The sequence below is a fragment of the Gavia stellata genome, chromosome 12 (assembly GCF_030936135.1).
Source record: "Gavia stellata isolate bGavSte3 chromosome 12, bGavSte3.hap2, whole genome shotgun sequence".
NCBI lineage: Eukaryota > Metazoa > Chordata > Aves > Gaviiformes > Gaviidae > Gavia > Gavia stellata.
In genome coordinates, this window is record NC_082605.1 from 8,447,552 (window position 1) to 8,571,893 (window position 124,342).

Genomic DNA, 124,342 nt, shown 5'->3' on the forward strand with positions numbered 1-124,342 from the left:
TACCGTGCAAATGTGCTTACAGAGCTAACGCTAACTGCTAACATCCTATTCCACACCTTAGCAGAAAATCATAAGAGGAAATTAGATGGAAGCAAATACAGCTGTACACCTGACAAGCGGTTCTGCACTCCTCCAGTGCACAGCCAGCCTCCAGCATGGTTTCATGTCTTCCTCAAGAGCTACTCTACCATGTAATTACAGGGGAAAACCTAAAGGTCTTCTTTTCTCTGCATACCAGGTAGATTTTCGTTTGCTGAGCCACAAACAGGCCTCTAAATCAATATATAGATTCCCATCATGCAGCCGAGGAGTAAACAAACAAATTCTCACGCACACACACGCTCCCTTGGCTCCTGCTTCAGCCTCTGACTACCTTGCCTGCTCTCTGATGGACTCTGTACCCATCAGCCTGAGCTCCTTCTGGAGTAAAACTAGCTATCTTTGATGCTCAGGCCCTAGGATTAGAAGAACAAAACTACATACACACACTCACTTTGAGGAATTGAACAATTGAATAGGTAGCAATTTAATTTCTTGCCATTTAGGTTAAAACAAGGAATGCTGTGGGGGCAGAGGGGAAACCCACTCCTGCTCCATCCTGCCCAGCTATGAGCAGAGGTGTGGGGAGCCACAGCTCCCTTAGCTGGGCTGCACTCAGATGCTTGGAGCCACGTTTCATCCTAAAGCATCCTCATCAGCCCCTCCAGGTTTCCCACAAACCGCCTGCACCCCCGGCTGGGGAGCACAGGGGGTCAGCACAGCCCATGCGTGACACTGCAGCTGGGGGCTTGGCCCACCACCCGAGGATGCAGGAGGGGGCTCCTGCTCCCCATGAGACCCAGAAGTCATCAGGTGGCTGCCCACAAAGCCACGACTTCTTGCTTTCCTACCGACACAAAGTCTGCTATCACAACAGGCCTCGCCATGCCTTTGTAGGCCATGCTTAAACAGCAAACAAAAGTGTCTTTAGTTTATCTATTTATTTTTGGCGTGGAGGAATGGCTGGGGTCAAAGCTGGTTCCATTCTCAAGCTGTTCTTTGTTCTCCGGTTTATCCAATACCCCATATCCCTCTCCTTGCCCTCCCACCTCCCCCTCTCCGTTTTACCACAGGTCTTAAAAATTAAGCTGTGCATGAAACCAAACACCACACTTGAACACTGCCCAGCAAATGCTCTTCATGGTCACAGAAGAATACTAATCGACCATAAAAAAACGTATAAGAGCAGCATGCCCTTATATGGGCAGAGGCTAGACAAGCATCTGACACAAACATAATTTTTAAAGAAAAAATAATATTTATTTGCAATATAAACAAAGTCCCAATATTGGATCAGTATATATAGGGTCACTAATTTTCCTTCATAACTCAGAAAGTAGAACCATTCCTCACTAACAAGCTCTCATTTATACTAGTCAGAAGATGCATCCTTTTTTTTCCTTTAAAGAAGAAAGACCACTAACAGCGCAGGAAGCCTTTACAAACCAGCTTAGCTGTAATGCAATACAGATGCACTGTCAAAAAATCCCTGAAAAAATAAATTCCTCCATGAGGTAAGATGCAATTAGGATATTCTCAATTTTCTCACTCGCAACCGTACTTACACCCATTCTCCCTTCCAATGACCCACGATCCCAACATTGTTGCAAACAAAACCCAACGAACAAACAAACAAAAAACAACCAGAAAACAAGAAAGAGAAGCTCATTCCAACATTCTGGTAACATCTTTAACAAAAAGAACAGTTTCAGGATGTGACAGCGTCAAACATTCCTCCAGATGGAGATTTTTTTTTTATTATTTTTTTCTTTTTCTTGAAAAAAGTACAAAAAATTGGATATTTAGAAAAAATCCGTGGCTTTTTTTTTTTTCAGTTACATGAGAGTTAAAGTGGACAGGGAGGGGGGAGAAAGGAGGGACTACATTGCAGCCAATAAAAGACATCTCCAAATCCGTTCTGCCCTCCTCCCAGAAATTATTACCACTTCCTCCCCCTCCCAGCTCAGTATAAGGTGTTTGCCAAACACTAGCCAGAAATATAAACAAGTCTTCTCAGAATAGAAGGCACGGCATAAAGTTATTCGAAAGAGGAAGAAAAAAAAAAATCAGAACCTCTGTTGAAAGCTCCAATCATCTCAGAATTTGCCAGTTAATATATATATTCATATATATATATATATAAAAAATTCTCTGTTACAACGCTCTTGTCATCATTTCCACATCTTTTCACTCCCCTCACACGCTCTGTGCGTGACGATTCAGTCCCGTCCCGCTATGCAATCCTCGCTCTGCTCCAGGCACTCGCCGTGTTCCCCCCGCCACCCGGCACACACGGGAAAGAATCGAGTGTGCACGAGAAACGCCAACACCACAACTACCTTCTGTACTGGGGAAGCTGGAATGGTTTCAGGCCAGCTGGATGATGTTAAGTCAGTCAACAGGCAGCAGAGAATGAAGCTGGGCTCAGACATGCTTCTACCAGCTCTGGAGGCTACAAGAGTTTTACCTCTGGCAATAACAAACAGTGTTTTTGGCAGGGGTGGCATTAAAAAAAAGCTTGCGGCTTAGTCACCTTGGCTGAATCAGTGCAGAGTTTGTGATTGTGAGTGCAGGAGTGGTGAAGGGGTTGTGTTTAAGCCCAACTGGCCTTCACACATAACAAAGCTTCCTACCAGATGCTAACAACAACAGCAGCAGCAGCATGTATCTCTCTCTGGAGTACCCAGTAATATGCCAGGACATACCAAGGCTTCACAAAGTGTGCAAAATGCATTTGGTCAATATAAACATTTGATTAAAAAAAAATAAATGATCAAACAAGAAACAGAATAAAATACTGGTTTTGCAACCTCGTCTGTACAAACAGTCAGGAACTTACATATTTAAAAAGAGTTTGAACCCAAAGCTCGAGTAAGATCTACCTTTTCTTTTTTTAAAATCAAAAAAAGTAAACTTGGGTTTTAAAACAGTCTTGGCCCAACACCTTTTGTTCAAGGTTTCCAAGTGCATAAATCTCCTCACTTTCCACAGCAAGCTAACCCTCGGTAGCTCTTCACACGTGTGCGTGTTCTGACAGTCCCAATGCACCCAGGAAAGCAGTTATTGCCAGTAACAGCTGCGTTCAAAACGCTGTAACATCGCCCGTATTAAATAACCCCCTGTAAAAAGACTACCTCTTCAAACCACTTTGATCAGGATACTAATGAACGGCATTAGCCTTCTTAAAGCAGCCATCAGGCACCTCTGCCCAGAGAAGCTAATCGTTTCAGAGCTGCCTGGCAAGACAGGTATTTTTGTAAGAGTTGAAATGCTCAAGAGAAGCGATTCGATGCTCGAGTTCCCAACCAGGCGGCATCCCCTTCATGTGGACTCCAGAGTGTTCAGCTGAAACAGGTTGTGGTTGGTGGGGGTGGTGAAGTAGAGCTGTTCGCTGGGCGAGCGGTTGTCGCAAGGGCTGTTGAGTCCCAGTGTCCTCTCAAAGTCCAGGAGTTGGCCCATGAAGTTAAAGTTTGGGGAAATGTTGGATTTTTTCCTTTTCACAAAGTCATAGGCATCGTTCAGGGACAAGTTGAGTTTTTGCATCAAGTAGGCGACAGTGACTGTTACAGACCGGCTGATGCCAGCGAGGCAGTGAACAAGGATCCCACACTTCTTGGAACGGGCCTCATCTGAAACAAGACAAGGGGAAGGGGGAGTCTATTATTCCGCACCAAAAATGCATGGCTTTGGAGCAGGGCCAGGTGGCAGCTGCAAGCTCCCAGGATGAGGACGACTGCCAGAACTGGATCCCCTGCTCCTAGTGACACCATCTCGTGTCCCTTTGACACCCACATCTCTCCCCAAAGGGCTCTTGAGATATTCCCACCGCACAGCAAAGCTGCACATCCCCCTTCCACACAGCAAGGCTAAGCATCTCACATGCTTGAGAAGTATTAATCAAGCCTGGTAGCACATCCCTTGCCTAGGGAGCATCGGTACCTGCTATTCAAACAGAGAAATGGATAACCCACAAAAGGCAGGTGGAGCTGGAGACAACAGTTCCAGGGAGATGCTGGTGGTCAGGCATAGCACGCCCACCTCAACAGCAAGTAACTGGGGAAGGCTGCGCACTTCATGCAAGGCTACAGCCCAGCACCATGTAAGCTATTCTCTTCTGCTGTTCTTGTCCTCCTTCCACTAGAAAGTTATCTGAATGTAGTCGAAGCCAATTTAAGCAGAGTCTGAAGTACAGGAACTTCCCTTATTGTGAAATTGTTCTTTAGGATCGACAGAAACACACTTCACTACAAACAAATGCTTGTGTTGGAGGAGACTCTCAGGATGAATGGTAGCAGGGAGCAGGAATGCAGGCTGGACCAAAAAATGGCGAGAGAACAGCGACGAAATTTCCCCTCCCTTGCCACCGATTGAAAAGCACACACACACTCATTGTCTCTTGCGCAGCCGGAACAGCGTGATCCCTTTATGAATTGACATCTTAGTGCTGAAAGAGGGACACGCCGCTGAGAGCGCTGAATGCACACAAGTACCCAGCGCCGCTTACTTCTGGGAAGCCCTATTTGAAGTCAGTCATTTGACTGAGAGCTTGGCAGGGAGGGAGAAGGTGGCAGGAGAAAGAGGATCCTTGGGCAAAGCCGGAGGTAAAAGACACTCTGGCACCATGAGCACAGAGAAGGGCAAAGAAGATGCAGGCAAAACAAAATCCAGACCCAAGCCACAACAGGTTTTCTGCTCCAGCTTCCAAAACCAGGCAAGAATTTCCAGTACAGGGGGCAATCGTCCCCCAGCATACCCAGCCCTCCCCCCAGCCTCTCCCCGTTCAACATTTTTCTGAGACCTTTTTGCCTTTCATCTGACCTGCGCCGCATTTCTTGGTGTTTGGTTTTAGGGTGAGGTAATCCTCCATTTCCTGTCATTAACTGGAAAGCACAAGTGCAGTGTTCACAGAGACACTGTCTGACTGGAGCAGATGGATCCCAAATGCCACATGCCAGGAGGGACCCTGTACCTCTCCCCTGATGTTTAATACCACGCTCTGTGTGGGAAGTGCAGATGGGACATCAGACGGGTCCCTGCTGAGACTCTGAAGCAGCCGTTTCTGACCACAATCGTGTTACTAGAGGACAGAAGCTGGGGGCAAAGGAGAGCGCATGGGAACCAGGGTTTCCGATGGCTAAAAAGCAGCTGGGGACCTACCACTGCTCTGCCCCATTTCAGGCTTTACACAGCACAGCAAGCAAGCGCATGCAGCAGGGTCCGAAACAGGCAGGTAACAAAGCATCATTGAAACGGGCTGCACAGATTTCAGTCTGAAGGTAAAGGCCCCCCTCGCCTTTACCTACACTAATGTTTTTAAGCAGATATGAAGCCATACGGCTTTTAACAGTTAATGGTGGTAATGACTACCTGTGCCATTCACCCCCCATAAATCAGAACTGATTAGGCTAACGACCATCACCAGCAGACAGCACAGGTCACACTGGAAGTGTACATCCCTCTTCAGTCCGACAGACACTTCTCACAGAATAAGAAGCGATTTTCAAAGTCAACGCTAGCCTGGGAGAAGAGATCTGCCCCCCTGCGCCCCTCCCCACAACCAGCCAAAGCTGTCTCAGGGGCTGTCTGTGCAGCAGTTTTTCCAGCTGAGCTCTGCAGTGTAATTATAATCACTAACTCATTGTGTTGACACTTACCTTAGGAGAAGTACCCATACAAGGAGTTAGTTATGCTAGAGTGACTTACAGTGGGATTGCAACTAGACTAGCAAATCCCCTCGGGAAAAGAAAACATCACCCCCAGATTTTAACCACACTTGGGGCTAAGGAATTGCTGGCACCGGTCACGTTAACGCAACTCCCATCGACACTCATTCCTCCGAGCAAAGCAGGCAAAGGAGCTCCCCACCGCCTCGGTTCAGCCATTTCACACAAGTGCAAATCCCCACACAAGAGCAAGAGACAGTGGAGCCGGTCCTACCACTTGCAGGTAACCCAGCTGAGGTGCTGTAAGAGGGCTGAATTTTGGAAGGGGAGGCCTCCCTGAACCAGCCAGGGTGACACACACCAGAAGTGTCACCTCAGCAGCATGACGCTCAGCTGCTAAGCTAGCGCCGATGCTGTGCCCCGGAGAGGTGAGGGCAGAGACGAGCAACAGCCCTGGGAAGCAGCTTACCACATTCCCAAGCCGTGAGTATGAAGAGAGATGTTCTGCCAAATACCTACCAATGAAAGCAATGGCCTCGGGAAAGAACTGCGAGAGGTTCTGGCTCCAGTGATCTGAGATGGGGATCTGCTTGTACTTGAACTCTCCGTCATGCTCAAACATGTTTGGCAGGTTGGGAGTCACATTCAGGATGTATTTAATACCGTATTTGCCCAGGACATCCAAGTTGGTCGAATCTTTGGCACAGCCCAGGTACAGGTAAGGTAGGATCTGGACCGGAAAGGCAGGCTGATTGTTAGGGATGGGGCTCCCATCCGACTCCGTGGCACTGCTGGGTTCCCTGTCAGATTCACCATCCGAACAGTCGGAGCTTATCCGCAGCCCTCCCAGGCCAAGGACCGATGCTGGGGGAGAGTTGGTGGGCGAGGAGCTGTCAAGATTCGTCTCGCAGTGCTCTGAATATTCAGTCTGAAACTTGTTAAAGCCACCTGGGAAGGGGGAAAGGAGAGAGGGAAGGGGAGAGGCAGAGAGAAAAAGATGTTTTATTCTTCAGCATGGGAAATCCTTCTACCTGAACACACGTGCATGTTACTTAGCAAGTCTTTGCCAGTAAAAAGTTGGTATACCTTCAACTTCAACCCAAGAAAGGCATCTCCCTGCTCCCTCATCTTCCCTGGGCAGACTGTTACTGAGCAAACAGGTCCCAGAAAACCAAAGAGTGTTTCTTACGAAGTTCGATATTGTTCGTGATAAATAGGGGCCAAATCTCAATCACGAAAGAAACAAACATCCGAAAATAAAATCAATGGCAAGAGACAATCTCGCCTCACTTATCTTCTCAGAAATATGGGTCTGGGGCAGTTTAGGCAAGAACTATTATGCCACCTAGACAGAAAAGCACAAAAGTATCTGTGTCTGAAAAGATAAAGCAAGAACAACCACCACATACCCAGCCCAGGCACTAAAACCCAATAAAATAATTCACCGTCAAGCGGGGAAAAAAAGGCCCTAAGTTTTGCCAAAGAGCAATCCTCACACCTATTTTATCACTACAAACACGTTTTGCGACAGAGCAGTGTCACAGGTTTGTTCTTCACCCAAACCCTGGCAGGCTTGAGGAGGGATGGAACCCTTCACGTCTGCTCCTAAGTCCTTTTCTCCAGCTCCTCAGCTCAACAGCTTGGGAAGGAAAGCAGAGGCAGGGAAGCAAAATCCCACTGATCTACCTCCTTTCCAGGCAATATTATTAAACCGGAGCTCAGCCATCGCTATCTGACACTGACAAATGGTTTAATTAGAAAGGCCTCCTGGAAACTTTGTTAGTGGGTTCGGCGGTTGTGGCGGGGTCACTGAGCAGGACAGACAGCTCCTGCCACATCCATTCATGAAAAAGGCTCGTCCTCGTCCTCCTCCTCCCCCCTGCGCCGCCAGACAGCGCCGAGGAGCCATTTTGGAATTTTAATTGGAAACATTTTCCACTGAGGCTCCCAGAAAAAGGCAGAGAAAGGGGCTCAGCTCCTCCCCTGCCCATTGGGGAGAGCTTAGGAGTAACTTCAAAGCCGCTCCTTCCTGCTAGGGATGAGGACAAGGGGGAGAGAAACGGGAAGACAAAGCGAAGGAGCAACGGAGCCCATCGGGAAACCACAAACAGGGATGGGGTGGGGGATTCACCCACCGGCACAGGCGGGGAGTGGAGGAACGGGAGGGAAAAGCGGGATCAACCCCTGTGCTCGGGGCCTGGCTGCCCCCCCGCTCCCGTCACCTCTGAAGGAGGCTTGTGCCGGCAGCGCAGCCCCACAGGTCCCCAAATACCTGCCTCCCTCCCTGCCACCCCCACCCCGTACCAGGGGCTCCCCGGCTACCCAGAAAGGGTCTCTCAAGAAGCAGCAGTGGTTTTTAAAGGGCTGCGAGTGGCAACTTTCTTCACCACTTCCCCCCCCCTCCCACTCCGCCGGCTCTCCGGTTATTTCTGCCTCAAACCCGCCACCCAGCGACCGGACTGGGAGGACTGGGAGGACGGGAAGGGTCCCAGCAGCCCAGCTGTGGGCTCCTCTCAGCCCGCTGCGGAGGCCTGCTGGGATCTTTCAAAATGGCAAAAAAACACACACACCCCCCCAAAAAATACCAAAACCCCGAACCCCCCCAGCCCTCACGAAAGGGCATGTGCGGGGTGCCGGGCTCGGCTCGCCTGCTGCAGCGCTCCCCGCTCCTCCATCGCCCTGCCCCGGGGGAGCAGGCGGGCTGCCCCCTCTCAGCCCCGCCGGCATTTCCAGGGAAAGGGGGAGAAAAACCCAAGCGCTCACTTTTCGGAGATGGGGTAGGGAAGAAAAAAAAAAGGGGGGGGGGGGTGGTGTGTCTCCTGCCCCCCCCCCAAAAAAAATCTAGCCATCCCTTCCGGAGCGGCTGGAGGGGAGCCTGGCGCCGGGGCGGGGAGTCCCCGAGAGGGCCCCTCCGGAGAGCGGAGGCGAGGGGCACCCCGGGGGGCGGCGGCGGTGTCCAGCCGGGGTCGGCTTGGGACGGGGCAGCGCTGGAGGGGACGCCCCGGCGGCGGGGTCGGGGGGTCCCTCCCGCCGCTGCCGGGGAGGCGACGCAGAAAGGAGCGGGGCGCTCCCGGCCGCTTCCAGCCTGCGACCATTTTGTGCGGGGGACTAAAGCGGGATGCAAGGGGGAAGAAATACATATAAAGAAATAAAAATCAATGAGGCCGAGGGAGGTGGGGAGAGGAAGCAAAACCACCCAGCCACCTCCGGCCGGAGAGGGGCTGCGGGGGGTAGACGGCGAAGGGCCGCGGGAGCCGGACGGGGCTGAAGGAAGGGCGGGGGGCACCTCACCTTTCAGGTAATAGGCTTTGCAGCCGTCATCGCGCAGCTTCTGGAGCAGGAGCCCCAGGACGGAGGTGGCGGCGCCGCCGTCCTGCCAGTCGGCGGTGGCCTCGTCGTAGAGCAGCACGGTGTCGGCCTTGCAGCGCTTGACGAAGCGCTCCTTGTCCTCGTGGTTGGGGATGATGGAGCGGATGGGCAGGTTGCCCTTCTTGAGGCGGCGGAGCATGAGCCCGGGGATGGCCAGGTTGATGGCCGTCTCGATGTGCGAGCTCTCGAAGAGCTCGTGGGGGCGGCAGTCGAGCAGCAGCAGCGAGCGGCCGCCGCCCGACTCCAGCTCCTCCTGCAGCCACTCCGCGCTCTTGCACGGCATCGCCGCAGCCATGGGCGCCCGCGGGGAGCTCCCCCAGACCTGCGTTTTCATGGGGCTCGGCAGCGGCGGCCGCCAGCGCCCGGCCCACCGGCCACCCACGCGGCGGCCGGACGCGGCCCCGCTCCGCTGCTCCCCCCCGGGCCGGGGCGGGCTTGCGCTGTGCCGGACGCGGCGCCGCTCCGCACGGCCGTGGGTGCGCGCTGCCTGCGGCCCGGAGCGCGGCGGCCCCCGCTCTGCCCTACGCGGTGCGCCCCATCCCGGCGGCCTCAATTAAAGCGGGGCTTTGCCGGCGGCTCGGCGTGTCATGCCTCGGGAGGCGGGGCGGGCAGCGGGGCCGGCCGAGCGGCAGCAAGGCCCCGCCCGGCGCGGCGCGGATCGGCGCGGCGCGGCACCGTGCACACGCACCGGGCGCTGCGGCCCCGCCCCGCGTGGGGACCCCGCCCACCGCCGCGCGTCACCGCCTCCCGCCACGCCCCCAGCGCCAATGAGGCGCGGCGGGGAAAGCCCAATATGGGCAGGGGCGGGGCTCGCGCGGCGCCGCCGGCGGGGGCAGAGCGCGGGAAGGCGCGCGAGGGGCCGCAGCCCCGCGCACCCCGTCCCACGCTGCCGGGAGCCCGCGCTGCTGCCGGGCAAAGCCGGCCCGCCTCGCCGGGCCTGGACACCGCCCCCTGACCCCTCCCGTCAGGTTCCAGCCAAAAGTTTAAGAAAAAGTTGCAGGAGTGAAGTGACACGGTCCACGGGCCGGCGGGTTGGAGGCCTGCGTGGGTTTTGAGGGGGTCATGCCCAGCCCTGCCTCGGTCTTTGCCAGCAATGCACAGTTCCGAAATAAAATTGACTGAGACTCATTAAGACTCAGGATTCCCTTTCGTTCTCAGGATGAGCCTTAAAATACGTTATTTTATCTGTGCATCCTCATTTATTTTTAGAGTATCTTCCCTATTGGTACCCACTGCTATAAATACAAACTTCTTGTGCTGCAACACTGAAATTTCGAGACAGGAATGTAACTGGAGGCATCCTTTTGGTTTTCTTCCATCTTTTACATGCCTTTCCATGTGAATCAGCTCGCCGGTACCAGAAGTTTTCTGTGCCTCACATGAACTGTTCCTGTTACAAAATAGATTTGATCTTTCTCTTTTTAATGAGCAGGATGACATTAAAAACGTGGTTTTGTATGAGCTGCTTCTATTGCAGCCTGTTTTCACCATGGAGGCAGTCAAACATTGATGGGTTGTTCAGAGAGGTTGTGCAATCTCCATCCTTGTTGGTTTTCAAGATTGGACTCAGCACAGCCCCAGGTAACCCGGGCTGACCCCAGAGCTGACCCAGCTTTAAGCAGGAGGTTTGACTAGAGCCCTCCTGTGGTCCCTTCTCACCTGGGTTATCCTACAAGCTCTCCAAATTCCTGTGGGCATCAGTGGGAGGGGGAATGGCTCTTCCCTGGTCTGGGACAGATGAGCCATTCCTTTTTTGCCCTAACTTCTGTTCTCTTTAGCCTCTTACTATAAACTTTGTCAGCAAATACTGTTACAAAGGGAAGAGTCAGGGTCTGTCTCACCAGCAGATTCCCAGGCTCAGCGACCTGACTAGGTCTCAACAGGGTTTTTTCCCAGCTGGCTGAATTTCAAGACCTGGGCTGTATCTTGTGTAACAGGAAAGATATTGTTCTTTAAAACATCCCCCCACACACAAACAAACGTGCACACACACAGAGCATCTTAGTCATAATATTGTTTAAAACTGCTGTTCAAATGACGTTGTCTCAAATCAGATTGTATTTGAGGACACTTTTATCCAGTCAAGATCTGCTTTCCTCAAAGCCAAGATCTACTACTGAAACCCTAACAGAGCCACTGTCTCTCCAGTGGTCTTTTATATACCCTTGCCACATAAAATATCCCAAGGAGGCCGTTTTCCTCTGTCTTTAGTACAAAAGTAGTACTCAGCTGTGCTGGGGTCCCTGTCTCCTTTTAGTCTCATTCATAAGTCTGGATTCTAATGAAAATACAGACTCAACACAGCAATTGAGCACATGCTTAACTTTGAGCACACCAAGCATTCCGTTGCAAAACACTCCGTGATTTCAGCAGGACTGCACTCCGAACCGTTCGTCAATTTTGTCGGCATCAGCAAAATAAATGGCTTGTTCTACATTGCTTTTTTTTGTGACTTGAGTGTGCCCGAGAAAGCGGAACAGCAGAAGCCGTCCACTTCCCCTTGCCCAGTTTATTTTTACCACTGGTTGCTGTGGGAAGCTATTGTGATTCAGTGTTGCAGTAGGAAGTTACTAACACTGCTCTTGCAGCAGAGGATGTTGAGGTTCTTAGGCAAGCCACAGTGAAAATAGCTGACCTTTCAGTACGTTTATCAAAGCACCTTCAATTCATAAGGGGAACAGCAGCGTGTTGTGCAAAGAACTTCCATCTGGGTCTAAAGCCCTTGGCGTACTGAAAACTGTGCCCAGAAATCTTACGGGGACTCCTTGGCTCCTCTCCTGCGGCGCGACGGAGGCAGGTGTAACCGCCGGCGTGCGGTGCTGTAAAACGAGAAGAGAGATGTTTCACCTCCATTTTGCGGTCGCATTAGCAACCACATAAGTTTCGGGACAGGCTCCAGGCGCGTCGCCGGCAGAGGCAAGACCAGATTTCGCCTTGATGAGGGCGAAAGCAAAATAATGTCACCTAACACTGGTGCGGCATCCTCTGCCTGCCCAGCCAGGAGCTGAGGGACACTGGGAGGGGAGCAATAGAGAGTCCCCTCTCTTCTCCCACCTCCGGGCCCTCAGGAGTAGGGCTCATCCCTGTGAATTCCGGCAGGCAGGCGCAGGCAGGGCTGGCAGCTGCAGGCAGGGCAGCGCAGCGGGCAGGGTCGGTGCCAGCCTGTCGCCGTGCTGCCCTCTGGAGTCAGCCGCTCCAAAATGCACCGCAGCCAAAAGCCAGACCAGGTTGTCACCCTCCAGCGCCAGGCTCCCTTTGCCGGGCCCTGCATCCTCCCCGCAGCGGCAGGGGCTGCCGTCCGGAGGGATTTCTGCCCTGAAAGAAGAAACCTCTGCTCTGCAGAGAGCCGTGGGTGTCCCCTTCACATCCCCTCCCAAGGAGAAGGCACCTCGCACCCGCGAGGTTTCCCAAAACGTGGCAGATCAGAAGCACGTAGGCTGGGGCCAGGGTGCTGTGCGCCAGCACCTCCTCCGGCACAGCGGGGCTGGCCGGGGCTCAGGGCTCTTGGTGTTTGTCTCACCGTGTGCGCGGCTTTGCTGACAGCTAGCAGATCAGCGCCTATCCAGAAAAGAGCAGCTTTCAACTCCACTCTAAAGAGTCCCGAGTGCTTGCGACAAGGACAGCGCAAAGCGATAACTGCTCTACACGTGGACTGCCATCGTCTCAGTGCCGTACCCCACAACTGGCCTTGGGTTTTAATACACAGGGCTGTGTGCGTCCTTCTGGCTGTTGTACCGCTGCAGAAAGACTCTCTCCTCCATCAGCCTTTCTACTCGATGCCCAGCACGGTGACCAGCTTGCTGGCTTGGCTTCAGATTCTGGTCTCCTGTGATGCTGATGTAGCCGCTGTCTCATGTTCCTTGTTTCCATCGCCGCCACCACCTCTCTTCTCCCAGGTTCTCCAACTGCCGAGGCCGCAGGCTGTGTTTTGATACCTCTTTTCCACCTGGATCTTTGTCTCACATTTTAGAAACAAAGACCGTAACTGTGAGTCCTGGCAGAGCAGGAGGTAAATGCATCATTAGCAGATGTCTACCCCAAACTCACTCCAGGTCCTGACTTTGCCCCTGCGGTGGGCGTTGCTTCCAAGGACGTGACAGCTGCTACTGTGAGCCGAGGGAGCAGCCAAAGTCTGAGAAAAGGGAAGAAAGTGTCACATCACGAGGGGACTCACGGTACTAACTACAGCTTAGGTGAGGGCTAAGGTTCACAAGCATTTGAAGAGTAAAGCAAAAATATTTGCAGTCAGAAGCTAGTCAGAAGTTAAACCACATTTTCTTCTTAAAAATGAATCTCTGAAAATCATGCCTTTGCTTTTTTTTTCCTTTTTAACATGCACTTTCTCAACACCATTGCACCCCAAAAGGGTTTTCTTTCCAGTCTCAGCTGTCAAAGCAGCCATTTCCCCAACAGCTCTGGGCTGTAGGAGCTAAACCTTCCTAGGGCTTCTTGTTGCTCAGTCAGCTGTTCGCAACATCTAATAGCAAGTATCAGGTGTGATTCATGGCCTGGATATCAAGCCATAAAGCTATTAAACTCCTTCTAGCAGGAGCCTTCACCTGTCTCAGGTGCTTGTGGTCAAATATCCATCAGTACCAAGAGAGGATGCTCCTTGCTGGCAGTTTAACGACATACTGGCAGCTCGAAGCAGTACTTTGTGAACAGTATTTCACCTGGGAATTTGCTCAGATGACCTGGGCTCCCAGGGTGGCTTTTGGTTTGCTCTGTGACATTGAGCAAAACCACAATTTTCTATACTGCACTCTTCCCATCTGTAGAACGGGTCTGGTGCCTCCCCATCACCTTTGCAAGCATTTGGGTGCTAGGGAACCAGGCAAGTGGGCTGGTGTGATGTTAACATCCTCCTTGCAGTGCTGAATTTCTTGGATTGAATCACTTTTTCTTTCTTTAAAAAAAAAAAAGGCTTTTTATTTAACTTCAGATTTCCTTCCTAATTACTTAATTGAGGTAGGAGTTATTTTGTCAGGGAAGGCCACTTGTTGATGGTTTACCCCGTGTTTCATTAATGCATGTAAGAGGTTAACTCTGGTAGAGAAATAGATGCATGGTTTTAACAGTAAAAAGAAAAAAAAAAAAAGCCCCAAATTTGCTTTCTACTCCTGCACTAATTTGTGACTATTTTTATCAATGTTAACACTGAGCCAGGGTAAAAATACTCCCTAGAAAGTTTAGAATTTACATTTGTCTTCATATATATTCAGCAGAAATCTAGCTCCCCAGCCTCCGCACTGCCTAATCTGGATTCATTAGCTTCACCCGCCCCCGAGAAAAATGTCAGATGACTTTGGCCTGGTGATGCGCTTCACCCACAAATGCTCAGCAGGAGGATCTAAGCACATTGCTCTCCTTTCTGCAGCAAGCGGTCCCCGTGGAGCACCAGCTCTGACACTGCAGGCACCTAACTCAGCGATGGGAACAGATTCCCCTTGCTAACACAGCCCTGCTTCACGACAAAGTCTCCGGCGGGCTCCATCCTGCGAGGATGCCGAGCCCTGGCAAGCATCTTCCCCCCCGGTGCCCCAGCAAAGGCAGGTAGATGTAGGCTGGGGAAGAACTGCCATGAGGAGAAACCTTCATGGACCATCTTGTGAAGCATGAGGCAGCCACGAGCAAATGCAAGCTGCACGGTCAGCTCCTTGGGTAGTGCCATTTTTCCTCTATTAAATGGGCATAGCATCCTTCGCCTCTCCAGGAGGCGCTTTTGCTGCAGTGCTTGGAGACTTCCATGTCAACATGTCAATGAATTCTGGGTCAAAGACTACAAGATTATTTTCTGGCATGTTCCTGCAGAAGAAGGAAACCAACCCCTCCTGTGCAAAAGCCAGAAGGCATGTACAGCAGCTGGTTAGCTCAGGGCAGTTGTCCCCACTTTGCATCTTGCGCAACCCGACCTGATGTAGGAGCCTTCTCCTTGGGCTGGTTCTCACCTTTCCACCGTCCAGGTCTCCAGGTAGATCTAGAAGCTCTGTGGCAACCGCAGGGGAGCAAAGCTGTGTGCAGAGTGCTGCAGGCCTTGGGGAACATGGACATGCGCTTTCCTTTAAATACCTCCACAGCAAAAATCAAGGCTCCAAGAACGCCATTTTTCTGTTTTCTGTGATCATCTCTTAGTGGTCACAGACGCCCAGAATGGCTGAGGCTGGACGTCCCTCTGAGGAGCGTCTGGTCCAACCCATGTCTCACAGCAGTATCTGCTAAGGCAGGTACTGCATCTCAGTTGGGTATCCCAATATCTCCAAGGATGGAGACTTCACAACCTCTCTGGGCAACGTGATGCAGTGTTTGACCACCCTCACAGTGAAAAAGTGTTTTCTTATGCTTAACTGTCATGTCCCATGCTTCAGTTCATTCCCATTGGCTCTCATCATTTCACTGGGCACCCAAGAAAAGTCTATCATCTCCATCGTCAGGGTTCGAGGAAACCTCTGCATTTTTACGGAATAGCCATGCTTCCACCTGGGTGCAAAAAGTCCAATCTGCAGAGCCAAAACCTAATTTATCTGGGAAATATTGGCCCAGCTCTTCTCACAATGCTTCGGCTGCGATAGCTGGTTAAATGAGAACTTCAGAGGTCCCCGCACTTTCTATGAAACCCAGAAGAGAAAGGGGGCTCGTCTTTAAGCAGGGGCCAAGAACCCCCATGGGCTCCACCAGCAAGGGAGGGCAGGTCCAATCTAATTAAACTGGGAAAACATCGTTGAGCAATGATCGCTTCCTTCTTCACTGCCACTGCTTCCTGGGATCCAGGCTCCTTCCAGAGCAAGAACTGGAGAATATTTAAGATTATTTACCCTTTTAGCAATGGATTTTAAATGAGCAGGTATGGAAGCGGTATGCCACCACCCATACAAAATCCCCCTTTGTGGAAGATCGGAGGAGGGGGCAGCTCCTATGCTCCCTTTGGCATTAGAGACTCCAGAGTCTGTCACTGTAATGATGGAGCAGGACAGGATATTTATGGGACTTACTTAAAGAGCCAATAACAACTACTCTCAAGCCTGTCTCATGCATATATTGGACACAGACTGCACAGCACATAGTTGAATATATAGCTACATACCCCATTTCTAATTTTTTTGCAAAAAAAAAAACCCTTCCTCCATAGAAAACAGGCAGGCAAGAGAGGATTGGCCAAGACAACGAGTGCAGGACCTGTTGGTGCTATCTGAACACCTTGTCTCTGATCCACTTGTGTCTCCACGGCCTCCCCGGCTCCGCAGTTTCAGCATCCTCAGCTGCCCGCCCTGCACACACGTCAGTTCCTCAGCAGCTTCTCCCAGGAGGCTGGGCTGTTTTCAAGAAGCAATTTCCTGCAGAAAAATATTTCTTTTTCAAGGAGGCTAAGTGGCAAGCTTCCTGGTGTGGGCTTTTCACATGAAACAATTGCGAAAGCAGCTTCACCACCCACCAGGAAGGGCTGTAAATGAGCAGGGCAGGCACAGGCTGCACCCAGCTCTGCGTCCCTAACCTGGGTCCACCCCATACATGCCTGGGGGCTGAGTTTTGTGCCCCTCACCCACCTCTCCCAAGCTGCTGCTGGGATGCTGGCTTGGGGCAGGGGAAGCAGATGGATGGGGAAAACCTGAGATGGGTGCAGGCAATGCAGAGCCTCCCGGGGAAGGTGCTGCATGGCCCCTCCAGCTCCCAGCTTGTCCCTCCAGTGGGAGAAGGTGAGAGAAGACATAATGGCTTTGCCAGGCTTTGGCTCACCAGCCTTTGCGCTCTCCCTCCTTACTAAGTTGCTGGGTCTGATTTCAAGTAGGGCCACCAAATACCAGGACAGGCTTCTCTCCGCACCCTGAGCTGGGAAGTCACTGCTCCTCAGCCTGGTCTTGTGAGGCACCTGGGTTTCTGGGTGCTCCTCTGAAACGCAAACCCTGCCAGGACTTCTCCTCACTGCTGAAAGGGTGAGGCAGCCCAGCTCAGCTCTGCCGCGGCAGATCCGAGGCAGTCCCAGTGGCTTCAGCAGCGCTATCTGGGATTTACACCGTGACAAGATCAGAGGCGGACACAGCAACGTGGCAGTGCTCTGCATCCCTGCCTATCAACGAAACCCCAGATTGCACCAATTAAGCCCTTAGCCGATGTAGAGATACTGGGGAAGGAGGTTACACCGTGCTGCTGCTTCTCACCATGCATGGCTTTAAAGTCAATTATTGTTCATATCCTTTCATTCCAACGAGTGGGGCAGGTCTCCCAGCCAGTGCATGTCCCCCCACAAGTCGGCTTTTCATTCACATAGTTGTTCTGGTTTGGATGTATTTGGTGGCTACTAATGGAATGCCAACCCAGGCTCCTGCCCTGCTTCACGGTCTCACCACCTGTGCTGTGGCAACACTGGTTTTTCATTGAGAAGTTTTGCTGGCCATCTATGAAGATGCTCCTGTTCCTGAGGTTTTTTTCTTGCACCAAGTCCTCTATTTTTTCAACCCCTCATTGCAATTAAAATAAAACTGAACAAAACCCAAGAAGCTATTTCCGTGAAGTGTTTCGTGAGCAAGGGGCTGGTTCCCCTTTCAGAGCATCGGAGAACAACTTCTGTTTTCCTCCCAGTGTTAATAATGTTCAGTTGAACCCTGCTTTTTTTCCCCAAAAAAGTTTAGTTTCCAGGAAACAAAGCTTTATTTTGAACACAAAGTGTCTCCTGGGACAATCTCTTTTTCACTTGCTTGTTTTTTTAATTTAATGTATTTAAGAAAATTCCAGTTTTCTGTGAACTTGTTCAGCAGTCCCTGCTGGTCACTGGACCCACCTGTGTGACACTTCTGGGTACACTCACAGCTTTTGGATACACATATATGACCTGCAAGAACATGACCCAGCACAGAGGGAACTGGAACACGTCTCAGGGAAGAGACTGGTCCCTTGCCATCTCACCGCTGGCCTAATTGTGTGATGCTGGGCAGGTCCCTTCCCTCAGTCTGTGTCCTGCCTCCCGACCCTTGAACTGGGGTTAAAGCCCCTTCATGCAGCATTTTGCTGGACCTAACAGTTGGCAAGAGATACCTGAAACACCCACAATGTGCAAGTCCAGCTTCCACCAGTGTCAGCAGCGCTTGGTGACGAAGGAGGAATCACAGAATCACTAAGGTTGGAAAAGACCTGTAAGATCATCAAGTCCAACCATAAATCAAAACCTTCTTCCTTCTTCTCCCTTGGCCTGCTGGCAACGCTCTTCCTAATGCAGTCCATGACGTTGCTGGCTGTGAGAGTGCATTGCCGGCTCATGATCAACTTGTTGTCCACCAGGACCCCCCAGGTCTGTCCCTGCAAAGTTGCTTTCCAGCTGGTTGGCCCCCAGTGTGTGTTGGTGCGTGGAGTTATTCCTCCCCAGGGGCAGGAGTTCATACTTCCCTTTGTTGGATTTCATGAAGCTCCTCTCTGCCCACTGAGGTCCCTCTGAATGTCAGCACGACCCTCTGATGGATCGGCTGCTCCTCCCAGTTTTGCGTCTTCGAAAAGCTGGTGCACTGCATCCCACCATCCAGGTCATTAATTAATAAGTTATCTAAACAATATTGGGCCCAGTGCTGACCCTTGGGGCACACCATTGGCCTCCAGCTGGACTTTGAGCTGCTAACCACAACCCTCTGAGCATGGACGTTCAGCCTGGTTTTAGTTCATCTCACTGTGCGCCAGAAATGATGTGCCAGCATGGTCTGGAGAAGGAGACCTGCCTTCTGAGTGCTGTGGGCCTGTCTCGCTCTGCCTGTCCAGCTGCTGAGCCATGGCAAAGATGTCCTGGCTGTAGCTCGTGCTCCTCCTGTGCCCGGCTTGGGGGCAGTCCTGTGGTTCCTTTGGTTTCTTGCTATGCTGTATGTCAGGGAGGAAGATGCCACCATTTCCCCGGATGTTCTCCAAGCCCCTTGGTGCGGCATCAAGGAATTTATCTATTTCGCAACAGCCAAGCTCTGGAAGCTTTGCTGGACCCTCAGCCCAGTCTATAGCTTCAGCAAACACAGTGGACAAGATGCTGGATGGTATTGGTGTGAGCAAGCAATGCACAACCAGTCATCATCGAAGGCACTTGCTAGATCCCACCCGAGACACTGTGCATGTTGTCGTGTCTGCTGACAGCATCATCTCTGAAGGGTTCTCGAGGGTCTGGAGCTTGCTCAAGCATGGCTTGGAGGGGCCAGCTTTGGTGGCCAAAGGGGACTTGGGGGAAACCTTCCCAGCTGTAATAACAACCTGGCTTTCTCAGGCAGCTGCTATAGCTGGGATGGCCCCAGGACACGTGCAAAGCCAGGTGGGCAGGAAGAACTCACATCATTTAATAGCCTAAGTGGTGGAGCAGGGAGAAAAGGATGGGCTTTGAGACATGTGCTACTCCACATCTGACTGCTGACTACAACAGGGGGGGACACACGGCCTGGGGACACACAGGGCACAAGGAAAGGGGGATCCTGCAAGCAGCTTGTGCCATTTCAGCACAGGCGTGCATTGTGCCTGTGTGTCACCGTTTCTTCACTCCTGATTTGAAAAGCGAGGAAGCAGCGATCAGAAAGAGGTGACCAGGCAACTTTTAAGCAAACATATCCTGGGGAATGAGTCACTGGCTTTGCGTAAGAAGCCAGACTTATCTCTGGAGGGAGAGGGGCAGGCAGGCCATCAGGCAAGATGAACGCTCCAGGGAGATGCCTGCAGCATGATTAGAAGGCAACTTGGACCTTGCGTTAGGAGACCCATCTGACATGGCAGCTGGAGGTGTGAGATCAAAGCCAAGCGGGCTCTGGGTCCGCCCATGCAGATCAGTAGGCAGTGAGCCAGTCCCAGCCCCGCAAACCGGCTGGACACAAGGATGCGGCAGTGGGAGCGCAGCTCATGGGGGTAGGCTGCTCCCAGGAGCTGGAGAAATCACAGTATCCACCTAACCCAACCTTTTCTCAGGAAAGCTAGGGAAGGCTTGGGTCTGGGTGGTGGCGTTTCCCATGGGGAACGTTATTTCCTTGAAAACCATGAGTATTCAGTTCAAGTAAAAGCTATTAGCAAAATGGCATCAGACGCATTGAGCCGGTTGAGTCAGAAGGTAATTTCCAACATCATGTAAGGTAATTTCCGACGACCAGGAGTGTTTCATCACCGTGTTTTCCTGGTGACATCTTCAGCTGTTTTGCTTTTAAGAATCAGCTTTTTGTTTCCTATTTTAGCTTACTTCCCCATGGAAAGCCTTTCATTTACTCCCCAACATTACCTGTAGCTTTTTATCTGAGTGGGTGAAGAAGGAGGTGGAAGAGGAACAGCTCTTCAGCAGCATGGCCAGTGTACCAGAAATTATACTTCTTTTTTTTAAGGTATTCATAAAGATAACGAGAGATGAAAAGGTTGTGTCGGGAGGGGGATCTTCTCTAGTTGGAAAACATGAAATATGACAGTGCTGCTGTCTTTTCTGCTGGGGCCCTGCCATTTCTGATGTTATCTCTCCCAGGGTTTGCCCTATGGGGCAGATGCCTTAGAAGGGCAGCCAAGGTGGACAGATGGATGGGAGAGGAGCCCGCGGAGGGACTCACACCCATCCTAGAGGGGATGCGAGACCTCAAAGAGAGAAGAAAATCTGGCTGAAAAAAAATCTCAGAGCCCAGACTTGTTGGGTGAAAGGTGTTGGAAATGCAAATTATTAATTTAAAGAACTGGGACAGGAACCAGGGGTGCCAGGCTGAGCTGTTATCTGCTGCATCAGCTGCAAGTCTGGCTCAGTATTTCAAAATAAAATTAGACTTGCAGTATATGTCTTTAAATATTTAAATTACTTTCAGTAATTCATATGGTGACATTTAAACAAAGTACACCAAGCAAACGGCTCCCTGTGCTAAAAGGAAATGTTTGCAGGTAATAATATTTAATTTAAGAGGGAACAGCTGATATCAAGGCAGAATCTTAATGCTGAATTCAACCTACATTCCTCTCTGAACCAAGATATGAAGAATAAATCCCTGGGCCTGTGAATGGTTAAACACAGAGAGTGATGTGATTAAAGTGCTGGTCCCAGGCACCTCAACAGAGCTGTGAATTATGTGTGTGCCAAAATATTTGCGGGACTGGGGCCTCTGTGCAGATTTGCTTCATGGGCTCCCAGGGGTGGGGATGGGCAAGCCCACGTCAGGAGCTGAAGACCACCAGGCTTGGCGATGCCAACCCCTCCTGCCCCTCTTTGCGGCACCTTCCCTGCTCCTCTGCCCACCCGCATCCTTCTTAGCCCCTTCCCTGTGAGTCTGTTTTAGTAACTGAAGGCAAAATCCAGCCCGGGTACAAACAAGCAAAACTCAATGAAGTCAACTTACACACAGACTGCGCTTCGGTGTTGGTGCTCCCGGCCAATTTGGAGAGCTTAGCTGGGTCTGTTACATCAGTCACACTGGATTTCATAACATTAGACATTTCAATGAGGGTGACTCATTCTCTCTTGAAGTGTATTGTATGTATGAGCAAAGATGATTAACTTTTGCTGAATGGTATGATTTCTGGGATGGGAACTGCTATTAATTAGGAGCGCATCTCAGATGTTCACAAACCCTGTTTTCATGGCCTACTTTGTATACTTTTCTCCATTCTACTTGTTTTTTTAGCTCAGGATAAATATTAAAGTGCGCTTCCCTGCTATCTGTCAGTAAAGCAGCCAGACGTCCAGCCAAAGCATCTGACTTTCACAGCCAGGCACGGCCCAGCGCTGTCAGTTCCTGTGGCCAAGCTTCAGCTACCTGCCCCAAAAATCTCTGTTTTCCCATTAAAAACAAAGGAAACAAAATAAAAGGGGGCTTCCAGCCATTGCAAGTGCAGCAGATAAAGTAGGAAGGGAAGTAAAATAAGCTTATGGCTCAGAATGTAAAATACAAAGCATTACCCTTCCCCCCCTCCCCCCAAATTTTCTTTGTCAAAGGAAACTCAGCTGGGGGCTTGTGCTACTCTTCTGCTTCTGACTGTCAAGGGTTGAGCTTCTGGGGTTAGCAACACCAGGGACCCTTGGGATAAAGAGTCTCCCAGGTTCGGGGAGAAATACCCTTTCAGCTGCACTGGCTACAAAAGCTGGACAATTCGCCAGCGCAAAGGCCAGGATGCTCAGCGGCTTCAAACACATCCACAGTGCCCGACACCGTGGTCCTTTGTGAAGAACTGCTCTGCCCAAAGAGCTGAAGGCATTAAGACCGGCCTGCTTGCAAAAGCCAAAGGAAGCAGGCGTGGGATGGAGTCGTCCTGCATGGGCAGCCCCAGGCAGTGCCCCGGGGATGCTGAGGAGCAGCCAGGGCTGAAGCTGGGGACCTGGTAGCCCAGCGTGGGCCAGGCCATTCAGTGGCATCTCGCCACCACCTTGTGACTCCCAGCATCCCTGTTTTGATGACAAGGTCCCCTCCCAGCTCCAGCCTGTGAGCTCCCTCTCACCCCGTCCCATGGCACTGGCGGTGATCGACACACCATCTCACAGAGCCAAACACTCCACCCTGCTCTGGCTCCATTGCTGCTGTGGGCAGCAAAATGGTCCTGGAATAGACAAACTGTGGCCAAACTCTCTGCCTGGCCAATGAGGGGCTGGAGGCAGGTTTCTTGTCCTTGGTTCCTGGTGAGACACCACCATGCAAGTCAACCGAGACTTCCAGAGAGAGAAAGGACAGGCCACGGCTCAGCCTAGTACTCCGCCAGCAAGAATGAGGTTCATCTGCTTTGCCCAGCACCCCCATGACCACACACCCCCTGGCACTTACAGTCGCTCCTCAAATGTCAGGCAGGGACTGTGGGCAGCAGTTATGCAAACAAAGGTCACTGGATCCGCGCTTTTCCCTTTCATCAGCTGAGGCTGCACGCAGCTCCTGGGCACGGGTCGGAAGCCTGGTCCTTTTCCACTGCTGGCAGTGATGACGAGCGCAGGCAAAGCCCAAGAGAAGCAAACCTTGGCCATATTTTTAAATAATTGGGACCAGAATTTTTCGGTCAAAGCTGAGATGGGCATTTCAGTGCAAATGGGGGGTAAGCAGTGAAACCACCTGTGCAGCTGGCCAGCCCTAACGCGGGGTGTTTTGGAAACCTCCGGCGTAGCATCTTGCTTGGTCTCCTCCGCTCCTCCTGCCTGCCGATGGGCAGCGGGCAGAGGCAGCCCCTGTTTCCCGGCAGCTCGGGGTGACTTGCTCTGGCTCAGGCTGGTGGCAGCAGACCTGGAAGCACCTGCTGCCCAGGCTTCCCCATAACCACTGCAGCTCTCAGGCTTGCTCTCAAGAACCTGGGAGGTGTGGGAGCATTAAAAGGCTTCTCCTTTCAGACTCAACGGTAAGGAATGTGCATTCGAAACAGAGATAGGGCTAGTTTCTCTCGAGCTCACGGGAGGACATCGCTTCTCCTGCACACCAATCCAACCGTGAGCATCTTTGAGATAAAGTGGCATCTAGGGGTAGGGAAACCCCACAATTTGCCTAAAACGGGGCTGTTTGTGCTAGTGAAATGCGACTGGCAGATGGAAGCATGGTTGTACGATTCAGGCACAAGTCTGGGACATGTGAGCCACTGCCCAAACTCCGGGCATGTGGCAAATGCTGAGCCACGCAGCCCCAAGGTTTTCCTTGGAGGCTGATACAGAAGGGGGTTCTCCTCCAGAGGCTCTTTCTCTCTGCCTTATCAGGCAAAGAAACATCCTAAATCCCATCCCTACCAAGAGACCCGGCAACGGTCCACCGTGCCGCTGGAGGAAGGGGCAGCGCTGGGAGCCTGACAGGCGGTTTTCCTCCCCTCGGAGCGGTTTTCCTGCTGAACAGCTCACTCGTGCTTCTAAAAATGTACGCCGGAGCAACTGTCTCTAAGGCAATTTCCATAACAATGGGCACAGAAGAACAATCCATGCTGCTGGTGTGCCTTGCTCACTCACACGTACACGGAGGAACGGGCACGCTGCAATTTCAGCAGTGTGATTGCCCATGTGAATGAGAGAAAAAGAACATTTAACTGATTTGCTCTTGATAACTGCTAGAAGGGTCCCCAGGGGAGCTGCTGTCGTCGCCCAGCCAAGGGGCAAGGGCAGGGTTCCCCCTGCCTTGCCCCAGGGAGGCAGCCTGGCTCTGGGTCATTGCCAGACTGCTTGAGCCTGTAGGCTTAAAAACACCCAACACCAAAGGTACAAAACCACAGAAAGGGCTTCTACACCTTCCCCACCAAAGCTGCTTACTGGCGTCCTGCCACTGCCCAGTAAACATGCACCAGTGCAGGCAGACAGCAGGGGGGAAGCACCAGCGCCCGTAACATCAGCCAAAAGCTCGTGCTTCATCCCAGGCCTTGGTGCTTGAAAGGCCATGATGAGTTACGCAAAGCCCCCAAGTGTTGCTATTTTATCTCACAGTTCTGGGTGCTCAGCCCGAGCCAAACCCAAACGGGTTTGATCCTTCCCCGCATCTTTTCTGGTTGACCCATTAAAGTCAACACTCAGCCACTGCCTCTGGTTTGAATCACTCGCATCCTGCCATTACAGCTTTGTTTAAATCCGTGCAGAGCTCAACCTGTTGTCAGACATACACTAATTTATGTGTTTCTAATTATTTGTTTCCATCTTAAAACCTGTTTTTCAGCAGATTGCAGCTTTATTTTAATACATGTTTGGCTAGAGCTCGATATACTGGTTGCCAGTAACCTAGACACAAATGGGCTTGCATTGCATAGGGGGAGCAGGGGGAGAAATGAGACTGAGTTAAACTGAATTAAAATAGAAAACTGAATTGTTCATAGAAATGAATTAAGCAAAACCATGAAACAAGTGGCAGTTTTGCTTCACAGAAGATCCTACTTTTATATTTCTCTACTCCTTGAAATAAGATGAATCTCAGCACTCGCAAAAGGGTATTTGAAACATCTCCTTACACAAACACTTTGACCACCTCCATTTTATATAATTAAAGCTCTTAAACTTCTGTTTAATCCTTTTTTTTTTTTTTTAACTCACATGCTTGGTGTTAAGAACTAGCTCAGCAGTGGACGACCAAACCAGGATCATTTTCCACCTGTTTTCTCAGGTTGTGAATGCAGAAAGTCAGGCACTGTCCTCAGCCTCTTCATTCAAGCAATGCTCTACCAACAGCCTTTAACTCTTCCAGTAGCAGGCTGGGCACTTTGTTTCTTGATCATTTCCACACAAGTCTTCAAAGGGCAGAAGAGGTAGCTGAAAACAAACTGGGGTGCTACTGCAAGGCAGCTGGCATCACTGCAACACACCAGACAGCATAACCAGTGCTCCAGGACCTGTATTTGTTTCATTCTTTCTCTTTAGTTCTTTCCCCTGTGCTGAGGATTTTGGGGTCTCTGATCTAAAATGCAGATTAGGAGACTGACTCTGAGGCAATTAAACCAAAAGAAAAACCATATGTTATTTGCTGGCAAATACTGACTTTTTAGGTGGTGCCCATGTTACGCATAACGCACCAGTCTGGCTGCACATCTGCCCAGCCTGGGAGAGCAGGAGGGTGCTGTGGTGCTTGCGGAAGGCTGGGAAGACCCTCCCCAGCTCCTCAGCAGGACCCTGGACCAACTGGAGCTTAAACACCTACGGAAAGGTCCAGGCCAGGTTTTGCCCATGATGGTGTTGGTTGCTCCTTGCATTAGTGCTGAGATGGGGTGAGGTCACTAGCAGAGGAAGATGCTCCGCAGCAGCAAACATTGGCCAGGTCCCCAACTCCCATGTTTCACCCCCAGCTCCTGTCTTCTTCAGGTCCAGGACACAGCGCCTGTTCCTTCCCACCCTTCATGTGCTTGGCCCTCCCTTTGCTGGCAATGGTCAGACAAGTCACCCACGCACTATATCTGTGCTAAACTCCTCCCCGCTCAGCCGTGTCAGCCCTCCTTGCTGGAAAGCTATGAGGAAGTCTTGGTTTAAACGGCCAAAGTCTCTGACGCATAGCTTCACAGTCAAGTCAGTATTTCTTCTGCAGGGATGGAGAAGGTTCCACAACTAACCCTGTAACTGGGTGGTTCAAGTGTCAAGTCTTGACTGAAGCTGCCTGCAGCAGTCTTGCCCTTGGCTTCCCCTCCCCAGCTCCCTGCCTTTCCCCAGGCATGTGAAAGCCCAGCAAGAGCATCCCGTGGGCAAGAAAGCCTCAACCCCCACCAGCACAGGGGTTGCATGTTCCCCTCCAGCACGGGCAGGAGCCACACAAGGAGCACATTGTTTCCCCAGCGCAGCCTGGCCTCTGGCTGTTTCCATAGTCAGCCACAGAGGGAGAGGGAAATCCTTGTTCAGTTCTTTCCAGCAGTGAACACAGTCCAAGAGCATCCTCATTTCTCTGCGGGCTTTTTGTCAGCAAAGGCGCTCAAAAACTTGTTTGATGCAACCAGCGGGGTGTGAGGATACACCCTCCCAGGAGCAACTGCTAGAGGCAAGTGGCTTTTCTGTGCCAGCAAAGTGGCCTGGGACTTGGGAGCAGGCACGCAGTTTGAATACCCAGTCCAGAGCACCTGGGAAAGGCATCTTGCTCCTGGTGTGCAGAGGCCCAGCTGGAAGGCTGGTGGTATGCAGCATCTCCAGATGGGCACCAGTGACCTCTTCCCTCTTGCAGGTCTTGGACTCCATGGGATGCACAGCCCAGAGCAGCTCCTCCATCAATAGCAAACACCTGGCATCAGTATGGAGGTCACCTGGGAAAAGGCCTTTTGCCAAGCCAAATTTCTGTGTAGGCACCAGCAGCAAGAAGATCTGCTGGAAGGGACCACTGCCTCCTGGTTTCATCCTTGCAGAGGAGCATCTCGTCCAGACATATCTGTCCCCAGCCGCCAGCTGAGCCAGTGAGGACACTGAGGGTCCATCACCTCCTTGTAGCCCTTCCCTATTCTGCCCAAAGATGTTTTTGGTGAGCTTCTGCTCCTCTTTTTGCTAAAAAGGAAAGAAAAAGGGAAGACATGCACTTCATATTAAGGAAATCTAACAGAGAGTGCAGCAATCCAACTGCTCAGACGCATATGCCGCATTCCTTCTGCTCTGTACCAGCGAGGCTGTGCCATATTTAGATCTGGCTCCATCTCTCGCAAACTTGACCAACTGTTCCTCCACAGTGTCATCTTCACTTGTTTACCCCCAAACTGTTCACTGAAATCCTCAATTTGGCGAGGGGAAAAGAAAAAAAAAAAAGAGTAGGTTTTTATTTTTAATGACAGGAAAAGCATGAAATGCCAAGAAAGCCACATCACCACACTACCAGGTAGGAAGGTCAAAAGATCCCTTGGTAAGTCACCATCTTCACCAGGGACCTCATGTACGTGCCGCCTAGAAATCACTCTGCTGCCGCAGCAGGACCAGCCTGGCGCTGACTGCCAGGGCAGCGTCCGGCTGGCCGAGTCACCAGCTCGTGGGATGCTCCTACAGTAAGCATGCTCCAAGATGAGTGGCAAGTTTAGCAACCACATGTGAAGGCAGGCAAAGACCTGCGGTTGTGTTTGTCTTTGGTGCAATTCCCTAAAGGAGCCACCCTGAACACAGTGCTGCCCATCTGCAAAGCAAATGAGTGTGTAACAGCCTCCCTGAGAAGGAAAGGCTGAAAAGTCCAGCGAGAGGCAGATGTTACAAGTAGGAAAGGGGACAGCAGAGGACATTTCCCTACCTTCTTCATTGTGCTAAACCACTACAGGTTCAGCCCAGTGTTTGGGCACTGGCTTTGCGACCAGGAGCCAGTCCGAGATCATCTTGCCCAAAGCTTTCACCCATGGTTATACCATGCATGAGGCAGAGGTAAGCCCTTGCCCTCCTGCACACAGTGAGGAGTCTCGGAGGCTTCTCATTGAACATCCACATCTCTTCCTGGCTTGCCTTTGATGTCAGGATACTGCTGTCTACTGGAGGATCTGGTGGCAACATGTCCTGCAGCCTTGCAGGACGCTGCGATGTGCAGGATCTCAGCTCTTCCACCAGCTCTGGGGCTTGTATATGAACCTTTCTCATGCTTGAGGCAGATCTTACGGAGTTAAGAGTGTTTTCTTGGCTTGCTGTACTGGTGGAAGAGCGACTTACAGCACAGCAGATGGATGAAATTCTAATTTGGGTTTCACATGATTTATATAAATAGGCTTAGACGAGGTTGCGCATAGATGGCGCAGTCATCTGCCAGCTTCGCTCTGTTTACCTTAAGACCCTCTCCTCCCTTCCCGTTAATCTTACAGAGCACCCCAGTAACGTCCAGTGCGTTCGCCGTAACGAGTCATCTCAGCCGGTGTCATCCTCCTGCAACCACACAGCTCAGATCTGGCTTCCCAGTAATGCGAAGCAGCCTCCTGGCCACCCCAGTTACCTGGGGACAGCATTTACACCCATCCCTTAAAACAAAGGGCAACTTGTCAAGGAGCACACCAGAGCCACAACTCTCCCAATCGGCTCAGGAGACTGGGGAGGAGGGCATGGACCATGCTGCTTCCTACCCAGGCAAGTGGGAACCAGAACAGGGCTCCCCCATCTCCCCCACTCACTCATAGGACACCGATTCTGCCATGGCTTCTGCCCACCAGTGGGTGCTCGGAGTGAGGGGACACCAGTGGCCCCACTGCCGTCCTCGTGAAGATGACACAGCAGCTCCCTCCTCCTCCTCCTCCTCCTCACCAGTGTGTCACAAAGGAGCCTTCACCACATCCTGATGAGGAACAAATCAGCAAGCACGTCCTTGCTGGGTTTAATTCGAAACCCCTGCCTCATCCCCACTGCTCCTCTGTCCCTTGCAGGGTGGCACGGGCTGGCACTGCTGCCAAGAAGGGGCTTGTGACAAACAGACGAAGGTCTGGCTGCCATGAGACTCCAGCATGCATCCGCTAAACTTCTCCATCACTCGTTTCTGCTCTCCTAGAAAACAAGCATGATGTGATCCCAGCAGAAAAAAATAGAAAAGCGAGCTGTTTTCTTTATGTGGCCACCAGAAGGTGGTTATGCGATAGCTGCATCTCCCCTGTGTTGGATACAGCTCAGGGGGTTACTCCACACCTGGTGCAGAGGACGGTGGTAGGGCTCTGCTTTTAGCATCCATCAACCCCAAGACATCCCTAGGTCCGAGCTGCAGAAGCAATCAATGCCAAAAACGTCCCAGTCTAGGCTGAAATGGGAAGTCAGGCGCAGGTTTCTCCAGTTTGAAGGCCAAAAGCCAGACTGCCAAACAGAACGACATCTCCGCTCACCTGTGGACCCAAAGTACCCCAGCCCAACACTTTGACACGTGGCACCTCTGCCTTTCGAGGCTCTGGCAAAATGAGCATCATTACAAAGCAGATGGGTAGTTCAGGGTAGAAACTGGCAGAAACGTCATTAAATTTCCCCAGAGGATGCTCTGCCTGCATCCTTAATTTTAAAACCTGATTTTCTATGGAAACAAGGTTTACACAGCCATACCATCAATGCATCCCTCCTCTCCATCTCTCCTTTTTTTTTTTTTTTTGAGCACTTTCAGCCACACTGTATGGGGGCTCCCAGTTATTATGGGAACTTAAATTTTGTGAAGTTCGGTAACTGATGAGAAGCTGATGAGCACGTGTTTAGCTTTTACCAGCCAGTGAGAGCCCATGAGCACCCTTTACCCCACAATACAAGCCCATCGGAAACGAGGCTTTGCTGGTTTCCGCTGCTCGTGGAACAAATTGTATTATTTGTATTATTGTATCCTAGGAGCCCTAGTTTCTGTCCTGCATTTAGTCCCTGGCATGAGCAGTATTTTCCATGGTCAGCCTAGAAGGAGGGAGCAGACTTTAACCCCTTCGGTGCAAAGAGCAGATTCCCACATCAGACTATTTCCATGCAACCCTCCCCAGAAGAAAAAAAAAAGCCCTCCTTGGATCAAGACACACACAGAGAAATCCCGACGCCATCATGGGGTTGCCTCTAGGAGAGGCACAGATGGCTCAGGAGCAGCTGGGGAGGCTCCTGGGGCGCTGCTCAAGCCTTCGCAGCTCCTGCAGCCCGTATTGTGCTCAAACCCCACCTTCAGCCAAAACTCTCTGATTCAGCCTCTCTTTTCCAGCCACACGTCATAAAACAGCTCTTCCCCAGCTGGGCTAAGGCACAGGTCACCAAACAAATGAAGAGAAAGAGATTTCTCAAGAGACAAGGCAGATAAAACCACACGTTTTGGGCTAGTTTCCCTGTTTGTGCATCTCTGGCGCAGGAGAAGAGTGATGTTATGCTGGCAGTCGAAGCTATGTCTACCGGGGAAACACAAGCAGACTCAGGGTTCCTGCTCTGGACCCCTGTGGAAGATAACAGGAGCTTCATCAGGCATCTCTGGCTTGAGATACGCAGGTCAAGGGTTTGCAGAAGTGACATGTGACTTGGAGCTTCTTGGGACCAGTCTGGTATACGCTAAAGGACCTTGAGTTGAGAAGGCGAGGATTCAGGGAGGCCTTTGGAGAGATCATGCCCATCCTGGAGTACAGCTACCCCAGTCCTTGTGGATTTGAGTCCATCACTGAGGTCCTCCTTAGCCAGCCCGAGCCACATCAACTACCGTTCCCACTCCTACATGGCTCTGTTTTCTGAGACCTGCCCCTAATTATGGGCAGCAGAGAGAAGAAAGGAAGCACAGAAGGGCTAGAGTTTCAGGTCAAGGAGTGGTGGGGTGCTGGGACACCAGAAATCCCCAAAAGAGCTGCAAATGTGCTGCAGATGGGGGCTAGGAGAGATGCAAGGTGCAGGGCCACGTGGTCCATGGAGCCCCACACTGTCCGCACCCCTGAGGGCACAGAGCCAAGCTGGGCTGTTTGCAGTGGAGGTCGTGGCAAGCGTGGGCCTGAAAAGCTGAACCATGAAACTTCTGTTGAGTTTGGAGACTCAGTTTCTCCTGCCCTGGGAAGGAAGAGCAAGTGGCAGATTCAGGGTACTGCCAGCAGAGCAAAGTTGACAACGGCTGTTGGGCAAGCGTTCTTGCATTTCCCCAGTGCCCACGACGGTGGCAGAGGAGAAACATGTCATCTGGAAAATATTTGGGGTTTTCTTCTAACAGTTGCTGTCTCTGTGCTGAGGACATGCAAGAAAAAGGGCTGGATTTTCTGTCAAAACCATTTCCCATTATTGCAATGTTTTTAAGCAAAAACCCAAGCATTCCAAAAAAGACCAAGGAAGATGCCCATAAACCAGAGAAAATAACTTCAGGGATGCAAAGCAACTCATGGGTTTGGGTGTCGTGTGCTCGTGGTAGGAGTGGCAACCTCTGCCCCGGGATCACCTGGAGAAGAGGAGAAAGTGAGCCCTGGGCTCAGGACCCGGCATCCCCTCCTGCCTCCACCGCTGGGTGGTGGGTACTGGGAGGTACGGCATCTCAGCAACCCCATCACCTAAAACATCTCACTGTCAGAAAGGCTTTTGGCAGAGCTGGGGACACGTCAACTGGGAAAGACAAAGTCCCCATGGAAAATCCTCCATTGGGAGGGAAGGGGCAGCCTGAGCATCACCAGAGCAGAGCAGCAAAGGCAGCAGGAAGACCAAGTGGGGACAATCCCTGCCCCAGAACCCAATTTTGGGCTGAAAGGCAATCCCTCCACCTGCCAGGATGTCTCCACTGATGGAAATTCAGCCCCCACCGAAGCTGCTCGTGTTTCTCACCCAAGTCACAAATGATTTGTGGCTGGACTTGGAGTCAGAAGAGTTGATACACATCCCTCGCAATGTTTCAAACAGAGATTTCTCGAAAAAGGTTTGAGTTTAGAATCAATTTCAGAACTGGCTGATTTGATTATTCCTGGATTTCATTTCAGTCTTCATTTTTCTAATCCTTTTAAAAAGTACCTGCTTAGTAGTAATTGCAAAGATATTCCCTTGGAGAAATTTGAGTAGCTTGTAGAGGCGACGCCTGAAAGATAATAAAAAAATAATAAAACTTTGCTAGCTCCCAAGAGCGAAGAAGAAAAATCACATTTGTCTAGAAACATACTTACACCAGCAGGATTTTACTAGCACATGAACCAGCGTTTAGCATGGACACAATCTCTGAGGCTTTCCCTGGGTATTAACAAGAAAGTGACATTATTTCAGTCCCAAACAGTAAAATTTCTTACATCTTCAACAAATATCCTGTGACCAAGTTAAAAGCTTTGCTGGACAGGATAGCTGATTCCCGCAACAGATTACAGATCACTGCTTCCCCTTTGCGAGACAATGTTGAGTCAAGCACGGATTTCAGTGTGAGCTATTAAGCACAAATCCAGACCTCGATCCATGCCAGCATAAAAGCTTGGATGAAGCATCTACTGAAGCTTCTTTCTCAAGCGAGGGACTTTCCTGAGCCGGGCGCTCAGGGTCTTTGCCTCTCCCCTGGGATACAAGGGCATCGCCTCGGTTATTTCGGTCTCACACCGAGTGAAGTCACCACCACCGCAGCGCTACTCGGACAGAGCCGTTCCCATTCACAACTCCCGTTCATTCACTCCAAAGCATTCCCGTTGGCCAGATATTTATCATTCTTGTATCACCCTCCAACTATTTCGCAGGGGTGGTGGGAGTGGCTTTTGGAAGACATTTGAGGACACACACAAATACAGGCTTGGGCTGCTGTGTGTTTGGACTAATAAATAAGTGCAACTTAATCAGAAGAAATGTTTTTATGGTAGCTATGAGTGGGAAGAGAGTATCCCAGCCCTGCCAGACAAAAAATCCCCGCGAGGCTTTCTGAGCACACCCAAAACCAAACGGACTAAGACCCTGCCTGGCCACCCCACTGATGTGCGTGGGCGAAGAATTTGAGAAAATAGGAAGTTTTTAAAAGACAGAACTAAGCAAACAAAATAAAATCCCCTTACCTTCATAAACACAGTCTAAACTGCCTGAAAAGTGACACGGCTGCTGTCGGGCCAGGTCTCTCCAGCCCTGAGCTGGACATGCAGCGCTGATGGAGGTGGCTCCTTCTGCAGATCCCAGCACCCAGGAACCAGCAGCCTCTGCCCAAAACAGTCTCTCACATATATATGTATCCAAATATATCTTTTTTTACCCCATTTATAACCCACCTAGGAAGCTCAGCCTGTCTGGGAGTGCTTTTCCTGGCCCCATGGCACGACGGCAGCAGGTGAGCGGCAGCCCTGGTGCAACGCTGTTGGTGGTAACAGTTTTCCACCCCCAGATAAAGCCATCCCAGACCCATTTCCCTCGATGTCCAAAACAGATGCTCCAGGATCTGGCATTCCTGCTGGTTACAGGCAGTGATGAGCTGTTTCTTTATCAGGAGATGGTTTTGAGAAGGCAACTGAAGAATTAGCAGCTGCTGCTTGGTGAGGTTTCACAGGCAGCTCAAATGGAGCAAGGTGGGCTTGGTCTGGGAGCCAGGACCTGCACAGGAGAGGGAAAGCACAACCGGGGCACCCGCTGCCATCCCAAGTGCTCTGCAAAGATTGCACAGCCCAGGGATGGGGATCCCTGCCCTGCGCTCAGCCCCGGGCAGGGCAGCCTGTCCTGCGGAGGTCGGTAGGGCAGGCATGCTTATACCTGGCAGCAGATCCCAGCCCTGATCCCTCTGAAACCAGCAGCTAAAGCTCCCATTTAACTTCAATGGAGCCGGGATTTGGCCTGGATCTCAATGAAATTCATGACCGTCAACGGCTTTGCTTGGGATTTAATTCCCTGGATTAAAGCGGATTTGCCCCGCAGTCCCCCGGGGAGCCCCAGCTCCCTAGGTAGAGTTCAGCGCCTGTGTCCCATCACTGCTCCAACAAGAGCAAACCAACCCGAGGTCCCCGGGTTTTAAACAAACAAACAGCAAAAAGAGAAAGAAAGAAAGAAAAAAGAAGAAGAGCATTTATTTTCCTCGCAGCTGTGCTCTCCCGGACAGAGGATTTCTGTGGCAGGACAATAACGCTTTATACGGCGAGGTTAAGTTTCAGTTACTTGAAACTATCAGCTCTTGTGTTCAAATCGTCTTATTACCTCCACAATCAAACAAGGCTTCCCCATCGGCAAGTATTGGGTCATGCCGTTTAAATCGGACACAGAGGCCAAGCAGGGCTGGATTTAAAGTGATCTAATGGGAGCTGCCTGAGGCTGCTTTGGGGAGGGGGGGTACAGCCATCGTGTTATTCACCCTGTTGGGCTGCCCAGCCCCTTTCCTGCAGGGGAGAGGCAGGTCCCACATGCTGAGCCCCATTCCTAAGAAAGAGAAACCCAAAATCAAGCTCTAGAGTTGGGCTTTTGATTCCCAAATATTCCCCTCTGACAGTGATGGGCAATCATCTAGCACGAGTTTTGGTTGTCTCCAAAATACTTAAGGTATCTTCAGTGCCCGTGAGACATCTCCCATAGACTTGCACTTTAACTTTCTTCAAGCAAACCTTTGACCCAATTCTCTCCTGGCTATTGCGTCTCCTACCAGCAGGTTGGGGAGGGCAGCATCTCTTCTAATTATCTATCCAAATAGACCCACATGGAAAGAAACAGTCCTAGATCACATCAGTCCGAGCTAGACCCAGCTTGGGAAGTTACTTAATATTTGAGCACATCCCACAGTCAGCAGTGCTAAACATGTGATGAAGCCAATGCGCATTTCCGAGCTGTAAAGCTAAAGATAGCAGATACTACAGCCCGAGAGGTGCTTCTGACCTATGACTGCAAGGAGGTGGCCGGAGCGCAGGGAAGCACGTGCCAAACGTTGCCTGGAGAGGCAGTGGGTCACCAAGCGTTTGCATTTGTCCCCATCCAGGGGACAGGAATTTACAGACCGACCCGGTGCCATGCAGATGCACAGGGACAAGGGGAACATCCCGGCCTGACATCTCACTACACAGGCAACCAGCAGCAAAACAGGAGGAAACCAAGTTGCCTGCATCTCATTTATTCATACTGAAAACCGCTGCTCCTCCATCCAGCCTCATCCTGCCGGCTCCCCTTCCCTCGGCCCCAGCCCAGCAAGCGCCTCGGAGCCGTGGTTACCGAGAGCAGAAGCTGCTGGTAAAAATCAATGATGCTTCAGCAATAAGAAGCAACCAGTTACTGGCTGCTGCCGGTACCTTCTGCAAGCAGCAAAGCAGTCTGCCACCTGATCCAGGCGAGCTCCTCGTGGCTTAGCAGACACCACATAATTGCACTTGGGTTTCAGATGCAGCGTGACAGCCCTTCCACTGGGCTCCCTGAGTACCGGCCAAAGCCCGGCTGATGCCACGCCAGCGTCGGCTCTGTCTGTCTCCTAGGCAGGATGCGGAGATCATTAGCAACAAGCTGTGTGGAGGGAGCAGGCAGCACCAAAGGAAACAGCCTTATGAACCACGCTCATGGGCTGGGGATACTGTGACCCATCAAGGTACCATGGCTTGTCCCCCACAGCTACCCCAAACAGACGCTCCAAGCCAAAATCACTCCCAAAACATCCACTTTTGAACCCATGCTGTTCTTCCTCACCAGTAACTAGTCTCTGGCACTGCTCTGCACCAGAGCAGACAGCTCCTCCAAAAGAAGCAGCTGAGCTGGTCTTGCCGCAGGATCCTGCAGCCTCCATAGCACCGGAGGCCTGGCTGGCTGCTTCTGCCAGCCAACATCTGGATGCTCCATCAACCCCTGTACCAAAGCGGCCTGACATGGAGCAGGCACCAAGCCTGGGAGCTGTGCTTGGAGCTGCTCCAGCTCTGCACAAGTCTCCAAGGGAAATCTGTGGCTCCCATGATCTGATCCACCGCCTTGCCCTGAGGTAAGATACGTCATTCTCTCTTGAGGAGCTGTAGGATGAACGTGGCATGAAACCTCCCCTGCAATCAGCTTGCTACCCTGCAGTCTTGACTATCAAAGGAAAAGGTGTTGCATTATCAGACCCCAGTGCACGGTATTAGCTCTCAGGAGTTATCTCACGCCCTGGGAAGGGAAGGCGAGGGAGCAACACAGAAACCCCCGGGGATGCACACAGGCAGCAAGCTGCTCGGAGCAGCCTTCTGGGCTGCACGCAGCAACGCGCTAAGGAAGCTCCCAAATGCATGAGGCCGGGGCATGTGTCAACTCACGCTGTGGCTCCTTTCAAACTAAAAGGCTTTTTCTCCTACCCAGCTTCTTTCCCAATTCGTTAGGATCTCAGTCCAGGGAAAGGAGGAGGGCAGAAGAAAGCACAAACACAGAAGACTTCAGCAGAGCCTTTCTAAAAGCGGCGTGAACATTTCGGCAAAACAGGGCTGACTCTGCCTCAAGACCAGCAGCTGGGGTCTGCACCCCAGATTCACGCACCTCTTCCTAGACCTCCCTTAGGTCCTGTCCTAACAGGCACCACCAACCTGAGCTTGCTGGCTGGCTCCTCAACGCGAGGCGACATCCCGGCCTTTTCAGGTGAGCACCAACCGCTCTGCAAAGACAAAGTGGAAGCTTAGCTGGGCTTTCCGCACGAGCAAGCTCTGCCTGTCCCTCCAGCGGCACAAGCCAAGAACCAGAGTCGCTGCAAACAGCTGCTCTGTTCCAGGCAGGCAGATGCTCAGGGGATCGTCTAGACACGATCGCAATTTCATACGCCTGATTTCACATCTTCCATCTTCAAGTAGCTCTTAAGTAGCTTGATTTAATGATCCAACACATTTCCACCCAAGCCCCAGGCTATGGGGAAATTTGCTCAGGTGTGGCAATCTTTCATTACACAGCAAGATGCAACAGCTCCCAGCTGCACACCGGAGCTTGCCAGGGCTCCTAGAGCACTCCGGACGCTACCACTGCATTATCTCCTGCTCGAGATGCTCAGCGTACGGCTGACGTAAGCCTCAACACCTCTGAGCTCACTGTCATCAGGCGGAGGAGCCGGCGCAGGTCCGAGGCACAGCCACACACCCGCAGCAGTGGTGGAGCTGGGCATGGAGTCCACCTCCTCTAATTACTTCGTCTTGTACTTGACATCACGTGGTCACCCAGGGCGTGAAAAAGCACAGGGTAAATGAGCTAAATCCCATAATTATTTAATATAATTAACCACAGGATTGAAACAGGTTCATTACCTAGAAGATAGGCAGCTAGAAATCTTCCCTGTTCTTAGAGCACTAACCTGAGCACAGGAAAGGCTTTGCCACATCTTCCCCACTGGGAGAGCAGAGAGGAAGAGGTCCTGCTTTTTATTTGTTTATTTTTATTGTCACAGGTTATTGATCCTGACTTCAAAGAGAAGCCGTCTCTCATCTCAGGCTCTGGCACCGCAGGATGTCAGCGCAACCCCGGATTTCTGGATGGCTAGCACAGGGGCTCACACTGCCTTCCACAGCCCCGGCAACCACTTCCCAGGGCCATGGCCAGCACCCTTCCAATTGGGCTAGTGAAATTAATTAATTAATTGCCTCCATCCTTTTGTGTTTCATGTGAGAGAGCTTACAAGAACCATCTCTTCTGCATTTCTCCCCCTTCACAATGCAAAACAGACTTTAAAGCACTTTTGGCACTCCATTGGAGATGCCTTTGATGAAGCTGCTTCTCGCTCTTGCAATAGCAGTCCCGCATGGGAGGGGGGATGGGACGTGGGTCCTCCCCGCACAACACACAATGGGCTCTGGCCACGTGCAGCCCTTGCACCAGGACTAGAGTGTTTCTGCAACACCCTTCTGTTGCGATCGTGTGTTGCAGGGATATCTCGCAGCGTGCTGAGGCCTGGGTTGGTTTTGCCAGTGATTGATTCAGCCCAAGGGAGCTGAGCTGCATTAGGAGATCCCCTCTGTGCTTCAGGTGCAGATGGAGAACATCGCTACATCTGTAAATGGGGAAATCCTCACCTTGCAGGACTGTGGGGTCCAGAAACAGCCGTACTGGGTTCATTGTTCAGGCAGAGCTCATTTACTTCAAGAAAAGCAGCCAAATAGCCAGCTTTCTCTGTTCACCTATTCCACTCCCACAGAGCCATCCAAACCCACTGCTGTGACCCACGCACCAAAACACACCATGAGGCTCTCTGGGCTTTGAGCAGAGCCACCAAAAGCTACATTATCGGCCGAGCTGGCTGGCTCCTCACTGAACAGCATCGCCTCAGCGTTTGCAAACACTGCCTGTAACTGGGTACGAGGATGAAGACATCATTGGCAGTGCTTCGCCTGGGCTCCCTTCCAGCAGCCCTCGCTGTGAGGAGGGGGTGACCGATTCCCAGAGCAGCTCCATGAAGTCATTTTCTCCCGACGTGCCTTCTCCTCCCTGACATCATCAGCTGGGAAAACCAGGCACAACAGCGGTCCCCTGCTGCAGGATTTGCTTCTGAAGGCGACAGCAAATGATGCCTTGCTGCTCACAGAGAGCTGGCCGGCACCCTGGGGAGCGCGGCCGGGTGCACCCGACACTTGTGCTCCGAGTAAACCACCCCAGAGGGCTGATGTTTGCTGAGCTGGGTGACACTGGTTGGAAAAGGCTCGGAAAAGGCAGGAAGGAAACGACTCACCCAGCTCAGTCCCTCTCGTTGAACCTGGCTTGGGAGCACCTTCATGCTGCGGATAACCAGGAGTTCGTGGGCTCAGCAAAGCCTCCGTCTACCCTGACGGAGGTCCTGCCGTGGAGACTCGTGTACGGTCCAGAGCAGGGATGCATGTGGATGCAGAAACCTTCGTTTAAATGAGAGAAAGGTGGCATTAGTGATGAATGTCTTCCAGAGGGGCTCTGACAGGAAGGGAGGGCACACACCCCTCATAGCAGCTGGGGTTTTTCCTCCAGTCCCTTTGATGTCCAGCCAAACACCCAGGCAGAGGGGGCAAAGAGCTGTCCTGGGGGACGCTGGGCACCCAGGCTGCTCACCCTGGCGCAGGGCATCCCCCAGACCCAGAGAGAGCAGCTGGGAGTAGTTCCCAAATTAACAGGAGAGGGGGCTGAGCTCCTGAGTTGGAAGTATTTAAAGATTTTCTGGGCTGACAGTCTTCACCTCCTCGTCCACCCCAGCAGCACCCGCCGTGGTTTCACCCAAGGAGAGTCCCAGTATAGCTCATCTTGCAGTGCTGGGGCTGCATGCTGCCCTTCCAAAAGCTTTTATCCACTCAGGATGCCCCTGCCAGCACACCCACCATCATTCACCTTCTGCCCCAGTTTCCAAATCAAACGTTTTAACTTAAGGCAGGATGAATTTTTTCAAGTGGGGGGGAAAAAAAAAAAAAAAAAATCAATCACATGCAGAAAGTGGAATTTCTCTTCCTTTTTCCAGAAATTAGCATGAGCCACTTCTTTAATGTTTAAGTTCCTAAGAGATTAACTGGAAAATGAAACATTTGTCCTTTTCATTACTTCTCCTCCTTTTTTCCTTTAATTTTTTTTCTGTGACAAAATGAAAAGAAAAAAAGAAGAAAATGTTGAAACCATTGGAAATCATTGACAAAAAGGAAGAAACTTCTGTTTCTCAACTACAACAAAAGCAAGATTCGTAGTCTTTTTTAGCATCTTCACTCTCTACCTTCTTACTCTTAGAATTTAGCAGAAGGGGGAGACTTCTTGAAAAGATTCAGGAAAAAAAAGCTGGATTCCAGAGATCCTGGCTCCTCGTGCTGTAGAGAAGTTGCCAAAACTTACCGATACTTGAAGACTATATACTAGCACTGGAACCGTGGTGGTGGTGGAAATAGCCAAGAATTCATGTGAAATAAAGTGGGTTTGATGGTGTTTGTACCTTTTTGTGTTCACTTCCATGCTGTCAGGGTTCAATAAGAGGCTGAAACGTAACCCTTAGGCTTATAACCCTCTAACGGAGGCAGCAATATTCCTCCGGGCTGGGGACAGCAGCAAAGCCACGTGATCGGCTGCAGCAAAGCTGCATAACTGGGATTCGCTTGTTCGACTTCCAACCAAAGATAAAGTGCAATTTGAGAAAAAGCTTCCCTTGAGCAACTTCTGTGACGGAGCCTGAGATAATCATGGATCTGTTTGCGGATGCTCTGCCAGCAAGGGAGGATGCGCTCATGAACGACGGGATCTGTTCTGACTGCTGGCGGTCAGCTGTCCACGGTTTATTCAGATGGCCAGGGGATACCAGCTTGGGAGTGAGGTCTCCTTGCATGCCCCAGAACTACAGAGAGAAAACACATAACGTGAAGGTTGCGTGTAGCTCAACGTGCTTTAGAGGTGCTCTTTAAGGGGCCTCCAAGCTCTTGCAAATCAAATGCACCTAAATACCAAACGGATTTCAACCTAATTCCAGAGGTAACACCACCTACTCACATGCCAAAGCAGGGAGCAGACAGCTTGCTAATTAACGTGTCTCCTTCATGAATATTACACTTCCCGAGCAGGAATTTGGTGCTTGAGCAAAAGACTGCTGAAAGCGAGCCAAGCTCAGCTGAGCAGAGAGGATGCTTTGAAACTGCTGAGATCCCTCTGGCAGGGCTGGTGCTAAAGCCAGCCCCTGGTTTTCACACCCGCCGGGTGAGCTGGTTGGTATGCCCAGGCGACACCTCCAAAACACACATGCAGCTCACAGCCACATCACAGGGGACACAGGAGAGGTGGTGGCGGGGGAAACGCACTAAACCACAGGGTGGTTGTGGTCCTGAACCTCCATGATATTTGACAGTACCTGGGGCCTGACCTTTTTTCACCCACACCCAAATCCTTCTCTAAAACCTTCTGGGAGCTTCCTTGGGCTGTGATACCCTGCTGGCGCTTGCCCTAATTTCGGCTGTAGGCAGCTGCCCCAGCCCCATCCACGCACAGGAATCGCACAGCCCAGGGAAGGGTTAGCACAGCCGCACACTTTGCAGTGGGAAGAGCTGGCTTTGCCAGCCCGATTGGAGCCGGGCAGGCGAGTTTCCCTCGGCCAGGGCTGCCGAGGCTCTCCAGTGATGAGGTGTAACTTCGGTCTCTGTTTGTTTCCACTGGCAGCCTACTTTGATGTTACCCCACGAGACTGAGCGGGGAGAGACCAAAGAAACCTCACCGAGATGCATCTGGTGTTCTCAGAAAGCAGCAAGTTCCCTCAGTGTCCTCCCCACCCCAGCATCCCCACTCCCACTTCAGCACAGCCCAGATGCCAGGTCCTCCAAAACCCATGTAGCGCCTAAATCCCGTTGGTCTTGTGTATGGTTTAGATATTTAAGTAGAAATTGCACTCCTAAACCCCTCCAGGAATCTCACTTTACTAGTTGTAATTGAACTGGACAGGGAAAGCCAGGTTTGACCACATTAAAAGGGTTCCTGCTTTTAACCAAAGTGCTGGAGCTGCTGCGCTGGGGTCAAAGGACTCATCATTTTGGATGCCTGCAAACTCAGCTGCCGTGCTGACAGTGCTTGAGAGCAACCAACCACCAACAGTCCCATCACGGCCTCATTTGGAAGAGGCTTCCAGAGATACCAAACGACACCCTTGGACTACAACACATGCTCCAGAGGAGGAGACAATGTCAGGATGTTGCAAAGGCATCATCTGCCAAGCTGTGTAGCCCCTGGCATCGGCTGCAGCCCCTGTCCTACCAGTATAACATGTGCCATGGGCTTTGCAGCTCATGCCTAACCCCATAGGAGGTTAGCAGGTGTGCTGCAGAGGGAACAGGGACCATGCAAGTCCTTTGGCCCAAGGATCCTTAGGTCACCTACCGTGAGAGAGAGTAGCACCCTGAGTAACCCAGTAAAGAGGCGATAGGATGGTGGAAGGAGAGCAGGATGGACGTGCAGGGTTTGCAGAACAAATGAATCTTTCCATTTTCCTCCCAGGTCAGCTCGAAGGATGCTGGTAACCCTGCTGAGAGCTAACAGAGCAGCTCTGTCCTCCAGGCTGGCCATGGCAAGAGAGCAAGCATGGTCTCATCTTCATCGCTGGCCAAGCCAAAACACAGTCCTGCCCGGCTCTTGCTCTTAGGAGGTCAAATTCAAGGGCTGTGTGCGAGCTCTACCCGCAGCCTGGCTGTTGGCATTTGGCCCATGACAAACAGCCATCCCAGCAGCAGACTCCAAGTTGAGACTGGATCCCACAGCAACCTCTAAAGCCACTTCTAAGAAAATACACAGCCCGTATTATTGCCCTGTGGGACAGGTACAGACTTCAGAGACCTGCTCCATAGCCCTTTCTGGAAAATCGCCCTTTAAATTTAGCTCCTACTACAACTGTGCATGAAATCGACTTGGCAGAGCAAAAAAACATCCCAGAAAACTCACTCAATCTTGGTTAGCATTTCTAGCACTGTACAAACGGCGGCCTCCCTAGCTGCTGGAAAGTCTGCCTTTCCCCAGCCAAAACGTTCCTCTGCAAGTCATTCGAGCTCTTACCTCAGAGAACTCCTTTCCTGCCTGCACGCACAGGGAAGCAGCTGTAAGCTGACTTTATTACGGCCGCGCACATGCCGTTGCCATGGAAATGGCTGCGATGCTACTGGGGCCGACTGCGGCACAGTTGGGCACAGGCAGGGACCGCAGCCAGACTCCCCGAGGCAGTGCTGCTGGAGAAACCCCCCCTTGGCCAAGTCGCTAAAAAAACCCACCCAACCAGCAACAGTAAAACTCTCAGACTGGGGACGAGAGGGTTTCATGGCTGCTCAAGCCCTCGGGGTAGCACCAAGGGCGCCTACACCAGGAAAGCATTGGAGACCATTTGACATTCATCTTGGTAGAGATGCAGCTCTTGCTATGTCATTATCAACGCACCTGCTTAATTGGCTCCACTGAAAAGTCATTAATAAACCTTAGGTAAGCTAAGGATCCCCAAATGTTTCTTGTTCTTCAGATAACTATTCTCAAGGACTTGGTCTCTTCAACGGTTTGGCCAGTCAAGTCAGCTCCGTGAGGGCATGATATCAGCCACTGCAAGGAAACAGAGAAAAGTCCTTCCAGTGAAGAACAGGACATCTCCCAGCCCGACACATCCTCTTCCTCAGTCTTGAACCTGCAAGGTGAAAGAGCAGGAGGAAATGGAAAGGTCTCACTGCCCTCTTTGTCCCGGTGGAGTGGGCACTGCCTGGATCCCGATCCACAGGGTGTAGAGGAGCCCCTCAAGGAAAGTAAGAGCAGCCTTGGTGACGGGGGCATTTCCACAGAGCCTGGAGGACAACCTTAAATTGTGATAAAAAAAGGAGACTGTAAATTCCTGGAGAAGAAGCCATCCTCTCTTAGACGTGATGGATTGGAAACCATCTATGCTGGGGAAGCAGAGCTTAAACCATGGCTTTCCAAGGGCTGCTCGCCAGGGAAGGACAGGTCTACCCATGCCCCTAATTTTTCTTTTAACCTCATGGCATCCCTCACAGTTGCTCTTGGAAACAAGAGATGCTTCCAGTCGGAGGCACAAAGGCTGTACTTATCTCTCCCTTCAGGCCTGTGCTCAAGCCCCATGCTGGGCAGGGCTGGGGAGAAGCCCAAATCCAAGGCTTGGGCCGTGCTGAAAGGGACCATGCACTGACTTGCCCCGGGGAGCAAGATGGAGGATGACTGCCCTGGAGCTGAACAGCAGCATGGGCTTTGTAAGCACGGAGAGATGCAGGGACAGAGAAGTCCTTCAAGTTTAAGAGCCACCAGGGTGTCAAGCAGAAGGGGCTCTATTGCATCCAAAGCAGACTGCAAAAGAAAGCAGAATAAAAATTTGATTCACTGAAAACAGAGAGAGGACAAAGCTTCAGCTGTCACGTGTGGGACTTGAGGAAGCAAAAATGCTCCTCTAAGCCACAAGGAAGGAAGGAAAGGCATCACAGCACCAACCTGCCCGCTGATGTCCAACTGCTCCATCACCGCGGGGTGTGCAGGGAGTGTCGGCGCTCCAAACCCCTCGCCCTTGAGCAGCGATGCAAATGCCCGGAGGCACACCCGGCGCCACGTCACCAAGATTCATCTCTTCACCTGGGCAGGAACGCTTTTAGCATCCTCCCATCCTGGAGCCAGCGCGAGTTATCTTCCAGGCTGGTGTTTGGCAGGTAGAAACTGTGGCAAAGGTAGATCCCACATCAAGCACATGCCTCCCTGCTGCACCGCAGCGCTTGGGCTCCCAGACCGCATGGCTGAGCACCCCACTTGCAATTACAGATCTTCCAGTTTCTTTGGTCCTTTCATCATCCCAGACATGCAATACCAAGAAAACCTGGCAACTGCTTCTCATTTACCTTCAGAAGAGTTGAAAGAACCTGGTCAATATTTATAGCAGCAAATCAAACTGCACCAGCTGCTTTGAGAAAAATAGCTGAGGCTTTTCTGAGCCCGAGATTATTTATTATTCATCAAATTGGATTCCACCTTCTTTCCACCTTCCCCCTTCAATTTTATGTGGTTTCTTTCCTAAAAAATGGATTTTTCTTTATGTTGAGGTTTTACTGAAGGATTAAAAAGGAGGACACAGAAAGGGAAAACAGGAGAAAGTGGAAAGGAGGATAACAAAAAAAAAATGTTGTTTTATAAAAACAACAAAATTTTCAGCTAACAAAATTTACCCTCACAGAAGCCTGCAGAGGAGACGACATCGACAAAAGGTGCAATGCATATTTTTTATGAACTACTTCTTACGAACTACTCAATGGATCGAGAACCCAGTTTACACCAACACCTTCACCAGAACCAAATCGATACGGTTGATAGAAAACAGTGTCCCAAACTGGCTGCGGGAACGAGTCCCCCTGCAAACCAGGAGGATCCCTCTGGGAGGGCTGGAGCGGGGCAAGAGCGGGCGCTTGGCTGATGCGAGGCTCCTACTTGGAGGACCCGCTCCTCTGTCAGCCACCCAGAGCATGTCTGACAAAGCCGGTTGACCACAGGGCCGTGAGAAAAGGACGGCACCCGCAGCTGAATTACCACATCTATTTTCTCCAGGGCTTGCCCAGGAGTGAGTCACATCAAGAGGAGGCTTTGAGCGTGGTCTGGACCTGGGCAGATAAAAGCAGCGTTATTTGTGTGCGTTTGCTTGAATTAGCCAGAGAGAAAAGTGCACAACACATCAATCCTGCAAAATAAATACTGCACCATAGAGGCTTACCCAGAAGAGATTTCCCGGGAAATGCTGTCCTTTGTTTACCATCTGTCCAGGGAGGAGAAAGCACAAAGCAAGGACCAGCCATGGCCAGAAGAGAGGTGCCAAGGTGTGGGACAAACCCCGCGGCGGTGTCTGGGGCTATCCCTGCGGAGACAGACAGTGCCCGACTCCAAGTGGGGCTGGGAGCGGAACTACAGGATCAGCTCTTGCTGGGATGGCTCCTCCCAGGTCTTCACCCTTTCCCTCAGAGAAAGACAGCCCCAAAGCAGAATGCAACATCTGTCTCCAAGAGGTTGGAGAGCAATGGGTGATCCCCGCTCCAGCACCAAAAAGCAAGGAAGAACCAACTACAATTACTTCCCCTTTGACACCTCCCCATGCCTTGCCTGTCTATATGAGGCCACGATGGGCACGTGGTCACTTCCCCCGGCACTGGGGACCCCACGCCATGGGGTCAGGGTAAGAAATATGCACAAGGGCATGCTCCTACAGCGCTGCCGAGCCTTGAATAAGGAGGGGGAAAAAAGACCGGGGAAGTTTCTTCCCTGAGCAGAGTCCTTTGGGAGAGCCACCATAAGAGCTCAAATACAGTCAGGCAGGCATTTTCCATTTCCCTGGTTACTTTGGCAACAAGTGCTTTCACCCCTGTGTTAGGGGTACACTCCACATGTTATGGGATCGTGTCAGGACAAGCTCTCCGGTCCCTGGGGCTTGAGCAAGTGGAAGTCAGAGAGGCATAGCCTGAGTGTCTCTCTCCCACACAAAGCGGAGGGAGAGAGAGCAAGAACGACTTGAACAAGGAAAAACGAGTTCACAAGAGGGGTATTGCTCCAGGGATCAAATCCACCACGAAAAATCAAACCCAAACCCAAGATACCAGTATGTTGGTAGGAAGAAGGCTACGGAGTAGGCTCAGGGTGGAAAACTGGGGAGAGGAAGAGAGCAGCACCTGCAGGGGGGACCCTGAGTGGAAAGAGAAGAACCAGGTTGAGGAAGATATCAGGAAAGGCAAGAGACACTTCCACAGCAAGAAACAGATGGTCCAAAATGACAGGCAGGTCCTTGCACGTCATGTCAGGCACCATCAGCAAACATTCACACCTACACAGGGCTGCATTGCCACATCTCAACACCCAGCAGATGACACAACATCCTCACTGCTCTTGTCCCCAGTGCCGGGTCCTCCAGCCCAGATCTCTGGAATTAGATGCCAGATCTATTCCCTGGAGACTCTAAAGAGAAGGTCTGTGTGTGATGGAAGGGAATCTAGTTCAAGTAGCCTGTTACTCTGAACAGCTGCTGTGCCTGAGACATCTCTGCTCTGGAGGTCTCCAATTTATTTGGTCACTTTTCCCTTGCTGTTCAGTCCAGGGCAAGAATTTGCAAGTATTTTCCAGGGACAGGAAAGCCCCTGCCTGAATTCCCTTTGATTTCCTCACCAACCCAAGGGTCACAGCAGCCTTCCAACACTTGTGGTGAAGGGCCACATCACTTGGAAGAGGATACCATCAGAGGATGCTCATCACCGAGTCGTTTCATCATCCAAGCCCGGAGGGGAAGGATGCAGATGCTGTTACCCAAGCAGGTAACGTCACAGCGACAGCTTTGCCAAGCCAGGGTGCGTGGTTTAGAGATCCTTTTCCTTCCTGACATTTTAGAAATTAGCTCTGATGTCTAGCACCTTGAGAATTCAAAAGTTTATCTTCCCCCATCTCCATGAGCTTCAACACAGTACAAACTGAGCAGCTTCCCACTTGACTGGAAAAATGCTGGGGGGGGGCGGCGGGGGGAATTGAGTAGGATTTAGGAAGTGGGAAAAATGGATTCAGATCTTGCCAGAAGCAGGAAGGAGTTGCACCTGGATGCGACCCCAAGGGAGTGCTCTGAGCACAAGGGGAGCAGCAAGGACCCCAGCACTGCCCTGACCAAAGCCAGGCTGAATCTGTAATAGTTTCAGAGCAAAAGAAGTGACTTTTTCAGCAAGTTTGCTGTTTCACTCAGCTTCACTCTACTCAGAGCAAGTCAGTAGATGCTAGCTGGCAGCAGATGCTACCTTGATGACATTGCAGAACAACTCCCACTGAAGCACTTAACAGACTCCCAAAATTTCCACCTTTGAAAATCAAACTTTCCCCCAATGCTATCCAACGGGAAGTCTTCTATTAGATTTCAACAACAACAACATTTGGCCTTTTGGAAGGGTAAGAACAACTAGAAAGCAAGATAAGAAAGCAAGCAATTTCAAAAAAACACAAATTTCCTCTCTGTCATAAAAAATATTTATTGTTTTCCCTCCCAGAGACCCCCAGAGGTCTCTAAACAGGCAGTGAAGAACAGAAAATTGCTGCTTGGTGCCTCCTTCACAACACGACTCCCTGAGTATATGAATACGTATATAACATCTATGTAACACAAAGGAGGGAGATCAGAATTACCTCTAAAAGAGCAATAAGGCTCAAAGTTTCTAACATCCAACTGTGTGTATTACACCTTATACTTGCATTTCAAAATCAGTTTGCACTAAGGGTGACTGATTACCCCCTGCTCCAAAATATTTCAGTCAGATCTAGAGTCAGCTGGAAAATGAAGACACTTTTTATGGCAGAAGATTCGCAGTGCTGTTCTGTCCACACATGTAAAAATTTGGGGGAAATTAGGAAAGACAGCTAATCAGGGAATGCAACAGCCTAACTATTTCCACCAAGGTACTTGCTCTCCCTGCCCAGCGGGCTGAGTGCCCCAGCACTGCTCACAACCCGCCTGGGTCCAAGTCAGAGGGAAAGTTTTGTGCGTAACCTGAACTTTGAACACTTCCTTAACACCTGCAATTGGTATGACAAATTTCCAAGAGCTGTCAGCTCTACCTGTTTCTCAACCACCTATCAGGCAGTGTTTCTTTTCGACCCACCTCGGCTCCTGATGGAGCGTACATGACCACAGCACACTCAGCACTGCTTCCAGCGACACAGGATCCTTCAGCCTGGGAGCCGAGAAACAGTTTTATTGAGCTGCGTCATAATATTCAATAACAGAAACTGTTAGAGGTCTGAAACATCCCACCCAAAATGAGTTTATATAGAAATGTTGGATAGCCTTTGAGCAAAGCAGACATCTGCCCTGGACAAAGGCAGCTGGAGAGGACGTGCTTGCTGCAGTGAAACCGAGCTCCTTCACCGAGAGCTTAGACCACAGTCGAGTAAGTGTTTCCTAATGCTGCAGAGGATCGCTTCCAGAAAACTGGGGCGAAGCTGGAGGGCCATGCTCCTTTCCCTTCATTCACCACATTCTCACTGCCATTTTCTGCTCCCCATCGTGAAACCGCATGCTCCCAGGCGGTACAGAGACCCAAAGCACAGCATTCAGAGGAAGCAAATGGTTGAAATCAGCCAGCCCAGAGGCTTTCCACAAGCATCATGCACCAAAGACAAGTTATTCCAAGCTTCTCTTCACATCCAGGCATCTGCTGCTCACCCATCCACGCCACAGCAGCCACCTGGTAAACTAATTTCTACTCGAACCTGGAAGCTTTTGTTGCAGAAGACACAATTGAGGACATTTAGATAAGAGAAGGTATGATCATCTCCCAATTATGTCTCCCACGCAGCCTAATCTGCCCCCATGATCTGCACCCTGGCCTTCCACGGCTCCCACCAAAGCACTGTTTCCACTCCGCAGTGGATGTCCCACGGACCCCCAGGCGCCACGCTCAAGGCTGGAACCAAAGGAGTGCTGCACGACGAAGGGCAGATGCACGTGCACGCTGCTTGACCAACGTCATCTGCCTTTGATTTGCAGCTTATTGTCTTGGGGACAGTTTAGCGAACTAACTCTTCCCTGCGGCTGGGGAGTGGACACACCAACCTCCCAGGCTTCCCTCCGGCTATGCAGCCCCACACAGTAATAGAGCTCAGGAGGGAACTGAGCTGCCGGTTTGTGTGTCGGCAGGTCAAGCTCACAGGCTCAGGGAAAGCCTTGAGCACATCCCATTTTTGTAGACTCTCCATTAAAATCACCTCTGAAATCCTTCTGCTCCACAGTGGCCAGCCTGAGCAGCAGGAGCCTCACCTCCTGGCTCCTTCTCCTGCCTATTGCACCAGCCTCTCCTCATGCCCCAAGCCACCCCGAGAAATGGTGAAAGTGTGGGTGTCATCCCAAACGTATTAGAGAAGGAAGTAACACTGCCTGAGCAATCCACTTTGTGCAATGCGGGCGTAACACCACCAACCAGGGCAGATCCCATCCAGCACATGCTTATCTCATCAGCGCAAGCTCCGTGGGTCAGGTTTGAGACGCGATTTCCCACTGCACGTTATCAGGAACATACCACGCGGCAGCTCTTGTTGGGTAATGGGAGATGCTGTTTCTCTCCCACTGGACAAGCCAAGTCACCGAGCCACGGGGCACTGACCACAGAGGACCTTGCTGCCTGCCCCTGTCCCAGCCTCCTGCTCAGGATGGCAGAGTCCCACCAGACTTGGCTGAACACAGCGATGGGAGAGTGGTAAGAGGCTGGGAAGGGAAATTTAAGTTTGGGATTTGTGCCTGAAGCCTGCCACTGAGGAAACAGGTCTCAAAGTGGTGGCAGCAGCCCGTTCCACACCTGATGCTCGAGGAAAGGGGTGGTTGTCAGGAACTACAAACCCTGTTAGCAAATTGTGAGCATCTCCAGGGTGAGCAAAGGAAGTGGACTTGGAGAAGGGACATACACCTCATACTCAGCACAACACAATAGGGAGAAAGGCCTTGTATCAAGGGAAGCAGTCTTCAGGGAAGAAAAAGGAGAAATGGATCCATTCCTTCTCAGAGGTCTCCAGTGAACCCACCAGGCAGCATCAAACCCTTAGGAGACAAAGAGAAGGGCATAAGTCACAAAATCAGAGTGTAGAAACCAGCTTGTGGAGAGTCAACAAGGGAGGAGGTTTGGTGTGGAAGACAGGAAAGCTTCTTGAGAAAGCACTTGAGAGATGAGCCCTAAGATGCACAGGAAATCAAACAGCACCCGCAGCTCTGCGCTTGGGCTGTGACCCAACCAAATGCATTTCAACACAGCCACGAGCTATTCCCTCAGCCAAGCACGGACACTGGTGAGGGACGCAGGCAATTGTGGAGACCTGTTTTTAGGATGCTGTTCTGCAGTCTCCAAAGAGACTGGCTCACCTTCAGCAACCCCTGTTTTGACTGACATTTCTGCCTCCTGGACTATATTAGTGGAGAGGAGAACATCACCAGAGCGTGGACTTCTTGTAGCTTTCCAACACCTGCAGGTCTTTCAGCATTACCTCGGCTCACTTGGCTTTGACTTTCACACCATCCCATTAATAGAAATACTATCCCCATCTATGGGAGGAAAAGGCCTAGGTCTTCAGGACACAGCTTGCCAGCTCCAGCTCAGGACAGGGAGTCCAGAGCCAAACCAAATTCTCCCTGCACCGCCATGTCTCCCTCCAGTGCCCAAATGCCGGGGCACCTTCCAGAAGGCCACAAATGTCCTATGGGATGGCCCAGCCAAAAGAAACAAGGACACAGGTGCTGATCTTGGCTCAGCCTCTCGCTGGCTCAGATACTGTAGCTGCAGAAACTGAGCTCCAAACAGGCTGCAAAGTCAGCTGAGACAGCGGCAAAAACAGCCAGACGGTCCAGCCATGCTGCGCTTCCACTGCCAGCAGCACCCTAGCCAGCCAGCTTAAACCAAACCTGCGTTTCCATGTCCAAGCTGGAGATCACAGTGTGACCATGTGCAGACAGACAAGTTACAGTCTTAAGCAAGTCACTCCACCTTCCCATGAGTCAGGATCCCTGTCCATGAGGGGTGGTTTGAGTATGACCTCTCCTATCTCACAGGGCTTCAGCAAAGATCTCAAGGATGCTTGCACAACACTGCGATTACATGACATGTCATCTATGTGATGGTTTTCATGAGACAGGAGGGCTGAGAAACCTACCAGGGACATGGTGGGGCTCTGTGAAGGATTCCCGCTGGAGAAAAGGACTGTTTCCAGCACTGTCCAAGACTCTTGAGTGTAAGTTGACTCACTGGCGAGACCCACATACCAGCATGCAGAAGTGGCATGTGTTGTTCCCTCCAGCCCTGCTTTGACAGGTCCAGCTCACAGGACTGGTCCTGAAAGCCGTTTGTAAAGGGGCTTTGCAAAAGCCCCTCCATTCCCAGCACATGAACAGCCCTTTCCTCCACAGGGGAACTCTAGCAGACAAAGCTCCTCTAGAAAGGACAAAAAGTCCTGATCCGTTAGCACAGGAAAGTAAAGGAAGAGAGATTTACCCTTCACATCTGCAGATGAAACAAGGATGTCCCCGATGCCAGTGAGAGGATCTGGAAAGACAGGATGCCCACGTGTCTTTGGAACGAGCCCCCTTCCTCTACACACCAACTGCCCTGCACCCATCAACCAAGCTTCAGCCTCCAGGCAAGGACCTCAGCCGCGGGGCCCGCAGAAGCCCACGACTGGCAGGGTGTGATGAGAAACAGAGCACACGCAGTTCTGGTAAGGTGGTTTAGCCAGGCCAGCAGTGTCCTTGGATGAAGGAAAAGGAGGGGACTGAGCCCAATAGTTGTGCCCATGGGTAAATCATGGCTTAGCTTGAGGAAGAAAGGGGACATTAAATAAATATGGGGATAAGAACCACATTCATGCTTTTAAAGAGGTTCCTGCCAAGGCCACAGCATGCACTTACCCCTGGGCTTTGTGGTCACGCTGCACCAGCGGCCTTGCCACTCACTCCACTGAGGACAGACAGACAGACAGACATGCTGCCTCCACCAGTGGTACCGCAATCACCATCCCTTTGCCACTTGCTCAGCTGTCGAGCTCTCCAGACGCCTTCTGTGCCACAGGGTCCATTTCACATCAATCTTCCAGATAGGGAGAAGCTTTGGCAGTGGCTGCCCGGGATGTACCGACTGGCATTTCGGCACCTCTCCACCTCCAGCAACCTTCTCCCAGCGTAACCTGAGTGGCCACAGCAGCTTTTGGGCTGCAACACCTCTCCCAAAGCCTGGGACTCCAGGACCAAGCCAAAGCAGCTTGTTGCAGGATGAGGGGCAGCTGATCCCGCAGCTCTCGGAGCCAACCTGTGCAACACCGGGGTGAATTAGGGAAAGATGGCTTTAGCTGACCTTCATTTAGCTTTCTGCTGCTCCTTTCCCATCATTGTAGATTAAGCAAGGTATTTGCATGTAAAAGGCAGGCAAGCCATTCCACACGGGGCCAGGGCAGCATGCACTTGCAGAAGGGGGCAAAGAGGCTTTCCATTGGGGGGGAAGCTACTTTCCTGACTACTGGGGCCAGGCTGGAAAGCCCGGATAACTCAGTAAAGCATGTGGCAGGCTTTCCCCTCCCCTCCAGTGCCGTGGTGCAGCCTGGCACAGTCCTGGTGAGATGACCACGTGTGGTTTCAAAGCTGCCTCCCAACTTCAATAGGTGGGAGAGAGAGAAGGAAAACGGCCCCCAATCACCACGCCAATTTTCATTGCTATTAAATATAATCATCTCCGCTCTCTTTCATCTTTGCTTCTCCTCCAAGAGCTGGCAACAAAGGCAGCACACAGTAAGGAGAGGCAGGAGAGCGGGGTAATTGCAGCAAAGAATGTAACCTCCGAAACACACCGCTGAGCCGCAGGGCAGGGAGCACAGGGAAACCCGCCGGCTGCAGGGAAACGAACAGGCCCATTGCTATCGGAGGGGTGGGAAAGGGAGCAAAGCCAGAGACTTGTTTCCTGAAGCAAAGCAAGCAACTGATTCCCGGTGCAGGGAACAACTCAGCACCAATCCCAAGCTCTAGACCTTGCTCAAGCAAGTCTCGCTATGGTAAAATGTCGCTTTGTAAGTGGGGAGCAAGGTTGGCTCTCGGCACAGGCAAAGCAGGCGGTTGCTTGAGGCAGCAAATTGCCAGAGGTGGCAAAATCACCCCAGGCGTGCTGCAAGCCGGGGCCACAGAGAGCTGGTTACCGTGGCCATTCCCTCACCCACAACCTGGGAACATCAAACCCATTGCTGAGTTAGACAACATCGAGCTTCCCTGCCAGCCGCTGCCTTTTGCAGCGCCAGGGAGGTGACGGAGGTAACTCCAAGCAGGAACCGCTGCTGGGGAGCGCAGGTGCCGGAGGGGCCGTTGGCACAGATCTTGTGCTCCATCCGGAGATGCTATCAGAGAGAAATCCCACAGAGCGGAGCAGCACGGGGCAAAGGCTTCACCCGTGTGCTTGCTCCTGACCCCACAAGCGGGTATGGCAGCACAGGAGAGCTTCCTGTCCTCCTGGAGTGGGACCTACGTGTGCAGAGGAGCCCCTGCGCCCTGCCCCACGGAGCTGGGTTCCCCATCCCACCCTTGTTCCCTCCCTGCGCATGAAGGTAGAGTGGTTTATTGCCTGGTGCTCAGGTTACCTAATTTATTACTTGGTAGCAGAAAGGGGCAGTTTAACCCCAAGCTCTCCCAGTCCTGCTGCCTGGTTTTTCCACAGCTCTTCTCTCCTCCCAAGGTCACCCCTGCAGCCCCCCAGTCCCTGCTCCAGCTCTGGGGCATCCTCCAAGGACTTATTCTGCAGGCATCTGCGTTCCAACCTGTTGGACCCAAACTAGCTGCCCTTTGACTCAAAGGCAGCAGACAGTCACTTGCAACAGGAAAAACATAGAAGCAACGCGGAGGGAATAAGCATTTTGTCTTACTCAGCTCCACTGTTTGCAGAAGATGCCTCTGCCCACAGCCCCGGCTGGTATCAAAGGCAGGCGCTACATCAGCTTGCTCAGAAGCTGGTTCTTCTGGTGGCTTTGGTTCCTCTAAAAAAGCCACATCATTGCTGGGCTACTAATGACTGGAGCCAGCAGAGCATGGGTAACAGCTGGCTCTTTGCTTACACCAGCTCGTGAGCATACCTGAGCCAGGCTGGAGATTGAGGGCCCTTCTCCAGCTTGCACAGGTGCAGAGAGAGAAGGCAAAGCCAGGATGCTCCTGGACCACACCTCGGACATTTCTGGCTATGCAGGACCCCCTTCACCACTGGATCCCATTGCAAAACATGGTTGCAAGGTCTATCACCGCTGGCTGGGTCACCTGAGACTGATCACTACTGCCTCGTTACACACGGAATTTGACTTTTCCCGTCTGCATGGGAAGGCTGGCAAAGCCACAGCTTGGAAAGCAGCAGGCCAGTTTGGGGCACAGGACCTAGAGACAAAGAAACATGTGGCACCTTGCCAGGCAAAAACCTGGGCTGATGCAGGTGTATTAGTAAATGACAGTCTGGACAGTCTTGGCACAACCAAGAGATAGCTTTGTACCATTTTGTGCAGGGTGCTGCACAGGAGCAACAGATCTGCCCTCTAAAAATGAGATTAAGCAGCCCTGTGGACTGCTGCAAAGTCTCCAGAGCAAACCGAGCCTGCTCAATGCCGCCAACACAGCCCTGGCTAAAGGTATCTAAAGAATTCTCAGCGTCCTCCGCAGCACGTAACCTGGATCACGCCCCCCCCCCCCCCCCCACCTGTGCTGCCAAATTTAGAAGACCGATCCCATGGCCCACCCTTACTCCTGCCCCTACTTCACTCTCTGACCGGCAAGTACTCAGGCAAGAATTTCTTCTTTTGCCCCCCATCACCTAGGCTGCTGTCAAAGCACTTTCATGGACAAACTACCCCTTTGTGCTCAGGTGAGCTCCTCTCCCCCTCTCTGGCAAAGACGCTCGGCTGATGGGAAAGGCCGTACTAGCAGGCAGGTTTTCGCATTCTCCTCCAGCACACCTTGCTTCAGACACTTTGCAGCAAGCGTTCCTTTTTAAGATCTATTGATTTCATAAATAATAGAGTAAAGGAAAGAAACACATTGCGCAAATACACAGGTCAAATAATCTCTCCCTTAGGAAACAAACAGGAGCTACAAAAAAAATAACCCAGCAGGATTGCATGGATCTTTAAGCAAAAGGTCAAGTGGTATTAAAGCTATTTGTTAATCAACTTTACAGCACATAGGTGTGGCCATATTCAAATGGGTCACCTTGAGGGGTCTTGCTCCACAAACCTGAAGCTTGATGCCTGCCTTTCTCACTCCTGAAGCTGTGGAGGCACCCGTAGTATTTCATCACATTGCCGTACTGAAGACCATGCCCTTGAAGAAGACAACAGCTCCATGTTGCTACACCTCTCCCAAATCACTCCTCTCCATCACATGTGCAGGATTTTAGTCTCTGCTGCTGAGGCATCATCTTGAAAGCTTTTGTTCCAGTACAGCCCACTCATCCTACAGTTTTCTTTTAGGCAGCTGCTGTCCAGCTGTGCCACCGCTGCTGTGGAGCACGGCAGGGGAGATGCCCGGTGAGCAGGAGGGTTTGAGAGCACCTTTCCTGGGTAGCCTCAGTGCCAAGAACAGAGTCAGGCCATGCCGTTTCCCACCTGCGCGCTCGGACCTGAAGCCTGGGGTAAGTCATTCCCAGCTGAACGCTGCCATTTCCACTCCAGCCCTTTGCTTCGCTCCACCTCCACGTAAGAAAGCACCACCCTAACAGGGACTTCACCTGCAGCCCAATGCGGACAGTGTCAGAAAGGAAGAAACAGCAAGTGGAGGAGGAGCTTGTTACAGCCTCGCTTTGCAAAGCTTATCCACGTTAAGTGCCATCTTTCCTTACAACCTCAAAAGCAGAACCCGAACACCATCTTGACCTCGCTGCATTGACCAAGTTTGAAGCTGCTTTGGGGAGGGGTTTCTCAAACACTCCTGCCACCACAGGTGGACACAAAATGGGATGAAACACCATAGGGGCAAAGCTGCAAAACCAAAGCCTGCTTGCCTACTCCCGGAGTCTCTCCAAGGATCTGCAATTAAGCCAGATGAAGCTTTCAAGTATACCAGCTTGCGGGCAACCAGCTCTCAGGAGCGACATGTCATGTGCTTCTGCTCCAACTACATTTAGTACAGGAAACCAGAGCACTCAGCAGCTTTTGCAATAGCACAACTACCTCTGACTTGGTTGTACTGACTGATGTTCACCAGGGACAAGTGCCAAAAGCCAAAAATCTTCATCCCTGACTCCTGGAGAAAGCTCTTGTCTAGCAAGCCCAACACACAGTGAGAAGCTTCTCCAGCCACAGGCCTGCATCAGAAGACACTGACATAGAAAGCAACACCTACTGCCGCCAGGACAAAAGGAGCAACCACAGCCTTTCGGAGAAGCTGAGCAACTGGAAGGTAGGAGGGAAGTAAAAAGAAAGGATATTCCTAGGCTTTCACAGGATGAAAACCATCTTGTTAACTCTGGTTAGCACAAGGTGCCTGCTGCACCATATGGACCAAGCGTAGCGGCAGGCAGAGCCTTTCTTGCTGTTACAGCATCCACACGTGGTAGAGTAGATTCACAGAAGGGGAAAAGCAATGACCACACCCCCCCCCCCCCTCCCCCCCCAGATCATGCTGCAAGGAGGTTCTCCTCCTGGGGGTCTCATGGTGCCCAGCACACTCCCAAGCTGGGAGGGCCTATAAGATCTGCCCATTTCAGCTGAGCAGTCAAGTTCTTCCTCCAGTGGGGAGATCTGTGCACCAAAGGTCAGCTCTGGCCTTCAGCAGGGCTGTGCAAACATGGCAATGGAAACATTGTGGACACCAGCCACCCGAGAAGGGAGTGAGGCCATGCAGGAGCTCCATCCAGGCAGCTACGTAGCTGAAAGAACCGCTACCAACAATGGCACATGCTCCATGCAGCCATGAGCTCTTGGAGTAAGCAGGATCAGCCTTTGTAGCACTCCACACCAGACATTTGCAGAAAAATCATTGTGCCATGCAGAGTGCCACCGTATCCTCAGCTTGACTGGTGTCCAGAAGGCAGCAGTAAGTTATTAGCTGCATGGAAGATGCCTGCAGGGAGCAGAAACAGCAAAGGAGGACCGAGGTGACAGGTTTTTGGCACTGGGTCACGGCACTGATTCAGCCTGTTTTGTGACAATAAAATAGTGTTATTTCCAGCTGTATTGCATTATCAGGGAGGAAGGACTGGAGGGCTGGAGTGAGTATGAAGAAATCTAAGGGTGGTCACTGAGGAAAGACTTTCTTGCAGACAGCAAATTCATGGCCTCAAGCGGTGGTCACCTGGCCTGCCTCAGCTGCAGCTAAGCAGACCATGAGTTACCCTCTGCCAGAACATCCCCAGTGGTTCATGATGCTCATCCCCCACCAGAAACCACCCCACAGCATCCTCTCCCAACATGCTAATGTAAGCATGTACCCCTGGTCTTTGCTCAGAAGTGATAGCAGTTAAGTTCAAATTCCGCCTGAAGCCCTAGGTGACAGCCATCGCTGGTGCTGAGGAGCAGAAGGGCACTCAGCACCGGCTGCTGTCCTACAGGGAGATGGGGACAAAGTAAAGGATGCTAGAGACCCATGCTCTGGAAGCGAGCCCACCTCTCTCTTCCCTGATACACTACATTCAAATCTCCAACGAGCTCTTTGTCCAGAGAACCTGTACCTCGATAGAGGAAGTCATTTATATGCAGCTCCCCTGATGAGGAAAACAGAGGATTGAAGAGTGATGTCTGCCTGCAATGGCAGTTCTGTTGCAGAGCTGGAAATAGATTCCCAGCTTTCCCGGAAACACACATGAAGCTTCCTACAGCAGGCTAAATCCAGGTTAAATATGCAGATGAGCATCAAGAAGAGAATCTTCTTTCCCATTTCCTTCCCAAAACTACAGCTGATCAGGTCATGTCATTTCAGAAGCACTTGGAGACCAACCATTTCTAAAAGCAAGAGAAGAAACACAGCCCTGCTCTCACGTCACAAGTGACAAACCTTTGCAAAACGATTTGCTTCCCTCCCCTCCTACTCACTCGTGTTTCAAAAAACATTTCGTTCAAAAGCAGCTCTTTAAAGATGTTATATAACAAGTGATTTGTACCACGAGGTTGGCTAGTTTTAGCCCAGCTACTTAGATCATAGTTGGATTTTATTTTCTAGTTAGCTGGCGGACTCATGTCCAGTGATGACCCTGCGGGCAGCGGATGCTTCTGGCCATCTCGCTTCCTGGCCAGAAGAGTCAATACCACAGCGCTCTGGTATTTTTGCCTATTCAGTTCTGAGCTCAGCTGTGGTATCTGTCCAATTCCAGCTCCCAGACAGGAAGGAAAGTGGGCAGTGCTTGAAGATTCTTACTTTTTCACAGATCATGGTTATGTTTAACATGCTCCATACTCATAGCAGCCAAAAAGCCATTTGCAGCAGCGCTGGGCTCCCCAGGGGCCAATCTCGGCACAAAGAACTGTTGCTAAAAGTTTAGTGAGGTCATACGTCTGGCAAATGTAATGGCAACAAATTAAACTACTTTTTTAAGAACTTGGCTTCAAGCGTGCCTTGGAGATCCAAAACAAAATCCTTAACTCTTTGTAGCCTTCCTGTGCACAGAGTTCACTGCAAGCGGTTTTCAAGGTAGGGTATATCCTCAAACAGCGTAGAAGCGACGTCAGCCCAAGTACAAACAACGCACTCCTCCTCGCTTAGCTGTTCCACTGCTCCCCGAGTTAACAGCTTCACAAATCAGTCACTGCAGACATTCCCAAGTCAAAAAAAGATTGTGACTGTAAAAGGAAAAGTGGATTTAACTCACTCCGGAGGCTACTCTCTCCTCAGTGCTCAAAAACCATGGTGCTGAGTGGATGGAGTTAAGCATGGAGCCTAGGGACAAGACAGGCAAGAGGATTTGAGCTCCGCAGGTGTGTTTTTGAGGATATTGCTCAATATTTAAGTACGAGGATTATAATTTAAATCTTGTATTTTCCACATCTTGCCTGCCTCTCAAGCAATAGCCACCCTTTAGAAGCACTGGTACCTTTTAAGTCCCGATATCCTACTCCAGGTAAGAGGTTGTAAGGAGGGGAAACACAGAGAGAGCAAGTTGCTGAGATTTGGGACAAGGAAATGGTAGAGATGGAGAGTACTGTCAGAAGAAATTCCCTTCAGATTACCTTTCTTGCCACCTAAATCATATAGAGGTTGTTAGATTCCCTCTCCTAACTCCCCCCACGCACCCACCCCGGGTTACATCGTATTGATCAAATGAGTGCTTTTAAGAAGTTGAGTCCAGAAAAGCAACTTTCCCTGCATCCCACTGGCTTGCCCTTCAGGACCTGAGCATCCCATCTGTTTTAGAAACACAATTAAATCTTTCAAACGGATTCACTCAGAACATCTGAAAAGAAAAAGTGTCTATATCGAATGTGCTCAAGTCATTTGTATTGCCATTCTCCTTAAAATACTATATACAAATTGCTTCTGTGGTCTAAGACATTAGAAACTACACATTAAAAGGAAGCAAAAGCTATTTTTAAAGCAAAGCTCAAAAATTGACGAATGTTGGAATAGATTAAATTTCCTTCTCCCCTCCACACCCCCATCCCAAAGGCTAGTCCAAAACATTGAGGATCAAGTTGATAAATTAGGCTCTTGCAACTCATTTCTGTCATCGCTTCAGCGGCAGCAGATCAGGGCAGGAACAGCCTTCTCCTAAGCAGCAAACCGGCCGCACATACCTTTGAGTCCCCTCCTCCCCACCCACATCACAACATAAGCTCATTTCAATGAAAATGATGTCAGTCTCTCAGCAGAAAGCCACTGAAAGCTTGCAGCAAGAGCACAGAAGAATATCACTGAATTGATTCCATTAGCATAATCTAAGAGAAAATAATGATTTATCAGACTCGGAGCTTGGAAACAGAAAACAAACAGTCTGTGGCAGAGCAGAAAGAAACTCAGATTTATTATCAACCCAATAAGCATGGAAATGAGAAAGCTCTCAGCCTCCTGCAAATGAAAGAGTGAAATATCATGATAATGCCAACAAGGGGTTCTTAGAGATGTAGAAAGTACCAGGAGGGAAGGAGACCAGAAGATTCCTGGTGATCACAGGAGAATGCGAACAGCTTCACCCAGATGGGATGAGGAGTATTAACACCATCAAGACGCTGTACCAGCAGACACAGCCTGCAACAGAAACAGGTGCAAAAAAAAACCCACCAAAACCCACACCAAACACACATGGACTGGCCTTAAGATCTGCTAAGCCCCATGTGAAATAAGGATGCCAGCCAGTCCTCAGGCAAGCATCCAGAATGCCCACAGCCCATCTGGAGATGGGGGCCTTGGAAGCTGTGCGAGGCTGGCAGGTGGTGGCGCGGCAGGAGGGACCACCAAGGGTAGGGATTGAGGCAGACCCCCTGTTTGAAGAGGTCAGACACACAGTGGTGAGGAGGGTTTCATTAACCCTGAGGTGCTCAAGTTCCCACAGCTCATTTCTCCAGGAATGTGGGTAATAGTTTATTGCAAGAAAGGAGACCTCCGGTGTGTGTTAGCAGAAGAGGTGTTGGAGAACAGGATCTCCCAGAAGTCCAAATTCTTGTGCAGCTACATGTTGAACACCTGCTAAAGCCCTGAAAAAGTTAGGAGGAGCAATGAGGGGAGCAGGGTGAGAGCATAGGTGTGAGTGATGAGCTATTCAACTGTGAAAACATCTGCAAAATGACCAAAAATTAAAGGCAGTCCAGTGCGAGAAGAGGGAAGTTCCACGATGGAGCAAACGTTCTGCTATTTGGTTGCCTCTCCTCTCCCTCTTCCCTGCCTTTAATTTAAGAAGTAGACAAAACACAAAGCAAAATCTGTTTGAAATCCACCCTGCATCTGACCCACCAGGGCCTCTCTTCCAGCCTCAAGCAATTGTTTTTCACACGTTGCACAAGAGAGCCTGTTAAATCCCACCATTGATTTAATCAGCTCTGCACAAATACCATCCAGGGTCTGAACTCCTCTTTGTCAGATTTGCCAGGCACCACCTGGGATTTGGGTGAGACAGACCCTTCTCCAGGTGCCAGCTGCACTGGGACCTCACCTGCTCACTACGGTCTGAGAACAGAGGTGAACTCCCACTGCCCGAAATATCCCGGGAGCTCCTTGCTCGTCACCTATAGCCAGCACACACCTCAGCACCAAGCCTAATACAGCCTGTGCCAGACATTTGGCAACTCCAAAACACTTAAACGTTTTAAAACTAACTCAGCAGCACCAAAGGCAGGAGAGATGCAACCTTTCTAGTCAGTACTCAGACCACACACTGGCTGCTATGTCTCCAGAAAACACAGGAGATCACAATCATTATCCATGCTTATGACTAAAATATTTCTTTTATTTTAGTAAAGTAACAAAGCTTATTTACAGATACAATAACTGTACATTCCAATGGAAAAATAGATTGCGCTCAAAACGTTAAAGCAAGCCACACACAGTCTGTTAGGAACACAAACAACCTCAAACCTCCCAACGCCTTCAGCTCCTGTCTTCTCTCAGGAAATCAGCTCGTTTTGTTCTGAATGATTTCCTGCTGATTCTCAAGACATTCCTTCAGCTTGTCTTCAGTGAGCGTCAGCCTCTGCTCCAGGATGGAAACTGTCTGCAAAGCAAAACAAAAGCTGCTGTTGAGCTGCTTGCAAAGACAAGCTACATACTGTACTCTCAGTGGGTAATAAAATGTTAAATTCACAGGAGTATTTTGAGCTATTTCAGTGCTGTAACTCCAGTATCAGCATTGTAGCAGGGCAGAGCTCCATATGACTTCAGAGAGGAGCAACAGAGGCTGGCAGGCACAAAGCTCTCCTGCAGACACCACCAAGCACCTGTTTCAGCACTCGATGCTTTGAAATTGGGCTCTGCATTTCTTTTCATGGACAGGTTCTATCCTTCCATGTTCATGAGCCACCAGACATTGGAGAGCCACCAGATGCTCTTCTGCTAACAAGACAGATGTTTTGAACAGTTTTGCCTAGTTTTAGCTTTGATTTTTCTGCTCTGCTTCCGACTCTTTCCTCCCTTACCTGAATGCCGTTGGTTTTCAACAATTAAAACATGCAAAACTTGCTGGACAAGCATGATAACAAGCAAGAAAACCCTCGTAAGGCAGTGCAACAGGCAACGGAGGGGAATTGAAACCCAAAGTGGCAATATCTACCTCAACATAATGCCTAAATATTTTTGTGTAATCCAGTTACCCCACAAAGGATTGTTATATCTTTCTCCTCGAGCTGAAGTCATCACGTACAGGATGCACAGGAAGAACATTTTAACCACGTGGCAATAAAAGCTTCTTCTGAAAACCTTTTATTGATCACTCCGAGGTAATCAAGGGACCTAGCTATGCAGAACCGCTTTCAGCTTCCAAAGACACCGGAACAGCAGATAATAGGCGGTGATGATTTAATGCTTTAATATCCATAAACTTATCAGCAACAATCAATAGCTTCACATTTTGAGCATTTTTACTGCATAAATAACATCCTCTGTTAAAAACAAAGGATGTTCAGAACCTTGGACTTCAATAAAGTAATTCAAATAAACTTGGACAACCACTGTTTGTATAGAAGTTATACATAGAAAGCCTTTTAATAGCGCATTTCGTAAGCACATCTCTAAGTGCCTGACAAAAGAAAGCAGGTCTCATTATCCCCATTTTACAGCTGGGGAAACGAAAGCACAAAGAGAGGAAATAGCCTGGCTAAGGCCACTTGAGACTAGGAAAAGTCTCCCGTAAAATGATTTGGGGAATGGGACGGGGGGAGAAAACAGATGTAGTAAAAACAACACCAAGCACTATGGCAAAGCCATCTTGCAAGATCACGTATCAACAAAGTCAGGAAGGGCTGTGCATCATAGCATTTACCATAATGCACCCTTTTTCTCTGCCCCAAACATAGTTCAAAGCTTATTTCTACTGCACACATACAGCTGACCTGTGATAAGGCAGAAGAGCTAACTCCTGCTGCCTAATGCAGCATTGCTGCAACTGTAGAAAGCTTCACCTGAAAGAAAAAAAACCCTGCATTGCTTAAATATTCCTGTGGGCTACAGCACTAGCTTCATTTAAGTTTTTTCCTCCTCTATTGCCACCCCCTTGAGACACAAGAACTGCAGTACACAGAGAACCAGAAGAAAAGTTGTGGAGCCAGCAGGTAACACCCCAGGTGTCCCAGAGCCAGCAGGAGCCCTCCCGTCCATTCAGAGGAGAGAAGATTTCATCTTTTTCATATCCAGCCACGCTATTGCCTCGTGGCTGTATTACAGAGGTCAGGAGTAAAGTTACTCAGGGCAGAACACAGCAGGCTGAATGTCTACCAGGGGTTTACAGCAAAGATCTCATCCTGCAAGCAACCAGACAGAGAATGAAAAGCAGTAGAGATCCTGGCTTTTCCATTTAAAAAAGAACTGGTAACTGAAGACTCGGTTAAAAAGAGGGGGTGAAACATCGCCTCAGATTTCCTTTAGAAAGATAATCAACTGAATGTCCTGGTCACACTGCCCTGCTAGAAGCAAAGCCCCAGATTACTTGCGGTTCCTATACCCCATGATTTACTGCCACCATGATCCTGCCTATATGAGTTAAGTACTGTTACACACTGCACCATGAGACTAAGCACAAGTAAAGCAGATTTCAGAAAGCGTTGAATTGGTGAAAAAGCTGCAAGGAAAATGTTTATTGGAATGGAAATTGCATGTAAGTATAAGCAGAAAACTTGTAGTGAGTATTTTTTGGAAACTAAAAGTGGAAAAGTAGCAGTCAGAAATGAAATCCAGGAAGTCCAAAGTAGGAACTGATGACTACAGTCCATCTAGACTTGAATATATGATGCCCAAAATAAGCAGGGTATCTGACATCCTAGGAAGGTAAGGAAAAGCACAAATACTGCCCAGCTGCTATTAGTGCTATATTGTAAAAGATACACATAAAGAAACATAATACACATAAAAGAAAAGCTCCTTTATTAGCAGCTGACAGAGTTTTATAAATAGCAACACAGAAATATTGTAAAGCAACTCCTTGTTGGTAGGCACATTAAACTGCACCCATTCAACTCCTGCATGGTTTTGCTATTGCTTTTCAGAAGATAACAAACCAACAATTAAGCCAGGGAGGAAAATATTGTTAGCCAGATTCAGTGAGGATTCACTGGAGCCAGGTTTGCACTGAGCCGTTTGAGCCGTTTCTCTGGGGCAGGATCTGGCCCTCCTGTTATGTCAGGAGCACAGTACATGACTCCATTATGCACCAGAGAGTAAATGCTGGATAATTTATTGAAGTCCGGGCTTAAATTAGCAGAAGGATAACAGCTTAGGCTTAAATAAGAAGAAAGATCAACATACGTGATTTTTTTTAAGGAGTATTTCTGACATTGCAGTAATATACTGAGCACTACTATGGACACCAGAACAGAATATGGCATTTTTCATACAAGAGAAGACTTACTTAAATCAACTTCTACCAACACTTCCTGCAACATTTGTCTTCATTCATCTTCGCAGACTTAGCCGAGAAAAAACCTGCTCTTTTCTTTGGAAACATTAATGAGAAACTATGTAAAAAAAAAAAGTTGCCTCCTATTTACTTTAAGTTCTGGGGAATATGCAGCTCCATCCTCCCCCAGGACACCTAAACTGAAGCACCAGCAGTCACACTTGCTTACATGATGACAAGCCCCCTATGCTATTCCTTCATGTTATTTTTACTCCCTCAACCCAAATAATAGTGATTTGTGATGCTGTTCCAAGATGCTTTCATCAGTATCTTTTCCTTAGTTCCTGTTAAACATTTCCCCGTCTGATTAAGTAGCAGAGACAGTTTAAGAACCACTAGCCTCCGGGTTGAGGCTTTTGCAGCAGCCCTGAAGGGGCAATCAGTCCTGCCTCTTTTGAGGACTACAGATAAGGGGAACCAGGTGCTAACAGAATGCCAACAGAAACCAGTTCTACAACTGCCAAAGGAAACCTGAAAAGCAGAGTCCAGAGCAAGCAAGTAGAGGCTGTCAGCAACCCTCTGGAGCAGTGCTCGAGTCCCTGCCAGGAGAGAGAAATCCACCTAGACAGCTCATTAACTAAAGCAGTACTTTAGTACTGGGGGAGCTGGGGGCAAAGCAGGCAGGAACACGGGAACAGTGGAGTAACGTTAGGCCCACCCTGCTAAGGAACAACTGCTCTGCAAGAAAAAAAGGTGCAGCTGCTGCCCTGCAAGCAGCACACAGGTTTTTCACACCAGCTTTGACTGAGTTAGCACACACAATAGCATGGGGGACATAACACTGCTCCGGTTGATCACCAGTAATGGTGGGACCCCAAAAAACCACATGTATTGATACAACGGTTACTCAGATCAGGTAACAACAGCTTGGCTGAGCCTACAAGGGATACGATCGTGCACACCGACTGCAAAGTAGATGAGCTCTTGGCTATGTGCAGGCAAAGTATTACACTTGCACTTCTATTCCTGTCATCATTTCATAACATAAAATCCCTCTCTCCGTTGATCTTGAAGGAGGTAGAAGTAGTTTCCTAGCTTTACTTAAAATAAAAAGATTCTTAAAAGTTTGCTCCAGCAGTTTCTCTAAGCATATGCTAAAAAAGATTCTGCAGGACACTAACATACCAAATAGCCCAAGAAAAAACATTACTTCTACCTCTTCAGACTTTTCTTTCCTGTCTGACATATCAATTTATGAAGACAGCATTTTTCTTTGCAATTTATCAAAAAATGCACCTGCAAAAGAACACGCAACAAATGCAGAAGTTTGTAAGTTTCCGTGCACTCAGTTTCCCCACTCCACTGTGCTGCTATAAGGAGAGACGTAGGGATGCTTTTCAAGAGGTACAATGAAAACTACAGATGGCCCATGGATTTACAGAATGACACTTGCCAAGTATGACCTGAAGTTGCAGGCTTAAGAGCTCTGCCCTCTGTAACGAGCAAGGCCAACGCTGGTTTGTTTTCCAAGAGCTAGATGCCCTGCTATAACTTACGATTTTCCCTAAAAATGGTCATTTCGGGGCCAATTTCAGTCCCAAACATGGCAAGTAAAATGTGTCATTAAAATGCTGCCTTAGCATCCAAGAGTCCCTCTTTGGCAAGTGCTAATGAGTGGGTTCAGAGGTACCTATATACCTCTAGGGCACAAATTCGTGACGCCTGGACCACAGGCTACTGCACAGCATTGAGGAGACCTGTTAGCACTATACTGGAAAATAGAAACAGTCTTGCAAGAAAGGAGTACAGCTGCCAACCATCAAATGCACCAGTTAAAGTAAATAATATCAACAAGAAAAGGCCCCAATATGCAGATCACTAAAATGGTACCTCCAACACCCGCTAAATACAGTCCTGAGCATGTATGCAGTCCTATGCAGAGACAGGCATTAACAATTATCCAGGTAAATTAAGCTTGGGAGCCCTTTCTGTAAACTAATGCAATGAGTGAAATAAACTACCACAGGAAGGGTTTGCACCAGGGTAGCCCTACCTACCTTTCACAGGAAAAAAAATAATTAACTCCTTCCACCAATAGTAGTTTAAAATACCAAACTTGAGCTGCAAGATTAAAAGGCTCATAGGAGAACTTGTGCAGCAGAAGTCACGCTGAGGTTCAAGCATGAACCTGACTGATAAGAAGCAGCCTTTTCTCCTATTGTACTAAGTTTTGCCCTGACTTGCTGTCAGCCTCCTTTCCATCTCAGCAACAGCATCTAGTGAAACTCAAAGCAGACCCTTGCTGTTAGTAAGCACACTTAAAGAAAGCCAGGCTGCCCTCGTCTTGTGCAAGCCGTATCTTAACATAGTTTTGAGATGGGCCCTGAAACAGCTACCAACATTCAGCATGCTCTGAAGCATTTTCAGCAAAAGCTGGCAGTTTAGACTCACCAAGGAAGTAAGCCTCATATCTGAGAGTGTAACAAGGTTTGAAGCCTTCACAGTTACTAATGCTTTATGTAGCAAACACACACATGCAAGGTGTTTCGCATGCTGGGAGTAGCCTTACTCTAGTGGTCAAAGCCTTAATCTCAGATCAAATACACAATTAAGGTGTTGTTTTGTTTTTTTGTAATGTGAAATTATTTCTAAAGAAATGATAGCTCCTCATTTGCTCAGACTCAAACAAGATCTGCTACCCCAGAGACATTTTAAATAAATTTTGTAGCTCCTCACCATCTCAATTGCTTTGAACACAAACTCTAAGGTGAATTCTCACAAAGCCTATTTGCATAGAATATTTCACACCAGGCTAATTTACAGATAGTGTATTGATTATTTCAGAATGAAGATAGCTCATACAGTGCTTCAGTCTTCCCCTCAATCTTTCTTTAATAGAGTTTCATGAGTTTTCCTGGGTTTACTTTGTAACATGCTTCAAATTCACAAACTTTTATATTTGTTACTACAAAACACTCAGCTCCAGCGTGGCTAGACAGGAACATATCTATCAGTGCTGCTTTATAGCTGTGGTTTAGGAAATCCCACAAGCCCCCTCAGTTTTTGCACATTCACTCAATGTCACTGTTGGATCATGCGCATTAGGAATACGTGATGATGCCTGCAGAAGTGCTAGCACTAACCTGGCCTCATCAGGATCCCTACGCAGAGCTACGGATCTGCTGAAGAAGTCACCTGGCTAAACAACCTCAATGTCTGTTCTCCAGTGCAGGGCACAAGCTCATAGTCCCACCAGCGCTCTTCAGCCAATAGTGAGATATGTGCTACTTTCAATCCTTGAAAAGTAAAGAATTTTTTATATTTAGCAGCCCAAAGCACTACAAGAAGGAAGTGGGTGGTTACAAAATTCTAAACCAGTACTGCTCAGCTAACCCCTCCTCCTTATTATGAGGGTGGTGAGACATTGGAACAGGTTGCCCAGAGAAGTTGCGGGTGCCCCCTCCCTGGAATTGTTCAAGGCCAGGTTGGATGGGGCTTTAAGCTACCTGATCTAGCGGAAGGTGTCCCTGCCCATGGAAGGGGGTTTGGAACTAGGTGATCTTTAAAATCCCTTCCAACCCAAACCATTGTATGATTCTGTGATTATCAGCTGCCATCTCTCCTTCCACCTCCCAGTACTCCACTTTCTGCAGATGCTTGAATCACAGTTAACCAACCCTTTAACTAAATTATAGGAGCAACTTTAGTCTACCATATGAGTCTACTCATGCAGTAGACTCAGTACAGCAATGAGTTATCACTCGCAGTGCTCGTTGTGCTTTTTACAGTAAGAAAAATCATACAAGAGTATACGAAAACTCTAGTATTGTCCACTTTGCCAGACGAAGCAGCATGGTCAGTACCAGTATCACAGTGACCAAAGGGACCCTGGAGGACAGACAAGGGTGTCCTTTGTATTAAATCAATCCTAACCACAAAGAAGATGAGCCACGGGCTCTGCCAGTTTCTTCCACACAGTGTGGGGACACAAAGCATGCAAGCCATCTGTAAATGAGCCTTTCCATTTACAGCCCTCTTACTAAAAATGTTTCATCACACATTGCTGTTGCTTCAGTCTTGACAGTTGATCAACCAAAGCTAAACTGATGGCACTGTAGCTGATCCTGCAAGCTTCTGGAAGGGAATGGCTGCAAGCTTCTGCACAGGTACGGGCAGCTTTCTTGGTGCAGAGCTCCTATACCTCTGGGGCTAGACCAGCACAGCAAAAGGAGTCAGGAGACTTCAAGTTTCACCACACAGTATGAAAAAAACCACAGCAAGTTATGATAAGCTACAACAAAATACCCAAGCATGTACCATGAGAGCAACTGCACAATACAGAGGTTAGAACACCAAATGACTAGAGGTCTCCCCCAACCACAAGGACTTCAAAGACTTTCCATATCCTTCCCCTGCCATCCAATCTACCTCTGAAAGGATGCAAATCACCCAGCTAAATTAACCCAGCTGCTGGCACCCAGTGGCTGAAAAACTATTTATATTAGTCTTCAAGGTCTGCTTGTGAAAACAAATTGTGGGAGGTGTTTAGTATTCCTCCCCATTGAAGGATAATGGAAGGTGAAGGTCCTGAGGACCTCCAGGGAGATGATTAGCACTGTTGAGAAACCAGCCTTTGGACAGTGTCCTGCTAATACAGCAATATCCCTAGGAGTGCATTTAATTCCGGCAGTCTTAGAAAGTAGAAAAATGTACTTGCACCAAGACTTAGACATTTTGTAACAAGCATATTTTGGAAGTGAATTTCAGAAAAAAGTAGCTCTGATGATATTATACAGAGGACCGGCAACAACCAGGGTAATTCATTTGTTTTAAGTGAGAGATCAAAGCTACTGCATCTCCAAAAGATGGTTTTGACTCATGAGACATAGCCTCTATGTCCTTTAAATTAAGATTTAAAAACCAAGCTCATCTGGCATTTCACAGATTTTTCAGATAGGAACTTTTTTTATTAGTGTTTTGGATTTCAAACTATTTCTTTTGGAATAAAGACTGCCTGCAGTTTTTCTCCTATGTGTTAGGTCCACCTGTAGCCAGTGGGTGTTCAGGTATTGAGAGTGACATAGAAACCAAGACATTTGTGCAAGGAAGAGGTAGCAGCACCTATGACCAAAAGAAAAAAAATAGTCTTTATTCTTGACTTGTAACTTCTTGAAGTCATAAAAACATTTATTTCACTAAACCAGTTGCTAAAGCTACATTCAGTAACTCTCAGAAGAGATGAGCCATTCATTCATCACCAACACAGGCTTTGGAGACTATCTCTCAAAAAAAGGAGTAACAAATCTGATTTTTCTCGTTTTCATTATAAGTATTGCACAGACAAACATTTTCACTTTTAATTAAAAAGCAACCCACTTGTCCAAGTGCTAAAAAAATTCATTAAAAAAATTCTCCTCCCTCCCTCTGCAGTTTTTTCTGGAGTGAAATAATACTTTAATCTCACATGAGCTAAATTGTCCTTCAGTTCAGGCTTGGATTACTTTACAGTTTTAGCAAGTCTTCTCCATTTCACTGTGTTGTTATCTCCCAGCTTCAATGCAAGATTAGTTTGGGGAAGCATATAATCCACCCACAGGAAACAGCTTTATCACAGCTATTCATGAATTTTTATGCTAACCTGATTCTGAACTCTTTGTTTGGAGCAGACATCTTCCATCCCACACAAAACTAGCAGCTTTTGCTTCAGTGCCCATTGCCCACCAGTGCTATGGATTAATAGAATGAATGTGGCAGCTGCAGGTGTTTGGAGTGAGGGCAAGAGTATACAAACTCTTTGAAGATGATAATTGCAAATGCAAGTTTTCCACTGCAGCCAAGACGGTTACTCACAGATGATCTTCCTTCAGAAGTGCAGTTCAGCTGCAAGTGCAGAAAATGCATTTGAACCAAGTAAACTCTCAATATCTGCTCCATTTTTGTTTCAGCCAAAACACACCTTTCTGTTCCAGGAAGTCATCCAAGAGATAAAATCACCTTGTCTTCCCCTTAAACTTTAATACTCAGCCCACCTCTTCATAGAGGCACTGAGATCCAGCTTTTGATAGAAGAAATTGATAAACATTTTGCATTTTCCTCCTTTTCACTTCTCTGAAACGCCAGTAAAGAACAGGACTTTTAAACACTGAGACACTGACAAGATACTAAGCTGCAGGAAAGGGAGGAGCAAAGCATCTATATCACCCATTTATTACTCTCATCTTCCTCATTCCTTTGCCAGATTTGAATTGCCTGCTTTCCTACAAAGGGGCACCAGGGTATCTTTAAGTAATCCAAAACTACTGGAAACAACCTGCTATGTCTGGGTCTCAACTTCACTCCATCTTTCAAGGCAGCAGAATTATTAAGCATGTGCTACTCTTCTGAAAAAGGCAGTCAAACATTAACTACTTTATTTGCATGTGAAGTATAGCCAAATGCAAACCACGTTTAGAAAAATATGAGGACACTGTCAGATCACATTAGACCCCTTTCTTAAAAGTAAAACAAAAGATGCCCTGACAGAGTTCTGGTGAGGAGGAAGAGAGGAAGGTTTCATTGAATCAAAGACCAGTTCAAAGAAAGTTGCCAAAACCTTAAAGAATAAAATCAGCACAAAGTCAACAACATAAAAATGAAGCTTTGTAAATCTGAGGGGTCCACATCTATTCGTTAATAGCAGTTACTGCTAGATGTGGTATACAACAGCCACTAGTTTCTTCTGATCCATCTTTCTCTAATAAGAACTGAAGTGCCTAACTGAAGGAGCTAGTCTGCTCCAGTGTACCCTGCTGCACGGGGCACAAGGTCTCTACAACCTCAGCGCTTCTACTTGCAATTGGTGTCTGGCAGGAAGAGACCTCTTAATAGAATAAAAACAATCCTGCTGACTCCAAGTACATGACACCCCATTTCATCTGGAAATCTACTGTCAACAGAGGGGAGGTACTGATAATAATTGGTGAGCGGCAGACAATGAAGCTTCAAGTATGTAGCTCAGAACAAAGCTGCGCACTGGCAAGAGATGACAGCCTTCAGCTGATGTCTTACTATTACCTCTTTCAGCAGAAATTGAAAGTATTTTCTTTCCTTCCCACTTTTACATGATACCAGGTTTAGCATGATAAACCTTGAAATAGCTACAGAAAAAAAATATTAGGAAAATAAATTAGGTTTATATTTGCATAGTTTTCTAAAGTAGTTTATCACAACTTTAAGTTTCCCCCCACTGGTACATTACATCATGTTAACACAATGTTGGAAACTACCACAAGAACAAAGAGTGCAGGAACTCAAGGTACCACATCAGAAATACACCCAAGCTCCCAGGGAGCTAACAAATTATAAATTCCTGAAAAACCCATGGATAGCTATATCAATAGAGGATTTCTGGAAATATCATGGGGACTCTGTGCTTTCCCTTCCACTGTATGGCCCTGCTTATGCCATTAGTGTTCTCTTTAAACAAGCAGCACTCAGGAGTTATGAGTGAATGATTTATAACAGAGCACCAGGAGCATCCTCAGCCCTTCAAGAAGGGAAAAATACTGACACCTGTAATGTGTTATTTATGAAAGCTTTTTGTTCCATTTTGGAAGAAGTAGTGGTGTCCTCCTTTCATGAAAAGAAGTCAGCAGGCCCAAAGCTGCCATATAAAACACACAAAGTTGGTTTGAACCCGCTACACGCAGGGAGCAGCACCCAGTTGTGCTTTGGCAGAAATGCCTAGGAAAGACAACCAACCCAACACCACCAGCTGCTGTTTCCATTTCACTTTGAGCTCTGCTAGCAGTCAGCACGCCATGGCTCCTCCCAGTCAATATCTAATTGCACTACAGAGGGGTAAGTAACAGTGGCTCTACCGGAGCTGCATTCCCTTCTCTGTTACAAGCCATAAACATTGGAAAAACCAAAGTTTAGCTATACAAGCAGACACCCTCCAGAGTTACCTCCCACAGCTCTGCCTTGCTACCTGCCTGCATCCTTTCTCTTTGGGGAACCTCCTCCCTTACTCTAGGAATGAGGACTTCTTCCAGGCTCATTTGCTTAAGTTTGTTTAGTGTTGGTTTGTTTCACTGCTAAATATCAAAACCTTGGCATGAAAATGAAGAATTATGAAACCATTTCAACAGTGTGTCAGGAACATCTACTTGTACAAATCCATTAAAATGGTGTTAATTCAAAATAAAACAAAGATTAGAACCAATGGGAAATTAAGTACTTCAAGAATGGCAAAAAAGCTGCAAAAAAGCTACTAAAAAGGTAAAAGGTTGTGAAAGCAGAGTTACTCAAGGCAGCTTTTTGGTTTTTTTACTATAATTTCAGGCCTATTTCCAATTTTATCCTATAACCTACTAATTTATTCCTCCCTCACTGATCTCCATTTCTCTTTCTGCCAAGTTTAAAGCAACATTCTGAATTTTCTATGGTTACACAATATCTTAGAGAGAGATGTTTGCATTGCTTGTATCTAGTTTAAATCCCACACATACTGTTTACTGCAATATTTGCCTCCTCTAAACACCTATGAAGTTGAAAAGGAGCCATTACACATCCATCATCAGAAGTGTGGATCTGATTTATATAATGAAGGATAACTATCACATTCCAAACTTACCAGGGAGACGTAAAAACAGTAATAAAATATTTTGTGTATACGCTGGGTTGCATTTTACTCACAAGCATGAGGGTGCAATGTCATACAAGATTTTTGTCCCCGCTCCAGTGTTCAGCATTTTAGACATGACAGGAGAAGTGCTTTCTTGCATTTCTGCCAAATGAACTTAAATACCTTTTGGTTTTCAGCCTACACTATTTTAGACTGTCTGTAGTCCTGGAATGTTTTTTAATCCCTAAATCAGCTCTACTTCCATCTCCTGATGGGCCTTCCAACCCATCATCTTATGCTTTTTGACAAGTATTGCTTCTCAAGAGCAGAGAGCTAACTCAGACTAGTAATCAGTATGTTCAATACCAAGCATTCAAGACCTGCTTGTTCTTCCTCAGAAACACTTAAGCTCACAGAAAAAAAAAAACCCACAAAAAACTCCCACATAGATTTTTCCATCCTACGACCACTGTCTCATCTACAGGAGATCACCAATGTTTACTATCCCATGCTTTCTCCCTGCTTCTCACATACCTCAAAATATACACAATGAAATTCAGCCCCCAGACAATGATCAGAAACAGTATTTCTTCACAGGAGCAGTGAGCAGCTATTTAGTTAAAAACAGCTCTATCCCCAAATTCTTATTAAACACGTACTGTGATAATCACCATTAACAGTTGGTACTGTTCAAGCATTGCTTAGTGACTCTGAGGAAGAGCTCTACATTAATGCTTTAGCAAGGGATTAGTTGTTTGCTAGCTGTGGGTGAAGAGCATGTTTCAGAGATGAGGCACAGAAGGGCCCAGACTTGTTGATGGGAGGATAATACTACAGAAATTGGACTGTGTAGGTGAATGTTGGGTGGCGGAAAGGAGCGGGATCTGAACAGAGTTTACCTATAGACTGCAGTATAATGGAGGAGGGAAGAGAGACAGATTATTCACTGAAACATAGTCCTACTGCCAACCACTCCTTTAGGCATCACCTTAGATAAACCCTGGCTAACAGCACAGGGTATTAGCTCGCTGAAGTAGCTCTCTGCTACACTGCAGCATAAAGGATTTAGGGGAAGAGCAGGGCCTGAGCTGGAAGTAGGTGCGAGGGAACTGATAGAGATAAGCTGACAAGCAGATCAAAACAAATTTATCAAAAAACTACTAAAAAGCAGACATTTTGAAATAGCCACACTTTCATTCTATGAAACTATTGCAAAATATTCCCAATTCTTCTAGTCAGAGGTACCTTTTTCATTGCAAAATTAAAGGGCAAACCATACCTGAGTCAGAACATCCAGCTGTCCCATAATATGCTCTAAGGTATTTGCAAGACTGGCCTCCTCCTCTTGCTGCGCATGGTTCCTACCAGAATCCTGAGTTTTTGTTTTCTTAAGATGAACACCACAATCCATTTCTGATTGCTAGAAAAACAAACAGACAATCTGCTATTGCAATACAAACAACTGGAGAAGGATTGCTGTTTCATGGAGGGTAAACAGTAAAGAACAGTTTACATTGGGACAGTCTGTGCTATTAAAAATGGGCAAAAGAGAACAGGAATTGTTTGTTCTTGCCACAGCTGGAAAAGGAAAAGCTGCTGCAGACTTGTCTGTCTTTACCAGGTGGAAGGGGTTTTTGTTGTTGCGGGGCAGGGGGGGGGAGGATGGATGGATGGAGATGTTTGTGTGTGTGGGTTTTTTTTGTTTTTAAACCTTCATCAGTAAAGGCAAATCAGCAAACCTTAGATAACAATCTTGAAGCAATCCTGCAAAGTTCAAGTTTTGCAGGTGCAAAGAGTTTTGGCATGCTCATGTGGTACACAGGCATAGACTTTACAGGTAAATGAAGACTTACTGGAGCCACATGGAAGTACTACATCCAAATTATAAGAATTCAGTAAGCTACCTGGAGAGGAGTCCAATTATTTCACTGTAACAGTGCCGTAAAAGCCTCTCTCCATGTTTGGCAGTTGTAAGAAGGCAAGGATGCAGTACTGTAGTTAAGTTCAGCAAGAGCAAGATGTTCCAATATGCATTAGAGCAAAGAGTTTTGATTTAGTAATTTTAATTTTGTTTATATCTTGTACTGGTTTTCCCTCCTCAATGAGGTTAAGAACAAGTTTACTTTGAAGTTTCAATTTCAACTGTTTCAGTTATGCAAGCTTGAATATTTCATTCAGAATAAATTAAGTTTTAAAAGCACAAATAGATCTTTACTAGAGAACTTAGTCTTCTTTCCTTCTCTTTCAAAATGGTATCCTTCTCCTAGAAAAAACACTATTTGCATTATTTATCTACATTACCACCAGCAGAAGTTCAGAGACATTTATCTAACTAAACAAGGTATCCAACTGATTAATCAATTGCAGACTTAAGTTTCTCAACTTATACCCACAGACAGGATTTGAATCTAAAGCTGAGATCATAGCACTGAAAACAGTTCTCCACGGCCCGATGCCTGGTGCAGGTCCATCCCATGCACTTACTACTCGCATAAATGACTGAAGTTTGCAAATCAACAAAGCAGCAAGGAATTCTGACAGATTGAAAAATGGTCTCCAAGTTCTCCCCCATGTACTTTTTCTAAGCAAGAAATGAAGAGTTGTTTCCATCTCTTCTCTCATACACACTACTATGAATGCATTTCTCATCAGCACTCTATTGATTTACCTGCTCATCTCCGTATTTTATGCGAGGTGTATGCAGATGTGCAACTAAGCTGCAAGAAGACCTTAGACCAGCTCAGGTAACTTTAAACATACATATATGTGTATACACACATGCGCACACAAAAATATATATATTTAAAAATATATATATATATAAAAAAACTTGTACTGCTGGGAGTCACTGATTTAGGCCACAGAAAGGCTCCCAAGGCTGAGGTCCAGCCCAACAGTTTGGCAAAACAAGCAATAGGCAGTACAAAGAACAGAAATGTGACTACATAAGGAAGCTAGAGACTCAGGGCCAAGGGAAAAAAAAAAGAGAAAAGAAAAAAGAGGCCGCAGCAACAGTAGGCTTTGACAGGAGAATGGCCTGCTGCTGTCCACTACCCGCTAGTAAGGGCCGACCATTCTTCCAGACCCCGACAACCAAACTATCCTAATACAGCCAAACATCACAAGACCAATTTTGCATAAGGAGCAGGAAAGGAAGGGAAAGGTTTAAAGCATACATATAACTGCTTCACCCAGATCACTGCATCCCAAGCCACTGGGTATCAGGTGGTACCAGCCACACCAGCCTCCACGAATTTGCTTCCTCCCACTTGCTTGGATAAATTTGGATTATCTACGGGCCCTAGGCCAACACAGCCCACGCTCTGGGTCACACTGCACAGCCTCAGCATGGGAGGCACACTCAAACTACTCCTGTGCTGCAGGTAGCTCAAGAGCCACATGTTGCTCACTGATGCATTGATTTAATCAACTAAAATATGTACTTGCAGAGATGAGATAAAGCCAGCCTTACAAAGCTGCTATCTGCTGTTTAAGTTTAAAAGTAAAAACAAAAAAAAAAATCCTCAAAACACTGCTTTTCAGTGGGTAGTTAGCATTAAAAAACATGTTTTCTTGTTATTTTAAGGCCATCCTATTTTGACGCTGGGACTTTGGAGCAATCAATCATGGCACAGCAGAAATCTGAGTGAGCTAACACTGCATACAACCTGCACTTAAAAACCCCAAATGATGATGAGCTATCCACTTCAAAACCCATTAGAACAAGCTGACTCACAGAAGCCGAAAAATGACTGTACCAACATATTTTCTCCCTCTATCTTTATAGCATATGTCAGACAGCGTTTCATAAAAAGCTGCTGGGTTGAACACAGAGTTGATATTCTCTGCTACAGTCCACAAAGTTTAAAAGTCTGGCATATTTGCAAGGGCAATACTGCATAGATGTTCCCACACCCGATGCTTTAGGGGTCAGGTGGTCCCTCATCATACCAAGTTGAAGCCAGGGGCAGCAGCAGCTGTTTGTCACAGATACTACATTCTGCTCATCAGCTCACAGGCTATGTACCACCCCCATGAAAAGCCAAGCAAGCCACCTCTACAAAGCCCACGCAGGCTCCTGAAGGCACTCTGAATGGTAGCAACACCCCCAAGAACAGAAGTATATATACGTTCCAAAATAGAAGCATGACGATATGGCATACTGCCCCATTTCAAACACCACAGCTGCTTGGAAAGTTCCTTACAGCCCATCATCAAGAAGATAACATGTAGCTAGTGTCTTCAGCAATGAAATTCTGAGTTAGTTCATCTGTCTGAACTAGGGACACATCCAGCCAGCAAACAAAAACTATGTCTATGTGTCATGGAGCATGACTTCCAAAAGGGAGGCTTTCAACTGACCAAGGTCTTTGAATATTCAGTTCTAGGAACAAGCACATCCTACCTAGCCTACCCTGCCACAGCAGGTGCAAAAAACAAATATCCAACACCCACAGACAGCACTCTGAATCACTGCCCACAAACAGTCAGGCAGAGAAACTGAAGTCAGTTTGCTCTAGCTTCTTATTCATCCCACCCGCTCTGATGGCATCAAGCTGCAGTCTGAAGTCTGAGAAGCCTACTTGGACGGGTCCCAAAGAGGGGCCCTGTATACAGCATTCAACAAGGGTTAAGCCTGGATTTGCCCAGCACAAGGTGAAGCTCACTGAAAACGCCTGCAAACTCTAATCTAGACTCACACGGAAACACTGCAAGCCGTAAATGCAGCCCATGATGTACAAAACAGCAGGGCAACAGCAAAGGGTTGGTTGACGGCCAGCCTGGCCAAGGTGGACATGCACACTGCTGCATCTCAAAGGCAAAACCCTTTCCTTTTCACAGGTTAAAACAGAGCGTTTGCATCCCACTGGATCAGATTCACTAGACTAATTTGAACTCACTTTTTTGAAGAGGCTGAGGAGTTTTTGTATCGACAGTACCCAAAGCATGTCCCTCTGCCACTAGCTAACAGAAGCCTTGTGAACAGAGGGGAAAAGTGATACAATGGCCTTCCTACCATGGCCATCAAGGAGAAAAACACATTTGTTTTCTTTATTCCTTTTGGGTTTTTCCATGCCGAAGTCTCCATTTTTCACAGTCAAGGAAAGCTTTGCCTGCTAAGAAAACATCACAGGGCAGATGCTGGGGCATTTTACAAGTATCCTAAATCCGAATGGACACCTAGAATTTTGTTTCACATTAATTTTAGAAAGCTGCCAAACATTTAATGAGGTCAAACACACTCCTCTTCATTAAAAAAACTGGAAAGAGAGTGCAATGCTCAGAGGGATAGGTTGCCAGCCATAAGCATCCACCTGCACTTTTGTCATAGTTCAAATACAGCAGTGACACCCGTTGAAGCTGCATTATAAAGGCAATAAGGCTGCCTTTACTGAATCGTTAGTACAGCTTCCAAGTTTGACAGCAGTAAGCATCATTGTGGGGTCCTTCAGGGGAAGCTTTGCCCTTTACATTTTAACCAAAGAGGGAAATGTTTGGAAACTTTCCCTTAACAGCCAGACTACAATTTGTACTTACCACTACCTTAATGGCCAGTACATTTGAAAGGAAATGTGCACCCAAGTGAGGGAGAACTGAATTGCCCCCAGATTGAAACCTTTTCAAATTTTGTAAAAAGGATTAAATCATACCTGCTACTGTCCATAAGAATAAACAAGAGAACCCTCACAGTCCAAACTACAGCCACTCTTCTCCTAATAACAATCTATACCACATGGTGAGCCAGCCACTAGTGATTTAAATTCTAACAGATTTTAAAAAACATTGCAAAAATATAGAAAGAGCCCTGAAATATGCATTGGCTTCATGACAGTCTCAGTACTGATGAGCTTCACTATTACAGAGAGAGACACCTGTGCTCCCATCTGACTCACCTGCAAGGTAAAGTGCCAACTGAATCCTGGGGACAGGCAGCAGAAACAATGACACTGCTGCAGAGGTTTAATCTGTTTTAGTCAGAGTTCAAGTGTGCCATTTATTTGGCACAACCCAACAAATGTATTTGCCATTAAATATCTTATTACATCTGCTTATTAAGCACTGGGAGTATAGCGAGAAGCAGCAGAACATTAAAGGAAGAATAGATGAGCAGTTGCAGAATACAATACAGCTCTCAGTGACAAAGGGAAAACAGAAATGATTTATTTATAGCAACCACTTAAAGACAGCACAGTACCACTACTTGGGGGAAGGGGAAAATTAATCAGTCTTCATTCCAGAGGTCTCTTTACTGAGCCTCTTATGAAAATTCTTCTGGATAAAAAACATTCTGGCCAGCTATTATAGTGCTGATCGGGTGGTGGGGGGCAAGTATTAACTACACATCACATGTACATCAATAGTACAACTGCAAGGGACAATTTAAAAAAATGCCATTTTGCTTTCTAAATGGTGATCTTTAGAAGATATATTGACAGGATAACTACCTACTTGACTTTTACACCTACATAAGAAGTAGTATTCTTATAATTCAATCCAGAGGAAATATTTATTTTCCCTTGTCTTCAACCCTCTCCACTGGAAGGGAGGAACAGAGTGGTGCAAGGGGGGTAAGTACAGTTCTATCTTTAAGTCCCTTTAAATGAATTTCCACAATGTATCTACTGTTTTGGGGGGGGGGGGTTGTTTGGTTTTGTTTTTAAAGGGAATATGATGTTATCAAGAATTAATTTTTAAGTATCTAGAAGGATAGCATTCCTTTTAAGCAACACACACATCCAATGTATTCAATACAATGTATTAAAATTCACTAAGTGCAATCAAATTCACTATCTTAGCTGAAAAAATTCTCCTAGAAACAACAGATGAACAGAAAAGGTGGCGTACACTGTTTATTCAGACCCCAATTCTACTAATCCAAAAGAGAGAGAAATACCATTAAAAGTCTTTTATTTCGAGGAGTCATTTTCACCACAGGTAAAGTGATATTTTTAATGTGTTCCCAGAGAGCAACAGTGACATCCAGTGGAAGCATATTAGCTTCAAGGTAAGCTCCACAGGAAGGTCAGATGGAGTACACCATGCTAGATTGGAGGACTCATTAAAAACTGAGAGGCAACCTCATTTCTCCCTGCTACATACAAAATATCATTGACTGAACACAGCTCTCCAAGCACAAGCACATTTCTCTAGACTGGAAAAGCATGCCCTCTTCAAGGCAGCACTGAAATTTCTGGAGCAATCACATTCTTCAAGACTTGCATGACTCCACATCTACTGTCCAAACCAGCATGGGTTAACAACTAGAATTAGAATATAAGTTTAATTAGTTTTGTGAAACAATTTATAGGACCATTCATCCCCGCTAACCTCTTATTTCTGGATTTCAAGTTGTGATAATGGAAGGGATTTGGGAGGGAGTGGAGAAAAAGAGAAGGGAGATGAAAAGAATGTTACTTCCCTTTCATTTTTGTTTGCATTTTTGCTTCACACTAAAAGGTAAGTTGGGTTAGATAAGCAAAAGGCCAGTACTTATTTAGACAGAACCCTTCTCCCTGTTGGTACTGCTAAAAATACCAAGTTAAAACATTAAAATTTGGCATCTTTACAGTAACAGTCATGTTTTGCACAGACCAATGAATATTAAGTCTGTGATAATCCCAAGAAGAAATAGAGTTAATAGGTACTTCTCAACCCCCTTTAAATCCCAAGGCACTCTTGTGCCAGAGCTTAAGTGAACCACTGGCAGAGGCAGGCAGATGGAGTAAGGTTTGTGCAACTTAAGTGAAGCAGCTGACCAAGCTGCCAGGAAGGAAAGAAACAGGGGTAACAACTAATGGCCAGCTACAGTACTCAAACACGCATGAAACCAGCCTATCCATACATAGAAGACTGCACTTGGACTGAAATTTGCATTTGCTTACAGAAATACTAGGATCCTATCTCTGCAGGTCATGCCGTTTGGCAATCTCCAGCCAAGAGCAGGTCCTCACCCTGCTCCTGCCTGCCAGAAGGCAAAAGCTGTTCCCCTCCCGTGTTTCAGTGACCTTGCTCTACTGGTTCACTGTCTGTTGGTCCACTTCACTTACCTCTATACTCTGTAAGTGTCACTTTTAAACCAAGACAGACATTAGTATCATGGTTTTCAAGGTAACTTCAGGTAATAAGCATCTATGTGGACTGCTAAAAGCATCTGAGCTACATGCTGTCCATGCTTTTCAGTTGGTTTCTACTGAGCAGCACTATATATACCATGGCATCAGCTGGTTGTGTGCCAGCTGACATCAGGCTCATGTTTTTTTGTGCTATGTGATATTTGTTTTATACAAAAAGTTGAAGGAAAGTAGATCCCTGCACTGATTTCCAAGGAGGAGTGTATCTGGCAGTGGAAAGAATAGAAATGACAGTTCCTGATAAGCTCTGGCAAAGGAGATCACCACAACTTAAACCCAGTGATTAACATACCTCTAACATAGCTAGGGTTTCCAAATGACTACTAATTAATGCAATGCTACATTAATTCACAGTCTTACTAAGGAAAGATGCTAAAATAATAGGAACTAATTTTCAATAGTCACCTCCTTTCCAATTTGAGTTACATTTTAAATAGCTGAAAAGCCCTTTACAAACATTGAAGAATGGGAAAGTTTTGCACATATTACATTTCCAAAAGCACAAATGACATTTCTGTGATAAGTGAAAATGGGGAACAGTGATGCCAGACATTGAAAGCCCAGTGAAAGAGTGCACGGACAGGTGAAACTTGCAGGTCTGTATTTATTGAGAAAGAAAAGCTAAGGGTAGCCTTCAACATCTTAGATTTGTCTTTTCCTATTTTGTATAGGCATTTTACCTCCCTTAACCAATTCTCCCCTCCCATCAGTCCTGGTGTCTTCTTAGGAGATATGAAGAGGTCTTCCAGAACTTAGGATGGAATAATTAAGCTTTGTTGTACAGGTGATGCTCAACTGGCTATCCTAACACTGCTCATGGAGAATAATAGCACCAAAAATCTCAAAGGAACAGTTTTGTGTGGAAACAAGCCAGTATAGGAACAAAAAGATACACATGAGAACCGCTGGTAAGAAATTTCACCAAGAATTAACTACTGTCCCCATTTAAGATTGCTCTTGGGAAAAGCTCCCAAGAAAAAGCAGCCAAACACTGAAACAAAGTGTTTATCCTCAGCCTTGGGTTATCCAGCTACAGGTTCTTTTACACTCAAAGCAACAGTCTCCAAAGCAAGAAGCAAAACACACAGTGATCTCCTGAAGTGTGAACAACCGCTTCCAGCTCATTTTCTTCATCAGAATCATTTGCCTCTTTCTAATGAAGTATGTATATGCTATGTAACACACATCATGTGCATGCCTATGTATGTTACTTATAAGTAAAGCATGTTATGTATATATACACACACGTAAACGTATGCAGACACACACATATCATGCCCATTTGTTATTACTCTCACTTGAAGTTTGGATTTTAGCAGGAAAATTTGAGATCTTAGAAACTTTTAAAGCTTGAGCCATCTTCATCGATCTCAAAGCTGACACAGAATAGCAGCTTGGAAAAAATATAAATCTTGCCTCTGTCTCTTCTCTTTGAATTATGACTCAAGCATTAAAACAAGCCACATACAGCAGCAACTTAAGTGGGTGAATTTACATTAATTAGCCTGAGATGCTGAACTTAAAAGGCAATTTTTATTCTGACCAATAATGACTTGTCAGGACTCGCCTTATTGTTCCGGAGCCTTAAAGAACAAAGCTTTTAATTTCTGTCATCTTACAGTGAATAGATGATCCTCTTATTTCTGCAAAAAAAATCTTGTCAAACCAGAACCCAAGGGAAAACAGCTGTAGCAGCATGGCTGCTCCCATCCACTAACAGGCAAAGCTGCTGCAGGTTGTTGCACTCATTCAGAGCCTCTTGGAAAGCCAAGCTGAGGGTGCCTATACCCTGCCTTCTCCTCTCTGAAGTCCCTCATCAAGACAAGATATGAAAACTCTGATAAACAACCTGAAATAACATGTAAAAAAATATTAACGCACAAAGTCAGAGAAGACATAATCTTTCATTTGATTGTCATGCACACCCTTCTCTCCTTACACTGACCAGATCAAGAGAAAAGCAAGCCCAAAAGTTTCAGGTGAAAGAGCAACAACATAGGGGAAAAACCCATTAGCTTGTGAAAAATTCAGTTTCACACAGCAACAAGAGAAAAAACTGAAATAGAGTATTAGAGGGCTAGCCATTAACAGAGGCTTTCTGGAATATCTTCCAGAAAGAAGCTCTGCTATTAGCTGTTTGTGAGGTAGACACATTTTGTGGAGTGAGAGAAAGCCATTTATTTTGCTCTGATGCAGCCTCACAGTCAAATTAAGATGCAGAAAACTGGTGAGGCTCTGCAGTGAGGCTCCACAAAGAGCACAGTCAACTGATATAGCTATCAAGTTCTGCTCAGATAAACCCAGGCTTCCTGATATGAAGAAACCTAGTACTGTTGCTAGACTTTATTCTCCAATGAATTAGAGCTGGACTCTAGAGCTCAGCTGGATCCAGCCTTTTCAATGATGAAACTGAGGGGTTACTCCCTCAGGGGCTACCCACAAAACAGATGATGCAACACTGATGCCTTCCTGCCTGATGTTCTGGGCTGGAACCAGGTTATCTGTAGCTGGGTGAAGGAGTTCAGATAGTCCTGTAAACACACAACAAAAGACCAAGTTTCTATTTATCTCTTTTGTTAACGAGAATATGTGTTTATGCGTTTATAAATGAATGGGCAGTGTGCTTTTTCTGGCCCACATTAGCCATAGTTCCTACTAACCATACCACCACAATGGGAAGAAAGAGTCCCAGAGTCTGGGGATGCTGAACCAGGCAGGAAGAAATCAAGCAAACGTTCTCAACTAGCCAGGCTTGCTCACCATGACAGCTCCCTTAGTCAACTAAGTGTCTGGTGCGTCTCGGGGGTTAGACTTCTTGCTGGAAACCAGAACAGGATGATGAGCTGAAGACACCATGGGACCACACTTCCTGCACAGAAAGAACTACTGGATGCTCTTGCTAAAAGAAGGATATGAGCAATGAAAGCAAATTACATCCTTCTGGCTCTCACAAGGTTTACGAGCATAGCCTCTTCAGGTGCAGGCCAAGGTAGGGACCCAGTTTTGTCCACACCACAGATGAGAGAGAGAGGAAAGAAGCCTTTTACTCTGTTCCTGTTGAACCTCTGTCTCCTTGCAAAAAAAAAAAATACTAGGTCACATGTTGCAATTGGATTACATGAACAGGCTTCCTTGAATGAAAGAAGAGTGAAGGTTAAGCAGCTATGAATAACCATCTGCAACTGCACTGCTTGTGAAGGATGTGGGGAAGAGCTCCTGAGCATCCTGTGATCAGTCATAGCAAGACTCCTGCCCATCCCTATGAAACTTCTGCTTGGACAGCCAAGCAGGCCAGAGGACAATGGAAACACCTTGAGCACTCATCACACTGTTGTTCTTTTAAGTAAATAATCTACCTACCTATTCCAAGAGGAAGACAATCATGTACCAGTCTAAAGCTTCCTGGAGTGGGAATGCATTCTCAGAAAAACAAGGTGACAAGCAGATCAGGAAAAAGAATAGCATTGCAGACCACATTTACCCTGAAGGCTGAAGGTTGGATTCCCTGCTGTTGAATACAGGATTCCTCCCTTACAACTCTTAAAAATAAATAAATAGAAGGGGGTGGAGGAGGCATAAACGACAACACACATTCACGTCCAATTGTGAAGAGTTGCAGCTCTGTGCAATGAAACTACTTCCCGGGAGGGGATTTCACAGCAAGAAAAAAAGAAAAAAAATGTACAAAAGTATTCATAAGTATTAACGGATGCCAAAATTTGAGATACTTACAATTTGGAAGCCAAAAGGTCAAAAAAGAAAAGGCACATCTGGCCTATGAGTAACTCAGGAGGAATTTATTTACACAAGGAATGAGTGGCTGACAGAATGAACTGCTGCAGTCAGCACGGAGACCACGGGCTGAGCACAGGAGGCTCCCAAGGTCACCAAACACAAAACAGAACCAGCAAAGGAGAGAGGTGGAGTCAGCTTTGGACATTCAGTTATAGGCCTCAGACAACTTTACGATCAGATCACTTTTTTTGGAATTAGTCTCCAATCCTATTCAACAGAACTATTTTGGAAAAATTGCCGTTGAAGAAATAAGTATAGCTCAATGCCCGGAGAAAATTTTAAACCCAGCAGTGCAGAAAAAGGCCCAAATGCCTGTCTTAACTGAAAGATGCATTTGAAGAGTCACAGGCTACTTGCTTATTTAGAAGTCCTTTCCACTGAAATGCTGCTCTTCCCAAGCTTCACTTCGTGAAGTCTTCTATGCCATTAGCTTTCAAATTTGGTAGCTCCACAATGGAGTACCATTTAACTTCAAAGGAGCTAAAGATATTTAAAACATTTGTGCTCTTGAGTTTCAAAAGAGCAGAAAGACTTCTTGGCAAGAGAGTGACAGAGGACAACTCTGCACCTCTGCCAATGTCTCCTAAATTGCCCTACCAAGGGATTACCTGCTTTTGAGTCTGTCTGCACATCCACTCAGATGAGCAGCTCTCTCAGGGTCCTACCAGGAGCTGAAAACTGAGCTGCATATATTTATGTGATATGGTTGCAGAATTCACAACTGAAGTGACAAGGGAAACACTTCCCCATCACTTGTAAGCTTATGTTCTGCTCACTATTACCTCTCTCACTAGGATACCCTTAATTTGACATAAACAGACTACACACAACCTTTGCAGACTGTATTTCACTGCCTTTTAGACATCTGAAGCTCCCACTCCCCCTGTTCAAGATAGCTTTGCCTTTGAGGTACTGCAACACAAACATGTTTTAAAGTATTCTTCTTTAGAAAGCTATACGTAGAGGCTTAGACTAAAGTTTCCTCACCGGGCTCCTCCTTCACAAAGTAGTATTCTGCACAAAGAGTTACAACATGCCTAAAGAAAGGTTATGTTTAAACTTGAGTAAAGAATCTCTGTGTCAATGAGTATTTCCTACTTTCCATAATACTGCATGAAAAACTGTTTACCAACTTAGCGTATACTACAATGTTTTTATTCATAATTTTCAGTGTACAAGTCTATCTAAACATCCAAGCACTTTCTAATTGTCCATGGGACATCAACTCTTCAGCATTTGCTCCTAAAACTTGACATACACAGTCTTCTTGGAGTTAGTCAACAATAGCAGCAAGTCTGTCACATAATGAAACAAGTGTTCTTGTACACTCACGTCAGCTGTAGCTGCATGCACAACGCCTTCCTTGCATTTGGAAGAAAACACCACCAAACCTCCAAAATAAAACACATTATCTACCCTCTCTGGAAAGAACAAACTGTATGATGAACGTTCACAGGTCTGACGTGTTGAGAAAACATGTCCCTTGACCTGATCCTACAGAAATCTTCATACAGATAGACCCTTATACTTATAGTTACTGTCCCCAGGAAAAGCATAAGAGCCCATATTTATGAAATTGCATGCAAAATCTATACCCCTTATTCTGACTTTCCTTTAGGTCCTCACCACTCAATATTGCAGCTTAAGCATGAATTTACATTTACTCTTACCCCTTAGGTTCTAGATCAAAGCAAACATAAAAGCTTATAGGATCAAGACATGGGAGTATAAGACTTCATTTCTTCCCATCAGCTTCATACAGTATGCATCATGAGTGCTTGCCCTTAACTTCAGTTTTCAAGGCAATTACGCAACACCTAATAGCAACAATCCTTAGCTTATAATTTAAGAGTAAGCATTCGTTTCAGAGCTACTGTAATTCTGATCTAACATTTAGAGTCTCACATCTATGCTAACAGATAGTCACTTTCAACAGCTTTAGTGTTTTCTTTATCACAATTTCGTGTCTATGCTTTTAAACCATAGCCATGACTGCAATTCCTGCTCATCATCAGCTTCTCTTTCATTTGCAATAGTCCTTGCACAGAGCAGTTTTACTTTCAAAGCAAGCTGCATCTCCCAAGCCGCATATTTACAGAAAACACAAGCAGGTGGGCAGACCAACTTTGAAGTTCATGCCTATTGTTGCAAACAAGCCCAGTATCCTGATTCATAATGAACTTTAACCAACGGCCTGAGAAACCAGCATCTTCTAAAGGCTCCAGTCTCCCTCTGCCAATGGAAGTGAAAATTGGTTTAGAGCAAGTTTGGTTTCAAGCTCACCAACCTTGACAGTGTTTCACACCTCTTTTATCCCACAGGTTATTTAGGATTCTTTTTTTCTTCCTATTCATCTTGATGACAAACTCATTTTTATGTCTGTGTTCAGTTATTCTTTCTTAGCACTTGCACATTAGTCTGACTCTCCTCATGAGAAACCAGATACTGAGTGTTTTTACACAGCCACTGTTTTGTTTAGTATTTGTGCTTTCACAACACTTAAGAAAAAAATTATACAGCTACACATGACAGCATAAGCTCTCCTTGGAAAAATATTCTCTCTGACTTTAGTAAGATTAAAGATGTGTCAAGAATAGCATTCATGTGTTTTAGGGGTACCAAAACTAAATAACAACCTATATGCCTATTTTAAATGTAGTTACATCCCAAAATGTCTGCTAAATCTCAGTATTATTCAAGAAGCAGAATCCTGGCACACTAACACAGCAGTAGAGAGATGAAGCAGCTTCACTTTTCATTGGAGGTAGAGGTGACCTCAGCATGAAATCAAGAGCCACACATGGCAGCATCAAGTCTGATTTTTGTGGGAAAAATAACTGATCTCAACTACACAAAATCCACCAAAATAAGTACTTCATTATTAAAATCAAACATTTTGCTCAAAACAAGAAGGAACTGAATATATAGTGAAATTTAGGTCTTGCAGTAAGCTGTAGCAGTGACAGTACTCTTAAAGAGCCTAGCATATTACATTTCTAAAAGATAAAAGTCATTAAATTCACTTGAAAGAAAAGAGTAGACTGCCATGAGTGGAGAAGTTATTATGGAGTCAAGATTTCCATGCTCATGTTATATTTATTCCTTAAAACAACAAACCAAGCCATTCGGATAGGTCAGCTTCTTTTTAACCGCAAAGAACATTTCATATCAATTCTAAATTTAAACTTAACCTATGGTATTCAAAACAGGCTCTCAGACTATGTTGTTTATTCTTCCCCTTCTAACTTTAATATTAAGGTGGTTATAATTGCTAAAAACATTGCATTCCTAATAACCTAATACACAAAGATACTGAGTACTAGCCGTATTTTTGCATATTTTTGCATTTCCATTCTCATGAAGTGCAGTGAGCTCTTAGTAAAGACCAGGTACAGGCTCTAGCATGCTACATGATTGTTCTTGTAACAGGCAGCCATAATACAGCCAATAGCCCCCCAAAAAATTTAGACTATATTGGCTTTGGCAGCACCAAACTGTGTGACTCAAGACAAAAACTGAAATTCCACTCCTTCATAGCAGGACAGAGCTGCATCACTCCTTCAAGGCAAAACAATGTTCTTAACTGCATAAAAGAGATCACATGTTGAACTTCATCAACAGACTTAGTTGACTAAGACATTGGTCTTAGTTGTGCCAGCTAGCGCCCAAGCTCTCCATTGCAACCACCTTCACCCCTGCTTTTTAACCAGGGATAGCTTTACTGTTGAAGGCATTCAAAGGTTTAATTTACAAGTCTCTATTCATGCTCATGGCTAATCCAGCAGATGTAGTGGAAGCATCATTTACACTATTCAGACCAAAAGATAACACCACATTTGCCCAAGGAATAAATAGGAAGGAAGAATCCTACTATCACTGAATTTGATCTTCCATAAGTTGCACGTAACACAGTAACTTTCTAATGCTTTTTATATTCAGGTAGTACTGCTGGGATCAGCAGCTCCCACACTGCATGCCCAAGCCAAAGGTTGCATTTGGGTGGCAGTTCAAAATACTCACTCCTTTGAAGTAATTTAGGTCTCCAAACTAAAGTATGTCTCTTCCACATGATGCAGCATGCATTCACTTTGCCCTCTATAAAAACACAGCACCCGGTCCAAACCAAGATATTTTAATAATTTGAGTGCTCCATTTCCCGTAAGCCCAGAGCATGAGTAGAGCAACCCCTTGCCAACCAATACCACATGACATGGATTTGCCTGTCAGTAGTACACAAACAGCTGGTGCCAGTAGCATTTATTAGATGTTTTGCCAGGTAAACCCTCTTCCACAGGGGAATAGTTTTGTTGGAGGGACAGATGTTCAGGGTGGTTAGTCATTGTTCAAGGGTTTTGTTCAGCAGTTACCTTCAATGCATATCTTAAGAGGTTCTGTAACAAAGAACTATGTTTTAGAAGAGCTCAGGCATTTCCATCCTTCCCTTAAATTACTACTGGATAACATGCTCTGGTAATAACAGTAGTACAGATGGGGTAAGCTTACCATTATCTCCCGTTGGCGGACACCTTGCCTACACTATTTAAGCCATTCCTTGGAATGTTACAAACCGTAAACGGTATTGCTTCCCATAGAGGCTTTCTTTGTCTCTGCTGTATTTCAGCCCAGAATTATACTACACAATATCTTAAATTAAAGCAGATAGAGTTCAAAGTTAGTCCAGTTCAACAGACTAATAAACAAGGTCATTGGACCGCTAGTTTCACAGCTTGCATAACTTTAGAGTTAGCGCACAGGGGAGAAGGAAAAGGAAGAAGTCAGTTTTAGCCAAAACCAGCCACGGATCAATAAACACTTTCACCTCCTCCCTCCTTCTGTGATTGCTTCCTACCATCCTGTCCCACTCACCTAGCACAAACAACCTCCGGTTGTGTTTGCTTTCTTTACAGAGCACTCCACATATCAGGTTTAGAGCTGCAGCAAGTTAGACTCTGATCTTGTCCATCACAAAATACTATGGCTATTCCAACACCCCCAGCAAGGGACTGAAGTCATATTAAATAAAAGCACTACTATGTTTAAGAGGCAACAGAAGCTTAGAAGATGATCTAAATTGATAAGATTACAGAGATTGCCACCAAGCAACAGATGTTGGCTAGCAGCTTACCTTTCAACTGAAGCAACGCCACATATGCATAAAACCCCTGGCTCGCAAACTGCTTTTTAGCATACAGCTCATGTTGAACAAGATGTACCAAAAACCAGCCACAGTAATAGCATATTTCAGAATCCTGTAGGTATACTCAAATGTATCAAAAAATATCCAAAGATTGACAAGACAAAATACAGAAGTTTAAGTGAAGCATCACCATGTGCAAAACTTAACTCACATGGACAGTAATTAAAGGGTTACTCTTGTAATAGCCATGACATCCAACATCAGTACTACACTTAGATCAGTGCACTGTGCTGAATTCCTCAGTGGATTTATCCTCTAGATATAGTCAGAACTCGGATGTCTCTTAACACATCGTTCAAGCAACGGATATGAACTGATGTCTCCAAGTACTTCGGAAAGAAGCTCCAGTATAATACATTACCTATTTCTCACATGTGAAGTCTACGCACAGAGATTTCTTATCAGTGAAAAGGTATCTATTTTCAGGACTGACACCAGCCTAAAGGATTCATATCAGCTAGCAAAACTGACTTCAGTGTTACTCACGTCTGTGCTTTTTTTGTGGACTATTATCCAAGCCTACCACACATTCTTAGTCACAGGCTGTTAATAAAAAATGCATACATACATGCACTAAATTTCCCTTTTAAAATCATTATATAGCATTGTCCTACGAAGTAAGTACAGTTAAACAAAACAAACAATATGAAATTGGTTAAAAACAGACATCCTGCAGCTCAAATACATACTAAGGAGAGATGGCTTTATAATTCAACTGCCTGAAAGAGCCACATCCTTTCAAGTTGCAGAAAGTGTACTGAAAAGGAACTCTATGTGATTTCTGTATGCTGACCTACCAGAGTGTGATGGGTCCCATCCACACTAGTGCCAGACTTCTGTGTTTTCAGTACATCACCATAATCTGCTGCATCAAAGTTAGTCTTCCATACCATCACCTGCAGAAGAAATTTATCTCTATTAAAATTTTCCATCTATGTTTACTTAGAGGTCCATTTTGTGAACACATCAGAGACTAGTCAGCAGACAAACACCAAAGCTAACCTAAGAAAGCTTTGCCATCGATTAAAATTAAGGATGTTATTTGTAAATATTCTACTGAATACAGACATAGCATAACTGGATTCTCAATGGGTAAGTGACCTCTTCCAACATTCTTTGGGTCAGGAACATCGTGAAACTACAGCTACCTAAAGAACTTCAAAGCAACGTGCAGAATACACCACTAAAACCACAAGTATATTAAAATACCATGCTTAGCATTATAGCACTTATCAGCCACACCCCAAACAACTAGCCACTGGTTTATCATGAGATTCATTCACCGGAAAAGGAGAGTTAGTACTTTGAGACTAGCACTGGAGATCTTGAGCTAGTTTGTCAGCTAAACACAAAAATTAAGTCCCATTTATAGGCATCTTCTCTCCATAATGCAGTATTTATTTCAGAAGAGAAGAGAGGCCTCTAACACATAAACCACTTCAACATATCAAGAGCAAATCTATGGAGTAAAGTCTTTAGCAGTGGCTCTAAAAGTCTGAAGTTTAAAAGCAATCTATCAACTATTTCAGAAGTCCAAAAGACACCTATGAAACCAGACAGCTCATCTTGGTTATCAGAAACATCAGTGTTTATTCTTCACTTAAAAGTTTTCAACCCTGCTTTGCATGAAATAAAAGCATTTTTCTTTTGTAGTTGTGTAGTTAACCAAGAAGGCCATTCCGTTATGTAACAGAAAAAAAGTGATGCTCTTTTATTGTATAGATTGTCTCTTCAGAGCTAGAAAAGGTGCTCTTGTAACAAAAATGGGCATTGCCACCTAGTTTAACCTGGTGATTAAGAGCAATGCAACACAGCTCAGTAAAGACTAATGACAGAAAAATGAATACTTACTCAGATCACTACTTTGGGTTGAAGTCCATCCATTTATTCAGTGGGGCAACTCACACTATGTTAAAACCAGCATATATTTGCAGCACAGGGTGCAAATGGCACCTCCTGATTCCAGTGGGCTTATACAACAAGCCTGTTTGCAGTTCAGTAATTAAATATATATTTTTTTTTTAACAGACTACATTTCTAAATTACCCCACAAAAATTTTTCTGACCTGTAGAGGTTTTCTTTATTATTATTTCTCATATTTCTCTTGGATTCAGAAAGCTCATATTCAGTGAGGTCCATTCCACTGAAAAAGCTTCTTGTATATACACAACTGACAATTTAAGACTAATGCTGTTTTTAATACATATTGTATGTTAAAGTTCTTTCTCCAAGCACGAAAGGAAGCACAGCCTGCATTTTCAGATACAAACCTAAGAGGAGAGAGGCAGTTCCTTCATGGGAGCTAAGAAAAGGAAAGCCAACAGTGTTCAGAAACACACAACCTTGAGCTACAATGGAAAAGGCCACCAAAGAAGTCAGTTATGACACCACGCCATAAACGAACCTTTACAAAGCACCTTTCTGGAGACGCATTGCCATTCAGTGTTTCAGTTTAACAATACCAGGTGATAACTTCGAAATAAGCATTACTTTGTTTAAAGAAATCCCAACCATAAGGAGGACTAAGAAGGAGCTGATAAAACAAAAGCCTTTTGAAGGAATCTACTTTACACAGATAAACGTAGGCTAATACATCCTCTTAAGCTAAAAATGAAATGGCTATGCTAATTTTTATGGATAAAAATTTCTTGGCTATGTCTAGAAATTGAAGACAAAATTTCTGAAGTTTTCTGTTGAAAATAAATAACAATGAATTGCTATATAACTGAAACTTCCAGCTACATCAGGGCTTTTAAGGAAGAAAGAAACAACAGCAAAGAGGTATATTTATTTTTTTGTGTTAGATAAGCATTTCAAGAGCAAACCTTAATAAAGTGACCCCAATATAATAAGACAAAAAACTGGATGCATCTCTTCAAAAGAGTCTGTTTAATGGCTTAAATAAAAAGTGGTCTTAAAGAGACAGGATGACAAGCTATGCCACCTACCTCAGCCAATCTATAAAATAAGGTTAAAATGCAGCAGCTCATGAAACTGTCTTGAGCTACAACCCTAGGATTGGTTTCTTCCTTGATAGCATGCAACTGAAAACACACATTACGTAGAGAACCCAAGCAAGTCACTTCAGCATAGTCCAGACATACTGGGTATGTTTTTGCTTTCCCCAATTGACAACAGAAATCAAAACCCAGCAGCTGTTAAAGAAATGTGAATCTGGATTATAACACAGAACCAGAAATAAAAGGAAGAGATCTCCTCTCCAGCCCCAACTGCTTCATCCACGAAAACCCTTTACCAGCAGTACAAGACACCCAAGCTCTTAATACTAGTTTACACATCAAGGTCAGCAGAGAAAAGTCCAACTCTGACCCAAAAACCTGTGCAACTGTAGCACTAACACAGCTTTGCACCAGGCTTCCATTAATAAAGAGACCTGCAGCCTATATTTGTGTCTAATCAGACTCAAAACCATCTGGTCTCAGTCATTGAAGATGGCTTAGCTACAGTGTCTCAAATAAGACTGAGAGGACAGATCAGTGGGAGAAGAGCATTGACAAACATGAAACACAGCGCGTTATAGACCAGTGGGGTCTGGAAAAGTATTCAAGGGAAGCATCCCTGTCTGTTTGCCTTGTCCTTAACGCTCGTGCCTCAGAACTAGCCAGTGGCAGATCAGGAAATGATCCATCAGCATAGCCTGTGATATTCAAGGTATCTCAACACAGCCATTTGTACACACATCTAACTTACTCCCCAGTAGCAGATGCCTCAGAAGGGCATATACCAGGGGCTGTATATAGGATAGTGTTTCCTCTGTTGTACATACCCATTCCCAGATAATCCAGCTGAAGTGCTTCCTCACTAAGAAAAGGCTATGTTTAATATATCTCACTATTTTTAATATTTGTTTTCTCTTTGAAAGCAGTAAGATGCCTAGAAAACAGTAACCAGGCACAAAACTATCAAATTAAACCAGTCACATACCTGTTCATCAGAACCTCCAGAGGCAAATAAGTCTCCAGCTCTTGAAAACGCTACACAGGTGGCTGGCCCCTGCAAGTAGATTTAAAAGATAGGTTTGAAAAAAAGCTGAAAGAAAACCAAATGTTATAAAGCTCCATCGATTACAGCTTTACAAGGTATTTTCTCATTTGACATCAGCAATCTAAAGGCAAAATTTAAAAAGCTCTTATCTGTCAGGTAAGTGGGCCACAATTAACAATGCTAAGCTTGCTGGCACTTAACTATTTGCCACATTTTCGCCCCCAGCTTAAGACATCCACTTTTCAATATCCGTGGCATTAAGACTGACAGGAACAAACCAAGTTTTACAGCTTCAGGCTTTTCCTTCTTCCCTCTCAGTCACTCTCACTTCCCTTTAGAATTAGAAATACCTAAAACTCCTGTTCATCTATTATAAGCAGTGACACTGTTGAGTTTGTTAAGATTTGTTAAATGCAGCCTTCAGTTAGCCACCTGATGGAAAGGTTTGAAGCAGAAAAGGAGGCTTAAACACACAGATACACACAGACCAGCAAAGGGCATACTGAGAAAGATTGTTAGAAGTAAAATACCCCCACACCTGACACTTGTAGGCATTCACGAATCATAAGACATTTCCTATAAAAATATGTTTTTTAAAACAAATGAGGAGTGATGAATCCACCTTTCAGGGTCCACCTGTCAAGCCCTCAGAATTTACGTTTTCCAAGCTCCTCCTCACACCATGAAAACTAGAACCATGAAAGGAAAATGCACTCAGCCAAGACTTTGACATAATTATGGAAGTCCAGGGGCCAGAACTTCAAACATTACCCAGAATCTTCAAGACACTGACAACACAAGACAACATTTTTCATGGACCACTCTGCGCACCAGATTCACCATGGAAAATGCTATCTTCTCTCCACATGCTTTCCCAACAGCCTTTCTTTGAAAACACACAGCTGTCACTGAGGGACCAGCTACCAACCAAAGCAATCAATTTACATCAAATAATTTGGCCAAGGTTAGGAGCATTTATGTCAAGGAATCTTTATAAGCAGAATCATTGCATGCACAAGATTCACATTGTCTTGGCAGTCAAGAAGTGAAAAGTACAAGACCACTGTTTCCAGAACAGGAGGAAGAAAAATCCAAGGCTGCCTGAAGAGCACTGGAAAGAAGAGCAGGTCACTGAATGGCAGACAGAGCAGCATCAGCAGAATATACTGTATTTGTACATTAGCTTCTACGTAGATAGTACTACAGAATACAGCAGTTTTGCAAGAAGCAGTTATTCTCTTTGGACACCAACTAGCAGGACAAAGTCAACACAGGGGGGACAGCCAAAGCCATCAAAATCAAAACAAAGTCACTGCTTCATATCCCCTTACACGTGGAGCAGGCGGCCAAGCAACAATAGAGGCTTCAAACCAAACAGGCACCTGCAGCAGCACAGGAAAATCAAGCAGCAGGCAGGCACTCCTTACACCATCGTCGTTTGCCATGTTTAAGCTACAGGCTGATGATCCATGCAGGTGTCTGTCAGTTGTCAGGTTTTTAACTGAAGAATGGAAGGCTGGCTTAAAACTGCTTTTCTCTCAGTAGTTTCACAGAAGAGATGCCAGAGTTAATGCATTCAGGATTGTCTTTGTAAAGCACAGGCACTTGTATTTTGAAGAAGCCTTGCTCTTAAAACAACAGTCAGTTCTCAGAGACTTTAAATGATGCTGACTGCTACAGCACTGCTTGAGTAAAAGCACGCATTTCATACCATTCGTCTATTCAAATGCGTTTTCAACCTTTCAGAAAGTACACAGGAGGACGCACATGGGAAGGATGAGGCAGGCACTCTGAGATGCAGCTAGACAGAACTGGGAAAATCACTACATGTGTTCAAGCACAGGCACAACAAACTGTTCTGCTTAGAGTAAACAGCTGAGGACCCAGACTGTGAAATTTTACGTCAGCTACTTTGCAGACTGTCCTAAGCCTGAGCTTTTGCCCAAGCTGAAATGGGCAGAGGCAGGAACGAGCACTTCCAGAGGCTGCCTATGGCCAAGTTTGCTGGGAAAGCGAGCTGAACTTGTGGCAGGCTGGAACAAAAGAAAAAAACCAACCAAAAACCAACAACACAACCACCAGAAAACCCCACCACACAAACACACAGCTCCTGACAGAAGTAGAGTTATCCTCTTTCAAGTAAGATCATGTATCTCAGAAGGCAAGTAAGAAGCTTCTCCTCACCCTGTATCAAATTGCAAGGATGGACTATTCTATTAAGAGTTCACATCTTCCCAACAGGCATCTCATAGAAATCTCACATCTAGTTTGTTTCTCATTTAGCTTCTTTCTCTCCTACTTTGTAAAAGTGTTCGTCATTATAAATCCTGAAGGTAGACAAATACCTAAAGATTGCATTTGGGGTAAACAGCCAACTCTCACCACAACTTGTGTCCCACAGTCCTGCGTGCTTTCAAACATGCTGGCCCAAGGTTAGGCCAGCAAAATAGAGTCTTGATGTGGTCACTCCCAGTGTGAAGAGTTTTAGCTTCCTTAAAGCACATTAAGGCATTTCCATATTATCATTTCACCTGCAATGATTTCAAAAAGGTTTCAAGGCCTTCTAATAGCAACATCTCGAGAGAGAGAGATCTTGCCAGAATTGATCTAGTAGCAGCAATTTCAAAATGCATGTGCAGTCATTAGCGTGACTAAGCTTGTTCAACTTAAATAGCGCATTAAATAGCGCAGATATTTCAAACCGAAGACACAGCCATTAATCAGCTGAGACAAAGGGTTCCTCTGCCTTCTAGTCCCACCCACGTTCCCCAGCAGTTTAGCTCTCTGACCACACTCAGGAATGGAGACTCTCTGAAAAAACGTAAAAGCAAAAAGACAAATAAGCAATGAGGAAGGGCAGAAACAAGTACACAGCCAGAAAACTGCACAGTGGTGAGCGTTGCTCAAATATAACAGAGCTGAGGATACTGAAGGTGAACTCTGACTGTAACACACCAGTGAGGTTGGGAGGGTGAAAAAAAAAAAAACATCTGAGACATCGCTTAAGACAAAATGTTCAGGAACAAGCACAAGTGAGGAATACTGGAGAGGAGTAATGTTTCACAAAATTATTTTTATCAGTCTTTCAGTGTATTTAGACAAAGTTTAGCACAACACAAATCACATCAAACCAGGCAATGAACTGACTTCAAATTCATGGCATTCCAAAGAGGAAAAAAAAAATAAGTTTGACAGAACATATTCCTCCCAAAATAGAAACTGATATCAAAGACCAAATGTGCCTTTATAAATTGAAAGAAGGGGAACAAACAAGTCTATAGACACAACATCCTCTACAGATTTGTTGATATAAATTAAGTGAAAAGTATTTTTGCTACATACACTTACAGCACTCTTCCTGGATATAACAGGTTTGCTATAGCAACATAAAAAGAATACTTTGCCAAATACTCTCACAATTTAATATAAACACACAAAACAAAAAATAAAAAGCTACACATGACAGTGATTAGACACAGCCTAACTCCCATTTATTCCAGGTAAGCACGGCAGGCTAACAACATGAGGACTGTCAAGCTTTTGCACATGTCAAAGTTTGAAGTTATAATAATAGTACTGGGAGAGAGCTGCAGAAAGTTTGAGGGAAAGTACAGAAGAGAGCAAAAAGTCATCCACTGGAAACATTGAGTGGGAAGAACATTGCCACTAATCAATATTCAGCTTGTCTCCTCTAGTGAAAGAGGAGTACCAGGCAGGGTGGCGATAAACACCAGGGAGCCTTGAAAAAGACAAACTGCTCACACACTGGATGTGGAAAAGAAACTGGAAACAAAGAAGGAAGCCACACAGAAGGAATGATAACAGGATCAAACCTTGTCCTTTGCAGCAGCATCCCTGAACACAAAGCTTTCAAAGGTGGAGCTAGAAATAGATCTCTCTGAAATAAATACTTAAGAGAAAGGCCAATAGTTTAGTTTGGAGAAATGGAAATACGCAGGTATAACAGTTTGCTCCAGGCATGCAGACAGCAGATGAATGTGTACCATCTATAAATAGTAAGTGGATAATCACAGAGAAAGCCCTCTTGAACACCATTTCCTCCCCCATAGAACTGCTGGAGGACAGAAGGCACACGATTTCAAGAACAGCAGGGCCAACACCAACAGTCAATTGAAGTCAAGAGAGGCCAGACTTGCAAGCTTCAGCTAGGAAAGAGCTAACATTTTGGCTTCAGCATAACAGAAGAAACAAGAGCCAGGCTGGAGAGGGTCCAGGAATAAACCAGAGGAGAGTAGTCTAATGTCTGCACAATGAAAGGAGAGGCAGAGAAGAAGGTAGCTGGCAAGACAAGTGAGGTCAAGGATGCCAGTAGATTATTTTGCCCCCCCCCATTTCTTTTTTTTTAATCCTGGGAGAAACTAATGCATACCAGAGAAGAGACAGATAAGAGTAAGGGAGGTGCCAAGAGCTGGAACAAGGCATATCTAGAGGATGCAAAGAGTTGAACTGAAGGAGCACTTCCTCTTCCGCTGCCCACAAAAGGAGATGTAGAAATGGGAAGATATGAGCCAGCACATTCAGTCAAACTCTCCTGGAACAGATTAACCAGTGCAAAGAGAAAAAAGAAGATACAAGTGGTGACGAGGTCTGAGAAGCAAATCAGAGGCAGCAACAAACACACTGTGCTTGTTCAAGGCACAAAAGAAACCTGTTCATTAGTTCAAGGTACAAAAGAAATTATAATAAACAGAGCAGCCATTGCCACTGTTCACAGTGCTTTCAACTGCTTCACAGCACAGGAGAAGAGGGCAAGTCATACATGGACATTGAAATGACAGAGGGTAGAGGAGCAAAAGATGCAAAGAGTAAGTGATCAAGACAATTAGGAAAACACCAAGAGCAGGTAAGAAATTGATAAATGCATTTGAGTGCCAAAAGAACAGAGAGGGCCTGAGACAAGATGTTGATGCCATGTGTCTTTCACCTATCACTTGTTTCAGCAGCAGATAAAGCAGTGAAGAGAGTTCAGTGAAGACCAATTCAAATTAACAGGCCTTTTGGTAAGGCAGAAGGCACTGAGCCTACATCTCAGGATCAATGATGAACTTGCAGCAAGGAAACCCACAGCTATGAAGATCGAATAAATCTCATCAGAAAAGGTGAAAGACAATACCAGGATACATAGTAGAAAAAAGCTGAATTCAGAGAAGACAGAGGGCAGGAAGAAATACAAGGAGCAAGACAGATGACAGTTACACACACTTGTTTCACCATCTGCTACAGGATGCAGCACGTGTCCTGCAGAAGAAGCATCAGACAGGAAAATCCAAGTCTTAGAAAGAGGCAAGAGCTGGGGAAAAAAAAAAGCTATGAAAGCCATGGGATGTTTGTTGTCTTTTTACAAACAACACAGATACCTCAAAGACGATGTGGAGAGGAGAAGAGGTGTCAGCACAGGCACTGCACACTAGCAAATCAAGAGGTCCAGGAGAGAGCTGAGTATTGTCCTCAAGTGGGGATAGAGTGGAAAGCGATAGGGGCTGTGGAAAGAATCCACATCTCTAAGGGTAAGAACAAGAAAAACACTTAGATAAGAAGGGCAGATTCCTCGAAACTGCACAATGGGGGTGACAACATAAAGGAGAGAAAGGAAAAGTGAAAGGGAACCAAGGAGAAAAGCACAGGGGAAGGAGATGGCAGTGGCAACAAGGGATGTTTTCAGGCAGAATACCTCTGACAAGTAGTCACAAGGATTCTCAGTCCACTGAGCTTTGAAAAACTCTTGTATCACTACATAGAGCAAGACTGTCATGCCTGCACCTTCCTTTGCCAGGGAGTAAGGTCTACAGCTAACATAGGGAAAATTTATACTGGCACCTTATAATTGAATCTTAAGTAGCTTTTTAACTTCCGAAAACTTCAGTTAAAAAAAATACAAGGGAAGAATAGAGGACTCCTATGTCCTTTCAATACTCAGAAATGCTAATCTAAAGTCAATTGCTTGTTGTTTGCAACACACCCCTTCTCTCCCTTTGCTGGTCCAGTTCTGTGCAGCCCTGAGGTGTCCTCACACCCTTCAAAGAAGGCTAGGCCTGCACGCATATTTAACACCACCTAGGTAGAGCTGACAGCAGACAGTAAAGGAGCATATTTGTTTCTTGTGCACCTGCTCAGAAGATCTTGCTCTTTAGTCATCCGGCAAAGCAGAGAACACTTATGCCACCCAGGTAGGTGGAACACAGCTAGTTCATTGTTCAAGTCAAGGTTGCTTGAAGAAATGTACTTTGCATTTTCTGTCTTCCTATTTAGAAAACATCTGCATGGTTACGTTTATAAATATTTAATGAGAACTTCCATTCCACTAAGGAAGTCAGTCTGGAAACGCTCTAATAAAATCACCCCAAAGGGCAGACAGGCACTGTGTACATACCTGCTGTCCTCTAGCAACTCTCCAGAGGTGACTTACAGGTCCCAAAACATTCTGTTCCTCAACGATGATTCAGTACCAGAGGTGGACATACATACCAACCCAGTGTTTCATCTGTATGGAATTAGGCAAGAGTACTTCACAGCTTGAAGCACTCCAGAACTAAAATATGCAGCACAATACAGTATGAGATTTCACAGCTGCAAAATGTCAGCTCCAAGCTGCAAACTCCTAACCATCCTTCTGCTACAAGGGGGCCAGCTACATTACAATTAAAGACAGCAATGTAAACTTGGCAATCCTCCCTATGTAAACTACAGCTAATCAGCTGCTAACAAATTCCTGGCACTCCAGCAGTTGCGTCAAAGTATGTCTAAAGGAGCTTACTTTTTTCCTTCAAGTGTCCACTTGCATGCAGCCTTCCCAGAACAACGTAACAGCAGTCAGCTGTCACGAGTAAGAACAAAGTCTCAACCAGCATATTCACCCACACAAAGTCACAACTCAAGAATGTCTTCAGAACAGGCTGTTCATTTGGAGACTAACCTATAGCCCTCACTTAAAAAGGCAAATCTACTCAATGACCAAGAAAAAAATCCACATGCACTTCATTTTTAGCCACTTGGAGATACTGGCAGAAATCACAGTGAGGCTGGAAGAAAAAGAACCTCAGTATTAAGTAGCCTGGGTTTATCTACAAGCAGAGCAGGCTAGAGAAGCAGCCAGTGCAGCCATCCACCCCAGCGGCTTCTGATGAAAGCAGGGCCTGTTGTCACTGCTGGTTACTTACTGTGAATGAAGCACAGGTTACCATATACTCTTAGTGGTAAAACAAGGTATTGGTAAATCAGGCATTAAAAGAACCAACTCATAACAACACAGCACACGCCACCAGAGGGAATGCCTGTCCAGCGCTATGCCAGGACTGGTTCCACAGCTATCTCAGTGCAATACCCTTAAAGAAGACCAGAAAGCACCACCAGCCACATTTATACTTCTACTTGTTTACAAACCAAAGGAGGTATAATCCCACAATGGCAACTACCCTTCAGCTGTGCCAGTGTCAAAGCATTTCCAATGTCAAGTTAGATGCCTAGAAGAGAGTAGCAGACATCTAACTGATCTGAAGGGGGGAAGGAATAATATCGAGCTTTAACTCTACTTCTGAACATATGAATCACAAGCCAACCGTTCTGTAGAAGCCCTGAGTTAAGTACAGCATCAGCCTAAAGGGACTTTTATTGTCTAATTCTGAAGACCTCCATCACCATAATCAGTTTTGGACTCTCATGCAAAGCAAAACTCTTTGTACCACTGCACTCGTTGAGGAGCAGCCTACAGCTCAGAAAATGGAAAGCAGGTTCAGTCTCCTGCTGAACAATAACCAGGCATATCCCTTCCTGAGGCAAGGATGAGAGGTGGAAAGATCCACTATCCCTCCACACTTATCCTTTTCCAAAAAAAAAACTTCCTAAGCACTCACTTGGCCAATTAACACAAAAAGACAAATACGAAAGTGAGATTAGGACAACAGTTACAAGCTTTGCAGCCCCTATCCAATAGGAGTATCCACTTAGTCCCGTTTTCAAAGTAAGAAAGTTTTATGCAGTCAAGGTTTACATGTTAGGATAGCCAGCATTTATTATCTTTCCCTCATTCTTTTCAGCATTTGAACCCTTTGGTCAGTTTTAATCAGATCTTCCCATGAAGTAGAGCTTTAAGTATGAGGTTGTCCTATTTTTCCATTAATATTACAAAAAAGGAAAAAAGTTTGTAACACATAATATAAGAGAAGTTACAGAACAAATTTGACCGTTTTAGACAGACAAGGCAGTCACTAAACACAAAGCCACAAGAAGCCAGAATTATCAGTTTTACAGCTTTTACAGCTACCATTATTACCCAGAACCATCTCCACCACCCACAACAGCTTCCGGCTGTGATTCTTCCTCAGCTAGTTTTGATGCTTTAAGACTCAGCCCCCATTTTAAACAGAGACAAGTGGGTTAAGAATTTCTGTTCTCTTTGTCCCTTTGGAAAAGGAACCTTTAAAGCAGGTCTGCTTTTTCATGCCTTTGAGCCCCACTCAGCATGGACAATGAAATTCGTCTATTTATTTTCATTTAACATTTAAAAAGAGAGCTCCAAGCATTCATGTAATTAGCCTTACAAGCAACACATCCAGCAGCATAATACTAATAGGCCAATCAGTTAAACTTAACCAACCAGCAGCCTTTATCACTATCAGTTATTTAATTCAGACTTAAAATGGAAATGTGTTCCCAAACCACATCCCAAAATATATTTTACCACTACTGCCCCCGAAGTCTCCTGTCAGGTTAATAGCATTTATCTTCATAACATTAAGTCAGGGGGCCAAGTGTTATTTGCACCACTCCAGAGAGGGAGCCAGAGCTGTGGTACAGAGAGTGCACAACAGACCCAGGATTAGAGTGTGGGGTGCAGCTCTGACTGTGCCCCTTAGGACTTAGACTTGCATCCTCAATACTAGAGCTCCCTTTCTGCCTTGTTTTCTCATCCTCTCTATTCTTGCCTTACCTCCTTTCCTCTCCATAAGCCTTCCCTTCAGAACAGTCATGATCTCAAAGATTATTATTAGTACTATCGTGATCGTTTTATGCAAGGAATTTTTCAAAAGATTTTTGGCCATGAAGAATGAAAGGCTCGAGCACAAGTTTGCCCAGTTTGTTATGGGTTTGTACATTACTGTATAAAAGGCTTTGTCTCACCTGGTGACCGTGAAGAGTATACAGAAGTCTTCCTTCTAGCAAGTCCAGAATTTTAAGAGTTGAATCATTGGAAGCAGTAACCAGATAGTTTCCAGAGGGGTGAAAGGAAAGACTGTTTACCACAGCACTGTGCACTAAAGATGGAAAAAACATACATAATAATCACTGCGACCAGTTTACATAAGCCCAAGGCAAAAGAATAAATTAAAGTACAAGCACATTCCAATTTTCTGTTATAAAGTGTAACAGGAAAATTATCATGGAGGAAACATTCCACAAAAACTCTTCAAAGCACTGGAGAACAAGGGCTGTATTCAATTCTTGTAAAAATAGGCACTACTTTATTGAAAGGAAAAAGAAAGCTTTGCCAATTATTCTGGGATATTTAAGACTACAAAAGCTTCCAGCGTAGCCCCAAAAAGTAACTATATGTGTAAGTGAGCTATACGATTCAGTGACAGAGCTGGACATTGACATATTTTACTACCATGGAGCTGCTGTTCTCACTCCCAAGTGATTCTAGAATAAAACCTATATGCTGGTACATTAAGGAGAAGACTGAAATTATGATGAAAGACAAACTCAAAGTTGGCATTGCACAGATTCTTTTGGTTTACTACCTGACTAACCAAGACTGGGTTTCAGAGAAGCTAGGAAAGAACCACCAGCAACTTGAAAATGGTCCAGTATAAGCATTATTCCTTCAGCCATCCAATTCACCTCACCAAAAATTTAAAACAAGCATGAATAGAGAAACTATCAAGAGTGTGAACTTCCAATAAAGCAATCCTTCCTGCATGATGATTAGGCCTAAGAGTTATTTTGAAAAGAGTTAGAAGAAAATGCTCTAGGAAAAAAGTCAAACTACGCTTTTAAGTTCACTGTAACATTAAACATCTACCTAATGCAGGGCTTCTTTCCCCTCCCCGAACTTTTACAAAACAGGCTATTGAACATATTTATTTTTGAGAACACGCAGTACTTTACATATGTACAGCTTTCTGAGCATATGTGACATCACAGAATATTAAGACTAAGTTTGAAGAGGGTTTTAACTATCCAATTATTCTTAATTATACTATTTGCCCTCCAAACATTCTGGTATCTCAGATCTACTACTACTAGTACATTCCCCACTCTCCCCCCCCCGCCCCCGACTAAATTTATATTCCCTTGAGAGTATGCTATGCATTCCAAATCCAAACTGCATGTTAAAAAATACAATTTTAAAGACACTAGAACCAAATACTGCCTTTTGCAGATGTGGATTTGAAGCAGAAATCCGAAATAACCTTGCTCAATTGTAAAATAGAATGCATCTGCTTTTTAACTCTCACAAACACTAGACACCTCAGCTTAAGTTCTAAGAACTTAACACTTCCTGACCTGGACTATTAAAAAACACAAAACAAAACATTAACTCAACACAGCTGACTTCTAAACAGCTATTCTTGTTGGTGAATACTGCCCCTATCATACAGCTAGATCTTCCTCTACCCCCCAGACCCGTATTACACTATGTATTAAAGAAAAAGTCTACGTGGAATTTTTACTCCTGAGTGCTAAATACATTTCTCCTTTGAAAATTTTATTCTGAGCGATTTGTAATATTCCTCACCCCATTTGTGTCTATATTCAGATAAAGGCAAACATATTTTGTCAACTAAGGCAAGTCCTGAAAGAAATCACAGCAGAAATAGACGAAGTTAATATATCCTCCAAGTTCCAGACAGTGAATAAAGCATTTCCAGTTTCACCAAAAAACCTTTCCGTAATGGAAAGAAATTACACAGACTGTGGCTGTGTAAGCAGCTGCAGCTTCTGTTCCCAAGGAGTTCTTCGCTGTCATAAGCTCAGAGAAAACTTCATCTCTCTCCTGCCAAAACAGCTCATACCTCCCACAAGACCATTCACGACACCTCTCCAAAAACTTGCCAACACATCCTGCAACCTCACTTTATTTCATGTTGTAAACAATAAATCCGATGCAGCACAAGGTGGCACCTCCCAGTAACTTGTTGTTACAAGCCTACCCTTCCACCAGACAAGCCCTAGAAAAATAATGGCTGGTTAAGGGACTTGTACAGTGGGGATTCATTACTGAAATAGAGTCATGCCAGCCTATAGAGTGACTGAACATAACCGTCCCAAGTCTGGCAATACTACTTTTATGTAATCGGTGACTGTCAGAAGATAAATTAGGATGGACTTGACACAGCCACAGTCCCCAGTGAACAGATAACCACCATCCAGCCCCAGCTAAACTGTATGAAAAGTAAAATTTCTCTTTTTAAACAGCAATAAAAAAGGTTAGAGCTGTTCCCATACACCTGCAATAGAGGTGACCCATACACAGCTTTGCACAGGAAAAAAAAATGTCAGGCAATAAACATCGGCCATTTTTGTAGGGGTATGATCTGCTGTACAAAAACATTAGTGCCAAACAGATGATTGAGTAAAGCATCTGTCTGTTCTTCTGTACAGTAAACGTGATCAGAGCATACTTTACTTTGCTAAAAAAACAAAATCAAATACCACACCATACAAAAGGTTTTGCAGTTTGCTCTCTACTTCCAACTTTCATTTACAAATGTCACAGTTGGAACAAGTCCTGGCAACAAGAGCAACACTGCTAAAAGACAAATCACTTTTGGAAAACAACTTAATTTTAACATGCAAGCGTCTGTGGCAGGGCTACTTATATATTAACTCCTTGATGCAACTCAATCTTTAAAATGGATCCCCTTGAAATCAGGCAGCACAAGCAGGTGCCAAGGGAGGAGATGCCCTCTGGTGGGACCGAGATGGTGGCTTCACATGGGAGAGCCACAAACTAAATCCCATTTAGCCAAAAGGCAAGTGTGTAAACCTTGGAAGAGCAAGACTTACAAACACATTTTCAGAACATGTTACAAATGCATCAGTTCACAGTCACAGGTGCATGAAGTGACTGCATACAGCTGCCACTGCAATTTTAGGTTTCTTTGGCTTTTACAACTATTTCTAGTCCTAAGTTTAATACACAATTAGGATTTACACAGTAGCTGTTAAAAATAACGCTCATAACAGGAAAAGATTACTTCGATAGCAAGGGTGTCAGACTAAAATGCCATTCAGTAAGGGTGGGATTCGGGGGAAATATGTAACTCCAAGACACAAAAAATAAACCTGGCAGCCAAACCTAAGGCACATTAGATTCAGACAATTTAACAGCAGTAAGTGGAAAGCAGGAAGAGATTATTTTTGAGCCAAGTTATACTCTGGCTGGAAATACACACTGCAGATCTTGCTACTGTTTAAAAGCTGATAAAGTACATTAAAGGGCAATCTGACACTGTTCAAGTATTTAAACATGGTACCTATTTTAGCAACAAGACTTCAGAAAGGCATTTCCAAGTTTTGACATGGGTCAAAAGTTAACAACACTTATTACACAAGACTCACACTTCAGTATTCATCATTGTAATGCTCAGTATCAATAAACAGCCCTCAAAAGGTTTGATTTCCTTTAGATTTTGTTAATTATCAGAGAACTGGAAGTGATTGTGAGTCCACAAGAATAACTGAAGAAATAAATCATGTTATATGAGAGTTCAAGGAGCTCAGGCAGGTTTACACTCGAAAGAGTTCAAAGGGTGCTCAACTTGACTACACAGGAAGAATACACTTGAGAGGAAGACCTCACATTTATAAGGCAGGCATAAAACACAGTCCAGGTGCAGGAAGCTGATGCTAGAAATATGATTTCTTTTCTACCCAAGAAAAAACCCTGTTCCGATGATGGTGGTTTCACTACCGGTGTTTAACAGTCAGATAAATTGATCATAATGGTGTTTCCATCTACATGCAAAGAGCAAAAGAACAGCACTTTATATACAGCAGAATTACGAAAGGATCCTAAAGTTTGCAGACTGTTCCCACTCCACAGCAACCTCTTTTTGGGGAGCTTTTATTTACTTTTTTATGGAACCCAAAAGGACTTTCATAATCTTAATAGCTTCTCTGCAGACAATCTGCACTTGCTTCGAGATAAGTAACTCCCATTGCTCTTATCTACCAGAAGAGGTCTACTCTTTCCCAGGTTGCTGTGAAAGAAGACAAACAGAAGAACTCTGCTCCTTAAACATCGCTACACTTTCCCTGCCCTTCTATATCAACGGAAACTAGAGAACTTGTATTGAGAGACTACGCAAATTCTTTCATCGCCTTATGAGTAAAGGGATACACAGTCAAAAGCACTTTAAAAAACAGTGCGAGTTACATAAAGCCAGGAGGACCAACAGCTTTAATTTAGAACTCAATTTTTGTCTCTTAACTTGCAAAGTTAGCAGGAATCCACTGCAAACTATTTTACTACTCTGTCTTCTCTGCCTGGCATTCAGCTGTGAGGTTGTCGCAGCAGGAACTGACAGTATCTGATGTAGCTGGCAGGAAGAACAACACACCAAGCTCCAGCCCCGTATCGCTGATCTGCTTTACTAGCATGCCAGAAGCGGTCGTCATGAAAAGCTAACAAAATTAAGTTTAATAAGCTACCTGTACTGGAAACAATGCTTGATTATATGCGCCATGTTTAGGCTCAAGCAACTAACATGCACAAAACAGTATGCTCAAACTCAAAGAAGCTTGTAGGGATGGGAAAGGACCCTTTTCCATCCATTCTACGAAATGGCAGCACTAATCAGTTTGACAAGAACAGGTAATGGGAGGAGATGTCACTTGGAAGGTAAGGCTAAAAAAAGAAGTAGACTCCTAAATACAGAAGCTAGCTAATCCAAGGACAAGCAAACCTGGACAAGTCATAACAAGATCAAAGCCAATTCTGGAAGCTGAAACCAAAGGAGATACTGGAGAAAGAACTGTAAACATGGATCATGGTATACAATTGCAATTGGTTGATTCTGATTTTCTTCTTTCGTTAACTTCTAGTTTTCTCATGAAGAACTTAACCTTTTGCTTTGCTGGAATGCATCTGACTCCTCCTATAGGCTTATTCGGAGGCAAAGGCCACATCCTTTTTACTGCATATCATTTACTCAAGAACAGTGAATACAAGCCAAGTGGCAGTGCAGGTAACACCTGCAACACAAGACAGTGCCAGTATCAGGGCTTTTTCACCTTTTTTGATGGTGGACAGAGAAAGAAATCAGAACAGAGGTGTTTCTCACCAATGTGTGAGATTCAGTCTTGGAACTACCACAGCAAAGCATGATGTTTGGTGAAAAAAGGCTTCCACTAGCAGGCCTAAGCCAGTGCCTCTGTGGAAAAGTAGCAGGTGATGGAGGAACAGTCCTTGGACTTCAGAGCAATTCATATCAAAACACGGAAAAGTCCAATTTTTCTAAGATCTTAACTTGCCTTGATAATGTTGAAGAAGTCTATTCATCCTAACGTCCCACACTTTCACTGTGTTATCTGTACCAGCCGCAGCAATGCATGTACCACTGGGATGAAAATCCACATGATTCACAAACCTGTAAATTGCAGTTAAATCCAACTGTTTACATTCAAACTCTTGCTAAAGATCAAAAACGTCTTTTCAAGAAGGGACGCTACATATGATGCATTGAACATTACAGAAAGGAGGAAATAACCCGAAAATTCATAATGCTAAATTTCTTGCTTATAACCCCAGGTAGAATGCAGGATTAATATTAAGCATACTATCTTCAACGTTTTGCATTACAGGTGTAGGAGCTGTACACACAAGCCTCCTGACATCTGATGGATCTGACTGTCACAACAACATTTTCAAGTGTTCATTTACTGTTTGCCTAATATACATATTCTATTAAATTAACAGGATTTCTAGAGTGGTGCATACAAGACTGAACAGATATTTTTCTTCTATTATTCTTAAGTATTTTTAAGATGGAACTTACTTAATTTGTGCCTGGAATCATATGTTGCCACTTAGAAGGTAGGAACGCTGAGACCAAATTCCTTTCTGGACTTGCATGCAGTCAATTCTTATTTTGAACACACAAGTACAGTAAAACCTTCAGTGAAGAGCATCTTAACTCCTCACTCAATTCATGCAAGAAATTAAATAAAATTAATTACCCTTTGAGTATTCCTGTAACAAATGCTGAGAAAGCCGAGACATTTCAATTGGTTGGTTGGACAAGTTATATTCTTAAAAGCACTGGCAAAAATAATGCTGTTTGAATTTGTCTTAATATCATTGTATATTACCTGGAAAGAACAAAACTTTGTACTTAAAAATTCAATGCAACAAGAGACTCAGAAGATTCCAGTCTCGGTTCTCTAAGGACTTGTTTTGTGTTTCTGGACAAATTAACTTTTGCTGTGGCTCAATATTCTCCATGAAAAAAAACTCGATTCAACAGCTGTTTTTCTGAATACAAAGGGGTTTTTGGAATAACTTTGTTATTCAAAAATTTGAGAATGAAACAAAGCATCAAATACCAATCTGTCCATACACTTTTGATCTTTTAATTTACTTCAACTCAGAGCAAAATAAAAAAGCTTAACAAAGGTAAAAGAAGAAATAAAGAATTTAAGCATCTGCAAAAATAAGCAAGCATAAAGAAACTAAGGCTTGACCTGACGGACAGTTATTGGAACCTTGAGGCCTACATTTCAATCTGGACAAGTCATAAAAAGGTCAAAGCAATTTTGGAAGCTCTTTTTGCATCTCATCCTCTGCTGGCTGTTTTTGTAATAAGTGCTAATGATTTTTTTTTTTTTAAGAGGTAGAAATGATTGCCAGGACAAGGACCTCTGACTGCAGTCACAAAACAAGGTGTACATTCAGCAGGCATTCCCGTTTCAGCAATCACAAGAAGGTCCTCATGCACTGCGAGGTACTTACCCCCCATGCTCACAGAAGGAGTGTATACATTCTCTGCTGGTTTTATCCCACAGTTTAACAGTTTTATCATCACTGGCTGACACTATTAATCGTCCATCAGGAGAGAATCTAAGACAAGAGTTACAGCAATTAAGAAGTGCCCCCAAACAAAAGGTGTACAGCGTCAACTGAATTCAGCCAGCTGTCAAGGTACATTGGTAAACACACCTCACTCAAGTCACACCATCGTCAGTGAGACTAAAAATCCAATCGCAATAAATTGAAGGGAAAAAAAGCAAGCCATAAGTCCTCAAACTATCCCTAAATCCACAAGCACATCCCTATCTCAGGAAAGTCTTCAGTCTGACTTAAGATCTCCTGTCCTACTTGTTTCAATTTAAGTGTATCTCAAGTTGTTTCTCTACCCTGATTCAAAACAATTCCTACCTTCGCCACAAACATTCAGAGCAATATAATTACTCCCAAGATAAAAGCTGCAGCAAGAGAAGCTTCATCATTCTAGTGCCTTAGAATAATGTACTAAGCTCTTATCGCAAAATTTCATATACAAGACAGAGATCAATACATCCCTTCAGAGGCATAGTTTTACAGGATCAGGACTTGAGTCCCTAACTAGAGAACATCATCATACATATTGGAAAAACATTCTTCCTGCTCTAATGTGGGCATCTATAGTACTAGCAGTCACTGCCACCACCACATTCAAGAACTATCATGAACTCTTCACCCGCAGAGAAACTGTGGCTTTATCCTAAATACATATGTACATAAAAACACCTCAGAACAACTGAGATGGAAAACTGAACACCAAATCTGAGACACTTATCAGGAAATAATGGTTTTATTATGGCAGCACTTTCAGCATTTTGGAAGAAGCTCAGGTGATCATTTTTAATTAGAGGCATGACAATTCTAAAAGTAACTAAGCTGAAATAACAATTATAATATAAATTTCTCATTTTGCTTCTGTTAGCAACTTCAAGATGCAAAAGTCTCCGTACCAGGTAAAAGTAAATCACTAAGCAGGAAAGCCTCTACTTGACAAACATCACTGAAAAAGCACAAAGTGAGTACACAACTATTATCTGAGGGATCTCTCCACAGGTCAGCAATATATTTCAGTCACTAGACACACTTGAATTATCCTGAAGAGAAGTGTGCCACACAAGACTATGATGCTCAGTCTCCGCTTTGAGGGATAAATCCCTATCTCTGTTCGTCAGAAAGCCGTACTTACCTGGCACAGCGAACCCAGTTTATGTGTTGACTAAGTGAGAACAGAAACTTCTGCCTGTGAACTGTCCACACTTTGACTGTTTTGTCATCAGAAGCTGTAACTAAGGACTGGCCATCACTGGAGAAATGAACACTTCTTACAGTTGCTGTATGAGCCTTGAAGACAGTAGATTCTCCTTTGCTACACAGAAGGAAAGAATACTTTAGAACTGCATAACAGGACAGCAAAGACATTATGTACCTGAAAACACAAAGCTTCTGTATGCTGAGCAGTGCTATTAACCACCATTTCTATGGGAACTGCATGTGCTTACATTAGGAAGAAAATGTTGATCAACCCTAAACAAACTCATGCTTCATGAGCTATACAGAATACATAGCTAAAACCAGTTGTTCCAGTTCAACACTGGAGCCCAATCCAACAGGAAACAACCCATGCTTCCTACAAAGGGGCAAAAACACTATTGTTAATTTGTGCAACCATTTAAAACAACAACATTTATGGAAACATCAATATAAAAGAAGGTGCTGAGTTTCTGTAATGTTTTCAGGTCCTTTGCTGAGGGCAGGTGAGGAGGGAGGTAAGTGTTTTCACCATTCATCTGGACAGAGCCAAGCAGGCAACTACCTCACAGCTATTCCTGTAATGGCCCATACTCCAGGTGAATGCTTCCAATGCAGCATCACACAAGAAATAACACAACCAAATTCAGCATGCCTGATATTGTACAGCTTTGAGCAAGCTACCATTAACTCAGCCAGGCAAGACAAAAGACAAGGTATTGTTATTCCTCTTTACCCATCATTTCCAAATAAATGCAAGAGGCATTCTTCTAGCAAATAAACACAAGGCATATTTAGAAATCCAACAGGTATATAGGACTCTTGGTCCAAAATACAGTTCCAGTACGTACTGTACTGCCAGGAGCTCCATATTCACAGGCAGAAGAGAACAAGATAAAGACACCGTGTGGTTTGCTCCCTTCTCCATTAGGGCTGAATAGGCTAAGGACTACTAAAACTGTGAAGACCAAAAAAATCCAAATACTACATACCTTCCAGCAACATTCCCTCCCTCCTCAGAAAAGGTCAGAGCTGCCTAGTTTTATTTAATCCTTTAGCTGCCAGAAGGCAAGGAACAGTAAAGGTCACTTCTCAGGAAAGCTTTCTTTCTGTCCAAAACCACAGAACATCCAAGTCTTATAAGAAGTCTTGCAGAAACATGAAGTTACAGAATTCTGTCAGCATGGCTTATAAAAAATAAATCCCAAAGACAAAAATCCATACACCAGTGTAGCATTAACTCTTTCAGTAACGTATCACCCTTGAAAGGGACTGCAAGTTTTCAGATTCTTTGGAAATAAAGTCCTGGCCCACAAACAGACTAGGGGGTAGCTTCTCCCTTCCCTTTTAATGACAGTGCAAAAGAGACAAGCTGAAGGTCTCAAACCTGATTCAACCTCAGTGCTCTTTTTTTTATGTTCTATATTGAGAAGGTAAATTGACAAAGAATACTAAATACACACAGATTAAAGGTGCCATGCAACAAGGTATTCACAAACAGTGTAACAATAACAACTCCCTTTCCACACCAGCCCTTTTCTGACGTGACAACCATAGGTGCAATTTAGACCAGAGCTCACATCCCTAAGCAACCAAGATAGAAACATCCAACACATCATTTAAGTTCAGTTTCCCCATCACATCAGGGTTCTTTCTTAAAATTTGTACTTTAGCCTCTGTGTTAGCAGCACAGCTCTGGAGATAGCAAAATGACACTGTTAGTCTCTTTATGGGAGACTGATGAGCAGCAAGGTTAAATTTTAATCATAAGCCACATTCTGCCTTTTAATAATATATATGCTGACATGTCATTGTGATAATTTCTTCCAGGGAAGTTAAATTATAATTAATTTCAGTTTAGTTAAAGTGAGAAGGTGCATATTTTAGTTTTATTTCACTATAAATTAAGTTTTAACTTCATGCAATTCTACCATATTTACTGTTTAGTCACTCCACCATTATGAAAGCACTGAAACAGTTCTGTAGGCTAAAGGATAAATTGGAATTTGCCCAAAAAGAGGGCCTATACACTATTATTCACATGTGACAAAAGTATCTGCCCCAGATGCTTAACTTGTTCTGAATACAAAGTGAGTGCTAGGAATTTACATTTAAAGGCATTCAGGCATTCTGACAGTTTCAGGTGAGCATCATGATGATTAATGGGTAGGGGAAAATGGGGACATCAATCTAGTTTAACTTAGAGCAGGGTATTACTCTAGCAAACATCATCATAGATATTTAAAAGCCACTTTTATCACAGATTTTAAAAAGTCACTTTTGGAACCTATTGGTTCCATGGCAGAGGTTACTTACAGTTTAATAGATCATCAAATAAAGCTTCCAATAGGTAATCATAACCAGAATAACTAAAACAAACAGCTAGAAATGCTTTCCCAGGTTCCTGAAGTGACAGTTTATCTTAAAATTGGGGTATATTTCTGTGTGGTTTTGTTTGGGTTTTTTTTTTTAAATCCCTTTTATTTGCCACCACAATATCAGGTCTGCTTTTGGACACAATCCTTTAGTCTTTGATAGCAGCAATTTGCAACCTCACAAGCAAAGGAACCTCAAATACCTTTATATATGCCTGTCTATTTAGAAAAAACAATCCCACTCTTTAATATGGGAACAAAGAAACCAGAGGAAAGCAAGCTGCTTTCCTGCATCTCAGCTGCAAAAAGCTTCTCATTATCTGCAGCAAGTTTTCAAGCAGAAGTTCTGCAGCTCCTTCCTGTTCGTGTTAGATTTCAACTAAGTGTTGCCTCTTGAAGACATATCACTTAAAACAATGCATCACAGAGTAAAACAATAGAAGTTCTGAGGTCTCTCAGCCAATGACTGTCAAGGACTTCACAAGCATTAATGAGTTAAGGCAACTAAACCCTCTACTCAAAAAATAGAAACTTCATAAATATATATTAAGACAGCTAAGATATTGAAAAGGTAAGTAAATTCTTGTTAATCATATGCAAGCTCACAAAAAAGTCAATACACAATCCAAAGTAGTCTTTTTTCTTAATAATATACCATCATTTACTATCAGTGGAACACAAAGTTACTAGTTTGAGACCAAGAAATAAAGATTAAAGGGACCTAACCCTTTTGTAGTCTACAGCAAGCATGCAAGCTAGTAACCTCCATCCTGCTCACGGAACAGGAATCTTCATCACTAAACCCAAACTTGTGATTCAGCATCTTGCTTAACACTGGCTGAAAAGTAAAGGATCAATTTGCTAGGAGGAAAGACAGACTGCGGGAGGAAGGGGAAGAAAACTCCAATAATTTACCACTGCTAAGTTACATTAGTGACTTGTTATATTAGCATAGGAAGTTAATACTGACTTTAAGCTTTGCAAATAATTTTTGTTTCCAATGCAATTTCAAGACCAAATTACCTCTCCTCTATCAGAGCTGCCACAAAAAATGGTTCTTCTTTCCTTCAAAGAGATACCAGTCTCATAGCGGGAGAACTACTATCAAGAAGCAAGGGGAAATGCCAATCCATAGTTAAAACACAAAAAGAGAGACAGAAGGGAATAGATACTTACACACTGGGAACCCATAAACGGACTGTTTTGTCTCTAGAGCCTGAAGCCACCAGGTGACCAGAGGGTGAAAACTGAACACACATCACTGCATCTTTGTGGCCCACAAAGCGATAGGCTCTCATCTGAGGTCTCATACTCCAGATCATCAGACATGAATCCATCGAGCCACTTGCTGAAATAAAAAGACAAAACAAAACCAAACTTGCATTAGTTCTCCTCCAATTACACTGAAGCTACATTTCACACTCAGTTCACCATCACAGCTTCCAGCAATCTCAAGCACATTGTCCTTTGTACTTCACCAATGTATTGCATGATGTATATTTCATTAGTAATTTCAAACAAAACAAAGTCACACATTGGCTTGGACTGACAATTCTACTTCCAAGAGTCAGTTCATACCACAGCTGCAGAGACAAAAGCCACACAAGTTGCAAAACTTCTTCCAAATACATATACACTAAGGAAACACATAAAAGGTCTGTGGATGAAGGTTCTCTCATCACTTTTTTATTAGGAAGCAGATGCAGCTATCAGCTGCAGCAGGTTAAATATCAAGTAACACACTCCAGATTAATCAGAGAAGCCCTGTGACAGTTGGTGACTTAAAGACAACCCAGCTACATCCCCCCTCCAACATCTCTCTTGTTGTTGCAAAACATTGATTAAAGCCAGCTCAGCGGTTCTTAAGAATTTATGAAAAATCCAAGCTTACAAAGAGATTAGAGCAGTGTTCAGTTTGCTATTAGCAGGAAGGATCAGCAGGACTTGGTGGTCTCATGAGAGGCTTTAAGGAGCTATGGATGGAGATGAGGTCCCTCCATCTACTCACACCTGCTCTTCCATTCTCATGCCTATACTCACCTGTGGAAAGAAAACCCAACCAATGACCACAACTTGCCTTTACTCTTAGGCTTCTGAGAAAAGAATGGAAGAGGGCAAAGGCACTCTCCAAAGACAAGAAGGAAGAGAAAGGGCTAGAGGGAGACCTCAGAGGGAAAAGACTCTACTTACAGGAAGGCAGCTGTCCCCCAGGACAGATGCTGCTTTTTCAAGATCTCCCTCAGCAGCAGGAGCAGCGTCACACAAGTAGGAGGCAGAATTCAGGCGTGCACGCTACATCCATTGCAAGCACAACTGATCCCACCTTCAACCAAGGCTCCCTTCTTCACCTTCCATCCCCAGCAGGACACACTGCTTACTGTAGGCAGTGTCCAGCTTCAACATGACAGCAGCACATCTCAAATGAGAGCTTCCAGATATCTCCATGATACTGAACTTCATACAAGCTGCATCCCCCTCCCTATCTGACAGGAGCAATATCAGTCCTTGACAGGAATACTAGGCAACAGGTTTCCCAAACACAAGACTAAATTTCATGTCAGCCTAAAACCCCCCTGCTCAGGTCCCATCACCACCTCTGCACAGTGAAAACTGAAGAGCTGCTCGTCCCTTAAAGCCTGACGTATTGCGCGATATCTGCAGCACTGGGACCCTAGTGATTTATAAAAGAGCAAACTTATGCCCTCGGCAACTTAAAGTCTCAAACAACAACAGTAAAAGCACCCCTTAAAATCAATTTTAATGCCTAAATAACAGAAAACTGTAGATTTTCCACAGGCAAATACAGAATATACACACCTTAGCCTGCCAACAAACCCAAGCTGCATCTGTATCTCTCTACCTGTGTGCCAAGTGGGGTATAACTCCAGGAGATCTTAAGATGTTCATAGAAAAAAAGATCAGTTTGACGGTAGGTGCTGATATGGCAGTATTATAAATACAAAAATATTTCAGTTCATTAGCGTTATCGCAAAATACCAAATACATTTTGCTAGAAATGTCCTTCTATTTCACAGTGATTTCAACACAAAAATAATAGTAATGTCTTTTCCCGCTATTGATTTGGGATTAATATATGCCCATTTCAAATAGGATCATTCATTATGCATGTCCCCAAAGGGGAAACAAAAAACTTTACATATTTGCCAGTTCAATTGTTGTTTTTGTTTGGTTTTGCATTTTATATAGGCAATACCTTTCCTTAGTGATATGAAAATTTAAGGGCAAACAACTGTGTAAAGGTAGATTGAGCACACAGCCTAGTGTAAAGAGATTTGAATGTTAGTCATAACTACACTAAGTCATTGTCTGGCAAGGATATTAAGTTGCAATATCACAGCTTCCCCAGGATTGATGTTAAAAAATTTAAGGAAGGTAGTGCTCTGACATCTCAATAAAGCACTTCAGCATGATACTGCTATATGTGACTTGTTGGCAATAACTATTATCATTACTGGATTAGGCAAGCAATCTAATGGAATAAAAAGACCAAGTCCTCTAGGTTTGGTTGGTTTTTTTGGCGTATTGAAATGGGGAAAAAGAACTTCAGAATCTCATAAGAGTCAAGCACACACGACTGACCCAACAGTACCAGGAAAAAAAAATTTCTTAGCATTTCGCAGAATCACTACAGTTGGAAAAGACCTGTAGGATCATCAAGTCCAACTATCAACCAACACCACCATGCCCACTAAACCATGTCCCTCAATGCCACATCCACACGTTCCTTGAACACCTCCAGTGATGGTGACTCCACCACCTCCCTGGGCAGCCTGTTTCAATGCTTCACCACTCTCTCAGTAAAGAAATTTTTCCTAATATCCAGCCTGAACCTCCCCTGGCACAACTTGAGGCCATTTCCTCTTGTCCTGTCACTAGTCGCTTGGGAGAAGAGACCAGCACCCACCTCTCTGCAACCCCCTGTCAGGTAATTGCAGAGAGCGATAAGGTCTCCCCTCAGCCTTCTCTTCTCCAGACTGAACAACCCCAGCTCCCTCAGCCATTCCTCATAAGACTTGTGCTCCAGACCCCTCACCAGCTTTGTTGCCCTTCTCTGGACACGCTCCAGCACCTCAAAGTCCTTCTTGTAGTGAGGGGCCCAAAACTGAACACAGGATTCAAGGTGCAGCCTCACCAGAGCCGAGTACAGGGGCACAATCACCTCCCTACTCCTGCTGCCCACACTGTTTCTGATACTGGCCAGGATGCTGTTGGCCTTCTTGGCCACCTGGGCACACTGCTGGCTCATCTTCAGCCGGCTGTCAACCAGCACCCCCAGGTCCTTTTCTGCAGGGCAGCTTTCCAGCCACTCGCCCCCAAGCCTGTAACATTGCATGGGGTTGTTGTGACCAAAGCACAGGACCTGGCACTAAGTTTTTTTGTGCCCTTTCTTACCTGATCTCATTTACTAAAAATATCAAGAGTAACCCTTTCATGGTCTAGATGGAGGCAAAGGTCCCCATACTACTTCTGAAAGGCCATTCAAAAGCAATGCTAAATTACATTCAGAGCACCCTTGCTAAACAGATCTGCACTGACTGGATAAAGTTTTAGGGATACACAAACAAAATCACAGACACAGAGCAGAACTAACTCTTGCTCTGCAGTCGAAGACAGAGGAAGTGGGAAGGAAAAGACAGCAGACAACAATAAAAATGGCAGCAGGGAGAGAGGGGGTTCAAGACAAGTTTGATTAATTTTCATTTCCTTGCAGCTTCCAGAGTGTTATGTAGGTTGCAAGATCCAGAACAGGATTACCACCTGCTAGACTTCTGCATTTCTATTTATTCATGCCTGCTGCACCCATTGCCTACCACATGTATTGCCTCAAACTATCATTTCTGCCTTCTTGGAGAGCCAAAGCAACGTTCACCATGCCACACAGACTGAACAGTGACTCCACTAAGAGCCAAAAACCCTCCTGGTTCCCACTCAGTGGGTTACTGAATAGCAACTAAGACACAAGCCTTGGCATAACCGCAGGCAGCTGTCTAAAGGGGAGAGATAAAAGATGGAGAAGAAAAAGTAAGGTTTTACCTTAAGTTGACTGCATGGTAAAGCCAGGTATGGGAATTTATAAGCAAGGGTAGATGCCCCTAAAGCTCTAGCAGGATGCACACAATCTGCCACCCCTACGGTTCAACAACAGGATTTTTTTTTCCAAAGCACATGGAAATATCCATCCTGAAATTCTCCAATATCTCTTCATCATAAAAACAAGTTCTTTGCTCTTGTAGAGCTCAGTACCTCCACTGCTCCCTCCATTTAACTAAAGCAGAGAAGCTCTTCCTTTATCATCTGGCCATCAAGACACAGAGAGACAATTTACCCAATTGTTTCTTATTGAGACTGAAGTCCACGCTAGTGACAGCATCTCTGTGGCCTTTGAAGTGTCTCTCCAGGGATGGATCTTCCTAGAAGACAATAACATTCAGACACTATAGATTAAGAACCATCTTAGCCCAATAAAACCATTTTATTTCTACAAGTGAACCAAGCCACAGATTCATCCCACAAAAGCTGGGTAGTGATAAGAACACTGTGCAACACAAAAGGCAAATTTCACATGTATCAACACACTTTAAAAGAGGCAAATTATCCCAGCTGATAACCCCTCTGGATCTTAGGTGACTTGCATGAATCATTCATGCATTTTTACAACATGCTGCTGGTGCAGAAACCCCAAAGCTGACTTTGGAACAGATCAGCCATGTTGGTGACCACCTGAGCAGGCAGTCAACCTCAAATTAGCTCTGACAGCTGCTCATCTCAGCCCAGCAGTAGCCAAGAGGCCACTGTTTGCACAGAAGGGACAAATTTGCAAGACTTAACACACCTGTTGAAACAGACAGGTAGAATCAGAACTGCAGCAAAACAGACTGACCCACTACCCTTCCCCTATGTCTGGGGAACACAGCATCTTGCTGCAAAGGCCAAACAAAGCCTGAGGGGAAAAAAAAAACCACCACAAAAACACTAAGAGAACCATTACAAGAGGTTGTAACACTAGAAGATTGTCCAGGCTTCAGAACAAGTTGATCACATTCAATCCCTGTTCTCACACACACAACTTCTGCCTCCCTGGCAATCCCCACCACAACCTGCTCCCCCTCAGGACTTGACTGCAGCCCCAGCCTGCTCAAACTACCACCCAGCCCCAGAATAACGGGACTGACCTCCCTTCACAACACCCAGCACGAACCCTCCCCAAATCCAGAGCTCCCCCGACCTGCACCAGCCCCCCCACCAACCTAGAGGTGCCTCCAGACAAAAACACAGTCCAAACCTAGCTGTAACAGCACCCCAAGACCCAGGGCTGCCCCCCAAGCCCAACTCTGCCCCCAGTTCCTCCCCAGCCCCAACTGCATGAGGCCACTCCACAGCCCAAGCCCAGGTCAGCCCTTGCTGCACAGCCCAACCTCAGCAGCACAGCATCCTCCACACACAGAGCTACCCCCCCCACCCCCCAGGCCTTCCCCTGCACAGTGCAACCCCAGCAACACCAGACCGCCCCCCGCCAGGCACCAGGCCGGCCTGCCTGCCTTCCTTCCCCCCCCAAAGCACCAGGGACACCCCCCCTTCCCCAACCCTGCACCGTGCCCCCCCGGCACCACCCCAAGGGCCACCCCCATCAAACCCCGAGCCCGGGGGCCCCAGGTACAACCCCCACCAGCGCCAGGGCCCCCCCAACACTCTCCCCGGCCCCAGAGACCACGGCCTTCGCTCCAGCACCCTCCCAGACACCCGAGCCGCCTCGACCCAGCCCCAGCGGCCTCCCAGGCCTTCCCCCTCTCAGCGGCACTAAACCCCCAGCCCGCAGCAGACCCCAGCCCGGCCCCCCAAGCCTTCCCCCTCAGCCCAGCCCCAGCAGCACTAAACCCTCAAGCTGCAGCAGGCCCAGGCACTCCCCCCCCCCCCCCCCCCCTCACCAGACAGCCGGCAGCCATGACACCTCCCGCACGTTAAAGTTCGGTTTCCGCGCCTCCCACGCCCCGTAGCAACGGTTCCGCCCTTAAAGGGGCCGAGGCGCTGGGCGGAAGGGGCGGCCGGGGAACTTCCGGCCGTGGGCGGGGCGTGCCCGGTGAGGGGGCGGCCGCCATTACAGGCGCGGGATCCTGCCCCTGCCCCTGCCCCTGCCCCTGCCCCTGCCCCTGCCCCTGCCCCTGCCCCTGCCCCTGCCCCTGCCGCAGTCGGGGGCCCGTCCTCCCACCACCGCCAGTCAGGCAATAAAGGAGGCCCGGCTGGAAGCGCAGGGAACGGGCCTCGCAAGCCTTGCCGTGAAACCCAGTTCCTCTGAGCACAGCTGCCCCTGAGGGCGCTCACCAGCGTTACAAAAAATCCCTCACTAGTACATCAGTCAATCTTTACAGTATGAAAGCGTGTTAGCTTTGTAAATACGTAGTCGTTCTCACTATACACTGTAATGTAAGGAGGTAGTGAAATTTTACCGGAGACTTTGGTATCGTTCCTGCTTCAGTAAAAAACTGAAGGGCGGCCCGGCCCTGGGCGTGAGGCCTGTGCTGCGTGGAAGTTGAGAGCTGCCTGTGAGGGGTAAAGGATACCCCTGAACAACAGATAACACCCGCATCCCAGCCTCGCTGACATGGCGGTGAAACCCTCCCAGCATCACGTACAAGTAACTCCAGCAAGACCAACTCGAGGGACGCCTGGAAATAGTTGCTTTGCAAAGTTTTCCTATGATTACCAATCGGTAGTGTGGGTGTTAGGGACTAGTCAAACCATGTTGTACCTGAATGCTTGAAGGGTGTAAGATCCCTGCGTAAAACCACAGAGTGCCCCGATTTGGCTGGGACACCTCATGCGCATAAATAACTATTTACCCTTGTAATTCTAGGCTTTGCATCCCGGCCTCTCTCCTCAGTCAGCACGGGCTAGTTGCGAATTTTTGTAGCATAGTGTGTTGCCCACACCACTGCCGAGACAGCATTTTCCATCCTGTTACACCTCTCCTCAGCACAGCTCTTATCACATCAGCAGGAGACATGCTTCCTAACTTTGTGCTGAAGTCCAAGAAGAGCAGAACTGCACATAATTCTCCTGCCTGGATTTTATAGGCTCATTTTCAGACCATCAAACATTGCATTCCTTCCTCTTCATCCTCTAGGCAGGAGATGTTCCTGTTCACTTTACCTGAATCACTCCTGCTTCATTCATAAATGCAGAGCACTTACTTGTTTGGAGGCCTTGTGACTTAAAAGCTGGGGTTTTTTGGAGGGAGCTTGTTCTACTGTGTGAAATTGGGTTAAAAATTAAATGGATTTTTCTCCAGTTATTAAGGAACTGACAGCTTTGTTCAACACAGGGAATCCTCCAGCTCTCGTTCCAGTGTTACCAAACCACTTGCAATTTACACAGGTCTGCCTTTGTTGTTGAAAACTGCCTGTTATGGTGTAGGGCTCTAACATGGCACTCCCCAGGAGCACAGCCAAGCCATAAAGACCTTTACAAGACACATTTCAAGCTGTGCTGAAGTTGAACCAGAAATTATTTTGCTCCCACTCCTAATCAAGAGCAAAGAAAGGAAAAGAAGTTTTCCCTAATGTGAATCAACCCAAGCAATCAAGCTCTCCAATTCTCAGAAAGCAACTGGTCATGTATTTTGTTTAAATGCGTATTTGTGCCTTTTACAGCTTTTTTCCTATTTCTTCTTTAAGACTAATATCTCTAACTGAAAAGTCACTTCATGCAGGGTTAAAAAACATTTGCTTTCTTAAGGAAAAGCAGAGCTAACTGGAACACCTGACAATTTCAAACCTTTTCCTTATCTGCCAGGGTGCTTTGCTTTGGGCAATGTCCAAACACACCTCTTCCACTGCCAGCTGCAGCTTTTTTCCCCCTAAATCAGCCAACATCATCAAGCCAGTCTTAGCATGTGCTGGCTGCACCCATAGCAGTCATGATCGGTCCCTGGGGACGGCACTTGCACCTCCCAGCACCTCCACACCAGATTCCAGTGAGTGGGAAAAGGACAGAAATCCCTGCTGAGGTCGGCACTGGTGCGAGGCTACATACGCAGCTGCCAGCCCGCATTCACTGCCTACATGTTGCCTCTTGAGCCTACTGATGTCCCTCATGGCCACAGCAAACCAATACTGGTGCGACCCAGGCTGCCATGGAGCCATAAACACAATCCCATGAATTGTGCTTCTCAGGGAATCCATCCGTCCTTCTCCCACCTGCACTGCCATCCCATGGTAAACAGTCTGTTGGTTCAAGGGTGTTTGTGTGTCTGAAAAGCTCTTCGTTTCCCCTGGCCCTTTGAGTTACTGGGTCTGAAGAGATACATACCTCCCTCAGGCACAGCCTTTTTGCCCACATAGCTATAGATCTTCGATCTATAAATCTGAAGCAGTTTCCAGCATCGCTTAATCTGTTCCTCATGCAATTCTCTGGCATTTGACTATTAGCTTTTCTTTCTCTGCACGGAAATAAACCAGAACACAGAGAAGATGCTAAATATGTGCAAGGCACTAAAGAAGCCTTGTACAACCCATTTTAGAGACATACGAAGTCAGAAACATGTTGTGGTTGCACTCCCACTTACAAAAGTGGGAGATGGGAACATTTGCTTTTATTGAAGGATTCCACCACCCAAGAAAAACCCAACCCACCGTTTAGATGATACAGTAGCAGCATCAATGGTGGCCATAGTTGTCTACTTCCCTTACCAAGTCTTAAGCCCTGGGGTGCCACTGCAGAACACCAACAGCCAGAGGAAACAGCACCCCATTGGCGAGACATTCACACCACCTGCAGCAGTCCAGAACAAATGTCAGAAGAAAAAGAATTAAAGAATAATCATGCCAAGGTCTTTGGAAGAAAAAGGGGGGCTTAGGAGCAACGGGCACACATCAGGTCCTGTGGTGGAGAGGACAGGGTCTCCAGATAGTCCAGTTCAGCCAGGGCAGCACAGGCCAGGCTCTGTCCCAGCATCCGAACATCTTTGTGGCATTATCTGCCCTGGGTTTGGGCAGGATGGGATTTTCCCACCCCTCAGAAACCGTGGCCCTGGGAGCCAGCCCCCTCCCAACGCCCCAGCCAGGGAGATGGACCTCAGCCCATGTGCTGTCACCCCACCAAAGGCAGCACCCCGATGTCACCACCGGCTGAAGAGGCACAGCCGGGAGTGTGATTCCTGCTTTTCTTTAGATGACCACCCGAGGGCAGGCTGAGGCCTCATCCAGTCTTCCATTTTCTAAAGATACAGAAATAAGCAGGAAAATTGGGTAAAATGCAACATGACTTCATTAAAGATGAATCATGCCAAACTAGCCAGTTTCTTTGTTAAGACTACCATAACTCTGGGTGAAAAAAGCACTGAGCAAGCCTCTTTCAAACACCACTTCCCAGCTTGCAACCTAGACATTATATAATAATTCTCAGCAAGTTCCTCCCTGGGATTATTTGTATGGCCATGAATCAGGAAGAGAGCAGAAGCCCCAGGATCTGCCACTTCTATCATAACGATAGAGCCTCGCATTGCCAGCCCTGCCAGGGCTGCGGTCCCTGCAAGCTGCAAGGCAGCACGCAGCCACGTTGGGCAGCAAAGCTATTGCACAGCAAAGCTATTGCACAGCATCAGACCCACCCAGAATTCAGGTGCGTCGTTCTTGCATGAAATTACAGCTAACCTTTGACTTCAAGCCCAATTCAGAAAGCCCCGAACTTCTCGCTAGAGTGAGTGGGTCTAAGTTTAGCAACTACACGGAATGTTTACCACTTCTGTATTGTAAACCTCAGTTCTCACGTGTCCTGTTAATATTTAAACTGCTGAGCACACCAGTCTCTGTACATACTTTTGCAGTTTTA

General features: G+C 46.3%; 2 protein-coding genes across 2 annotated transcripts; both read right to left on the reverse strand.

Annotated features, from left to right (window-relative positions):
• Nucleotides 1–1,292: 1,292 nt before the first annotated feature.
• Nucleotides 1,293–9,405, reverse strand: DUSP7 (dual specificity phosphatase 7). The gene is made up of 3 exons (XM_059823173.1): nucleotides 8,994–9,405; nucleotides 6,222–6,650; nucleotides 1,293–3,668 (listed from the first exon to the last, which is right to left on the reverse strand). The coding sequence occupies exons 1-3, from the start codon at nucleotides 9,403–9,405 to the stop codon at nucleotides 3,361–3,363; spliced, it is 1,149 nt and encodes a 382-aa protein (XP_059679156.1). The 3' UTR covers nucleotides 1,293–3,360.
• A 51,691-nt stretch (nucleotides 9,406–61,096) lies between these two features.
• Nucleotides 61,097–120,497, reverse strand: POC1A (POC1 centriolar protein A). Its single transcript, XM_059823220.1, has 11 exons — nucleotides 120,442–120,497; nucleotides 118,842–118,926; nucleotides 114,671–114,842; nucleotides 111,058–111,237; nucleotides 109,821–109,928; nucleotides 108,344–108,459; nucleotides 102,986–103,119; nucleotides 93,788–93,856; nucleotides 90,639–90,737; nucleotides 73,997–74,137; nucleotides 61,097–61,280 (listed from the first exon to the last, which is right to left on the reverse strand). The coding sequence occupies exons 1-11, from the start codon at nucleotides 120,457–120,459 to the stop codon at nucleotides 61,182–61,184; spliced, it is 1,221 nt and encodes a 406-aa protein (XP_059679203.1). The 5' UTR covers nucleotides 120,460–120,497; the 3' UTR covers nucleotides 61,097–61,181.
• Between the last annotated feature and the right edge of the window lie 3,845 nt (nucleotides 120,498–124,342).

Bases quoted from the DNA above. Each gene is read 5' to 3' on its own strand.
- DUSP7 (XM_059823173.1), bottom strand. From the start codon at position 9,405: ATGAAAACGCAGGTCTGGGGGAGCTCCCCGCGGGCGCCCATGGCTGCG. The intron at 6,651-8,993 runs GTGAGGTGCCCC...CCCCCTTCCCAG, and splicing joins CAAAGCCTATTACCTGAAAG to GTGGCTTTAACAAGTTTCAG. The intron at 3,669-6,221 runs GTAGGTATTTGG...GTCTTGTTTCAG, and splicing joins CGAGGCCATTGCTTTCATTG to ATGAGGCCCGTTCCAAGAAG.
- POC1A (XM_059823220.1), bottom strand. The intron at 111,238-114,670 runs GTAAGTATCTAT...CCTTCTGTGTAG, and splicing joins CGTTTATGGGTTCCCAGTGT to CAAAGGAGAATCTACTGTCT. The intron at 90,738-93,787 runs GTATGTGACTGG...TTTCTTCTGCAG, and splicing joins CTGGAGGTTCTGATGAACAG to GTGATGGTATGGAAGACTAA.